This window comes from Pomacea canaliculata, linkage group LG12, assembly GCF_003073045.1.
Source record: "Pomacea canaliculata isolate SZHN2017 linkage group LG12, ASM307304v1, whole genome shotgun sequence".
Lineage (NCBI taxonomy): Eukaryota > Metazoa > Mollusca > Gastropoda > Architaenioglossa > Ampullariidae > Pomacea > Pomacea canaliculata.
In genome coordinates, this window is record NC_037601.1 from 10540216 (window position 1) to 10684394 (window position 144179).

The following is a 144179-nucleotide window of genomic DNA, read 5'->3' on the forward strand; positions in this document are numbered from 1 at the left end:
AAAAATTTATCTTCTGAACACCGAGTTTTACACGGACAGGAAGGTTTTTCTAGAACTAGTCAATTGCAGGGATTTCCAATGTCTCACCTGTTGGTTGATGCAGCTTCATACACCGTTGTTGACTAATGCAGTTTCATACACTATTTAAGACTTCCATAGTAAAGCTTAGTAACCAGGAAAGAAAAAAAAAATTTCAATCGAACTTTCTTGAAAGTTCTTTCCAGATGGCTATAATTTGGTTGATGCAGTTTCATAACCGTTGTTGACTGATGCAGTTTCATCGCTATTGTAGCTGTCATAGTAAAAATCAGGAACAGGAAGACAGAAAGAATAAAAGAAATTTCAATGTCGTAGAAGAGTTGTTTCTGATGGTACAAATTGGATGTTTTGACAAAAAAAATTATCTTCTGAACACCGAGTTTTACTAAGACAGGAAGGTTTTCCTGGAACTAAGTCAATTGCAGCGATTTCCAATGTCTCCCCTTTTGGTTTATTCATACACCGTTGTTGACTGATGCATTCATACACTATTGTAGACTTCCATAGTAAAACTTAGTAACCAGGAAAAAAAAAAAAAATTTCAATCGAACTTTCTAGAAAGTTCTTTTCAGATGGCTATAATTTGGTTGATTTGCAGTTTCAACAGCCGTTGTTGACTGATGCAGTTTCATAGCCTATGGTAGACTTCATAGTAAAACTTAGTAACAGGGAAGAAAAAGAAAAAAATTTCAATCGAACTTTCTAGAGAGAGTTGATTGGATGGCGTAAATTTGGTTGATGCGTTTCATGGACCGTGTTGACTGATTGCACGAGTTTTTACACTATGTAGCGTCCATGTAAACCATGAGGAACACGAAAGAATTTGCATCGAACTTTCTAGAAGTTTGTTCATGGGCTAAATTTGGATGTTTGAAAAAAAATTTATCTTCTGAAACACCGATTTTTACTAAGACAGGCAGGTTTTCCTGGAACTAGTCAATTGCAGGGTATTTCCATGTCTCACTTTTGGTTGATGAAGCATACCTCACCGTTGTTAGGAATGATGCAGTTTCATACACGCTATATTGTAGTTTCTGAGTAAACTTAGTAACAAGGAAAAAAAAAAAAAATTTCAATGAACTAGAGTTGTTTTCGGGATGGTATTATTTGGCTGAATGCGATTTCCAGTTTCATAGCCGTTGTTGATGTGCAGTTTCATACCCTATTGTGATTCCTAGAAAATGGACCCGGAGAGACGGAAGATAAAAATTTCCATACGAGACTTTCTAGAAAAAATTTGTTTCGGTGGCTACTCAAATTCGGATGTGACTGGATGGCAGTTAATCATACGTTTAGACTTCCACTAGTTAATGACTCTGCAGGAAACCAGGAAAAAAAAATTCAATCGAACTTCTGAACACGTTGTTTCCTGATGGCTACAAATTTTGGGGTATGTTTGAGAAAACCAAAAAAGGCGAACACCTTCATGGAACTAAGTCAATTGCAGCGATTTCCAATGTCTCCCCTTTTGGTTTATTCATACACCGTTGTTGACTGATGCATTCATACACTATTGTAGACTTCCATAGTAAAACTTAGTAACCAGGAAAAAAAAAAAAAATTTCAATCGAACTTTCTAGAAAGTTCTTTTCAGATGGCTATAATTTGGTTGATGCAGTTTCATACACCGTTGTTGACTGATGCAGTTTCATACACTATTGTAGACTTCCATAGTAAAACTTAGTAACCAGGAAAGAAAAAAAAAAAATTTCAATCGAACTTTCTAGAAAGTTGTTTCCGGATGGCTATAATTTGGTTGATGCAGTTTCATAGACCGTTGTTGATGATGCAGTTTTTTCATACAAATTTGTAGATTCCATAGGTACAACTCATGACCATGGAAAAGACAAGAAAGAAAAATTTCAATCGAACTTTCTAGAAAGTTGTTTCCTTATGGCTACAATTTGGATGTTTTGAAAAAAAAATTTATCTTCTGAACACCGAGTTTTACTAAGACAGGCAGGTTTTCCTGGAACTAGTCAATTGCAGGGATTTCCAATGTCTCCCCTTTTGGTTGATGAAGCATCATACACCGTTGTTGACTGATGCAGTTTCATACACTATTGTAGATTTCCATAGTAAAACTTAGTAACCAGGAAAAAAAAAAAAATTTCAATCGAACTTTCTAGAAAGTTGTTTCCGGATGGCTATAATTTGGTTGATGCAGTTTCATAGACCGTTGTTGACTGATGCAGTTTCATACACTATTGTAGACTTCCATAGTAAAGCTTCAACATGACAGGAAAGTAACAGAAAGATAAAAAAATTTCAATCGAACTTTCTAGAAAAGTTGTTTCTGAGACGGATGGCTACAATAATTGGAGTGTTTTCGAGAAAAAAAAAGTATTTCTGAACAGTGCGCGGGAGTTTTACTGAGACAAGAAGGTTTGCCTGAAACTAAGTCAATTGCAGCGATTTCCATGTCTTCCCTTTGGTTTTATTCATTAACAGCCGAGGCAGACCGTTGTTGATGATGCATTCATAAACTCTATTGTACCAGACTTCCATAGTAAAAACTGTAGCGAGAAAAAAAAAGAAATTTTCATCGCTTGCTGAAGCTTTTCAGATGGCTTATTTGGTTGGATGGCGTTTTACACGTTTGTTGGACTGATGCAGTTCATACATTTGTTCGACTTCAAGTAAAACTTAGTAACCGGAAAGAAAAAAAAATATTCCATGAACTTTCTAGAAATTTGTTTCGGATGGCTATAATTTGTGGGTTATTGCAGTTGCTAGGACGTTTTGGACTGATTCAGTTTTCATTACAGTATTGTGATGCATAGAAAATCATGAACAGGAAAGACCGAAAGAAAAAATTTCATGAATTCTAGAAAGTGTTTCTTTGGGCTACCATTTGATGTTTTTGAAAAAAATTTTCTGAACACGAGTTTTACTAAGGCAGGCAGTTTTCTGGAACTAGTATTGGCAGGGTTCAATGTCCCGTTTTGGTTGATCGAGCTATAACGTTGTGTGATGCAGTTTCATATTTTCGTTCATAGTAATTAGTCCAGGAAAAAAAATTTCATCGAACTTTCTAGGAAAGTTCTTTTCAGTGGCATATTTGGGTTTGCTGCGTTTTACCGTTGTTGACTGAGGGTTTAACTTTGTAGATTCCATGAGTAAACTCAGGAGGAAGAAAAGAAAAATTCAATCGAGATCCTAGAAAGTTGTTTGATGGCTACAATTTGGATGGTTTTTTGAAAAACGTATCTTTGAACACCGAGTTTCTAAGCAGGAAGGTTTTCCTGGAACTAGTCATTGCAGGGATTTGAATGGTCTCCCTTTTGGTTGATGCACAGTTCATTCCCGTTGTTGAGGATAGCAGTGTCATCTATTGTGATTCTAGTAACTCAGGAAACAGGCACCCAGAAGAATTTCATCGACATGAGAGTGTTCTGATGGCTACATTTGGATGTTTGAAAAAAAATTTATCTCTCTGACACCGGTTTTGCTAAGCGGAAGGTTTTCCTGGAATATACAAGGCCCAGGCGTTTCAATGGTCTCCCCTTTTGTGGATTAATACACGTTGGTGACTGATGCCTCATACACTATTGTAGTTTCATGTAAACTTGTACCGAGAAAAAAAGTTCCAATCGAACTTTTAGAAGTTCTTTCCGGATGGTATAGTTTGGTTAATGCGCTTCATTAACCGTTGTTGCCGATGCAGTTTTTACACTATTGTAGACTTCCATAGTAAAGACTCAGTAACCCAGGAAGAAAGAAAAAAATTTACAATCGAACTTATCTAGAATTCTTTCTGTACTATATTTGGTGTTTTTAAAAATTTTTCTTACTGAAAAAGACAACCGAGTTTAAATAAGGGAGCTCATCACAAAAAAGTGATTCTCCAAGGTGTAAGTGTCAATTCACACACCGTTGTTAATTGTGCGTTTCATCATATTGGTGACTTGTAGTAATCCGAATCAGAGGACGACAAACTTTTTTTTTTTTAATAAAAAACAAAAAAAATCAAAAAACAATTTAAGGAATTGTCACATTATTGATTACGTGCGGCGCCACGGCGCCTTGCTTTCGCTTGCAACGATTATCGCTTTTCCGACGTGCAGGAGCGTTTCACTGACGGCGCGGACGCGCTTCCATTTTTGCTGTACAACTTCCTTGTGCAGCCCTCCTTAACTTTTTCAGAAATTAATTGCATGATTTCAAATGTCTCTCCCTTTTCGTTGATGCGTTTCAGTTACACTATTGTATGTCAGCCTCCTACTTGCACCGTACCTTGCCATTCCGGTATTTGCATTTGCTCGTCGCGACTTATTCAATGTAAAAAAAATTTCTAGCCAGACGTCGCACTATGCCATTTTTGGATGTTAAAGAGACAAGTGAATTCCGCCCGGCTTGAGTCGTTACTAATACTGGAATATGCCCTTGGACATATGCAGTTTAGGTGGTGACTGACGACGGGGGGTGAGGTGGGTTGTGGTGTTGGTAGTGGTGGTCCTGCCGGGTGCAGTACTGACAAGAGGGAAGGTGGTGAGGGGGCTGGACTTGCGAAGGATGGCAGGTGCGCGATGTGGTTGGAGGGGTGAGGGGATGAAGGGTGAGGGGAGATGAAAGGGCGTAGCGGCGAGATTCTTTGACGTATTTTGGGCCCGATGGGCAAGAGGCTCCTGACGGCCGCCCACCGCCAGCCAAGTATATCTACTATACACTAGTTTAGTATTAAATGAGTTGGCTAATTGTCCCGGCCCTTGACCTCACAATTTTCTGCCTGCCTTGGGAAAGATTATTGCCCACCTGCTTTGGGATGAGGGTACTTGAACAAATAAGGCCGTTTTTTCGACCCTCTACTATGCACTTCGCTTACTATGCCTTTGTCGGGCTCCCGGTAAGTGGAGATAGGGGATTTTGACGGTCCAGTGGATGCTTCAATTAATGACATAGGGAGCCAGGTCACGTTGGACGGAACTCGCCGAAGTAGGACGTGAGGAGAGTTCTCAAGGGGAGTTATCGTTTACTGTTCATGTGTTCATAAAGCATCCAGGACTCCCCAGATATGCTCCAAGGATTCATCTATGCAGTGATGGTGCTTGGGAAGGAAGACCCTGCACTACTGCCTACCGACTCAAGAAGCGTTAATGGTCCTGCAGACTGGACGAAGAGGTGGTGTCAAGTAACCAAGAGCCACCTCACTATCTTTAGTCTGTCCAACTAGGTATAGAGGCCCTCTGAGTTCGATGGAAGATTTCCCACTGGGGAACCTCTATCTTGGGGTACCTTTCGATAAGGACTACTTGAGCCTCAGACCAAGAGGTCGACCGAGCCAAGTGCGATGTTGCCTTTGAAGGTTGGGCTGGCACCTGGGCGCGGTGATGCAGGATCCTCAGAGCCTGTACACCGAGGGGACGTCGTTAGAGTTGGCATGAGATTGGGGAGATACTTTGAGAAGGTCGCAGGTGAACCAGGCAGCAGAGATCGTCATGGGCATGAGGTTGCCATACGGAACGGAGGACAATCACAGGGTTTTGGACCATTGAAGGACGAACGTGCACAAGATGTGTCCAGCCGCAGGTTCAAGAAAGACTTCCATCACCCTGAGACAGATGGCTCAGCGACCAAAGGGGATGGTGAGAGGGAAAGTTTCATCCACCAGGCGAGGATCTTGACGAAAACACCAAGACATCTTGGAACAGACCCAGAGAGATCCCCCTGTGCCGACAAACCAGCATGGATGAAACTGGCTTCGCCTGATTCACTGCAGCATCCTGGTGTCGGCAAGAGAAGCTCCCAAGACGGCGCTGTGAAGAGTCCTGTACTATGGAGTATTCTTCCACAGCAACTTCCCACAAGATCAGTGGACTCCTGTGTTCACTGAACGGGTCAGCTGAACAACCGTTTGAAGAATGTGGGCGCCGGAATCTACATCCGGTACCCGGAGGAAGAGAGACTTTCCCTCGCACCGGCTTACTTCACAACTTCAAGGTGAGCAGTTTGCATTCAGACCGGTGCACCACGTTGAGAAAGTCCAGACACCTCCAACAAGTCGTCTTCTTTACAGATGCACTGTCTGTTTGCAGGCCTTACAGACTGCCAGAGACAAGGATTGAACGACCTGACCATGCTCTCTCCTCCTTATGCGGAGACTACACAGTCGTCTACGCTGGATTCCTCCACTGTGGTGTATTTGGAACGAAGCCGCAGACACTCTTGCCAAGGAAGGATCCACAAAGAGCAGCAAGACAGGTCCACTTTCTGAAGTCAAACCAATCATCAGGCCAACAGCACAACAAGTGGCTGGCAGCAGCACCACGTTTCAAACCGAACGACCAACTACTGTTAGAAGGGCTGAGCAGGTCATTATTTCAAGCTTTGAAGACAGCGCACACCGTCTCGAATACCACCTATACACCAAGCTCCGGCTATCGGCCAACAGATCAGTTGCCCGTGCCAGACAACAACTCATCTACTGCAAGAATGCCCCATGCACGAAGACCTCAGGCACACGCATTTGGACTGATGAGACGCAGTATCGAGGAAGCTTACACGGCAGTCCTGGAGGACCTGCGGCGAACAGCATCATTTGTGCAGGAGGCATTTGAGTGATCGACGAAGAAGAAGATACACTACAGTCAATCTCCCTACTATGCACCCCGCTATGCCTCTCGGTATTATGCCACTTTTGCTCGGTCCCGACTATATTTCCCATGTAAAAAAAAATTTACTAATGCCACCAGACTCGTACTATGCCACTTTTTTTTGTGACTGTTAAAAGGGACAAGTTGTGAAATTCCGCGCAGTGCTCGATTACTATACTGTATGGCAGTGTGGACATTGCAGTTAGGTGGGATGGAACATAGCACGCACACAGGGAGGGTGAGGCTGGCTATGTGGGGTGGGGGGGGTGGGGGGTGTCGCTGGCCGGGTGACAGTCACGTGACAAGAGGGAAGGTGTGAGGGGGTCGACTTGCGACAGGATGCAGTGCGCGGATGTGGTTGGGAGGGTGGGGATGAGAGGTAAGGGGAGAATGAAAGGAGAACAGCGAAGCCGACGATTCTTGACAGCTTTTGGACCGACTGGCAAAGGCCTCTGACCGGCCGCCACCCGCCGCCAGTAATTACTATACATACAAGTATTAGGTAAAACTGAGTTAACTATATTAGTCCGGCCTCTAAACCATCCCAATTTCTCATGCTGCCTTGGGAAAATTAATTGCCCACCTGCTTTGGACTGACGGGTAACTTGAACAAATAAAGCCGTTTTTTACGAACCCTCTCTACTATGCCACTCTCGCTACTATGCCACTTTTGCTCGGTCCCGGTAGGTGGCATAGTAGGGAGATTTGACTGTACCAGTGGATCTCTCAATACCTGAACAATAGGAAGGCCAGAGTCCACGTTGGCGGAACATACAGCCGAAAGAAGACGCTGAGAGAAGGAGTTCCTCAAGGGGGAGTACTCAGTTCTACCCTGTTCCATGTCTTCATAAACGACATCATCAAGGACCCTCCCCCGAATGTCCAAGGATCCATCTATGCAGATGACCTGGTCTTTGGTGCAAGAAGAACACCTGACAACTGCCAACTACCGACTCCAAGAAGCGCTTAATGTCCTGCAGGACTGGGACGAAAGAGGTGGCTTGTCAAAGTCAACCCCAAAAAGACACCTACACTATCTTTAGTCTGTCAACACTAGGGAACAGAAGGCCACTCTGAAGTTCGATGGACAGATTCTCCCACTGGAGGACACCTACTATCTTGGGGTAACCTTCGATAAGAGACTTACTTGGAAGCCTCAGACCAAGAAGTCGAAGCCAGAGCCAAGGTGCGACTTGCACTTATGAAGAAGTTGGCTGGCACCAACTGGGGCGCGGATGACAGAATCCTCAAGAAGCTGTACACCGGAAGGGTCAGACCAGTCCTAGAGTATGGCATGACAGCATGGGGCACAGAATCCAACTTTGAGAAGGTCAGCAAGGTTCAGAACCAAGCAGCCAGACTCATCACTGGAGCCATGAAGTCTACGCCCATACAGGAACTGGAGACAATCACAGGGTTGGAACCACTTGAGACGCGACGTGACACCCACAAAGATGCTCGTCCAAGCCGCAAGTTCAAGAGACTGCCCAAATCACCCATGAGAAACAGACTGGCTCAGCCGACCAAAGGGAAGGTTGAAAAGGGAAAGTTTCATCCACACAGGCGAGGATCCTTGAACGAAAACACCAAGACATTTGGAACACGACCCCAGAGAGATCCCCCGCTGTGCCCGACAAACCAGCATGGAATGAAACTGCTTTCCCCTGATTCACTGCAGCATCCCTGGTGTCGGCAAGAAAGACTCCAAGACGGCGCTGTGAAGAAGGTCCTGTATATGGAGTATTATCCACAGCAACTTCCCACAAGATCAGTGGACTCCTGTGTTCACTGACGGGTCAGCTGAACAAGCCGTGAAGAATGGTGGCGCCGGAATCTACATTCCGGTCCCAGGAGGAAAAGAGAAGACTTTCCCCTCGCAACGGCCTCTACTCCACAACTTCAAGGCTGAAGCAGTTTGCCATTCAGACCGGTGCCACCCACGTTGAGCAAAGTCCAGACACCTCGCAACAACGTCGTCTTCTTTACAGATGCACTGTGTCTGTTCTGCAGGCCCTTTTACAGACTGCCAGAGACAAGGAATTGAACGCCTGACACGCTCAAAGTTTTCCCTCCTTATGCGGAGACTACACAGTCGTTTCCTAACGGTGCGATTCCCTCGCCACTGTGGTGATCTTTATTTGGCAACGAAGCGCAAGACAACTCTTGCAAGGAAGGATCACAAAAAAGAGCAGCAAGACAGGTCCACCACTTCAGTGAAGTCAAAACCATCATCAAGGCCAAACAGCACAACAAGTGGCTGCAGCAGCACCCACGTTTCAACCGAAACGACCCATACTACCTGCTTACAAGGGCTGAGCAGGTCATTATTTTCAAGCTGAGGACAGGCCACAACCGTCTCAATCACCACCTATACACCAAGCTCCGGATCGGCCAGACAGATCAGTGCCCGTGCCAGACAACAACTCATCTACTGCAAGAATGCCCCATGCACGAAGACCTCAGGCACCGCATTTGGACTGATGAGACGCCAGTATCGAGGAAGCTACACGGCAGCCTGGAGGACCTGCGGCGCACAGCATCATTTGTGCAGGAGGCATTTGAGTGATCGACGAAGAAGATACACTACAGTCAAATCTCCCTACTATGCCACCCCGCTACTATGCCACTCTCGGTATTATGCCACTTTTGCTCGGTCCCGACTATAAATTCAATGTAAAAAAAAAATTTACTAATGCCACCCCAGACTCGCTACTATGCCACTTTTTTTGTGACTGTTAAAAGGGACAAGTTGTGAAATTCCGCGCAGTGCTCGATTACTATACTGTATGGCAGTGTGGGACATTGCAGTTAGGTGGGATGGAACATAGCACGCACACAGGGAGGGTGGAGGCTGGCTATGTGGGGGTGGGGGGGGTGGGGGTGGTCGCTGGCCGGGTGACAGTCACGTGACAAGAGGGAAGGTGTGAGGGGGTCGACTTGCGACAGGATGCAGGTGCGCGGATGTGGTTGGGAGGGGTGGAGGATGAAGAGGTGAGGGGGAGAATGAAAGGAGACAGCTAGCGAAGCCGACGATTCTTGACAGCTTTGGACCAGACCTGGGCAAAGGCCTCCTGACCGGCCCGCCCACCCGCCCGCCAGTATATATACTATACATACAGTATTAGGTAAAACTGAGTTAACTATATTAGTCCGGCCCTCTAATACCATCCCAATTTCTCATGCGGCCCCTTGGGAAAATTAATTGCCCACCCCTGCTTTGGACTGACGGGTAACTTGAACAAATAAAGCCGTTTTTACGAACCCTCTCTACTATGCCACTCTCGCTACTATGCCACTTTTGCTCGGTCCCGGTAGGTGGCATAGTAGGGAGATTTGACTGTATTGTACTCTTCCATAGTAAAACTCAGTAATCAGGAAGAAAATTTTTTTTTTAAATTATAAAAAAAAAATTTCAAATGCATTTTTTGGAAATTTCCATCCTAATGTCATCCTAACTCAGTCACAGAAAGTTGAAACTTCCAACAGGACATGTAAGAATTCAATTTACAACTTTTTGGTCCAGATGATGTAGACATACTATTGTAGACTATGACTGCCTTAGTATAACTCAGTAATTAGGAGACAAAAGGTTTTCAAAACACCCAAATTGTAGCCATCAGGAAGGAAATTTTCACAAGCTTCAAAATAGACCTACGCTCGCTATTATTGACTTCCATAGTAAAACTCAAGCTTCAAAGATAATATAGACCTACGTTCGCTATGATTTATGCAGCTTTATACACTAGTGTAGACTTCCATAGTAAAACTCCAGCTTCAAAGATAATATAGACCTACGCTCACCATGAGTCATGAGTGTCGTTCCGCTCCAGACTATTTATAAAATGTAAGAAAAAAATGGGAAAATCGCTGCCGCAGGTTGCTGACTGTGCTACTGTAAGGATGGCAAAAGGTGTTTGAACCGTTATTCAAAATACAGAGGTCATTTTCCATAAAAAAAAAATGATCCAAACAACTCTCCTCTAGTGTCAGTCGAGGCCCCCATTAAAGTCCCTCAAAAGAAGGACGGGAGCAGGAAGCTAATGTAGTCGAGGGAGAGGAAGAAAAACTACAGCGCTGGAGAGAGCATTCTGAGTCAGTTCTGAACAGTCCAAAACCCCCTTAGCTTGCAGACATCCAGCCAGCAGCCATAGACCTTGACATCTGCACAGACTCGCCAAGCCTGGAAGATGTGACGGCAGAAATCAAGGCAATGAAGAGCGGCAAAGCACCAGGGGCAGATGAAATAACAGCAGAGATGTTGAAAGCAGATATGAATGTGACAGCTCCCAAGCTGACAAATCTTCAGGCCAGTATCGGGGCAGCTCCCTGATACGTGGAAGACAGGACTCCTCTTGAAGTTACCCAAGAAAGATCTTGGAGACTGCAATAATTGGAGGGGAATAACACTTCTGACACGGAGCTCACAGACCCCTTCAACGTCAGTACTGCGGTGAAGCAGGGCTGCATTTTGTCGCCGTTCCTCTTCATCCTGGCCATGGACTGGATTATGAAGACTTCCACCGACAGTGAGAGGAGAGGAATCAGATGGACCACGACTATGACAGCAACAACGCTGGAAGACTTGGACCTTGCTGATGACATCGCCCTGGTGTCGCATCGCCACCAAGACATGCAGGAAAAAACAAATGCCTTCTCAGAAACAGCTGGAAACCTTGGCTTGAAGGTCAGTGCAAAGAAAACGAAAAGAAGTAGAGTGAACGCCAAGAAGTCCAAGACAGCATCAAAATGAATGGAGAAGAGATTGAGGAAGTTGACAGTTTCACTTATCTTGGGTCCAAAATGGGGATGCGGAGGTGGAGATTCGAGCCCGACTGGCGAAAGCCATCCAGGCCTTCGACTCACTCAGGAGCACGTGGAAGGCAAAAAACATCAGTCAGAAGATCAAGCTGAGAATCTTCGTCAAACGTGATCTGAATATTTAGAGCATATAAATTCATCAAAATAGAAAATCTTACTTGCTGAGATCAATGTCTTGTTTATTTAATTAAAATTCATCATATCAGAGTAATTAACACAAAGTGTTTTGCAAATTGTTTATATACATCTTAAAACTTAGATGTCTGTACCCATATACGATAAAAGTTTTGTTTCTATATCAAATACAATCAAAGCCAGATAATGCTAACTTGAAGGTGATGGAAATTTATTTTTGATGTTTTCGTTTGATGCAATTTTTGTATCTGCTGAAAAGTTATTAGCTTCAAAATTAAGGGTGCTTGAATGGAACTCAGTCGTGGTTCTTCCACTGTTCATGATTTTGATTCAAGTATCCTCTTTAGACTGTTTATTGCAGCAACTATGGTCTTCAGCTCTGTCTGTAGCGATGCTTCCTGCCCAAAAAAATCAAACAAATAAAAAACTTTTATTAAAATTTGATGAAGCAATGTGAAAAAATTCGATTCTGGTCAGAGTTACACGATGAATAAACAGAAAAGAAGAAAGTTTTGAAACAATTTTCTTTCATAATGACATTCTGATTCAAATAATAATGTATCCTACGACATATCCACTTTTTGTCTGTGACTTCTTTTCATGACATCGTTCTGCTTTTCTCTCATTGCCAGTTGGCTTTTGTGTCTTAAAAAAATGTCAGAGACTGAGCTTAAAAAAGGTTAATCTGACAAGCAAAAATGAAATTAAATGGTACCTAATAAGCATAATACCTAATAAGCATAAAAAGTTTGCAGTTGAAGACAACCCCCTCCAAGACATTTGACTTCCTGTATCCCCTAAAAAAAATATTATATCAATATGCCTGCTCTAAATGAAAAACACTATTAGTCCCACATCAGGAATATACAACTATTGCAATGCCAGGAGCACTAAGTTGTGGCAAAAGGTTATTGGAGAATTCAGCTATTTTAAAAAAGTCATAAAAATAAACTATAGTATAAATAATAAGAACAAATAAAATAACGAATAAATTTTCAAAATCTGCAGAATAATATGTGTAGTATCGCACAACATCATAGCCAAGATAGGTCACACTCTCTTACTTTCTCGTAAATATGAAAAACATTAGGTATATCCAATGCCCTTTGCACAAAATACTTTGCACTCAAGGCTAAAAAATATACATATATGATTTCCATACTAAGAGTTGAAAGTCCTGAAAGATTTTGGCACCCATTACTTATATAACTATCATTTACACAGCTTGGAACATCATCTGAAATTCATTTTACTGTTATTTACTAGTTTAGGGATGTCAGTATTTTTGATGATTTCCCCTTTATTTTCACTATCATCGTTATACATAATATACTTTATCCATCATACTTTTCACTAGAACTCAACTTGATTGAGAAAGGGTCAAGCTAAACTATGTGATGTCACATCAATCTTTTTCATGCAAGTTATTCATTTATGACATAGCATTTATAGTGTAGCACATGCTCAATTGCTCATTATAACCAGCAATAAAAGGCATTACGGAACATCATCAAGGCATTAAATAAATGACTATCTTCACTATTCCTGTCGCTAGAACAACAACATAGGGTCACAAGATTTTTAGTTATTGTGCAGCAAAACAATGGAACTCTGTCCCTTTCAAAATCCATTATCCACTATTTACAACTGAATCCTTTAAATGTGCACTGAACACACACCTCTTCTTTGAGCATTACTCCTAATAACAGGCCACAGAATGCTTCTCCATTTTCAACCCTCCCCTCACTTACGTTTATTGCTAATTCCCTACTGTATTCCTCCGCTGAATCACGACACTCTTAGTTCTTGTTACCTTATTCCTTTTTGTGTTTTCTATATTTGTCTTTTATTAGTCATCAGTACTGTCGTTCATCCTTCCGTTAATTCGTATGTTGTCTTATTCTTGTCTCAAGTGATAAGAGCACACTCCTTACGAGTGTGTGTGAGCTATACAAATCATGCATTATTATTTGTTATCATTAAAGTAGTGAACATTCAATTGCCAGTTTGAACATATCCTAATAAGTAATGCCTTTTTTAAAAAAAATTACTAAAGGAATAGAGCATAATTTATTTTTAGCCATTAATTTCAGGCATAGGATAATATAATGTATACCAATGTTGTAATCTGAACTGTTTGAAAGGCTGCTTTGACTTTCCTCATAGAAACAGAAGAACCATTCCTATTTAATAATATTTCTGCCACCAGAAATCATTCATACAGAAGAGAACTTCACTGAATAGGCCATCAGCCAGTTTCAAGGGGAGCATAAAAAAAATCACGGTTATACACAAATTGTGTATGATTATCAACACAAATTTTATAATTGTAGCAGATATACCAAGTTACTTGTGTAATTACAAAAACACAAGTACTAAGAGAACAGAAAAAATATGCTATCTTAGGGACCTATCTCTCCGATCAAATGTGGCTAGGGGGTTAGAAATATTAATTATAGTGTCTGACATTATACACTGGAATCTGAATAGAGAAGGTCTTTTGTAATATGTTTTGGGGATTTAGCCTTCTCGTAAATCAGAATACATAGGACAGACAAATAGAAAGTGTATTTCAGTTTCTTCATCCTGACAGAACAGGCATTTCCTATTCTGATTTTCAGCATAATAGCAAAGCTTATGACAGCCCAAATCTGAAACACTTAGCCTAAATCTTACCAGGGCATCTCTCATACCAATATGCTTAATATCACCAAGAAAACTGCTCAGTTTTGTGGAAGATTTGTATAAATTATAGGGAAAGAAAGTATTTGACATTGGCAACACCTTAATTTTCCCATACAAAACTTTAACCATATTTATACAATGTGATAAACCCAAGTAACCTTGTTCTCATTGTGCAAACATTTCAAGGCTTTTTTTATGGAAGCGCTCACGTGGCATCTGTAGTATCTTCAGCCAGTAAGCAATACATGTAACATATGAATTAATGTACAGGGCAATGAGTCCACCTTCCTTATAGACCAATGTATTAGCAGTTCTACTCATTAAGACATTTTTTTATAGCAAGCAAACGGACATTTTTGATAATGGTATTATCTGCCATCAACCCCCAAATTTCACAGTCAAAGTAATATGGGTTGCACTTGCAAATCAAATTGTTTAAAAAACAAAGCTGGGGTGCAATCATTAAGAGTCCACAATACCCGGAGAATACTTATGACACCAAACTGAGCTTTAGAGGCAAGGTCTTCAAGAGCATGTGTATAAACACAATGAGTGAACATAATTATACTGAGGTATCTGTACTTATTGAAGTCATCTAAGGTCATCTCTTGTTGGTCTCCTAGAGCCTGGAACCTGTTCTTTACTTCCATAGCAAAGGCTTGTTTGGTGGCTGGATCTTTCAGTTTGACGGAGTCCACTCTCTGCTGGCGCGCCTGTTTTCCTCGCGATCGACGTAGCTTCAGAGAAACTGCGGCCATCACAAGAGTGTGGTCTCTAGCAACGTCTGCTCCTCTGTAGGCTCTGACATCTTGAAGTGAGCTCCAACGAAGTTCAACGAAGGCATTGGCGATGTGCTCCGCCTATTCTTCAGAGATTGTACTGCTCGCATTACTTCTTCAATGATAATAGGGTTATTTAACTTAAGGTCATCATCATCATCAACAACAACAGCAGTAGCAATATGTGTAGTGTTTGTGTTTATCTATGCTTGACATGCTTGGAACAGCAAAGGAATTAAAAATCTTTCTAAAATGACAATGCCAGGTTTCAAGGGCTATAGATACTAGTAAATTTTCTTCTCTCGAGAGTTCCCCCAAAGCAATTTTGGATTAGAAATTCTGTTCTTCAGGGTGTTGTATTTTGTATTTTGTGGTTACCTTTCTTTGAAGCAAAGTTTTATATTCCTTTCTCTTTGTTATATAAGATAATCTAGCACTAGCCCTTTGGGTTTTAGTGAAGGTCAACAATCTTTTCATAATTTCCTGGCATTTCTACATTCTAAATCAAACCAAACGTTCTTTCTGCTGCATCTATTGGTACTCCTTATAGTCCTCTTCATACAACTCCCAGCTAGTCTGAGACCTTCATTAAACTTAAGAAGTGCCTTAATAAAGTCTCCTTGGATAAGACTGGTTGCTTTCTCAAAACATTTATCAAAACTCTTCACTTCTTCTGAATGTAATCTTAACTTTAACTCGTCTAGTGTAACACTGTTACAAACAAATGTTGCATAGCCATAGCTTTTCTATTTCACCATGAGGTTGGCATGATCAAACTCAAGCGAAATGTGGAGTTCAACAGGCATATGTTTGGACTCCGTCTGTGAGATAACATTAAAGGCTTTGCATTATCTAAACAAAGATTTTGACAACAAAGCATAATCTATCACATTACATCCTTCTGAGAAGGTTTTTGACTCCGTAGACAGGAAAACCATCTGGAAGCTGATTCAGCACTACAGATTTCCACCAAAGTTCATTGCCATCATCCAGCAGCTGTATGAGGACTCGATATGCCAGGTGATCCACAACAAAAAGCTGACTGACCCCTTCGCAGTGAGGACTGGAGTGAGGCAAGGTTGTATGTATGCTCTTGCCAACAATCTTCCTGATTGTGATAGACTGGATTATGAGCAGAACAACCTCTAACAGCAACACGGGCGTTCAGTGGACCTTCACCAGGCAACTTGAGGACCTCGACTTTGCGGATGACATCACCGTTGTCCCACAAGCAACAACATGCACAGACTCGCAGAAGAAGCAATGACTGGCCTGACCATCAACATCAAGAAGACGGAGGTAATGTGAGTCAACAACAAGCAAGAAGCCCTACTCCAACTACATGGGGAATGTATTACAGAGTCGGACCATTTCACCTACCTTGGCAGCATAGTCAGCAAAGATGGAGGTACAGATGAAGATGTAAGAAGCCGAATAAACAAAGCCAGGCTTGCATTCCACACCCTACGACCTATCAGCAACATTTTTTTTACACACTAAGATCCGGATCCTTAACACAAATGTAAAATCAGTCCTTCTATATGGGTCTAAGACATGGCATGTGACAAACACTATCACTAACAAGATTCAGACATTCGTCAACAGATGTCTATGCCATCCTCAACATCAGATGGCCCGAGAAGATCTCCAATGCAGACCTGTGGGAGAGAACCAACAAAAAACCTGCCAGCCATGACATCAATAAGCGGAAGTGGGGCTGGATCGGTTACACCTTGCTAAAGCCGGCCGACAAGCTCTAGGCTGGAACCCACAGGGGAGGTGAAGGGTTGGGAGACCCAGACAGACGTGGAGATCAGTCCACAGACAGTGGGAGGCAGCTGGCATATGGTCCCAACTGGAAAGGGATGCCCAGAACCGGGTCCGATGGCGGAGTGTAGTTGCAGCCCAGCTTGTTGCCTGGCAATTGCTGTTGAGTAGCACTGGCGGATGTGTCTCGTTTTAATCTCATGTTGTAGCGAGCTTGGCTAGTGGTCTCAGTTCACACGAGCTTTTGGGATGGAGTGTCCTCTGCATCCATGTAGTGCCAGTATTTTCCGAGCGTAGTGGGTGATTGCACAGTTGTTCCATTTCGGGACCTTATGATGTTATTTGCGTGGCAATGGTTGTTGTTGTCACAGGGGTACAACTTTGTCTTCTCTAGCATATCAGGTTTGTAGAGGCCGACAGGGAGTTGGCAACTAAGAGACTGCAAGTTTTCAGGGATCTCCCCCCATCCCTCTTGTAACGGACAAGTACTTAGTAGAGGGGGTTAGGAGGGAAGATCGACAACCGCGGTTGATCTGATTTAGCGTAGTGGGCTGGAAGTTGTTTGCCCTTGAGCAAATGACGTAAACTGGGACGTCAAAATAAGGTGACGTAAAAGATAGAGGAAAATAACGTTGAGAAATAACGGTGAGCAGAGAGCAGACGGCGGAACCGAAGTGAGAGCTGGTGGATTTTTCTTGGGACTTTCTCGCAACTGCTGCGACAGCGGGAAAAAAGTATTACGGGAAGTAATACCGTGGGTAAACTACAGGTGGATGTACTTCACAGGTCGTGAGTCACTGTAGTCCGTGTTCGCACCGTGGGGAGCTCTGTGGCTTGGGCATCCCGCAGTACAGTGAAGTACTGGCGTGAGCGAGAAAAACAACGGTCCCAGAACGGAATATGTATTACTGGAAGTAATACCGTGGTTAAACTACAGGTGGATGTACTTCACTGGTCGTGAGTCACTGTAGTCCGTGTCCGCACCGTGGGGGAGCTGGAAGGGACAGTTCTTAACAGCTGGAGAGTAAGCGCCGGTGGAGGAAAGGTTTCCTCCCGGCCTTCAGCTGATCTAACATCATCCGGCCAAACATCTAGGAGGCGGCCGCATGCGCAAGACCGAGACGTCTGCTTGTAAACTGTGGTACCGTAAAAACTATTTATTTTCAATAATAAATAGACTTCGTGGAAAGAAGATCAGTGGGACTGATTAGAATAGAGGACTTGGGAGGGTCTCAGAGACTTTAATATAAAAGGTTAATGTTTCATCAAGAACGAACATTTTGTTTTATTCTTCATCAGTGACAATATTTTATGAGAGTCGATTTCATTGTTAACTTTAATAGTACGTGGGATGAATGATAACATATTGGTAATATATCTTGTGTGGCGAATGAAGGAGTGAATCTATCAGTGTGGATATTTTGCCTTTGTTTCATTTGACATTGTATTTGAATTGAATAATTATTCGTGCCTCTAAGAGAGTACGCCCACCCTCAAGCGATCAGGATATTTTGGTTTGTGGAAAGAATGCGCGTGTCTGCGGACGGTCCGTGACATTTTTGGTGACCCCCGACGTGATCGCTTTAGGGTGAGGCGGTACTAGGCGAGGTGGTTTACATATATTGTACAAAAGTTATTATTGGTATCTGGTGGATAATTTTGACTACTCTTGTTTTGCCATCGTAGGGTACATTTCTTTAAATTGTTCTTGAGAGACATGGAATTCCCGGATATAGATAGCTTTATAGCCCAGGGACTGAAAATGGGCTATACTGATAGTGCCCTGGAAAAGTACGTACAACAGTGCATAGAACGTTTTGATAGATATAAAGAAAAGGAAAGAGAAGAAAGGGAAAAAGAAAGAGAAAGAGAAAGAGAAAGGGAACAAAAGGAAAGAGAAGAAAGGGAAAAAGAAAGAGAAAGAGAAGAAAGAGAAAGAGAAAGAGAAGAAAGGGAAAGAGGGAGAGAAAGGGAGTTTGAGTTAGAAAGACTTAGGCTACAAGCAGAAAGCAGGACAGAAGGGGAAGTAGCTCAATCCACGGGGGGTCCGCGTGGTAACCTGCCCAAACTTCCAATCTTCCGTGAGGATAAAGATGATATAGACTCTTTCATCTTTAGGTTTGAAGCGCATGCAACTGCTCTTAGGTGGGAGGAGCCGCGATGGCCTTTGCTTATGTCAGCTCTTTTACAGGGTGAGGCTTTAACCCTGTATCATGCACTTTGTGCAAGTGGGGTAGTTGATTATGTAACACTTAAGCGGGAATTACTTCAAAAGTATCAGTGTACCGCTGAGGGATTTCGGGAACGATTTAGATCCATCCGACCCGAATCGCAGGAATCAATGGCGGCATTTTTTTCTAGGTTGTCCGGTTTAGCAAACCGTTGGATAACTTTAGCCGAGGCAGACAAAACGTATGATGGTCTTTTGGACCTCATGTTACGAGAACAGATTCTCCAGAGCGTAGCGAAGGAATTAGCTGTCTTCCTGCAAGAACGTGAATTTAAGTCCGCAGCCGAGATGATAGCAAGTGCAGAGAAGTACAGGCAGGCGCATGCCAATAAAAGTATGGCGAGGAGAGCCGAGTCGTATCGAGTTGCCAACACCGGGGCAGTGGCGTAGGAAGATGTTCGGCGTTGGGGGGGCAAACTCCCTGCTGACAGTGAACGGCGTCCGCACTCGCACATTACGTAAAAAAGGATGGGGGGTGGGGTACTGCACGCACGCACGTACACTGTGGTAGCATCACAACACGCTGCTTTATTGTTAAAAGGCAAAGCAGCATTAAATAAGAACAAACAAATTAAAGAATGACTCCCCGGCTAACGCATTCACAAGAAATGTGATAAACGTTATAATCATATAAATCATATTAATCAAGGCTGGCAAGTCAGTGTGCCAAAAAAACTGCGTCTTCGGTGATTTCTATTAATGAACTCCATTGCAATCTCGTCCAGATTAAGCAGATCAACCCTCTCTTTAAATACACGCATAATGAGACAGTTATTCAAGCGCGTTTGTGTCATGGAACTTCTCAGGTATGTTTTTGTTTCTTTTAAGGAAGAAAAACTGCGTGGAAAAACAAAGGTAAAGATTAATTAAGCCTACTCACCCAACGGCTCGTGACACGCTTTGTTCTATCTCACAACAAACGCGGGGAAAATACGCTGGTTGCTGGAACCCTCTTCTAGACACCACGTACGCCAGTTCCAGCGACAGTACACACAGCACGTGGCAAACCCCCGACTACTCCCAGAGACGGGCACAGGTCTCTCCACCACCGCAAAAACTCCTCTTCCGCCCCGCCGTTCTCCCAGTCCTGTGTGGCAGGTTTCTATAGGCTTCGAGAAACCTCCAGAACCTTTCCCTACCCACAGGGACCAGCGTCCGCGAGATAATACACGTTACAAAGAGACACAGCCCTATACCTGAACTTGGTGTCCACACACCCTAGGAAAATAGCCCCATCCACCCCAAAGAGAATCAAAGAGACCAGAGAGGAAGAGACGCAAGGCTACCCTATAATTAAGGGCCATAAACTGGCCAGACCACCGTGGCCAGGGGACGAAACTAGGGTGGGAATGGCCTCAGGGCCACCCCTTCCTCGCTACCCGACGGTGCTGAGCCAGCGATGCGACACTTTCTATGGCCATCTACCAAAACACGGACACAGATATACAAACCAAACAGTATAACACAGATAACTTATGTTGAGTACCAGCCACAGTCGTTGATGATAAAAGAGTGCCCTTGTGTAGTTTTGGAAATGTTACTTATGCACTTCCCCCTGAGTCGTAGATAGCAATAATACCAGTCTCTCTGTCTCTAAACAAAACTACCAATATAGGGACTCAGAGTCTTTGCCTTACTTAGGTGAAGTCAAAGCCGTCAATTCGCACTAAACCGTTGGTGTTTAGTAAGATGGAAGTCCTCGTGCTTCGCTAGCTTTTCACAAAGTGTAAGGGTTCCTGGCAAGACTGGGGTATTGGTATGCAACTAATTCGTTACTGGCTTTCTGTGTTCCCGATGGCCAGTGCGACCCCTTTTGGTTGTAAGCAATAGCAGATAATTTTAGGGTGACAGCGAGTGGGTGGGGGATGTTTGATGTTGGTCAAACGAAAACCGCCAAAGAAAAGGCGTCGCATTATGGGGCAGGGGGGAGGGAGACCACACTCGATATACCGATGTACTGTCCGGCTGCTTTCTTCGCTCAGGCTTCAACACAGCCTGCAATTAGCATGGCAAACAATACCAACGGACTGTCCCCGATCTGATCGTCAGAGGTGTTAGAGCCTCCACTTGCCTCAGGGCCCGCTTTTGTGACGGTGATGACCGTCTCCTCTCTACGTTCCCCTACCTTTCTTCAGTTCTTTGCTCTTTGTGAGAATTACGTCTCAAATATTGGGGGGGCAAAAGGATATTCCTGCCCCCCCTGTATTTTCCTTGGGGGGGCGGCTGCCCCCGCTGCCCCCCTGGTTCCTACGCCACTGCGGGGTGAATTGGCGTCCTCGGTCACCCAATTCTAGGCTTCCTAATAGGCCAAATAGTCCTCGTAAATCAAGTCCCAACAAAACCTTTCCCAAAGGAAGTAACGGGCCGAGAAGGCAAAGAGACGAGGTACTGCGAAGGCCTAAGAGAGAGCTCATTTGCTTCGCTTGTAACGAAATTGGACATTTTGCCCGTGAATGCCCTTATGTTAGACGGAGAGAAAACACAGAAGTATCCACTCCGGTAGTAACCAGCGTTTCCATCCTGTGTAGTACTCTTAATAGTGAAGAGATGGATCGACTTCCTCTCTATCCAGGTTATATTAGAGATAAACCCATAACGGTGTTAAGAGATACGGGAGCCACAACAGCAGGCATAAGAGCCTCCCTGGTTAGGCAGTCAGAATACACTGGACAGTCCCAGTCCTGTATTACGTTTGGGGGTAATACGGAAGTCTTTCCAGTCGCTGAGGTACAGGTAGAGACCCCTTTCTATGCGGGTAAACTACGCTGTTGCGTAATAGACGAACCAATAACAGATTTAATTTTGGGTAATATAGACGGGGTAGAGGGAGTGTTGGTGACAAAACCAAAAGCAGCCTTAGTCACAACCAGAGGACAGAAGAAGCGGGAATTGGAACTGCCAATTCCGCTGCATATTCCAAAGCCAGCAATGGACATCACTAGAGAGGAGTTAGTTCGACTCCAGAGGGAGGATCCGACATTGATCACATGCCGAGCTGCAGCCTGTCAAAGGAGCGAAGAAGCCAACCTGGAGACAAACTTCCATCTTCAGCAGGGAATGTTGATTCGATCATCCCGCACCACTACAGGGACTTTTCAACAAGTGGTGGTGCCACAAACACTCAGGGCATCAGTGTTATGTGCGGCTCACGATGGTCTTTTAGCCGGACATGCAGGCGTCCGTGCCACGCTGAATCGGGTGCTCGCCAATTGTTGGTGGCCGGGAGTAAAAAGCGACACCCGAAAGTATTGCCAAACATGTGACGTGTGCCAGAAAACCGTGGCACACGGAAGAAATCGACCAGTGCCGCTCGTACATGTGCCAGTCATCGATGAGCCCTTCAAGAGAGTGGCTATAGATATCATGGGTCCTATACATCCATCATCTAATGAGGGCCATACCCATGTATTGAGTATAATAGACATGGCGTCCAGATATCCAGAGGCAATACCGTTAAAAAGAATTGACAGTGTATCTGTGGCTGAAGCACTCTTGGCTGTATTTGCCAGAATGGGTCTTCCCGAAGAAATTCTATCCGACCAGGGGACACAATTCATGTCCGATGTCATGAAGGAATTTCTCAGACTGCTGTCCATCAAGGGTTTACGTTCCACCCCTTACCATCCACAAACGAATGGGTGCGTGGAAAGATTCCACGGGACATTAAAACCAATGCTGCGGAAGTTGGTACATCGCCAGCCTCGAGAATGGCATCGCTATCTTCCTGCTCTTTTATTCGCTTGCAGAGAGAAAACTCACGAAAGTACAGGTTTCTCACCATTCGAACTCGTTTTCGGACGACGACCAAAGGGATCACTTGATCTCCTTATCTCAACTTGGACAGAGAAGGAAATCAGTGATGAGGATGCAAAACCTGTTTACCAATACATATATGAGTTGAGAAATCTACTACAGGAAAGCTATCAACTGGCCCAAGAGAATAGCCATAGGACGGCGGCAAGAAATAAACGTTACTTTGACAGAAAAACGCAACAACGAACTCTGCAGGTGGGGGACAAAGTGCTGATAATGTTACCTACGTCCACGAATAAACTACTCATGCAATGGAAGGGACCTTTTCCAGTCATCCGGGAATGTCATCCAGACTACGCGATCCATATGCAGGGAAAAGACCGGGTTATGCACATTAATATGTTGCGCAAATATCACAGACGTGAACCGCCGATTGATGTGAAGATTCCAGACACCACCAAAACGGCTAACTGTGGACAGACCAATGACGATAAATCCATGGCTTTTTCGGATCTTATCTCGGAAGAGATGTGCCCCCAAAGATTTATCATGCCGTCAGGAGTATCCGAGAAGAAATCAAATGGACACCTGGCAAATGTGACCTTATTGATAGCCGATACCGATGATGATTCCGTGGAAATACCAGTTCTTCCTGGGGAGATGGAAGAGGACATAAACAGCATGAAAATGGGGCCCGACTTGACTGAACTCCAGACCACACAATTGAGGAATATTCTAAAGAATTATCAACACATACTGACCGTGATGCCAGGACAGTTTAACGGTGAAATTGAGCACCAAATTAGACTGACTTCTCCAGAGGTAGTGCGCTTAAGGCCCTATCCACTTCCTTTTGCTCTACAGCAAACCATGGAAAAGGAAGTGATTAAAATGTTACAAATGGGAGTGATTGAACCATCGTCCTCACCTTATGCATCACCAGCGTTGTTGGTCAGAAAGAAGGACGGTTCAGTACGCTTTTGTGTCGACTACCGAGCCCTAAATAAAATAACAGAGTTCGACTCAGAACCCATTCTGGATCCCGAAACGGTATATAGTCAATTGGGCCGAGCCCAATTTTTCACTAAAATAGATTTGGCCAAAGGATATTGGCAAATCAGAGTTAAAGAAGAAGATAGGCCAAAAACAGCCTTTCAAACAACCAAAGGCTTATTTCAATGGACCCGAATGCCATTTGGATTGGCTACAGCTCCTGCAACGTTTGCGAGAGCTATGAGAGCGCTCAATATGGAAAGGTTTTCAGCACATACCTTCTTTGATGATTTACTGGTTGCTAGCGAAACGTGGGAAGAGCATCTGACTCATGTAGAAGGGGTGTTAAGAACCTTAGCCCATTATCAACTCACTGTAAGGCCTTCGAAAATTCAGATGGGATTTCGGAGCTTGGAATTCTTAGGACACATAGTGGGGGAGGGGCATCTGCGTCCCAGTCCTGATAAAGTACAGAAAATTCTAAGACTTCCTACTCCTAGCAGTAAGAAGCAAGTGAGAGCACTCTTAGGTCTGATCAGCTACTACCGACGCTATGTTCCAAACTTTGCTACGGTGGTTGCACCCATTACAGAGTTGACAAAAGGAAACAGCCCAAAACATATTCAATGGTCGAATGAATGTGTCCAAGCATTAACTCACATCCAAACCGTTCTGTCATCCCAACCCATACTAGCGCTGCCCAAGTTTGACAAGCCGTTCATAGTTCAAACTGACGCGAGTGGGGTGGGATTAGGAGCAGTACTCTTGCAGGAATACGGAGGAGATCGTTTTCCAGTGGCCTACGTCAGCCACAAACTGACAGGTCCTGAAACACGATACAGCACCATAGAACGAGAGTGCCTGGCAATAATATGGGGAATTTCGAAACTCTCTCGTTATCTTTACGGAAGAAAGTTCATTTTACAGACAGATCACAAACCCCTTGTGTTTTTAAAAACATCTGTATATCATAATTCTCGAATTATGAGGTGGATGCTAGCTCTTCAAGAGTTTCAGTTTTCAGTTGAGACGATTAAGGGAACAGAGAATCTTCTCGCTGACAATCTATCCCGGGTCGAGTGGGACCAATTTATCCCGTAGAAGTAAAAGAAAGAAAAACTGTTAAATTGAGTTTTCCGTTTTTTTTTTCAGGAGGGGAGGAATGTAACGGACAAGTACTTAGTAGAGGGGGTTAGGAGGGAAGATCGACAACCGTGGTTGATCTGATTTAGCGTAGTGGGCTGGAAGTTGTTTGCCCTTGAGCAAATGACGTAAACTGGGACGTCAAAATAAGGTGACGTAAAAGATAGAGGAAAATAACGTTGAGAAATAACGGTGAGCAGAGAGCAGACGGCGGAACCGAAGTGAGAGCTGGTGGATTTTTCTTGGGACTTTCTCGCAACTGCTGCGACAGCGGGAAAAAAGTATTACGGGAAGTAATACCGTGGGTAAACTACAGGTGGATGTACTTCACAGGTCGTGAGTCACTGTAGTCCGTGTTCGCACCGTGGGGGAGCTCTGTGGCTTGGGCATCCCGCAGTACAGTGAAGTACTGGCGTGAGCGAGAAAAACAACGGTCCCAGAACGGAATATGTATTACTGGAAGTAATACCGTGGTTAAACTACAGGTGGATGTACTTCACTGGTCGTGAGTCACTGTAGTCCGTGTCCGCACCGTGGGGGAGCTGGAAGGGACAGTTCTTAACAGCCGGAGAGTAAGCGCCGGTGGAGGAAAGGTTTCCTCCCGGCCTTCAGCTGATCTAACATCATCCGGCCAAACATCTAGGAGGCGGCCGCATGCGCAAGACCGAGACGTCTGCTTGTAAACTGTGGTACCGTAAAAACTATTTATTTTCAATAATAAATAGACTTCGTGGAAAGAAGATCAGTGGGACTGATTAGAATAGAGGACTTGGGAGGGTCTCAGAGACTTTAATATAAAAGGTTAATGTTTCATCAAGAACGAACATTTTGTTTTATTCTTCATCAGTGACAATATTTTATGAGAGTCGATTTCATTGTTAACTTTAATAGTACGTGGGATGAATGATAACATATTGGTAATATATCTTGTGTGGCGAATGAAGGAGTGAATCTATCAGTGTGGATATTTTGCCTTTGTTTCATTTGACATTGTATTTGAATTGAATAATTATTCGTGCCTCTAAGAGAGTACGCCCACCCTCAAGCGATCAGGATATTTTGGTTTGTGGAAAGAATGCGCGTGTCTGCGGACGGTCCGTGACACCTCTTCGAAGGCATCGCAGATCGCGAGTGATTGTTGCAGGAAGCATCTGTCATCTGTCTTCCACATGACGCTTCCCATTTGTATAGAAGGCGATCTTACCTTCGTCACGGGCTCTTTGTGAACAATCCACCTGTTGCCTGGTCAGATCATTTGCCACTCATTCCCTCTGTCTCAGAGGGATTTCCTTCCAATAAGACACATTTTGTCTGACCATCTTTGAAACCTCACGATCAGAGGCCTAGGACATAAATCATCCCAAGTTCTGTCATCGTTGTGCCATGAGCTCATTCAGAAGTCCAACCACCTTTTCGGCACACACAGCATAATCTTCCTGACTGGTGTCATACAAGCCAAAGATTTTAACATTATTTCAATGTAATACTGCTTCCGGCGGCCCGGTGGCGCAACGGTTAGCGCTGTTAGCGCCTGTCACCAATACAGTGAAGGTTGGCTGCCCTGAGTTCATTTCTCGTCTCGGGCATGCTGTTCTTTCTCTGCACGTGGCATCTGTTTACAGGGCTGGCCTGCTCTCCGCCAAGGACGGTCCCAAGCCCGGCTGAAAAAGGAGGAGGGTTGGGCGTGGGGCCAGCACCCCCACCCCGTAAAAACAAATCCTTGCTACTAAAACATCGACAACAGGTAAGACTGTCGTCGATGGCCTATGCCCCAGGAGGGGTGAAAGGGCCTAAAAAAAAAAAAAAAAAAAAAAATACTGCTTCCAAGCTGTCGATTTCACCTTCAGTTTCCTCCTGTCTTTTCTCGCTGTTCATTTTCCACTTCCACAGCAACAATACGATTTTTATTCTCTATTTTTTGCTCTTATAGAGACTATTAATAAGTTGCGCACTTACTGGTTGCGTAGCCTGAAATTGCTCAGAAATCTGATGGGTAATGGTTTCTCCAACATTCCAAATCTGATTGTCAATGGTCGACACCAAATTTAGTTGAGCAAGTTCTAGTTGAGAAAGAGAACTGGTAAAAGAAGAAATAGTGCTTGCCAAACTTTCAGGAGTAGGTTCCCATGACACTTCACAAACGTTCCCAGTGTTAGGTGTGGTGAGGCATGTAGGGTTTGCCGTGACTGCAACTAGGTCTACTTTCTAACTGATTACATTTTGATCCAGTGAGTCAGTCGCTTGGCACATCGTGACATCAACTAGACCAGGGTTCATTTCAACATCTCCAGAACACATTAAAAGACTGGCTATGATCATGGCCAGCAGGATGATACATCTTGCACGGGCAGTTTGAACTTCGCCCTGTAAGGGTGTGGCTGCATTGACCATATAAAATGACACAAAAACTTTGATTTTCCACTGGCCTTTTCACTAGCATAATGTTTGGTTTAAGAATTGTTGTATAGCTGTCGTAGTTATCAAAGAAAATGATGTTGTGCTACTGTAACTATGAGTAAAACATACAGTTGTGATACATGTGTGTTGTTATATCCAAGTGACCTACTTTGGAAGACAGTGTTTTGGGTTAGGTATTTGACCCTCTTCTAATCTAGATGCCAGTGACTCAGAATGTAAGGATAGTAACCTATAATCTTTTCAGAGATATATTGTTGCTAAAAACAAGAGACAGACAAAAGGATTAGTCAGCAAAATGGTTTGGGAGCAATGACTGTTAGAACCTGTGAATAAAGCATACACATTCCAAGACTGAGTTGTGTCTTGAGATAATATTACATGTGTCTTTTCCCTGGAGGTATTCCCACTAGCTAAATTTGCATCAAACCTATAAATAATCATAATACTTATGACAGCTGACCTTTTCTTGCAGCTTTGTTGTGACAGAAAGATGACCTTTTCCTGTGCTCTGCAGTTTGCTTAATTTGGCTGCCACTTTCTCTTTGGAAAAAAGAATCTTGTTATGTTTAAGAGAAAGACGCTTCAGTTCTTTGGAGTAGTCCACTTGTTTCTGTTTACAAAAGGAGTCCACCATTAGTATATGGAAAGTTTTTACCATTTTAACTTACCCTAATTATTTAAGTGACTTTGGCATTAATACTAGTTTAGAATCTTGACCTTGATTTTTAAAAGAAGAAAAAGTCCTGGCTTCATAATAATACTTTGTGTGCATTAATAGTATCCGTTCCTTTCCTTTGACAACACTTGGTTATATAACCATTTATTTTTGAATAAATTAATACCTAGGTATCATATATCTGGCATTCAACAACTGCAAATAAGTCTGTTTATGATATTTTGACAGATTTATAAGGCTACTTTGGGAGACTACCCCAAGGACTTTATTCTCAATATATATATAGTCGCACAAATTAAACATCATAGACACAGAAAATGCCTCCCACCCTCTTTATGCAGAGTTCATATATAAATATCACAAAATATTGACTAATGGACAATATGTACTGAAAATATTGTATGAGTAAAGATGAAAATTTTGTAGTACTAATGAAATGGAATATTTTGGGGTTTTTTTTTAGTACTTGTGATGTTGGAAAACCAAACATTGGCATTAACTGGTTAGTTGGCTTTTTTCTGGCCTTGATGCATTTTTCAGTTTAGTCCTTAATGTGTTCTTTTGACACATAACTGTTGTGTATAAGTGTGTCCAGAAGGTTTGGTTGGGAGGTGGTGTTGATGCAAGATAGGGGCTTGTAAGGATTTTGCAGTGATTACATATGTGGGGAGGGGTAGGTAATTGCTTAGTTTGTAGTGCAGGCCAATGGCCTTAAAAATGTTTTCTCTTTTAAAGCAGGATTTTTCATATTCACAGAAATCAATTTTCACCAGTCTTGTTTAAAACTGAATCACGTTGACAGTGGTTCTAAAACAGGTAATAACTTTCACAGATGTTCACACTCTTGCTGAAGTTGGTTGTGTTTTTGCCATGCCAGCAACTAAGGTTATATCATGGTGACATAAAGTAATCTTATGTTTAAAAGTTTACGGGAAAATCCCCTGAGAGATATAAACGCAAAATCCTCATCAATAAAAGCTAACACAAAAAGCAAGAATAATGTAATAAAGTGAGCAAAGTGTAAAAAAGAGTGCTGTGGTCCAAAACTATCAGAACATAAAAAGCTTGAATGTTATGATGGAGCCCTATTCTTCTTAAAAATGTCAACATAGCTGCTATTAAGATGGACTTAAACAAGGAAAATGAAGAGTCTGCTGCAAAAAACTGCTGGCAGATACTCTGGAGTTCTGGACAATTAATTAAAACATGTAACAAAACTAAAATTTCCTTGACACCATGGACAAACTGGTGATGATTCACCTCGTAAAGGATGTGATTGCGTGGCAAAGGTGCGTCCTAGTCTTAGACTTGTAAGAACTCTCTCCTACTCCCTAGGGCTGCATGAAGGGAGGCAGTCTGAAAGACAGGGAAGAGTGGCATGTAACTTATTCTGGCCTAGAGTGTCCCAGTGGTGATGCCACAGGGACTGAACATAGACCCAGAATATAGGTTTACAGTCTGATGATTTCTGCAAATGTAATTTTCCAGGAGACTGACATGCAGCCCTGGCAGCCTGGTCTGCTTAAACATTGCCTGAGACACCAGCATAGCCAGGAGCCCAAATAAAAACAATGTCCTTATTACGATGAATGAGTGGTGCATGAATTGTATGAAACTGGACCATGAGAGGGTGGTCAAAATCATTGGAGAGCTTAGAGGGCAGAAAGAGAGTCTGAAAAAATATAAAAAATTGTGCTCCAAAGAGTGGTGAACATGCTACAAGGCTAGCAAGATGGCGTGAAGTTCCGCAGTGAAAATTGAACAGCCCTCTACCAGTCAGACTGAAGCAGCCTGTTGGTGTTGGCAGGACGGAACTGATGGTGCAGCGACTGGGAAACCACTTGGGACTTTGGAGCCATCTGTAAAGATGCAACACAATTCAGGGTAGTCAGGGTTTAGGGTTAGTTCATGAAAATGTTGGAGAAAGATGAGATCCCTAGTGTCCCCCTTTTTAAAAGCTGTAAGATCAAGATGAATCTCTGGAACAGGAAGGGTCCAAGGAGGAGCGGGTAGTAGAGGGAGAGGCTCTACCTATTGAATATCTTGCTGCTTGTAGGTGAGGTGCTACACAGATTGATAGTGGCTTTTGTTCCTTGGTATGAATGGCATACAGGGCAGCTCGCTGAGGTCCGAAAACACCACGGTATGCAGGGTTTCCAGGATGAGCTTTTAAACAACAGACATAGGATAGCAAGAGTTTCAGACAACAGATGCCTAGCATCTCTTTTCTCTCTTGATATTATAGCACTGAAGGAGACTCTTCTCCTACCTTCTACCCCCTTTTTTTTCCTTCAAAGGCTTTTGAGTTTTACATCAGGATACACAGACTGACGTCACTTGAGCTGGGACTGCTCTTCTCATTCGCTCCCACCTTTTGTTTAATCAGATGCCACTTTCCACTCCTCTTCAAGCTGCTGCTGCCCAGGTTACCCTGGACAAGACTATCACTATTTTCTGTGTCTATCTTCCTCCTTCTGCTCGGATATCCCGACAGGACCTTGAGGGTCTTTTGACCCAACTTCCTGCTCCCGTCCTTCTTTTGGGGGACTTAAAAGGGTAGCACCCCTTGTGGGGCAGGACCTTGACTGACACCAGAGGAGAGTTGTTGGGATCATTTTTTTAAGGAAAGTGATCTCAGCCTTATGAACGACGGTTTTAACTCCTTTTGACGTCCATATAGTAGCACAGTATCAGCAATTTATTTATCAATGGTCAGTCCAGTCCTGTTATTAGATTTTAACTGGGCTGTACATGATAACCTGTGCAGCAGCAATCACTTTCATATAATTTTACAATTTTTAATTAGTCTGGAGTGGGACGAGAATCTTTATGATGGCAAGTGGAATCTGACTAAGGCAGATTGGCCTGCCTTTCAGACCCTCTGCTCCATAAGCCTCCTCCGAAGTTCTAGTTTTAATTTTGAGGTAAAAGACCTTGGAAATAATAAGGAATACACTCTGGCGTTCCAAGTATAAATAGCAGATTGAGCCCAGCCACAGCCTTCTAGCAAAGCTAGGGCAATACACGACCAGCTGGTTGATCGGTGTGGGCCACACCAACCTAATGTCTATGAGAAGTCCAGGCCAAAGAGGTGTGGTATGATGGGCCGCCACCTACCAGGGACCTTAACCTCCAGGATCCTATCCCACGGCAAACACAGGGGGCCCAAAGGAGGCCACAGAGAAAAAATGACATCAAAAGAAAGGTATGATGGGAAACAAGAAGACAGGAGAATGACCAGTGTAGGGAGAAGATAGGAAAGATAAAACTCTAGTATGACAGGGAGATGTTTGTTTAGAAGAAGAATATAGAAGCAAGGGCCAGGTAAGGAAGAAAAAGGAAAAGCCAAAGAAAAATAGGTGCTTAGTCATCCAGCCAGAGAAAAGCTGGGTGTTAAGCCCAGAGTAAGAAGCTGGGCCCATGGGGGCACATCAAAAGGAAATGAAATCAGAAAAACTTAGCAGACAGACATTTAAAAAATTAGAACTAATAAAAATTCCACTTGGGAACTTTTCTCCTTTTCAGTGAAATCAAAAAGAGGAATGCTAGGGTTTTTAGGATCTGCAACTTACTTCTTTTAGCACATGATTGGAGAGGACTTTTACTAGGTCTTTGGAAAGTTTCATATTTTTTTTCCTTGGACCACTTCCTAAAAAAGGAAAATCTGATTTTTATTGAAATTTGAATGTGTTCCCATGAATTCAAATCTCTATTAAGTCATGAACGGATTCTGATTTATGCAGGGTCATTCACCTTTCTATATGAATAGAAGAATACAGGTTTTTTAAATATAGTTCATGTAGGTAAGAAGTACTTAAAAGTTTATACATAATTACAAAAATTAAATACCTGCAGATGAACCAGAAGGTGAACCTTTTCAGTAATAACAATAGCTTCACAATCAACAGAGCAGGAAAATGGGCCTGTAATATGGACAGGGTCTGCTCTAGTTAATCGTTTGATCACCCTGATGCACCCTTTAAGGTTTGCTTGTAAGTGCTGATCTGCTACAATTAAATCCACTGAAACAGAAGAGGAAAAATTTCAGCTTAAAATTAAAGAAAGTCATTCAGTTTAATAGGATTAATAAGCGGTATATTTCCTTGCCCTTTGTAAAATTAATAACCAAGCATTTGTGTTTTAAGGCATGCCAGCAACTTGACGACCTGGTCCACTCAAACATTGCCTGGGATACTAGCATGGCCAGTAGCCTTGGTTGGTTGGTTGGTTGTGACCAGCAACTGAGGCTGTATCATGGCAACATAAAATAAACTTATTTTCAAAAGTTTAGGGGCTAGTTCCCCAAGTGACATTAACGCAAAATCTTAATAAAAGCCAAACCTAAAAGCAAGAGTATTGTAAAAAAGTGAGTAAAGTGTAAAAAGAAGGGTTCAAGAAAAAATCAAATCCCAAAACTATCAGAACATAAAAAAACTTAACCTGCCTAATAAGTTGTATGACAAGATGCTAGAGTAAAAATATTACTAACAGAAATAGTATTAAGTTTCAATAAAGAGCCTACAAAAATTTGGCACAAAACAAAGACAGCACTGAAAATCCATACATGTACCTACCTGGGATAGCTGACTTTAGATCATGACAGGCATGGCGCTTTGAAAGAATGCGGTTGCAGATGTTTTGCACTAGAGCCATTGTGTTCTCTGCTGTTTCATCTCTCCAGGGATACTGCATTCGATATAAGTATATGTTTATGTATATTATGGATTAAACCTATTTATTCATCAACAAATCAAAAACTAGTTTCCCACTACTCAAGGTGCCACTAAAATAATAAAGGTTATTATCTACTATTATTAACATTTGGTACTTATACTTACATGTTTAAAATATTCTAGAATAATACAAAATGTCCATTATTAAAACAAAACTGTGAATTAAAATTAAAACTTTAAATCTGATGGAATTTGTGTTTAATGCCGTGCCAGCGACCAAGGCCAGATCACAGAAACAAAAAGTAATCTTACCTTAAAAAGTTTAGGGACAAAAACCCTCACGTGATATAGCCATAACATTCTTAGAAAAAAAAACAATGCAAGAAGTAAACAGTAACGTAAAAGAGTGGGTAAAGTGTACAAAGGAGTGCTGTGGCCCAAAAAGGCCGCCAAGAAACCAAAAAGAACAAAGAGACAACAGTCATCAGGAAATAAAAATCTTAAATCTGATGGCAGAGTCCTATCCTCCTTAAAAATGTAAAGACTTCTGCTAATGAGATTGACCTTATTCCGACGAATGAGAGTAGCAAGAATTTTGTGAAGTTGACCACAGGAGGGTGGTCAAATGACTGGACAGAAGAACTTGGAGGGCAGATAGGGAACCTGAAATTATCAAAATTTTGTGCTCCGAAGAGCAGTGAACATGCTGTGCTGCAAGGCTAACAAAATGGCATGAAATGAAAACAGAGCAGTCATCTGCCAGTCGGGCTGAAGCCGCCCGTTGCAGTTGGCAGGATGGAACTGCTACCTCAGTGACAAGACCACCATTTGGGACTTTGGAGCCATCTCATGTCCGTCTGGATAGGCACAGAGGCTGACAGTCGTCTTGAAATGACTGCCGGGTAGGAAATGGAGCTTACAGCAAAAGATACACATTGAAGAACAATCAACTGCAGCATGGCCAGTAGTTTGCTGCAGTGAAAGCAGTGGGCTTGGGACTTGCAAAAGCTAGTCCCATGATCATAACGCGGACAGCAGTTGAAGCAGCACAACAGTGAAGGTATAAAAGAGAGACATTTTGACCTGCAAATATCCGACCTCAATGAAGTCAAGTATTTTGGGCAAACAGAAATTAGAAAAAGTGTTTAGGTTGAGATATATTTCCTGTCCTTCTTCAGGATGACTCTCTGTTCCGCTGAATCCCCCCTGGAATGCCAGTTCTGACTTAATATCAAGCTCTGACATCCCGGCAACAAATGACCCCCTTTGAAGAGTTAAGGGATTGGTGTTACTTTTATAGGTCAGTCAGCAGACTGTTTTTTATCCCATTGGCGAAGAGCTTCACTTGCCTTCTAATTTGTGTACTGAACAAGAAATTGTTCAGAGAGCAAATGTTTAATAAAAGAGAAGTTAGAGGACATGTTTTTAAAACCTTTAGCGATAGCGAAAGGAGAGAGGGATGAGAGTGGCTGGGGCGCTCTCTCTGCACCCTTCACAACAGGCCCCCTTATACATTTTTTTTACAATCTCTCACATCTCATCCTCACTATCAGAAGATTCATCCTTTTGTATGCTTTTCCCCAGGTTAGATTTTGTTTTCGCCATAATGAAAGGAATATAGTTTGTTTCTTATGTTCCCCACCCACCACAGACTCCAACAAGGCAATGCGACTGAGTGGTACCACTTAAGGCATTTCCACCAGGGATACAAAAGGAATATACTCTGGCCTTCCAGGTATAAAGACCACATTGACCCTAGCCACAGCCTTCTAGCAAAGCTGGGGCAGTACACAACCAGCTGGTTGATTGGTGTGGGCCACATTCCAGGTCAAAGAGGTGTGTTGGTATGAAGGGCCATCCATACAAGCAAGAAAGGTATTATAAGAAATTATAATTATTAATCACATGATTTCATAATTCTATGTAATTAGTTGTTAAAAATAGTTTTTTAGCTTAAGCATATCATTATATATGCAGCACAGCTGCAGAATTTGCATGGTCTTACTATCACCAAAAAAATCAGTAGAGGCATGTAACGATTCGCGATTCAGGCAAATCTAATTAGATTCATATTATTTTTAATTCTCCTTGATGTCAGGGGAGGGAAGTCGCGCGGAGGCCGCGTCAATTCTAATTCTTTTTACGTCATGGATGAAGTGACGTAAGTAAGCTCGACACAGCGTAACTAGGACGACAGTAGTCAATGAAGGGAGAAGCCATGCCTGAACATTGGACTCATGATTGGTCGGCACAGTCTCCAAGAAAGACTGTGAACAGGTCGTCCTAGTTACCTGGTCGCGAAGGACCTGATTGGTCGAGAGCTCGGAAGAGAACGAGTTAACTTAGGAGATCTAAGGTTTCTCGAGACAGTCAAGACCAAGCAGTGAGAGAGTAAACATTGTGTGTTAACTGCCTTAAACGTTATATCCAACGTTCTTCAGTGGGAGATCATCATTTGTATTCCGAGTTGTGGTGTAGCTATTAATTCCACTGGAATATATCAGCTTCGCCGATACAAGTGATGTGGTTTTAATGTGTCTTTTAGACTCGCGAACTTCGTGAAAATATTCGTTGGATATAACCTGCTGGTCCAGTCGGTCATCTCGCCAGCCCGTCTGATAACCGTAGGAGGGGGTTGGCGCTGAGGGAGTAGTGTTCTTTTATTTTGTTTCATCCACATCTCATCGCTAATTAATTTCATAAACATTAAATGTGTTAATCGTTGGCCGGACCTTTTTGCTGAAAAAGGTGAAAGAGTGCGGCGAGCGTGGTTTACATGCAGATGTTTACACGCGCTCGCAGACACATTCAACACACTCTTTCGTAAAACGTTACAAGGCATGTGTTTTTATATAAATGAACAGTTCTGCATTACTGTTGTGGTCAGGGAATGACTGTGCACCACTGATCTTGAACTGCTGTCCATTTCCCTCCGTCCTTACTACCCCTGGAATTTCCTCAGCTGTTTTACATGCTTGTGTATATACACCCACATGCCAATGCAAAGAATGGCACTCACCCAGACATGATGCACAAGCTAGACACCATTTGCCCGATGCTCCCACGTATATCCTTGGGGACTTTAATCATTGCTGGCTTACAAGAAACTCAAAAACTATGAGCAATATGTATCCTGCTCAGCCACACAGGAACTCTATTCTTGACCTTTGTTATGGCACTGTCCCTGCTGCTTATATCTCTTGGAGTGTTAGTATCATAACCGCATTCTCCTGGCGCCGGTGTATGACAGTGTGTTGGCAATTTACACTGGTGGTAAAGACAGTTAAATGCTGAACTGAAGAGAATACCACCCACCTGCAGGGGTGATTTGAGTGCACAGAACGGCAGGTCTTTTATAATTCCAGTGACAGTGTGGATGACTTGGCTGATGTTGTGCATTTGTACATCACTTTTTGTGTTGACACAGTCATACCCTCCAAGGAAAATGTCATCTTTCCTAATAATAAGCCATGGGTAACGAAGGAACTAAAATCTGTATTGAACAATAAGAAGCAAATGTTTTATACAGGACCTGCACATGACAGAAAAGTAGCGAACAGGGAGGTGCATGATGTCATTCGGGGGGCAAAGAAAAAATACAAAGATAAAGTTGAGTTGTAGTTCAGTAGTGGCGACCTCAGGGCAGCTTGGCATGGTATTAAGAACATGTCCTCTGTCAGTTGCAAGGAAAACGCTCTTAAAAAACCAGTGGCACTTGATGAGTGTGGTCTTCTCAATGTGCTTAATTCTTTTTATACCCACTTTAAGAAACATGACTTCTCTCATGAGGTTTCCACACTAAAACAATCTCTGGTCTCTGAGCATGAATTAGTCATTGCTCAGTCCTCTGTCAAAGGTCTCGTACGGTGAGTAAATGTTAACAAGGTTCCAGGTCCAAACAGGATCTGTGGACCCACCCTTCATTACTGTGCCAAACTTAGTGGAGTTTTACATCTATTTCAGCTGTTGTAGATTCCAGTCACATTCTTGATATTTGGAAACTTTCGCACATTGTACCTGTCTCTAAAATCCTTTGGCCCAGTCAACCTAACCACTTCTGACCAGTCACTCTTACGTCTATCATGAAATCACTTGAGAAAATTGTAAGAAGCGAGATTATGACTGCTGTTGACCGACATCTTGACCCGCAGCAGTTTGTCTACAAAGATGGAAGAGGTGTCCATGATGATAAGCTGTTTATATTAAATACTCAGTACAAATATCTGGAGAAACCCAGAGCTCATGTCAGGCTTCCCTTTGCTGACTTTCCTTCTGCTTTTAACACTGTGTAACCTCACTTGTTGGTGGAGAGTCTAGCTTCATACTCCATCTGTCTCACCATTTCTCTGGATCCTAACAAACAGGCAACAGAGAGTTTTTGTTAACGGTCTTCTCGCAGATCCTGTTATTACCTGTACAGGTTCTCCTAAAGGCTAGTGTTGATCTCCACTATTGTTCATACTGTGTACTAACAGTTGTAGAAGCACTACAGATAGGAGCTTCCTTGTAAAATTTGCTGATGACACTGCCATGCTGTCACTATATGATAGAGAACACGATCATAGCAGTGCTCTTCCTGCGCTGGTATGACAACACTTTCTTGTCTCGAATACCTCAAAGACTTAAGGAAATGATTTTCGACTTTCGGATGTACAAGCTAAAGGCAGCCATCAGTATTATCCATGATGATGCCACTGAGGTAGTCAACTCTTACAAATATCTAGGTACTATGTTTGATAAGCTTAAATGGGACATCAACACCGACATGATCCTCCGTAAGAGCCAAGAACGTTTGTACCTCCTTCGGAGACTCAGATCTTTCTTTGTCAGCTCCGTCATCCTCACTTGGTTCTATCAGTCCTTTGCTGAAAGTCTCATCACTTTTTCTTTCATCTTTTGGTTCCACAGCTTCTCCCTAGGGAACAAGAACAGTCTTGTCTCCCTTGCTAATATTTCTTCCAAGATCACTGGAACCAGGCAGAGGGATTGGGCAGCTTTTTGTCATCAGCAAATCCTCAGGAAGGCATCACACATCCTTTCTATTTCTGATCATGTGTTGGCATGCGAGTTTTTGCTCTTGCAGTCTGGCTGTAGGCACACTATGCCTGCATGCAGAACCCTTCGTCACTGCAACTCACTCATTCCACGTGCCATTCACTTTATAAACTCTACTGACTGTGATCTTGTACTAGCCTAAGGTAGTCAGGGGTCACCCGCTGTATCTGCTGTTGTTAGGTATATGTGTGTGTGTGAGAGAGAATGTGTGTGTGAAAGACACTACTTCAACACATACATTTATATTATCTTTTATATCATGTATATTTATATATTATTGCTAGTATGAGCACTATTTTGAATTGCCCCTGGGGCTCAATACAGTTGTATTATATTGATTCTAAACATTTCTGCTACCCATAAGTTGCTGGCAATAAAAGTACAAAAGCCATCTTTATGGTTACCTCTTCTGAAAGAGGATAAGAAGCAATGCACACACTTTCAGGCCAGTTAATTCCTTTCATAGGCAGTCTCTGGTACAGCTCCTCTGCAAGAAATGGCATAAATGGTGCCATTGCACGCAAAAAAGTGTGCATTATCAGGTACAGAATATGACGAACAGTCTGGTGTAGCTCCAAATCATCTTGCTGGAATATCCCTTTACAGCTCTCCTGTTTGAAAAAAAATTCAGATGTATTATATTGTGTAATATTGTACAATCTACGTAGTAAAATGGAGGCATGTCATGTAGTTAGCATCTCATGACTTAATGGGAAGTAAGTGGATAATTTAGAAAGCATCTTACAAAAATTCGTTAATTTGTGAATTGCCAGGGGCTTGAACATGTACAGTTTTATTTGTGCAGTTTCCTCTGGTTCTTAAAAACTGCTACTATAACAAAATAAATGCACACTTTTAGCCCCAGAATAATCCGAAATGTTGTTCATTAACTCTTTCTTTGATGTTGGTTGCTGGTAATCTTGTGATTGGTGTACTACTATAACGTAGTACACTATTTTCAGCACTTGTTGATTCACAGAGTACTTTGTCACTGGATAATTAATTAACAGACAGGTTTTAGAGACTCAAATTTACAAGTTAGTTTTATACTGCCTAAATCTATTCACATCTGCAAAAAACAACACGATGAATAACCTCGTTGTGACAAAATAGGAAATTCCTCCGACCTGGTTTTATTTTACAAAAGGTATAATACAGTTCACTATTTACGTAACTCAAGTTTATCACAGCAAATCACAAGAGAAATGGTCCACACAAGGATTTTTATCCTGGTGGGAGGGGTAGGAAGGTCAGCAGGTGGCGTCAATTTTGAAATTGACTTGCTGCAAAATGGGGTGACCGGTAACTGCGTAACAGGAAAAGTAGGTAGAAAATAGGTTAGGGACTAAGAATTTGTTTGTGTTTTACACCGTGCCAAAAACTAATGCTATATCATGGCGAGAAATGGTAATGTTGCATAAAAAAGGCTGAGATACACGATGTCCCATGTGATATAATAGAATCCTTAACAACAAAAGCCAACACAGGAACAAAATTACAAAACTGTAAGTAATATGTAAAACAGGAGTGCTGTGGCCCAAAAAGAAACCAACAAACCAGAACCTGAAACCAAAATCTAACAAAACATAAAAACCTTAAATCTTATGGTAAAGCCCAATCCTCTTTAAAAATGAAAAAGTAGCAGCAAACGGGATGTTCCTAAGCAAGAAAAACAAAGAGCCTGCTGTAAAAAAAAAAAAACTGCTGGCAGATACTTGTAACGATTCGCGATTCAGGCGAATCTAGTTAGATTCATTTTTATTTTTAATTCTCCTTGATGTCAGGGGAGGGAAGTCGCGCGGAGGCTGCGTCAGTTCTAATTCTTTTTACGTCATGGATGGAATGACGTAAATGAGCTTAGCACAGTGTAACTAGGGCGACGGTAGGCAATGGAGAGCCATGTAGTACTCATGATTGGTTGACACAGTCTCCAAGAAAGACTGTTAGGAGGTCGTCCTAGTTACCTGGTCGCTAGGGGTGCCTGATTGGTCAGGAGGAGAAAAAGAACGAGTTAACTTAGGAGATCTAACGTTTCTCTGGACAGTCGGGACCAAGCAGTTGGAGAGTACAGAGCTCCGTGGAGTGTGAGCAGTGTGTGGTCAACTGCCTGCAACGGATATCCAACGTACTTCAGTGGAAGATTACCATTTGTATTCCAAGTTGTGGTGTAGCAATTAATCCCACTGGAATACATCAGCTTCGCCGAGACAAGTGGTGTGGCTTTAATGTGGCTTTTAGATTCACGAACTTCGTGAAACAATTCGTCGGATATAACCTGCTGGTCCAGTCAGTCATCTCACCAGCCCGTCTGAGAAACCTTAGGAGGAGGTTGACGCTGGGGAGTAGCGTTCTTTTATTTTGTTTCATCCACATCTCATCGTTAATTAATTTCATAAACATTAAATGTGTTAATCGTTGGCCGGACCTTTTTGTTGAAAAAGGTGAAAGAGTGCTGCGAGCGTGGTTTACATGCAGATGTTTACACGCGCTCGCAGACACATTCTACACACTCTTTCGTAAAACGTTACAATACTCCAGAGACCAGAGTAAGAAATTAAAACATGCACAACAGTAAACGTTCCCTGACGCCAAGGACAAACTGGTGGTTTCACCTTGTAAGAGGTGCGACTGCATGGCTTAGGTGTGTCCTAACTGTAATCTAGTGAAAACTACCTCATCCCAATGCGCAGGATGGCAAGGAGTCGGTCAGTCAGAAAGACAGGGAAGGGTGGTGTATAGGTCGTTCGATCCAGAGTTGCCATGGGAACTCAACAATTTACCAGGAGACTGGCAAGTGGTTTTGGCAGCCTGGTCTGCACGGACATTTCCAGGAATGCCAGCACGGCCAGGGACACAAATGAAAACGTCCTTCTTGTGACGAAAGCTGGTTGTGTTTTATGCTGTGCCAGCAACTAAGGCTATATCACGGCGACATAAAGTAATCTTATTTAAAGGGATACTCAAGGCTTGTGATAAGGCTCTGGCGACGGTCAAACGTTTCAAAAATATATTTAGTTACAATTACAGAGCACGAGTGCAATACAGGAGAAATAAAGGATTCATTTCTCACTTAATTACCACTTATTAGCACTATTTCGGTTGCCGATGTTTATAAAAATTGAAAAAATCCCGTGAAATCGACTGTTATGTCCTTCCGCCAAGTAACCACGATAGCTTCCCCAGATAGTCAAACAGACATATGTGACATATCAGTCTCCTTGTGACGTCACACACACAGGAAGTGTCTGTGGTCGTTGCGAAGATTTGACGTCATCTTTTTATTTGTATGACAGCCTCTGTTTGTAAGGCTTGTAAGGCTCTGTCTTTCGGAAACTGACGAAAAGAAAATTTTGAATCTTTTCCATCTTTTCGTGGCAATCGGGTGCAGCACATTCTCGAGGCATGGTTCTCACTATGGAAACCACACGTCATAGGGTCACGTGACGGAGAACGAGACTTTGTGGAAGCAAAAAAAGAGTCCCATGTAATTTCTCTTATTAAACACAGCATTCTACTAAAATCCTTCAACATTTTCCACATGATGTCAGGGACCAGTTTATTAGGGACAGGAGGTTGTTGCCCCTGTCTTTCGTTTTGTTAGAGATTGTTGCCCTTGCCTTGTATTTAAGAGAGTGTTGATTGCGTCGCGGTTTCACGTCAGAACCCGACGTCATTTTATGACGTAATTTTAGTCTGAAGGCAAGTGAAAAAATATTTGGAAGAGAGCAGACGGCTGTGAGCAGGGAAGAAAGGCGGACGTAAAGTGTGTGTGGTGTTCGCTTGGGATATTGTGTGTGTGTCGATCCCTGCAAGTTTATCTGTGGTGCCAGCCTTGGATCATGTGTTGATCCCCCCGGAGTATATTTGTGGTGCCGGCCTGGGATCATGTGTTGATCCCCCGGAGTATATTTGTGGTGCCGGGAGTATATGTGTGGTGCCGGGAGTATATTTGTGGTGCCAGCTTTGGTTCATTTGTTGAACCCCTAAATTCGTGCAGTGGAGTGTCGAGAACACCATAAGACGGTACACGGACTGTGTGTATGTGTGTGTTGAACGTTATTGAGCACACGAACAGTGCAGATTGAAACGGACTTTGTATATATTTCGTTAATATCGATTGCGTTAAAGTTTTTGTTGCCCTCGACAAATCTTTGTGTTATATGGTTGAAAGAACACGCAAGGGAACGCGTGCGTGTTGTGAGAGAAAGAGATTTAAAACTAGCGCGTTTCTGACAATGAACACATATAAATAGACGAGATTCAAATTTATCCTACTCTTTATGCGATTCTAAGCAGTTTTATTTTGCCTTTAGAATCCCTTTAAAAAGCTTACGGACAAATCACCCTAGCGATACAACCACAAAATCTTAATAAAAACCAACATAAGCAAGAACAAAGCAAAAAAGTGAGTAAAGTAAGAAAAAAAGGATGTGGCCCAAAAGGCCACCAACAAATCAAAAACCCCAAAATATTTAAAACAAACCAAAAAAACCAAAAGACAACAGTTATCATGAAATAAAAAAGCTTAAACCTTATGACAGAGCCTTATCCTTCTTAAAAATGTAAAAATAGCTGTGGAAGGTACAGACTTAAACAAGGTTAACAACAAAGCTGTTGTAAAAAACTGCTGGCAGATACTCTGGAGTTCAGGACAAGTAATTAAAACATGTACTACACTAAAATTTCCTCGACGCCATGGACATATTGAGGTGGTTCACCTCATAAGAGGTGTAATTGAGTGGCAAAGGTGTATACTAAACATTGCCACAGTGGCATTACGACAGGGACTGAATGTAGGCCAAGAAGATAAATTTACAGTCTAATGACACCAGGAAGTAATTTGTCAGGAGACTGACACGCACCTTTGGGGACCAGGCACCGCTGGAACATTGCCTGGGATACCAGCATGGCCAGGAAACCCTGATGAAACCAATGTGCTTGTTGCAATGAATGAGTGGTGCATGAATTTCATGAAGTTAGACCACAAGAGGGTGGTCAAAAAAGTGCGCATCTGAAAACTGTATTCAACACCAATACTGCAACCAAGAAAACGACACTATGACGGCACTTTTTTGCCAATCCTGTGTTTGCTGGGCAGAAACATTTTAACAAGTTTTGACAGTAAAGATACACGTATTCAGAGCTTTCTCAATATTTGCCATGGCAGGGCAATTGGCAATACTGTAATAAAGAAATTTTAGTTATTTGATGCCAAAATATAATATATCACTGCAAACTTTTACGAACTTACCAGATATATGTCACAAAAGTAGGTAAGCCAAAAAGTGTGGAGTGAACTTATAGCTTTTTGAAGATCATGAGAGATGAAGGATGCATTGCACAGTGCAACAAGCTCACTCAAGCGACTAAGAATCCAGAGGTCAACTGTGTCTTCTTTACCACTCAACTGCACATATTAATGTTATGGTTTATTCAGTGACACATTACAGATGAATGTCAGAAGAAACAAAAAAGCTGGAGGTAAATAATAAAAAAAGCAATTTAAAATAAGGACGGCTAGCCTATTTTATTAATAAGCACTTCTGATGGAAGTTGTCTCCTTTGTTATGGCCAGCAGTAACAAAGTGTGGAGATGTGTTACACTACAACCAGTTCATTGATTTGCATTCAAAATGCTTCACACAATCAGCAGGATTTAATTAATATGCATTTGTCCTACTGACTTACAGGCCCTACAATAATTTTTTTTAATTTACTGGCTTCACGTCTAATGATTCAGTATGCCATTATTATTATAAAATTTTATTGTGTACTTATTTTTTTTAAATATTGTAATATAATAAATATATAAACATGAGAAATATTTAGCCATCAAGGTATTCAGTTAAATGTATATGACTCCACAGGGTATGGTGTAATGATGAGCAGAGAAACAGAAAACAGAAAGCATTTTAAACCTTACTTGAAACAGGAATCAATAAAAGTCTGAAAAGTTAGAGCTCAAAACAAATTGCTTTATCTGGAATGACCTGAAAAAAGTTGAACTTTAAGTGAATTAAAAATACCTTGAATTGTTGAAGTGGCACAAAATCTGCACCCAAATGTTGCTGCACAAAACGAAAAGCTTGCCAGATCTTGTTGCAGAAAAAACGGTTGACTTTCATATGCTCCACACTGACTCTAATCTCATCCACTGTGAAAAAAGGATCAAGTCTGGCAATAGTTATTCTAAACAATTTACCTTTAAAGGTTCATTGAAGAGCAACTTTCTTTTTATTTAAATAACAGGACTACTTTAGTGACCTCAAAAGAGGCCTCTCCCAAAACTACTGAAAATTCGTAGAGAAACTGAAACCTTACAGTACAAATTAGCTGCTTGCAACAAACGCAGTGAGCAGTCATTTCATTCTATTTATCCCTAGTACCAGCTGATAACCAGAGGTTGACAAAGCTCGCCACGTAGGCATGTCAAGCAGCAGTAAGCAAAGTCTACAGGGTATGGCCAGATAATTCTTTTAATAATAATAATATGTGTACTTGTATCTCACAGCATCAAGACCAAGATAAGTCACACTCTGTGCTGACTAGTAATGATAAATGAACATTAGGTAGCAGATAATGGACAGTGAGATCCATGTAGGCACACTGAACATCATAAAGATGAAGTACAAGAGTAGAACATACTGCAATGGATAAAGGTATGAAGGATATTGGTACTATAAATGGTGTAGAGATGGAATAGTTACATAATGGTTCACATGACAGACAATATTGAAAAAGGACTTAAGAATAGTAATTCAGGGATAGTACTTAGTGAACAGATATGTTTTCAGATAACCTTTAAATGAAGCCTTGGAATCAGAGTGGCAAATGTGATGTGGTCTTCCACAGCTTAGAACACAAGAGGGAGAATTTCCTTTAAAACATGTGACTGTCTTTGAGGGAGAAATGGATAGTGGGAGTCTGATGAGGAGCAAAGATTTTCACCAGGAGCATGGACAGACAAGATTTCAGTAAAGTCAAGAGGGGAGGAACTATCAAAGAATCCATAGCAGAGACTTGAGAGCTTGTAGTCTATTCTAGTTTTAATTGGTAGACAGTGAAGAAAGTGGTGTGATGTTCAGATTTGCAAGTCCTGAAAATGAGACTAGCTGCTGAGTTCTGGACTTTTTGAAGCTTGTGAATGAGGGACTGTGGACAGCTGAAGCTACAAAAGGAACATCAGCATCGCCTACCCGAATAGATACAGGTAGTGTTTGTGTTTAATGCCATGCCAGCAACTAGGGATATATCACAGCAACAAGTAGTTTTAACTTTAAAAGTTTAGGGATAAATCTTCCCAAGTCATATAACCATAACATTCTTTCAAAAGCAAACATAATAAGTAAACAAAATGTAAAAGAGTGGATAAAGCGTAAAAAAGGGATGGTGAAGCCGAAAAAGGCCACCAACATACCAAAAATCTAAAGAAAACTATCAGGACATAAAATTTCTTAAATTTGATGATAAAGTCCTATCCTCCTAAAAAATGTAAAGATTGCAGCCAATGGGACGGATCTAAACAAGGAAAACAAAGAGTTATCTGCAAAAAACTGCCAACGGATAGTGTGTAGCTCAGGACAGACAATCAAAATGTGTAACACATTAAAATTTCCCCTACACCAGGGACAAACAGGAGGTGGTTCACTCATAAGAGGTGTCCCTGCACGGCATAGGTGTGTCCTAACTTTAATCTTGCAAGAACCACCTCCTCCCACCTCACAGGAAGGCACAAAGGTAGGTGGTCGGTAAGACAGGGAAGAGTGGCACATAATTTGTTTTGGCCCAGAGTGTCCCAGTGGCATTGCCATAAGGACTGACCATAGGCCGAGAAGAAAGGTTTACAGTCTGATGAAACAAGGGACTGTAATTTGCCAGGGGACTGGCATGCAGCCTTGGCAGCCTGGTCTGCTTGGACATTGCCTGGGATACCAGCATGGCCATGAGCCCAACTTAATACACTGTCCTTGTTTCGCTGAATGAGTGCTGCATGAATTTTATGAATCTGGACTACAAGAGGGTGGTCAAAATCATTGAAAAGGAGAGCTTGGAGGGCAGAAAGAGAGTCTGAAATAATCAAAATGTTGTGCTCTGAAGAGTGTTGAACATGCTGCAAGACAAGCAAGATGGCATGAAGTTCCACTGTGAAAATAGAACATCCATCCACCAGTCGGACTGAACCAGTCCGTTGCGTTTGGGAGGACGGAACTGCTGCCGCAGCCTTCTAGCAAATCTAGGGCAATACACAACCAGCCAGTTGATTGGTGTGGGCCACACCAACCTCCCGTCTAGGACAAGTCCAGGCCAAAGAGGTGTGTTGGTATGATGGGCTGCAACCCACCAGGGACCTCAACTTCCAGGATCCCATCCTCCCCCGACACGAGTCGCCCTGCACGGCAAACGCAGGAGGCCTAAAGAAGGCCATAAAGAAAAAGAGACATCCAAAGAAAGGCATGGTAGGAAAACAAAAGACTGGAGAAAGACCTGTGTAGACAGAAGAAAGGAAGGATAAAACTGAAGTTTGAGAGTTTAAGAAGTTTAATGTTTGATTAGAAAATGAATATAGATGAAAGGGCCAGGTAAGGGAGAAAAAGGAAAAGCATACGAAAAAGGGGTGGGCCAACTTAGTCACACAGCCTGAGGGAGGCTGGGTGTTCACCCCCAGCACGAGAAGCCGGGTCCACAGGGACCTCAGAATAAGAAGCGGGGCCCATGGGGGAAAGCTAAGAATGAAAACAATAATTTTCTTTAAATGAAGGATGCATAGTGACTGTTCATTTAAGTCTTAGTTTCCTGGGATTTTATCATCCAGGTGGCACGAATGAGCAAATGTCGAAACATGCAATCACAGAACTTACCTTTAAAATCATGAGAACATAGAGTAAATCTCAAAGCATCTGCGCCACATTCTGGAATCCCATCATTCATGTACTTGCTCTGTTTATCACAGGAAGTTTCTACCTTCATCTTATTTTGTAGCATGCTACCTTGCTTCTTTCTCAGCTCCTTCAATGACAGACAGGAAAATTTATCCATCCTAATCTCTAATCTCAGATGGTTTGTTGCATACAAAACAAAACAAAACAAATAAAACAAGTCTGGCAAGTAACACATATAATAAATAGTTTACGGTTTTAAACTGCATCTAAGTTCTAGAGTGATCCACTTGAACTTAACTTGCTCTAAACATCTGATTGGATTCTACTAGCCACCCCTAAAAAAACAATCGCCACTAAGTGTCTTCAAAAATGGACGCACTCTTCATCTCTTTGATGTAGCTGTGATTCTCAAAACCTAACATCTAAATAATAAGAAAAACATCATTCAAACTTTAGAATGAGCATGAAAAGGGTTAATATTTTCTTCCAAACACATTAATGGTATCATAGGATTTTTAATATTTAAAATGCCTTAAGAAACTACAAGCAGCCACAATTAACCTGACTTTTCCCTGACATTTCCAGTGCCAATTTCATTGCCAACAGACACAACTATGTTTTAAAATAAATAAAAATTATAAGTTCAAAACTGTTTCACATTAATAATCTTAAAGCTTTAATCCTGCATATTATACATGTCTTGCCAACACCTCTCTAGCCACAAACTTCTACTCTATTCCTCTTATTTAAAAGATATAAAGCAAGCATTTTCTCAAGTAAAAAAATTGTAACAGTGGAGAAAGGATATTCTGACAACAAATGACTAAAAACACCACTTGAAGAATCCTACAGACAGCAGCTCATAGTTAAAAGAACCAATTTGAATGAAAGTACCAATGTAGTTAGGAGAAGTAGGAAACCAAGCCAATAGTTTGTGTTTTATGCCATGCTGGGAACTACGGCTATATTACAGTGAGAGAGAGTCACATTCTGAAATGCTGAGAAAAAAAATCTTGGTGATATAAGAATATACCCAGCAAACACACCAAGACAGGCCCAAGCTTGGGGTTTCACTGGGCTTCATTGCCACCTTGGTTGTAATATTGGCTTGAGATGGAAAGTAAAAAAAATGGACCCAGACAGGCCAATACTTGCTAATCCTGGTCATATATCATAAATCCTGGTAGCAACCTTATTGGCCCAATATTGATTCAATATTAGTCCAATCCTCTCCTGTGGGACCCCGGGGTATGCTTGCCTAGCGAGCGTTGTAAGAATAGGGTCCCTGCCATTCAGCCAGTCATGTCATAAGAGGCGACTAAGGTGGACAAAAATCAATGGAGAAGAGATTGAGGAAGTTGACAGTTTCACCTATCTTGGGTCCAAAATGTCAAACATTGGGGATGTGGAGGTGGAGATTCGAGCCTGACTGGCGAAAGTCAGCCAGGCCTTCGCCTCACTCAGGAGCACATGGAAGGCAAAAAACATCAGTCAGAAGATCAAGCTGAAAATCTTCAAGTCAAATGTGATCAGCACCCTCCATTACGGATCAGAATCATGGGAAGATGACCAAAACCATCAGTAACAACCTTGACATCTTCCAAAACAGATGCCTCAGGCACATACTTAACATCTTTTGGCCAAATACCATCACCAACGAAGAACTCCATCGAAGAACTGAAACCGAGCCCATCACAACGCAGGTTCAATGAAGGCGTTGGCAATGGATTGGACATGTGCTCTGCCAGCAGACAACAGACCTCTCCAGTCGCCCTACAATGGACTCCAGACAGCCGAAGAAAACAAGGCCGCCCAAAGGAAACTTGGAGAAGAATAGTGGAAAGGGAGATGAATGGAAAGGGCTGGACATGGGGTCACCTAGTGCGGGTTTCCTTATGCCTTATGTGCAACCTGATGCACGAAGAGGGATAGATAGATAGATGCAATAAGCTGCTTTAATTATTAATGGCCTGCTATGGATGAAAAACAGCAAGGTAGGCAGGGTTTCCAGGAAAAGCTTTCAATGAGACGTAGGATAGCATGAGTTTCAGATAGCTAAAAGAAACTGGGGGCTCACCAGCTGCTGTGTACAATCTTTGTACAAGAGAGGTGCAAAATACTACCAAACAGATGCAGAGCCCATCATGATGAATGGAATCAAGAATTCTGAGATAGGCTTCTTAAGCAGATCCAGTGTAGAAAATATGTTTCTACTTTTGTGGCATTTTGTGTAGTTAGGGGATTTAGTGTGTTAGTCGGGTGGGGGTAAGGTTGTTTCAATGATTAAAGCAGTGAACTGGTCAAGCTGGCGGCATATCGGCCCGACTGGCGCGCCAAATGTCTGGCCGCCCTATTCAATACCAGTGGCCAGTCGAAGCTAACGACAACACCTGACGTAAGCGGCCGCGAGTCAACCATGGCCAGGGGGAGACCACCGGGTAACAGCCCGACCCCTCTTGTCCAGCTGAAGGTCGGGGACCGCCTGAGGCGAGCAACGCCCCTTACACCTGCGTCCAGACCCTTGCTACACCTCCAAGGCCAACGGGAGGAAGTTACGCCCACCGGAAGAAAGGAACCAAGTCTGGCGAGGGGCAGAGAACGTCACTTCTCCGGGTAGCGAGCTGGTGAGCGGCCGCTGAGAGTCCGTCTTAGGGATCATCGAAGACGTTAAGTCCACGTGGGGACTGAAACTGTGAATTGGGAATTTTTGGTATTGATGAACTGTGAACTGAAACTAGTGACTTGTGAACAGTGAGCAGTGGAATTATTGTCGTGAGAAACTAACAAGAAGAACACCAGAGAGATAAGTTTTAAGATATACTTGTAGCCATTCTTTTATGTAGATATTTTTTATGTGTGTACCTTTTCTTTGATTATATCCTTTGTCATATTGAAGTTCGGTATTTTGAGGAGTATTTTGGAGTGAGCGTGTGGACGCATGCTGGACGGGTGCATGCGAGTGGAAATTAATCATCGCGCACAGGACCCACACGTGGCAGTCCATTACACACAGTCTAGCTTTGAGCAGACTGGGACATGATTCAGACAAAGTAGGACTGTGCGGTCCATCCCCTCAACTTACATGGCCAACTACTTGAAGAATATCCAAGACTTTCTGACATGAGAGGCACATGAGAACCCCAAGAAATGTTACGTCCTGGACTACTTTGAGTACCTCGCCATTGACAGAGATAGATGGGTTTGGAAACATACCTTGCAGTTTATAAAGTTATATAATGAATGCATACTGACTTCATCGAAAAAAAATCTGAAGCCATTTTCCTGTCACCCACTTTTGCACACTGTTTACACACAGTGGAAGACAGCGTTCAAGACACAGTAGGGAGGGGGGGGGGGAATTGGTGTTTTACGCGGAAGACACAGTAGGGACTGGCCTCAGATGCAGAAAGTGTCATCTACATAAAAGGTCACCAAAGCTGCACAGTCAGTTTTAAGATAATAAATCTATTTTAATGTTGATGAGAGTAGGTGATAGTATGCTGAGCTGGGGGATGCCCATTTCCTGTGTCTAAGGATCAGACAGGATAGACCCTATGCCAACTTGGAAGAGGCAGTGAGATACAAAGTTCTTGATGAGACATGGCATACCCATGACCATAACGCCGACAGTTGAAACAGCACAAATGTGAAGGTACGAACAGAGAGACTTTGATCCACAAATATCCAACACAATGAAGTCAGGTATTTTGGGCAAACAGAAAGTTATAAAGAGTGAATTGGTAGGAATAGATTTCTCTGCTCTCAACAAACAAAAAACTATAAGCGACTAGTAGACTGAACCTGACGTGTTACACACAAGGGGGATGACGTAATCCCAGCTCTGTTATCACTGATATTATGTAGTCAGGGAAACTGGTGTACATGTATTGTCCTTTTGATGCGGGCGTGTGTGTGTGTGGGTGTGTGTGTGTGTGTGCTCACTTCTGCCATTGCTGATGTTATTGTTGATGTTTTTGATTTTCTCTCTGACTGCTTGCATGCTGGAAGACACATCTCCTTTGCTGGACAATAAAGTTATCTTATCTTATCTTTCCTTCTTGGATGACTCTCTGCACTGCTGTGCCCCCTCAGATGCCAGTTCTGATTAGATGTCAGGTTCTGACATCACGGCAAGGTCAGGGCAACAAATTACCCCCCTTGAAGAGTTGAGGGATTGGTGTGAAGTTAATTTTATGGGTCGGTCGACGAACTGTTTTCTGTCCCATTAGTGCAGGGCCTAAGAAGCTTTCTGATTTGCGGACTGGACGAGAAATGGTCCAGAGCACAGATGTTTAATAGCAGAGAAGTTTGTAGAAATATTCTTAAACTCTTTTGCTATTGTGAACCCACAGAGGAAAAATTACATCAAAAGAAAGACATGATGGGAAACACCAGTGTAGACAGAAGACTATGGTGCTGGCGATGACTAGGACACATGTGCTGCATGCCTCCAGACTCCATCTTTAGAACAGCCCTGTGATGGACACTGCAAGGAAAGAGGAGGCCCAAAGAAATATGGAACAGAATCATTGAGAATGACCTTAAAAGCAGATGTCTATCACTCGAAACCCCTCAAAACAACAGCAGACAGAACCAATGGAGGTTCCTTGTTGCTGCCTCACATACCAGAGAGCACAGAGAGGACTGACTGATTGATTAAACTACATTTCGCCTGACTTTCATTTTATTTACTTTTGCTGTTAGATGTGTATTAACTGTAAGCAAATTGTATACACAGATGTGATCATTTTCTATGTAAAAAGAACTCGAGCGAATCAATTTAAAAAAAAGTGTGGGAATAGTTCATACAAAATAAGGGAGCAACAATGTACACACATTTTTATTAATTTGTTCTCAGTTCTGATTGTCAATAAATACACAATGACTGAAGGTTTGTTCTCAGATAAGTGTATTTAAAGGTACTTAGGAGAATGCTGTGCTTTCATTTTTTAAAAAAAGGCAACTGACAGACATTTTAATGAATCTACGCTATCCAAAATTTGCACCTGTCCTTCCAAATTAAAAAGCAGCCCTTTATTACTAATCATATTGTTGAAGGAAAAAATTCAATTAAATAATGCTGATGTATCAAACAGCAGTTAAATTCCTTGAAAATCTTTGTAGTCCTCCTGTGCTTGATGTAAAAAAATCAACCCCATTTAACCCCTCTCTCCCGGCCTTCCAAGCAAGATCATGACAAAGATCATCATCCAATGAATCTCAGAGGCAGTGGACACACAACTTAGAGAAGAACAAGCTGGTTTTCGTAGAAGGAGAGGATGCACCGACCAGATATTCGCACTACGCAACATCATTGAACAGTGCACAGAGTGGCAGAGGCAGCTCTATATTAACTTCGCTGATTTCCAGAAGGCTTTTGACAGCATCCATAGAGAGAGCCTTTGGCGCATCCTGAGAGCATACGGAATACCAATGGAATTTGTACTGCTGATCAAAAGCTTCTATGCGAACTTTTCATGCTGTGTTGGAAACAGTGACATCTACTTTGAGGTCGGGACCGGAGTGAGACAGGGCTGCGTGATGTCTTCCCTGCTCTTTAACCTTGTCATTGACTGGGTAACGCGCCATACAACGGAAGATGAACCAAGGGGCATACGATGGACACCCTCCACGAACTTAGAAGACCTAGACTTTGCCGACGACCTGGCCCTGCTGTCACACACCCACCGGCACATGCAGGAGAAGACGACTCGCCTGCACACTTTTGCGCAGCAGGTCGGACTGCACATCAGCCGGACAAAGACAGAAGTGATGACCCTGAACACCACCAATCCAACACCGATCAGCATAGAGGGAGAAGACCTGCCGATGGTTGAAAGCTTCACCTACTTGGGCAGCGTGGTCACGCAAGATGGAGGAGCAGGCCGTGACATCCAGAGCAGACTGAGCAAAGGCAGGGGCATCTTTTGTAGCCTACGCAACATCTGGAAGTCGACACAGTACAGCATCAATACCAAGCTGAGACTTTACCAGAGTCTGGTCATGTCCACTCTACTGTATGGCTCGGAGTGCTGGCGAATGACTGACAGCGACCTCAACAAACTGTCAGTCTTCCACACCAAAAGCCTGCGAAGAATCCTGGGCATCTTCTGGCCAAGGACAATCTCCAACAAAGAACTACTTGCCCAGTGTGGGCAGGAGAGTATGGCCACCATCCTGTTGAAGAAGCGATGGCGCTGGATTGGTCACGTCCTCCGAGGCGGGAGCAACTCCATCCTAAAAACTGCCTTACACTGGACGCCAGAAGGAAAACGCAAGCGAGGCCGGCCCAAGATCACCTGGCGCCGAACTGTGGAGGCAGACATGAAGACCCTACACCTCAGCTGGGGTACTGTGGGGAGTCTAGCCCAGGACAGGCAAAAGTGGAGGACCTTTGTCGCTGCCTTACGTGCCGACCGGCATAACGGGAACTAACTAACTAACTCCCGGCCTTCACAATTATCTTTAAACAAGAGATTATTGGTTGCCACTTCATCTAAAAAGGAGTTATGATTGCAACTTTAACTTCATTTTGTAATAGTCTTTGTCAGTTGGAGCCACAACACATCAATGAAAACAAAAATCCTACCTCATGAGAAGCTCCTTGAATGACATCCATGGGATCAATAACATTGCCTAAAGATTTGCTCATTTTGCGCCCTTCCTCATCTCTAATGATGCCATGCAGCAAAATCTATCATGAAATAAAATGCAGAGCAGAAAAATATGTTTAAGTTAAGCCACAAAGATTATCACAAGAATGTTATCAAAGCTAAAACTGTTACAATTAATATGATTGTCTTTAAAAAGTCATAAAAGTTCTGATGGCTACAATGGGGTTGTGTTCTCTTAAATTTGAATTAATCTAGATGCACAAAATGAAGCATCTAGGGCAGTGGTTTTTAACCGGGGTTCGATCGAACTATAGGGGTTCTGTGAGTCGGTCTCAGGGGTCCGGCAGACCCTCCCCCACAGAGGTCAAGACACACCCACAATTCGTGATGACGCTTAAGAAGGGTTCGGTGAATGTGCATATGAAACTTGTGGGTTTGGTACCTCAAATAAGGTTAAGAACCACTGATCTAGGGTTATGGAACCAAAAGTGGGATAAAATAGCAGTAAAGTAAGCATGATTATGAAATTGCCAAACTTGTAAGATCATGTCTGCTTTTGTGTTGTCCTGGCTAGATTACTTAACTCTCTACTCATTTCTCTAACTGCCAACTAGACAAACTTTATAGGTCCTAAAATAATGCTGCTTGTGTTGTCTTTCACAGACAAAAAGCTAACCATGTAACACCCATTTTCCGCAAGTTTCACTTGATGCCAGTTTGAGCTCATACTGATTATGGCATTGTCATCCTGTGTTATTGTTGTCTTCATGACCTTTCCCCATCATATCAGTCTGAGCTACTGATGCCTTACTAAATGAGTAGATTTTGGTCTGCTTGTACTGCCCTTCTCTCTGAGCCAGGAATTAGCAGAAATCTGGCATACACTCCTCCTAATGCCCTGTGTGAAATTCTCTGTCTCTTTTCCTTCAAACTCTGTCTATAATCAAAGTTTCAAGTCCAGGCTAAAAGTTCATCTCTTTAAGAACATTTTTTTTTATTATCAAACATACTTAATATGGCTCAAAAGTCTGAAAAATGCCAGTCTGCCTTGATATGTTCAGGACTGTATATGATTTATATCCCGTAAGAAAAAAAAAACCCTTAAAGATCAAGCCATGCCCACTATTACTGACTTGCCAACACTAAGGCTATATCACGGGGAGAGAAGGTAATGTTACATAAAACAGTTCAGGAAAAAATCCAGGTGATATGATAACATCCTTAGCAACAAAAGACAACACAAGGGACAAAAATATTATAAAAGGGTAGGTAATATGCTATAAGAACTATTGTGGCCTAAAAAACCAGAACCTAAAATTAAAATCTAATAGGACATAAAAAACCTTAAAGCTGATGGTAAAGCCCAATCCTTTGTAAAATAAAAAAAAAGTATCTGCAGATGGAATAGACCTAAACAAGAAAAACAAAGAGCCTGCTGCAAAAACTTGCTGGTTTATACTCAGGAGACAAGGACAAGTAATTAAAGCATGTACAACAGTAAACATTTCCAGGCACCAAGGACAAACTGGTGAGGGTTTACCTAATAAAAGGTGGGAATGTGTGGCATAGGTGTGTCTCATTGTGTCTGCTAAGTACCACTTCCTCCCAGCTCACAGAACAGCATGGAAGTGGGCTGTCTGAGATACATGAAAAGGTGGCATGTAACTTGTTCTGGCCCAGATTGTCCTGGTGGCATTGCCAAATGGAGTGGAAATAAGCTGTGAAAATGGACTTACAGTCAGATGACATCAATGAGTGCAATTAAGCAGGAGACTGGCAAGCAACCTTGGCAGCCTGGTCTGCTCAAACATTACCTAGAATACCATAATGGCAATGGGCCCAAATGAAGACAAAACAGACTGGTCAATGTCAAATATTTTATGAAGCAAGATAATCATAAAATTATTTCATTTAGCTTAATAGCACATACATACTCACATGTCTGAATGGCAAAGAGCCTGTGAGCTCAAGACCCAGCATCACCATGCGGGCAACCCAAAAGAACAAAATATCACGGCCAGTTTCCAGTAAACTCAGAGGGTAAAACTCTCGCAAGTTGTCAGTCTGAAACAATAATGTTTTGTGTAAAAAAAATCATATCTGGGACTAATTCATTTTATGTCATAAACCATAAATAAACCTGACTCCAAATAATTTTTCAGAAAAGGAAATTTCATGCTTATTTTGTAAATAAAAAAGTCAAAGTCCCATGCCCTGGGAATTGTGAATATGGTTTTTTTGTGCTTAGGGTGCTTTCCTACTCAATAAATCATTAACCCATTTGCTGCTGGGTGGATTAAAATAGTTGTTAGCCGGCATGAACTTTAAATCTGCAATTTACTGCTCTCGTGTAAAATCCTATTTAAGAAGCAAATTTATGGAAACTGACCACTCCCTAACCACTACCAACACCACTAAAAATACAAACCAACAAAAAAACACTATAATAAAGGGTACGCAGTGTTTAAAAAGTGTGTTATGGCCTACCAAACCAAATAAAACCAAAAACTTAAAGCAAATGGTACAACCCTACCATCTTTAAAAAGGAAAAAATAGCTGTGGGTAGAGCATACCTGAACAGTAAAAAACAAATAGCCAGAAGTAAAAAATTTCTAGCAGACATTCTGGATCCAGGACAAGTAATAAAAACATGTGCAATAGTAAAAATTCTCTGACAACGTAGACAAACTGGTGGGGGTTCACCTTGTTAAAGGTGGCAATGTGTGGTTGGTTGGTTCCGTTTTATGTCCTGCCAGTAACTAAGGCTACATTGCAGCAAGAGAAGGTAATATGTTAAAAGGGGGGAAAACAAGACCCCCAGGTGATAAAATAACACCATTAATTATAAATGCCAACATAAAAGGATAACATAAAAGGGTAGGTAATTAGTTCAAAAGGGTGTTGACAACTATGTCTATTGGTTGAGGAGAAATGCTCCTAGATGTGTTTTTAGTGCATATTTAAAAGATTCAATTGTGGGAATATGGTGGATATTGAAGGGAAGAGAGCTCCACTGTTTTGCAGCACAGTAACTAAACACCTGGTGACCATATGTGGTTGTTATGGTGACAGGGATAGAGAGCATAAGGTCATTAGATGAACACCAGAGTAGTCTAGCAGGGATGTAATAGAAGTTCAGAAAAACAGATGGGACTGGAACCTGCCAAGAATTTAAAACACAGCACAGTATGTACTGAATAAAAGAATGGTGGGTAGCCAGTGCAGAACATGAAGGAGTAACATGGTCAAGTTACTAGCTCTAGGAACCAGACGTGCAGCAGCATTATGTATTTTCTAGAGTTGGTATGTGGGACAGAATGCCAAGAAAAAAAAAAAAAAGGTTGGTTGTTCGTGTTTTTGTTAACTACAAAAGACATGGGTGAAGCAGAGGGTCTGAAAGGCAGGCCAATTTGCCTTAGATTCCAGCTGGATACCCAAATAAGCTTAAAGATGTCTAGAAGGTTGAAGATGAGTCAGCAGCTGATAAGAAATGTTGTCTGGGCCCAGTGAAGAGTCCTCGCACTTCTAAAGGGCCTGCTGCAGTTCAAAGAGAGAGAAGGGTAGATTGTACTTTTTGGAGCTATCGGAGGAAAAGTCACAGCCAGAAGATTCCTGAAAAGACTTCAGGTGATGGAATTCTGGAAAGTAGCAAGAAGAGGTGGAGTTGTGAGCAATGGTGGATGCCAAAAATATTTGCAACATCTTGTGCCTCTGTGAGGACAGAGTCACCAGCCTACAGGTGGCCTATCAAGCAACCTGAAACTTTCTTATCTTCCTCATAGCCGCCCACACCACTTGGGAAGTGGTACAGAAAGACAACGAGGACACACAAGTTTCTTGCCTGTTTAAAAAGAAAACTAGCCTGGTTTCTACTGCATTTAAAACATCACATTTTCAGGAGTGGGGTGGCGCTAGGCCTTCTTCATAGCGAGCTGGGCCACTCTACACTCATCCGTAAACCAGAGGACACATGGTCGGCTATTTCAGTGCCTCTGCCCAGGAATTGTCTCCAAAGTGACTTTATTTAACATTAAGGTAAAATGCTTAACAAGATGTAAGGTGGGATCATCGCTAAGGTACTTTACCTCAAAATTAAAACTAGAACTTCGTAGGAGGTGGGTGAAGCAGAGGGTCTGAAAGGCAGGCCAATGGGTCGTTTTCACTCACGTGATACACACGTTAGCAATGAGGCACTGTCCGCCATCTTCCTTCCCTAACGCTTCGCGTTTCTTCAGCGGCTCTATATCGGCTTGTGTCACGACACCGCTAGCGTCTCTCGAGCACACCAGCGGAGTCGGACAATTGCGTGCTCTTTCACTCAAATAAACAAAACGATTTTGCCTATACGAGTATGCCTATGTTTATTGATAAAAAAAAAAAATAAAATAAATAAATAAAAAACCCTATGAAAACACAGTCACTATAACAATGGCTCTTCCTTTCGTCAAACACATTTACCAAGTCCACCGAACTCCTTGCACACTATTAAAACTCACTGTCTTGGCAATGTCTCCTCTAACACAATCACACAAATTCCTGTATCTATTACTATTCAAACTCACTGTCTTGGCAATGGCTCTTCTAGCACAATCACAAAAATCCACGGAATCTACTATTAAAACTCACCGTCTTGGCAATCACACTTCGACTAACACAACCTCCAAACTAAAATGTACTCGATCTCTTACACACTAGTGAGGCACACTGTCTAGCAAATGGCTCGATCTCTACTCTTAAACAAGCGTCCACCTCTCTCCGAATCCTTTTCTCTTCTCCCTATTAAAACACACTGTCCCGGCAGTGGCTTCTCCCTTCAATAAGAAACACAATCCTCCTCCCCTTCATTAAGTGTCCAGTTTCACCTCCTCTCACTCGTTGCTTGCTACCCCAATCTCTCCCTCTCCAGTCACACCTTTTCTTTCTTTCTTCTTTAACATCAAACAAGAACTTTGGCACATTCAAATGCATATTTATTAATTCTTTTCAGAAAATTTTTGTGTCTGCTGACAGAACATAACATAAAAAAATCATTACAGGGTAAGAAGGAACATATCAAAATCCCAATCTAAATAACATCACTGATATGGATTACTAAAAAGAACTATTGGTTAGGTAATCTAAAATCCACAAAGAAGCTCTGGCATCAATATTGCTCTGAATTAGCTTCTGAGGAAGCAAACGGCATTTGCATTCAAATGACAATAACATTTGATTCAATTATACATGTTTGAGTAGCCTGTTAATAAGCAAAAAATATTAACAATATTCTGTCAACAGCAAATATTTTGATCAATATCATACAAAGCATGACATCTCCAGCAAAGAACAAATTTTATATTGTTCACAGTTTCACATCAACTTACCAAGTAACTTATCTGATCAGTTGGATATCGTCATGCTATTATAAATAAAGTGCGAAAGAAAAAGAACTACAGTAAGGTAATTGTGCATTTTATATCTGAGAATAACTTCTCTGGTAATGTAAACATATACAGATTGCAAGCATGCATTCTGAAAATAAATGCTGATTTCAAACTAACAAATTGCACTATAGCTACTCAATAGGCACTATGGATTTATGTAAATTTACAATGCAGCAACAAAGCCGAACTATTTTGTCTATGACTGGATTATCATCACCAGGCTTTGTTGCCATCAGGTCAATAGGCACTTTAGACTGCAAAATTCCAAACTTTCTGCGAACAAAGCCTATAACTCTCTTAACATGAATTCGTACAGAGGCTATTTTTCTCGAATTTTCAACTTGTAGTGGGTGAAGTTGCTTTTTCCCATGGGTAAAATCTGGAATTATTAATTTAGCTTGATAAAAAAGAACTTCATCTTCAATGTTGAAACCTCTGTCGGCCATAATTACATCACCTGGTAACAAGTTGGACAACAAAAAAGTATTTTCAATGATGTGTTTGTCTGAAGCCCTGCCACCAAATGCATCTGAAATGTAGCTGATTGAACCTTGTGGTGTGATCCCAATCAGATATTTGGCAGAATGATATTTTTTATAGTTGGAATAAACTTGGATCTGATTGGTTTGGCCCGAGGGTTTCTGTGCTTCAAGTTCAAAACAGTCAACAATAACAGCAACTTTATCTTTAAAGTTTTCTCTAAAGCACATTGGCATAGACAGTTTCAGAGCTTCTCTTGAAGGCCAGTGCAACAAAAAAGACAACAGTGCTACAAGTACATCAAGAGTTCTATGAAAACTCCTTTGCACAGTTGACACGGATACTTTCAGCTGATACCCTATATCCTGGAATTGGTAGTTCAGCCTGATCTTAATTAAACACAGCAAAAACTCTTGCTCTTTGGACAGTGACTGTGTTTGATTAGACATGTATGGCTCTACCGTTCTGAAAATAAGGTCCATTACTGCCAATGAAGGAAGTCCCGTGTAGAATGGAACTTTAGCTTCATCTTCAACATTCACCTGTCTTTCATAAATAGAACAATGTTGTCTGTTTTTAACTGAATCAAGAAGTCTGGTCTCAGAGTCCTGCATGATTGCATCTATATTTAGTCCAGTCAAATCTGTTTGAGTGTTCTGATCATTTGAACATGAATCTTCTATGTCACCATCTAAACTTTCTTCGCAAGCACTTGAGCAACCAAAATCACTTTCACATAATTTTTCTTCCTGGCTTGTCTCACTGCTGATTGATTTTCGCTTCTTGCTTGCAGTAGGTAGAGTAGGGACAGATGCATTACTTCTTTTGCGAGACACAAGCCTCAAATACCTGTTTTTCGAAGTCTCAGCTTCTGAGCAAGTACTTGATCGCTCATGTCCCAAGTGTAGAGTGGGAAGCCAGGAAGGGCTGTTCCGGAAATTCACATATGCTGGCTTTCCTCGACACAAGAATAAAACAACCCATGAATTACATCTTTGTGATATTAACTACAAAAAAAAATAATAATCAGCACTGAAACAAAATAAACCAAATACACGTCTAAAAATAAAAATAATGAAGTAGAAATAACATTTTTTATCCTCTCTCTCTATAGCTATAGTTTATTAGTCGTGGTCATGCATAATGAAAGTCTTGTTTTGATGTTCACTCAAATCACGTGAACTGTCACCAACCTACAATGAAGAAAATATTTATCACAATGTGTACAACATGCAGAACAACGTTAAATACTTTAGCAATTTGGAAAGCGTCTGGTTTCTTACCGCCAACAAAGTGTTTCGAACAGATAAGTATTTTGTTCCACTTCTCTTCTGTTGTAATATCCTTTCGGTAAACGGCTGCCTTCCACAGACGACGTCGTTCTTCTGTAAGTTTTCTTGTTTCGTCGCCTTGGTTCAAAATAATTTTGGGTATCTTATGAAAAGATACATCTAGAGGAACATTTCGTTTACTGCAGGGCTTGTTTCCGCATCCTTTTATGCCGCAGACGACCATGATAACCGATCAGTTGCCAGTAAGCTTCCGTAACCACTGCTTTAGTAGGGTAAGAAAAATGGCCGCTGAAGCAGCTCGCAAAAACTGATGACGTCACGTGAAAACCACCCATTGGCCTTAGTCAGATTCCACCAGCCATCATAAAAATTATCACCCTGCTCCAAAGTAGTTAGAGATTGTAAAATTACAGGAAAGTGATCATTGCCACACAGGTTGTCATGCAGAGCCCAGTTAAAATCTAATAACAGTGCTAGGCTCACCACTGACAAATTGACTGTTGACACTGTCCTATTGTGTGGACGACAGGTGTTAAATCCATTGTTTATGAGGCAAAGATCACTTTCCATAAAAAAAGATCGCAACAACACTCCCCTAGGGTCAGACGAAGCCCTGCCCACAGGGGGTGGTGCCCGTTAAAGTCTCTAAAAAGAAGGATGGGAGCAGGATGTTGGGTTAGAAGACTCTCAAGATCCTGCTGGGAAATCCGATGAGAAGGAAGATAGACACAGCAAATAGTGATAGTCTTACCAGTATAGGCCCTGGGTCAGACAACTCCCTGGGCCCCTTGTAATTGTAATCATAAATTATTTTTCCTTTATAAAATGATATATTTACAATTCAATTGTCAATATCTACATTTCATTCAGTAACTGCAGACATTTCATTCATAAACTGCAGACATTAGGACAAGTGCAATAGGATTTACATCACTAGGTGAACATAGAGTTGTTTACATGTGAGCGGATAGTAAATGAGGAAAACTGAAGTTAAAGGATCAAACTTGTAGTACCCTGCTCCATAGGAAAAAATCCCCATAGTGAGGAATGTTATATCAACAGTTATGTCAAAACAACAGATTAGAGAAAAGGGTAGAGTCTACAGACAGTAAAATATTCATTTCCAACAGCCTATTGCAAATGTGATAAAGGTGGCTATTAGCAGTATATCTGTATATACAGTGCAAGGAACAGTCGGGGTTTACACAAATACAACACTGTCTACTCTAATAATATAGGTTTTGGTGTATCCATTGCCTTAACATTACAGCAGTGCTGCTTTGTGGGCTTTATGACTTTATGAAGTTTGATAATTCAGTCGAAATGGACTGTTTTAGCAACCCGAGATCCCAGTCACTATCCGTTAAAATACTTTCATACGACTACGGATTTAGACACGTGTGGGAACAAGGTGGGGTAGGAGATGCCAGACCTTTCATCTTACTACTCAAAGACTGAAAGACAACTTTGTACAAAAATGGTCAGACAAAATCCAGACGAATGATAGGTACTCAACCTACAGACAGTTTAAAAAAGGAATTTGAACCAGAAAGATATCTTTCAGTATTAACCATAAAAAAGTTCAGAAATACTCTAATACAATTTAGACTAGGAATTAGCGAAATAAATATCAATAACAGATATTCTAACATTTTGATCAAAAACTGCCTTTTTTGTCAAGACAAAACGGAAGATGAAGAACATTTTCTGCTACAGTGTCAAACCTATGTGGATATCAGGAACAAGTATCTTACACCCCTGATAAACAGTGGATATTTTTTTTTTACTGCGCAAAGAGCATTCGGATGAATGGACACCTGCGCGTTATAAATGATGATGATGATCATTATCATATCAGCAGACGACATTGGCTGTGTTGTTGTCTAGAGGGGAAACACACGATATCAGAAATGTAGCCATGTTAATTTGTTATGCTTTAAAGAGGGGCAACAAGAAGGTTGAAAGGTACTGGACAAAGAACAAGAACCCACGTGGTTGGACTGGTTAACATATAAAGCAGGCTGGAGCCGATGGCCTAACAATGTGTGTGTGTGAGAGTGAGAGAGAGAGCCGGCGCATGGGCGAAAGTGTTGGTGTGGAAGATGTGAGAGGGTGAGGGAAAATGAAGAATGGTTGGTAGGAGTGTAAGTGTTAGGTAATGAGTGATTGAAACAATACGATCGTATTCATGCTCTTAATATAATTTACATATGATACTTGCGTATATTCTACGGCCGATGTCGAAATGGATATCACGCCCTGCTTTGAAAAGGTCGTCGACCCATCAAATAAATAATTCATTCATTCATTCACTGCTGTTCCTGCTTTGTCAAATACTATTTGCCAATAAATAGAAAATCATAGAAACATACATTAAAAAATATTGTACTTACCAAACAAACAAAGCCTATCTCAGATTTTTTAGTATAGAATACAGCATGCGACATGCAGGAGAGCGCGGTGTAAAAAGATGTTAACCTTAGCATATGCAACTATCTCTAATGTCCAACCATCCACATTTTCTTTGGTCCACGGACTCCGAGCAAAAGGGAGGGAAAAATCAAGTGTCCTGATCAAACATTCGGTTACGTGACTGCTGACTTGTCTAAATAGATGTAGGTCTTTACCTCCAAACCCTGACCAATTAGTTCACATGAAATCCCATCCCATCGAGTCTTCCAAAAACTATCACCCCCTTCCCCTCTTCTCAGGTGGGCAGCAAAAATGCATTCCTGCCCATGGCTGGAAGTTGCTATCAACACAGTCACTAACCTCAAAACCAAAACAGGGGCAACATAATCTGCCGGTACCTGGATTGTAGGTGTCAAGACAAGGAGCAGTTTAATAAAAACCTACACAAACTAAGTTAACATTTGTATAATATCACATCTAAAAACTTCGCCTCCTCCTCCCTTCTTAATTGTGAAACAAATATACATTACATGAAGCTCCTTAAAATACAACATTCAAGTATAAGCATGTGATTATTCGGAAAAAAAAAAAAGTAGCATACCACAAAACTGTATACAGCAGCATGTGGCAACATCACATACTGCTGGTTATATGCATGTCAACAGTGGGTGGCAGTACAAGATCAACATTGCAGCTGTTTGAGGTTTCAGCTTAACAGTAAACAACATAATGGCATTCAATATTGAGTGATATGTACACTGTCATGGTGTCCTCATTTTCAGGCAATCTGTTATGTAGAGGGCAATATTAATAGCTACTTTTCCCTTAAGGTTCTTACACAAAAAGTGATTTGTTTGTGTTTAATGCCGTGCCAGCAACTAGGGCTATATCACGGCAACAAAAGTAATTTTAACTTTAAAAGTTTAGGGACAAAACCTTCCAAGTGATATAACCATAACATTCTTTAAAAAGTCAACACAATAAGTAAACAAAATGTAAAAGAGTGGATAAAGCATAAAAATGGGTGGTGAAGCCCAAAAAGGCTAAAGATGTAAATGTGTATAAACTTTGAAATAATGAAATATGCTTACCTCCTGTGGCCAGCCAAAGACACTAAAAGGCAACAGAGCTGATGAAAACCATGTATCCAAAACATCCTCATCTGAAAATAGAGCAAAACCACAACAAAATATTTACATAGAATTCTTGTGGCCTCATACAACATGCTGAAGTTCAATAACATGATATAAGTCTATGAATCAGTTAAAAAAAACAAAAAAAACTCCTTATCAAGACTTTCCATATAATGAACCCCTGTTAGATATGACTCTTAATATTTTTATGGATGTGATTCGCCATTCTTTTATGACTACCAATGGTTGTTGGTTTTTTTTTTTGAGAGGTAGTGTTAAAAAAAATTAAGCATATTAAAAATAATAAAAATACAGTGCACTTCTGTAGCACCATACTCCAGTCCATGACAGGCTCGTGGCGCCTTACAGAAAAAAAAGGCATACACCGACAAACACAAAGTAACATGCAATACAAGCAGATGAGATTAAAGATACGTTGCAAGAAGCTGCTCTAGCATGTGCAAATCATTCGAAAAACTGTGCAAAGGCTGCAAATGTTCCTATCCACACAAGTCCAGTCACATAATGGATCTTATAGGAAGTCTTTAATTAGGGGGCGCGACTCTCGTCGATCGGGCCCTGTAGAGAGAGCTCCCACTTTTCGTTTGCTTTCTCCTATTTGGAGGTTTTTTTTTCTGCGTAGCAACTAGTGGTGTAGGACTGTAAGGATAGATGGTTTTGCTCTGTGTACATTTTGAGAGTCCTGTGGCTGTGTGCTACTCCTTGCTGCTTCAACGAGTTTCGCATTTTCCACGCTAGATCATGTCGAACATCATGGCGGATAACTGCCACTTTTCACGCGAATATTTGATTTCTCTTCAACCCAGCGTTTGCGTTCCACCACCTGATTTCCCACGCATCGATTGGACCGAGCACATCAGGAAACCCAGCGGTGAGGAACGTGATCACACCAGAACCTACACGGGAAGGAAGACAACGAAGAAAAAGCGAGGATCTAGAGGAGGGATCAGTCGTCTCCCGCTGGCGCTGATTACCTGAACCAACGCCCGCTCCATTGATAACAAAATGACAGAACTCGCTACTCTGGTGAAATGCGACCGCGAATATCGCTGTAGCAGCCTAATTTGTGTTACAGAGACATGGCTTAGTAGCAATAAAACGGACTTCCACCTAGAGCAGGGGTGTCAAACTCAATTACCCAGGGGGCCAAATCTCACATCGTACACAAGGTGGCGGGCCGAAGGTTATTATTTAAGTCCGATAACTTTTTATTGAGCAGTAAAAAACTAAACGTTTTGTTATTAATTTTGTGTAAATAAAATCATACATTAAAATAAAATTAAAGTACTAACAAACCAAGGCTTAGCAGTTTTTCTTCTTAATTTATTTTGTCAGAAGTGGACGTTTGACATCTTTTCTTGTCAACAAGTTTGTTTATATCTGGAGTAAGTTTCTGGGTTGTTGAGATTCTTAGGATGGACTGCAAGTGTACATCAGTAAGACGACTCCTGTGCGATGTTTTGTTGATCTTTATCACAGAGAAAAGTTGCTCACACAGATATGTGCTGCCAAACATGCTCAAGATTCGAGCCGCATGTAGACGAAGCTGGGGCATCGTTCGTGGGAGGGAATGGGTGAAGAGTGCAGGCCCCACAGAGTTGTACTTTGCCTTCAGTGACTCACTACATTGCAGTACTATGAGTTCCATCTGCAAATGCACAGGTGCAGTTTCCACGTCGATGGCAAATGGGTTGTGAAATAGGTCGAAGTTGTTTTTCTGCACTTCAAAGTCACTGAAACGGCGTTTAAACTCAGCACGAAGTGAGTTCAGCTTGTCAGCAAAGTGTGCATGTGGGAACACCTTGGCGCTGATTTCGTCCATCACTGTTTTGCAGCAAGGAAAGTGAAACAAGTTGCATTGGTTCATTTGTGTTTCCCATAAGAACAACTTCACTTGAAATGCCTTCACTGCATCGTGCAGGTCCGTTATCAAGTGGCCCCGTCCCTGGAGCTGCAGGTTCAAGGCGTTGAGATGAGTGGTTATGTCACACAGAAATGCCAACTCACATTTCCACTTTTCATCCTGCAAGACTGTGGAGTCTTTTCCTCTGCTGTCCATGAACTGACAGATTTCCCCATTCAGCTGAAAAACTCGAGTGAGAACTTTGCCCCGACTTAGCCACCTCACATCTGTGTGATACGGCCTGTCGCCCCACTGTGAATCTGTTTCCTGCACAAAGGACTGAAACAGGCGGGGATTGAACCCTTTGGCTCTGATGAAGTTGACGGTTTGTGTTACAGTGCTCATTGCATGCTCCATGTTGAGGACTTTAGCACACAACGATTCTTGATGTATTATTCAGTGATATGCTATCAACTCCCCACTACAATTTTCTTGGATATGTGACCGCATCCTTGCAACTAGTCCACTCTTTGGGCTGCACATCGCAAGTTTGTCCCAGGGCAGGTTCATGTCAGTCATACTTTTACTTACGTTGTCCAAAATGTCCTTTCCTGTCGTTGTCCCATGCATGGATTTTATGTCTAGTATTTCTTCTGTGATATTCAGACTGGAGTCGACTCCACGGATGAAGATGGCGAGTTGTGCGGTGTCCGTCGTGTCAGTGCTTTCATCGACTGCAAGAGAGTAGGCAACGAAGTCTTTGCTTTTTTCGCTTAGCTGTGTTTTCACATCAGTGGCCATCTCACAAATCCTATTAACAACCGTGTTTCTGCTGAGGCTTACATTTGCAAACATTTGCTTTTTGTCTGGACACAAGACTTCACACACTTTCATCATGCAACTCTTCACAAACTCTCCGTCATTAAATGGCCGGGCTGATTTAGCGATCTCCTCTGCCACAATAAAACTTGCTCTGACAGTAGCTTCACTTTGTGATGTTGCTATAGTGAACAATGTCTGCTGTCATCTCAGATTCCTCTTAAGTTCTTCCACTTTCTTTAGCTTCTGTTCTGCATTCAGGCTTTTCAACTTGTCCTGATGTTTAGTCTCGTAGTGCCGTCTCAGATTGTATTCTTTGGTCACAGCTATTGTATCTCCACAAAGTAGACACACTGGTTTACCGCTGATGTTAGTAAACATGTATTCAGCCTCCCATTGGCTTTGAAAGACTCTGTTTTCAAAATCAACTTTTCTCTTGGCCATTTTAACGGCTAGCTTTAATTTGAAATTTGATTGGTATTGAAATTACACAAGTCCCTTCACTACACAGTGTAATGTTCTTGATCTTTATTATGTAAAAGTCTTTAGAAAAGTCACAACACGTGCTTAGTTCTGATCATCTGCCTTTGTTCCCCGACAGATGGCGCACCAGTACCTGCGACTAGCGTTAAGTTCGCACAATTATTTCAACACCGAGGTTTGCAGTTTATACTCAGATACTTATCTCTTTGGCGGCAGTCATTCCCTCTTGACGACGCAGGAACTGGACAGTCAGTATTCCACAGCTGGCACTTATCATCCACAGTCCACGTGTTTAATTCACAGTTCACACGTATCATGCACAGTTCGCACATATAACTCCAGAAGGTATATATATATAAGTCCTTGGAGAAGCTATATACTCCCACCAACTTTATGTACACAAGTTTGCTTCTCACAACTTGACGTCTCATCGAGACGACTTCCGCTCGCCAGCCCGCAGTAAGACAGTGATGAGTTTCTACTTGTCTGAGGATGAGCTGCCTCATCATACACGTGGGTTTTCCCTAGTCACCCTTTGATCTCGGACCAATTCAGGGAAGTTAACAGGTACTAAAAATCTTCGACCCTCGGCCCGTGTTCAGGGCAGGGTGTCGCGTGTCAAAGGTCAGATTTATGGGCCCCGCCTTCACCATCCCTTCAGGTCATCAACAGGAGTGGTGGTAACTTGACCAGTGCACTGTTGTACCACCGCTCCTGTTGGTGGTCTGTACAAACTTCACTAAACTGATCCCATCTCTTGCTGGCCTCGACGGAAACTTTTCTGTTTTTTGCCTTCTACTTGGCGCCGGGCCATTAACAATGATTTACTAAAATTCTTTCGCGGGCCAGGTAAAACTTTATGGCGGGCCGGATGTGGCCCGCGGGCCGGGTGTTTGACACCCCTGACCTAGAGGGTTTCACTACGATTAGGCATGACAGGAATAACGAAGATACTGAAAAAATAAAGGCGGAGGGCTGTGCATATTCGTAAACAACAACTGGGCCTTGGAGTTCAAGATACGTGAAACAACTGGTACTGTGTCGTATGAAATCCTGACTGTGTCGTTTCGGCGTTTTACTTGCCACGTGAATTTGGACAAGTGACAATCATTTTGGTGTACGTTCCCGGACCTGACAGCAAGGACGCCGCCGCTCAGATAGCAGCCAGCTACAACAAGGCCTTACATAGATCCACTGACCAGGCTGTATTTATAGTTGGTTTTTTTTTTTTCGGAGCTCCCATCGAAGAAAAATTTCTGTTTCTTGCGACCATAGACAATAAAGATGTCTTGTATCTTGTATTTAGGCTGTTTATTGGGCTGCCTGCAAAATACCTATTTGAAAAACAAGATGAAGTCACGTCATCATAAGAGAAGCATTTCAAATCCACTGTTAAAATAGTGTGTGGTGTCAAGATGCTCAACTCTTCATCAGCTTTTATAGATGATCATTTCACAGATTAGGATGTGCAAGAGGTATAGACCTAGAGATGAAGTTCAGATACACAAAGTCATTATTAATCAGTGATGTAAAACAGATCAATATATATATAACTGGAATTAGTTCTTGTCCATAGATCAAATCAACATAGATAAGCTCGGATGTACATCACACAGCAAATGCAAAGTCTGTAGTTGTAGATCAAACAGTGCAGGGGTGGGCAAAGTTTTCTTTTTGCCAACTGGTCTCAAAATTCTAAGCTATGCTGTCGGCTGGTAAAAGAGTAACCCAGGCTAGGTGACTACACAATCAACCTAGTGATAATGGAATGGACAACAAATGATGGAGTTCACTTACCAAATTTATTGTGTAAAGTGAAGCTGTTTGAATTTGCTCACAGTAAAACTTTAAAACCAGCCTTTCCTTTGAATGGAGCCACCTTTGTCATCTTTGTACTTTATCTGTGTTAGAATGTTACGGACTGCTGATTTCTAACACTATTATACTTGACAAATTAAATTTCAATCAAATAAATCGAGGCTGAATTTAAAAAAAACCCAACAAAACAAGTGTACTTCACATTTTAGCAGACGGGCCTGTCTAAAAACTGTGCCCACCCCTGAAACAGTAGATCTGGGAAAAAGAACCATGGAGTTGGAGAACTCAAACGTGCTTGTTGAGGAGTATGTTAACTGACATTCATTGGGTAGTAGACAAGTTATCAGAAATAAGAGGTTGTCTTTTCTTTCTTTGTGTTGATGTCCATGACTGTGACTGTTGTAGGCAAGTTTAGGATCTGCTGGGTTTCCACACTAAGTCCATCGAGCGGTCACTAAGTAAGGAGCTGTCGCTTCTCCGCTCCTCAATTGGACTGGCTGTTAGTGTACATACACTGTGGGCACGTGTTTCACCGACTGTGTAGACTTTTGGAGCGGTGGTCTGAATGGTCAGCTTTTCCAATGACATTTGTTACTGGCACATGCTCTGTTGCATCATTGGTGCAGGCCTATGGTTTTTCTCTTGGGACACGCTTGTCTCTAGTGTATCCTTTGGAGCTCACCTGCTGTCTCCCATAATGTAATTGCTTTGTGTAGCAAGGTTGTTGCCAGGATCATAAAGTTCCTCGTTGTTTTTGGCTCTCACCGATATCTTCTTTGATGTAAAGTTTACTGCCCTTGAAAAAGCCCAGTTTTCCATTTGCCTTCAATTCTTTTAGTTCAGCAGCTTGTCTCTTGATTAAGTATGTAGCAACTCTAATTCCAGCTACTCTGAGGGTTGACCCTGCCTGATGGTTGGTTAGTAAACACATTTTATCTGACCATTGATCAAACCAGACAATCATAGAGGGAGGTTTGTGGTTCTTAATGTCAGGTGCTCCTATAAGGGTTGGCTCTCTGTATATCACATGCATTCCAATCTTTGTCGGTAAAAGCTTCATTCAAAACTGAAACCACCTTGTTGGCACTTTTGAAAGGTTTCCATAGGTGACTCATCGACCCCAAATAATTTGATGATGATGATGATGATGTAGTTTTGTAGCGCGCTAGTATCCGCATCACAAAGATGCGCTCAATGCGCGGTGATCCCAGCAGCCACCAAACTGCAGGTCAAATGAAAACTTCAAAAAAGTTTAAACAAGTGAGTCTTAAGATTTTTCTTGAAAGATGCAATACTATCAGACTCCTTGGTCGAGAGGGGAAGCGAGTTCCACAAAAGCGGGGCTACATTGGAGAAGGATCTGAAACCCGCAGTCTTCTTGTTAGCATTCCCTGACTGAACACTCGGTCGTTCAAGTCTGAAGTGTGCTGCTGAACGAAGGTTCCGCTGGGGTTGGTAACAGCGAATGAGTTCTTGCAGATAGGCAGGCGCAAGGTCGTGAAGACAGCCATAGGTTAAGGTTAACAATTTGTGCTCAATTCGCTTCTCCACAGGAAGCCAATGTAGGTCACGAAGTACAGGAGTAATATGATCAGTTGTTTTCTTTCCTGTAACTATCCTCGCAGCCGTATTTTGCACTCGCTGTAGCCTCGACAACTCGCTCCTTGAAATCCCCCACAGGCAGCTGTTGGCATAGTCTAATGTAGAACCGATCAGGGACACAGCAACTGCATTTGCAGTCTTCTTATTAAGACTGGGTCGGAGTCGTCCAAGAGTGCGGATATGGAAATAACATGCCTTGACTACAGAACTGACATGATCAGACATAGTTAGAAGATTGTCGACATAGAGTCCAAGGTTCCGTACGGAGCTGGAGAGGGGGATTCTAGCTTGACCCACTTGGATGGAGTCTAGAGAGACTTTGCTAAGGCTAAGCTTGGAACCACATAGCATCGCCTCTGTCTTCTCATCATTAAGCTTGAGTTTATTCCTCAGCATCCATGACTTGACCTCCAAGCAACAATCTTCTACAGCACAAACTGCCTCACGCACCGACTCACTGTCAGTACTAAATGAAAAATAGAGTTCAGTGTCATCTGCAAACATCTTACGGTTCACATTATGCTTCTCAATGAGAGGACCAAGCTGAGATGTGTAAATAGAAAACAGAACCGGGCCCAAAACAGAGCCCTGCGGGACACCGCACAGCAATGGAACTGTCACTGAAGAAGCTTGATTGACCATCACCCTTTGTGTGCGATCACTGAGGTAGGAATGGAACCACTGCAAGGCGGAACCACCAATGCCCACCTCCATCTGGAGACGAGTCAGAAGAGTGGTGTGATCAATGACATCGAAGGCCGCACTCAGGTCAAGGAGGATCACAAGAGTCACTTTCCCTGCATCCGCACTGCACAGAAGATTGTTCATAAGACGCAGAAGGGCTGTCTCACAGCTGTGCTTGGGTCTGTACGCCGACTGGAATTTATCCAATAAGCTGTAGCGGTCCAGGTGGAATGTCAACTGCTGAGCAATGACACGCTCCACAAGTTTCGAAACAAAAGGCAAATTCGACACAGGTCTATAGTTTTTACACAAGCTCGGGTCCAAGTTTAAGATAAGTTTTTGTGCTTCTTTAAGATAGGCTTGATCACAGCTGTTTTAAATTGTCTGGGTACAGAGGCGGAGAAAAGGCTAGCATTGACTATGCGAACTATTACAGGAAGCAGAATGTCAAGGTGCTGGAGAAGAACACTAGTGGGGATAGGATCATCCACAGACGTGGTTGGGCTATAACGCCGAACTAATTTCAATAGTTCATCTTCTGTCACTGGTTGAAAGTTAGAGAGGGGCGTGCCACAAAACAAGTCACTGGTTTGCTCCACAGTATCAACCGAGTCACTGAAGCTGTCCATTATGGTCTTTATCTTGTCTTCAATTTGACATTGTTTCATCCACAGACACCTTTGAAAGGATGGGATAATCAGAGGGTGGGGAGTGCAAGAAGGTGGGTGAGAGAAGGCATTGGTGGATGGGGAAGGGGATGGTCGGGGTGGACCCCTAGGATGAATGGGACCACATGCTAGCCTTACCTTTCTGTCTTCTTTCAGAAGACGTTCTGCACTTATGCATAGGAAACACTGCAGCTAAGTTCAGAGACAACACTGAAAATTTTGCTACACGTTTCTTTTTGATTATGACAGCTGTTTTATGCACAGTATTTTTCACACTCATGAACTTTAAACCCAAGAGAACTTAGCTAATGTCATGATGACATTTTTCATCAATAAGAGCATTAAAGCGTTTAAAAAACAAGTATCAAAGTAGAGTCAGTCGAAGTTAAAAAGTACATCTACCTTTCTTGTCAAAGTTCAGATCACTTTATTTAATTTACCATTGTGAACCTGTTCTCTTGTCAGGGTTATGTACAGCAGTGACACTACTGGAGATGGCGATTTGACACCCTATAGTTTTGTACTTACTGTTGCAACTCTTGGTCATGACTATTTAGCTTTTTTATTTAATTATTAAATATACATAACATCACCAATATCCAGCAACCAACAATTCAGGGATTACTCCATTGGGGGATTACATCCAGATATCTGTTTAACAGCCTTGTGTTCATGACCATGGACATTTTGTTCAACATTTTGACATTTTATCCTCAACATCACCATTGTCACAGTGGTTCCATGCTACAACATTGTGGGCCAGACTGTCGTGGCAGATAAGTGATGGTGACGGTCAGTATGCTTTGATCTAGGTCACTCACTACAGGACACGATTGTATAACTCTTAGCATCTTCACCTGCATTTAGTTTAGTTCTTGATTCTTTCATTTTTAGACATCAAGTGTGTTGATGATGATGATGATGATGATGATGTCGATTTGTAATGCGCAGGTATCCATTCTGAAGAATGCTCATTGCGCAGAAAAAAGAACAAATGAAGAACAAAAAAGTGAACAAATATATAAAACACCAGGAAAAGTAAAAAATGGACAGAAGTGTTTCTTGGTAGTTTAAAGACTGGCTTGAAAGAAACAGATGGGTTTTCAGTTTCTTGCGGAACGTGGTTGGTGAGGTGATGGTGGAGAGTGACGATGGCAGAGCATTCCACAGCTTAGGTGCCGCATTTTTGAAGGCCCTGGCTCCAGTGCGCTTCTTGTTGGTGTCTTCCACTGCAGGGAGACAGAAGCGTGACTGGGAGCCTGAGCGCAGGCTACGTGACGGCTGGTACGGAGGAAATATTTCCTGCAAATAGTCAGGAGCAGTTTTAGACATGCAGGACTGGGCAATGGAAAGTACTTTGTGGTCAATACGCTTGTTCATTGGGAGCCAATGAAGGCTCTGTAGGATCGGGGTGATGTGCTCAGTGGACGACTTTGCACGGGTGACAATCCTGGCAGCTGTGTTTTGAACTCTTTGGAGCCGATCCAACTGAGTAGCAGGTATACCCCACAATGCACTGTTACAATAGTCCAATCGTGATGTGATGGTAGCCACAGCAAGTGAGTTTGCAGCAGCTTGAGTCAGCATTGGCCGTAGTCTACCTAAAGTCCTCAAAAAGTAGTAGGACTTAGCCACAACAGAACTGACATGGTCGCACATGGAGAGCTCTGCATCAATAAACAGCCCTAGATCCCGTACACAGTCAGCAAAGGCTATGGAGGCATCACCGACCTGCACGGCACTAATGCCAATCTGCTCCCGTCTGGCCCTGGGGCCACACAGTAACGCTTCTGTCTTGTCGTCATTGAGTTTAAGACGATTCCTGGTCATCCATGCCTTCACCGCAACACAACAAGATTCAAGTCGTTGAAGCGCAACCCTAGCCACTGCCGGGTCGGGGGGGAAACTGCTCAGAATCTGTGTATCGTCCGCAAAGAACTGACGTCCCATCTGAAAGCGTTCAATGACCCGTCCAAGCTGTGAAACATATAGCGAAAATAATAATGGACCCAAAACGGAGCCCTGTGGTACGCCACACACCAGAGGAACTGCCTCAGAGCTTGCAGAGCCGACAATCACTCTCTGAGATCTCTCGGCAAGATAGGAGGCAATCCACTGCAGTGCAGCGCCCTGGATACCAGCCTCTGACGACAATCTCTGGAGCAGCATGCGGTGGTTGATGGTGTCAAACGCACTACTCAGGTCAAGTAATACTAACAGCACTAAGTTGCCAGAGTTGACACTACAAAGAATGTCATTTGTCACACGAAGAAGAGCAGTTTCTGTGCTGAAGCCAGGACGATACGCTGACTGAAATTTATCTAGGCAGCCATAATTAATAAAATGGGTCATAAGCTGCTCTGCAACCACCCTCTCCAGTAGCTTGGAAATATATGATAAATTTGACACTGGACGATAGTTTTTACAGTCGGAGGGATCCAGGTTCGTTTTTTTCAACAAGGGCTTCACAACAGCCTGTTTAAAAAACTGTGGAACACATCCTGCTCTCAAACTGGCATTAATAATGTCCAAGATGACAAGAAATAGAATGTCCAGAAGTTGAAGAATAAATTTAGTTGGTACAGGATCCACGGCACATGAAGTTTTAGTTGATCTCGCTACAAGTTTCCTCAAGTAACTCTCATCAATACACGTAAAAGAAGTCAGCGGAACACCAGCAAATGGCACAGAATAATCTGCCTCACACTCTGGCAACTCACAAGCTGCACTCTCAAGTCCAGCACTAATTTCCTGTATCTTATTAACAAAGAAGGAAGACAGCTGATCAGCAGCTGACTTGACATCCACCTCAGGAAGAACCGGACTAGTTCCGTTCTTACCCAACAAGCTGTTCACAATGTCAAAAATCTTTCTGGGATTTCCACTCGCAGCCTCTAGCTGCTCTTGCACGAATAGCGACTTAGCCTTTTTTACAGCACAAACATATTTATTTCTGGCTAACTTATACAGCTGTCTGTCAATCTCAAGTTTGGTCCTCCTCCACTTTTTCTCTGCCAGCCGTCTCTGTTTCTTGGCTTCACTCACCCCCTCACAAAACCACGCACAATCTGGTCTATCTACAACAATTTTGCTGACTGCAGGCGCATGCTTATCAAGCAGCTCTAGTAAAGTCTGATTATATAACTCTGCTAACCCATCAACATCTGTGGGAGGATCTAATAACAACTTTGACTGAAGCAGGTCTTCTCTGAAAGCGTTCAGGTCAACCTTCTTCAAATTTCTACACAAAACAGATGTCTTTCTACGCCTTGGTCGAGAAAGATCAGTCACCAAGGACTGCACAAAATGGTCTGAAATCAAAAAATCCTCGACAACAGCTGACTTGACCAGTGACTCTGATGGCGCACGAGTGATAACCCAGTCAAGAATGTGTCCAAGTCTATGAGTTGGTTTATCAATCAGCTGACAAAGACCACGGCTATCTAAAGCCTCAATCAACCGCTTCACATCACTATCTTGAGGTCTATCAAAGTGAAAATTTACATCCCCCAAAATAAGAATTTTCTCCTTTGGGAGTAAACTGTCCAGCAGCATAGTAAATTCCTCATGAAACAGAGAATCGGAAAGCTGATTCTTTTTCGATGGAGGAGGTCTATACAAACAAATGATCTCTAATGTCTGCTTGGCTAATGTCAGTCTTGCTGTTATGTACTCAAAGGACCTGTACTGTGTTTGTCTCTTCAACACTGTAAATTTCAAATGTACTTTAAATAAAACTCCAACTCCACCCCCACTCCTACCACTCCTGGGATTTTGTGCAAATGTATAGCCCTGTGGCGTAAGGTCTTTGATTACTGATTCATCACCTATCTCCTTTAACCATGTCTCTGACAAGAAAAATACATCAAAGTCATTATCCAACACTAAATCATGAATGTCCAAAGCCTTGTTGCAGACTGACTGCACATTTAAGTGACCAACACAGAGACTTGTCACGTTTTTCGTTTCTATTGAAAGTCCCCCGCTCTTTGACAAAGGAAAATTTTCATTAAAATTGAGGTCACCGTTCTGTTTCCCACCATTTGCACCTCGATTGGTGCTGAGGTGTAGTAGTGGTGGAGATTTACATTTGTCATTGAGACCGTATTTCCTCAGCCGGCACTGAACTCCTCCTCTCCTACCTCTCTTTCGCTTTTTTTTCTGATGGACGGTCGAGTCTTGAGGTCGGATAATAGTTGGGAAGGTGGAAATATCATAAGGGAGGGTTGCCGAAGTAAGAGCGAGTGCAAGAAGGTATTCACGGCTATACAACATAGCGAAGATCCGCCATGTGAGAATTTAAAGTGAGATTTAGGAGGAATTAGATCTAAGGTAATGGCGGAGAGCGGAACCGTTACAACAAAATCCACAAAAACAGAAAGCAAGGCAAGCACAAGCAGTGAAAACAGCAACAAAGTAAAATTTAAGAGAAACAAATACAACTTGTAACTAAAAGAAATCTAGGGATATTTTAGAGCAAAGACGTAGCACAAGAAAGCAACAAAATAACTGGAGATCAAAGCAACTCAGCCTGTCAGGCGCAGCCTCGTTTCCAGTGTTAACAGTTGGTTGGCCCTTTTTGTTATTGAAAATTGAGAGGAGTGTTCGCACATACATTTTCATGTGTGCCCCACAAGCAAAACACTATAGCACTCCTCACTAAAATGTTACAGGTATGAAGAACTGATCAAAGTCATTTGATTTTACATCACATGATATACTTGCTGCACCAATTAACATGTTAATCCATTTTATAATCACATGCACAGCAGGTATTAGATGAAAGTTTACATACCTATCTCTAAGCACACACAGCCTTAGCACATTCTATGGCATTAAGCCAGCAAGGCACACAAGCTAGTTAATGCCAACTGTACAGTAAAAGGGAGGAGTTTTGTTGGAAAAGAGTGTAAGTGAAAGGACCAGTAAGAGAGAAAAAGAATAACAGAAGAGAAAGGGGGTGGGCCAAGTCACCCAACCAGAGTGGCTGGATGTTCACCCTCAGCATGAGACGCTGGGCCAACAGGGGCATACCAGAAGCAACATAAAAACCATTTACTTACCTTGAGAGCAGGAGAAATAAGTACAAGAAGGTCTCTGCTTGCAAAACTTTTTCACAGCATCTTCCTGGCTTCTGGCTACTATCCATACATTTCCTTTCTCCGTCTGGTAACATGAAAGTGACATGAAAACACAAAATGGATACTGGTAAGTGTTATTATTTCTGTTATCGTGCATTTCTCAGCATGTACAGGAGAACTTGTTCTCATTTTGAACTTTAATGTATTGTTTGACTCTCTTTCCAAATTATTATATAAAGCATCTAAATACATTTTTATGGTCTGCTTCTGTTTATGAAAGGCAGAAATTTTCCTTTGTTGAGAGCTCTCATAAGCAATCAACAAATATATCACTCTTACAAGATTACAAACTGGTATAGATGATCCTACAACTCACATTTAAGCACCAACACATCACTGGCTGATAGCGCATAATGACAAGGCCTGCCATTCATAAACTTTCTGTCTAACATACTATCAAACCAGCAAAACCACGGCAAGAGACTCTTCATCTAAAAGGTCTTGATTTTACAACACTTTCAAGTGATACAATAACAATACCAATAATAATATAGACTAAAAGAAAAGGAAAAAGAATGTGTTGTTGTGACCTCCTAAAAGGCCACCATTAAAAGAGAGGTTGTGAATACAACTAAAACCTTAAATCTGATCATAGTGATTGGTTGTTTTTGTTTTACACCATGCCAGCAACTAAGGCTATATCACAGCAAGAGAGAGAGTTGCTCTTCATTTTTATTTTAAAAGACAGATTGGCTGAGTTGCTTTGTTTTCCATTTATTTCTCTGCTTTTTTGTGCAGCTCCTCTGTTTTTCATACTTGCAAGTTTCGTTTGGTTGTATGCTGCATTCTTTTTTCTCTCAAGATTTCTTTTGCTTTGATTGTGATTGCCTTATTTTCTCTTTGTTACAGATTTTACTTTGATGGTCAGGTCAGATCAGGTCAGTCCCATGCCCGGTCCAGGCGTAGGGGGACCGTCCGGCAGCAGCAACAGACAGAATTTTCCACCCGGTCCTGTCTTGAGCAGATGAGAGCAGGTCTGGCATCTCGCGTTCGGTCCATTCTTTGATGTTGGTGACCCAGCTTTTCCTCGGACGACCACAACGACGGCTCCCTTCGAGGGTTCCTTGTAGGATCGTCTTGGACAGGGTGTTGTGGCGGGTGACGTGACCGAACCAGGCGAGCTTGCGCCGCTTCACTGTTGCCAGAAGGGGTTCATGTGGGCCCACGAGGGAGGTTACGGTGCTCCGTACGTATTCGTTGGTCTTGTGTTCGCGGTACGAGATGCGGAGCAGCTTTCTCAGGCACTTGTTCTCAAAGGCCTGGAGTTTCTTTTCCGTTGTGGCAAGCAGCGTCCAAGTTTCGCAGCCGTAGAGTAGGATTGACACTACGAGGGACTTGTACAGCCTGTGCTTGGTACTGAAGCTGATTGAGTTGCTTCGCCAGATCCTGTCCATCCAACTTTGATGGATGCATTCTTTAAAGGTATCCATCAGACTGTCCCACGCAAGGTTATATAAAATATATAAACATCAGACTGTCAAGCCATGTAGGAAGCCCTAAGCCCTACAGATCTGTGCAATATCATGATCTGCCCAGTCAGGAATATCACTTGAAATTTATTTTATTGTTAATTATCATTACAGCATTTTTGTGGATTTTGTTTTCTCTTTATCTGCAATGTGCTTTAACCATCATCATTCTTCTTTTTACTGGGATCAGTAAAAGCTAAAGCTATTATCTTATGCATCAATCATTTTTGCATGAAAAGTATTGATTTGTACTGTAATTCATCAAGTAGTGCATGCTCATGGACAAGTGGTCATAAAAGGCATTAATGCCTATTTCAGCAAATTTCTTAAGAATCATTATATTTCATCTTTACTGCAAAATATTGAACTAAAGAGAGTATGATGTAAAGTAAAAATGTCATCACCTGAAAATTGTAAGCTGGTATTCTATGTCCCCACCAAAGCTGTCTTGATAAACACCAGTTTCTGTTAAAAAAGCACACAAAAAAAGCTGATAACTGCAAGCCCATAATATACTGTGATGGTTTGTTTGTTTGTGTTTAATGCCGTGTCAGCAGCTAGGTCTATATCACGGCAATCAAAAGGTAATCTTAACTTTTAAGTTTAAAAGTTAAGGGACAACCTCCTAAAAAGTTTAAAAGTTTAGGGACAAAACCCCCCTCCCAAGTGATATAACCATAACATTCTTAAACAAAGCCCACACAAAAAGTGAACAATAATGAAAAAAAAGAGGGTAATGTGTAAAAGGAGTGTTGTGGCCCTAAATGGCCACCAACAATTTTCTGTTTGTTTGTGTTTAACGTCATGGTGGTTGTCACAGTTGGCACATTTGGCGTTTTGAGAACAATCAGCTGCAATGTGGCCTGTACCACCACAGTGAAAGCCGCGGGCTTGGGACTTGCAAAGCTAGTACTATGACCATAATGCTGACAGTTAAAGCAACGGTGAGGGAATGAATAGAGAGACCTTGACCCGCAAATATCCAACCTCAATGAAGTCAGGTATTTTCGGCAGAGAGAAAGTTAAGAAAGTGTATCAGTAGGAATAGATTTCTCATCCTTCTTCAGGATGATTCTCTGCAACGCTGTGACCTCCTAGGGTCCCAGTTCTGATTTGATGTCAAGTTATGACATCCTGGCAAGGTCAGGGCAACTAATGAAGAGTTGAGAGATCGATGTGCAGTTTTGTTGTTGTTGTTGTTTTTTTTTTAATCTTTATGGGTCAGTCGACGAACTGTTTTCCGTCCCATCAGCGCAGGGCTTCAGAAGCCTCTGATTTGTGCGCCGTATGAGAAATTGTCCGAAGTGCATATGTTTAATACCAGTGAAGTTTGTAGAAATACAGTGGAACCTCGGTTAACGAACTTAATCCGTTCTGGAAAGCTGTTCGTTATCTGAAACAATTTTTCCATAAGAAATAAAGGAAATAGATTTAATTGGTTCCCAGCCCCTGTTGACTCGCTAATATTTGAAAGTTACAGGCTCTATAGGTATTTGTTTTAATGAGAACAGTTATAATGCGATATAAATGGAGTTAAATAAACATAAAAACATTAACCAAAGCATTTAAACATCAGAAAACTTGCCGTTTTGACGGCGTGGGTAGAAGCAGGTGTGGGGAGGAAGGGGTGGAATTACTGCTTGTATTTCCCCTCCATGAGCACACGTGACATTGTAAAATCGGGGGTGACTTCCCTTTTCTGTAGCTTTGAGGTTAAAGGAAAAAAACTTGTCCAGTGTCTGTTCCTTCTGCCTTTTTTGTAAAAACTCTTCGATAATACGACATCACATATCAGACGCATGCCACCTTCATACTTTGAAATCATTTCCTTTTACAATTCATTTGTTGGCCGCTTCCTTGTCATTACATCACTACTATTATTAGTCTTAATCTTCTTTGAGCCATGATTGAGGATTATCTTATTAAAATAAAGCACAACAATCACTAAATAAGATAATGCGCATAGTTAAGGAACGACTGATCGTAATTTTGTCTCGAGCGCGAATGATGACATGCTAGTCGGTCACGTGTGGTTCACGTGGCTGTTCGTTATCCGAAATTTTGTTCGCTATCCGAGACAAACTTTTAACAAAATTTTTGTTCGTTAACCGAAATATTCGCTATCCGAGGCGTTCGCTAACCGAGGTTCCACTGTATTCTTAAACCCTTTTGTTATTGCGAAAGCGGAGAAGGTAAAATGTGACTTCATGGGCTGGCTTTTGCGCCCTCTACCACAAGAAAACAGGCCCAGGCCACCTCAACATTCTTTCTCAAACTTTCTCTCACCTCATACACACTATACGAAGATTCCTCCTCTCATATGCATTTTTCCAGGTTAGTTTTTATTTTACAGTCGGACCTCGATAAGTCGAATTTAAAGGGACCCGAAAAAAAATTGAGTTATGGAGTTTTCGAGCTAGGGAAAATGGCGTAATAGGCGCAGGTTAATCAAGGACAATGTTTTTCCGGCTTAATTACTGTATTATAATATTATATTATCGTTTTATACGGAAGCATGTAGTACAGTACTGTACTGTCGAACAGTACAATCAAACGGCTTACCTTTAGAGAAAAAAGTCTGTTAACTTCGTTTGGCGTCGATGTGCCGACGCATCTCGCTCCAAAATCTCAATCTCGTCAGTGGACCGGAACACATTTTCCTCGAGATTCGGCGTACATTCCAAGTCTACATACATGAAGTCTGCGCAGTGTCTCAATAGCATGCCTCGCTTCTTTTCGACTGGGGGTAGGATGTGTATCACCATCATTGTCATCTTCTTCCTTATCTCCACTCTCATCTTCCTTTTGTTCCTCGTTTCCCACCTCAGCAATGTCAGCGTCCGCTAGTTCTCCACAAACATTCACCGCACTGTCAAATTTGAGAAAGTCTTGAAAGGACACTTCCTTAATGGCACCAGTAGATGTGAGAACCGTAGAGTGGCGTAGACCATTCTTCGGGGCTTGCAAGTGTGTCGTCTGTTTCCCTTTGCATTCCCTCCAAGTCCCCTGAATCATCAACGGTTTGCTGTCCAAAACCGGCTTTTCTGAAGCAGTTTTTGATTGTTTCCTTCAGGTAAAAGCGTCTTTCTTGAGAAAGTTTGGAACAGTTTGAGACATAGTTGCGTCTGGTTGGTGATGACTCAAAATTCAACTAACGGAGGCTGGAAGCCAAAAAACCTTCGAGTTAAGGAGATCTAAAATACATTGGTCTTATGGAATTTGGCCGGGAACTAACAATTAATTCGATATAGGGGAGGGTTTCGACTTAGGGAAGGTCGACTTATCGAGGCCCGACTGTATTTTATTTGTGTGTGTGTGTGTGTGTGTCATGATATAATGAATTTGGTTCGCTCCTTATGCTCCCCACCCACCACGGAGTCCAGCATGGGAATATGACCGAGCGGTACCACTTAGGGCATTTCAGCAGGGTCGCACCATGGATACACAAGGAATATACTCTGGTCTTCCAAGTATGAAGACCAGATTTACCCCAGCCGCAGCTTTCTAGAAAAGCTAGGGAAATAAACAACCAGCCGTTTGATTGGTGTGGGCCACACCAACCTCCCGTCTAGGTGAAGTCTGGACCAAAGAGGTATGTTGGTAATGATGAGCCGCAACCCATCAAAGACCTCAACTTCCAGGATCTCATCCTTCTCCGACATGGGGGTCGCCCTACACAGCAAAAGCAGGGGGCCTAAAAAAGGCCATAGAGAAAAATTGTGTCAAAAAAGGGTCATGATGAGAAAAAGATGGCAGGAGAGAGACCAGTTAAGACAGAAGATAAAAGTGAAATGTAACAGGGATATGTTTGCTTAGAAAAGGAATATAGATGAAATGGTAAGGTAAAAGAGAAAAAAGAAAAGCAAGAGAGAAAGGGGTAGAACAGCTTAGTCACAGCCAGAGAGAGGCTGGGTGTTCATCCGTGGCATGAGAGGCCGGGCCCACGGGGGCTGGTATACAATACAATTTTATTAATCCGCAAGGGCAATTACAGGTATGATGCAACGCCAGCACACTAGAGGGAAGATTATGTAGGAGATTAAAGGGAATAGATTCTGGCTACATTCACACACACACACATGTGCACACACACCCACTCATATAGTAACACAGCAACAGGAGGTTCAGTGGGCACCCCGCACAAGGTCACCTCAGGCTGACACATCATCACAGCTAGCGGAATTAAAGAAGTAAATGGCACGCGGAATGAACGAGTTACGGTAACGGTTCGTTCGACTTACCGGTACAGCGTATCTGCGACCAGACCGCAGGAGTGAGAACTCACTCGCCAACACATGACCAGGAATAGTTAGGATATGAGATGCCGTCCTAAGGATTTGCTGCTTATTTAAGAGGGCTAAATCCCTCTGCTTGGTTCCGGTGATTTTGGAACAGATCTTAACAAGGGAGACAAGGCTGTTCCTGTTCCCTACGGAGAGGTTGTGAAACCAAGATGTGAAAGAAAAGGTGATGAGACTCAATGAAGGACTGATAGAACCGAGTGAGAATAACTGGGCTGACAGAGAAAGACAGAAGCTTCCGTAGCAGGTATAAGCGTTGCTGGCTCTGCCTGAGGATCATGTCAGTGTTCACATCCCATTTAAGTTTATCATCAAAGATAGTACCTAAATATTTATAAGTGTTGACTATCTCAATGGCATCACCATGGATAGTGCTATTAACCACAAAAGGTCAACAATATAGGAAGAGATATTAAAGAAAATGTTACAAACTACCAGTTACAAGAGTATCCAATAGAACTTACCTTGCATTTCTGAGCCACTCAAACCAAACAGCTTTGTGATGCGGTGCTGAAAATGTCAGTTCTCCATTTTCTGCCACCTTCAGGACATTCACAAAACCCAATAATAAAAAATTTGTGTTTATCACTAGTCTTGCAAAAAAAAAAAAAAAAAAAAAAGTCCTTGTTCCTCACCCCAGTGAAAACTAAATCAGTGATGGTCACTAAAGTATTACTTTCTGAGCACGACTTTGTAAGCCAGCAACATCTTCAAATTTGGCTGGATCATTGAAAAAAGTTAATAAATTTTAGTAAAGTGCTTCTCTTGAACCCCCCAACCACCCAAAACCAAAAACCAAACAACAAAAATACACAAGTACAGGTAGTCCTCGACTTACGACGGGGATCCGTTCTTAACGCGGCGTCGTAAACCGAATTTCGACGCAAGTCGGATCCTACGTTCATACAGTACTGTACCATAATAACAGTACAGTACTGCAAACACTTAACTTATCCAAACACCTATCCTAACACAGTACCCTACATAATTATCAATAAACATAAGTACAGTAAAACATTGTGCAGTACAGTACGCTTTGTTATCACTGTCGCTGTCATAGGAGCAGATCTTGTCACGTGTTCAAGGATGCGATCTTTATCCTTGATAATCGTAGCGACAGTCGAACGACTAAGTCCTAATGACCTGCAAATTTCTGTTGCTGTTTTCCCCTTCTCAGATTGCCTTATGACTTCCACTTTCACAGTACTGTACTGGACTCTATGACTTCCGCCGCACATGGAATGAGGCGCACGTACAGTTCGACTTACGCCGCTAAACCTCGCAACTCGGAATGAGCTTCATTTACAGCGTCGTAACCACAAAACGATGTAACTCGAGACCGTCGTAACCCGAGGACTACCTGTATAGAGATTTTACATGAGCAAAGATTTGTTTATTGGTGTTTTAGACTGTCATGTGGTAACTTAAATAGGGAAGTAACAATTGCCCCAATTAGTGTCTAGGTTGGCTTGTTAACAAGCCTGAGGACCCTTACGCAAGAAAAAGGGAATGTATGTGCCAGTGTAGAGGTGTTGTATTTGGTAGAAGCACAGAGGTGGTGTAAGTGGGAGACAGCCTTAAGTGGTTAGAGTAAGCCAAGCGAGACCGGCCTGCTGGCAGAGGTGTCGATGAAGTCAATGAAGAGAGTGACAGCTCGGGGGCTCACACACCTGTCCGCCAGGTTGATGTGGAGTGGTATAACAGAAGGAATGACGAGAAACTTTGACTCACTGATACCTGACCCCAATAAAGTAATAAAGTTGGGTATTTTTGGGTAAACAGAAAGTAAGAAAAACAATTTTTTGTGGCCACAGACTTTTCCTTCTCTCTTGAGGTGGACTCTCTGGATAGCTGTAACCCACTGTGATGTTAGTTGTAGTTTAATGTCGAGCTCTACATTCCAGTGAGATCTGGACTACAAATTACTCCTTTCCCCACCAACCCTTAGAAAAGCTGAAGGATAACTTAAATGGGTTGGTCAACAAACTGTTTTCCACCGTATCTGTTTTGTCCCAGTTTAATGCTTGGCCGGGCTTTGTTGCACTTACTGTGTTTCAATGCCACAAGCTCACATTATAACTGCCACAGCTGCGATTTTAAGGCAGTCAATTTGTCAAGTGACTGAATAGAGTTTGAGATAGCTGTGCATTCCCACAGATGGTGGTCTGAAGTCCTTTTGAACTGACACATGGTCTGCCTCAACTTGTCTGAGTCTTTAACTGAATTGAACTTAAGTCAACTTCTGTCACGGAGCAGCTGCACAAGCCCTTTACAAAATCTGCACCACAGAACTTCTGCTGCATAGTCCGATGACATTTTTCCTGTATTCCACCACCCTCCATCACAGGTCTTCAAGACAGCAGTTGTTCAGCAGCTTAAAAATCTGCTAGCAGGTCTTCGCCATCCCTCAGCCCTGTACAGCATGATGGTGGCACCCAGACACATCGCCACTTATGCAGCCCCACCTCACAGTGACTAATGCCCCACTTTCAACACTGCATAGCAGTCATATGCTGCATCTGTCTGCACAGAGTTCATTTTGAATTTCTACAGCTGATTTGTAACTTCACTGTCTTTTGGTTGCTGCACTCCACTGCAACCAGGTCTACACTATCTATTATACATTCATTAGTTGAACTGAGGTCGGTGTCAATCTTTGTATTATGCTATCTATAGTATAATCCCATGTAACAATATCATTTACTGTACAATAAGGAACTGCGTCTTTAAAATAATGATCTAGACAAGGACTGTCTGTTCTTAAAAGCCTTTCTGGTTCTTTCAATGCACTGTGCCCCATGGCATTAGTGATCCATCAGACACTCACACTCACCCGTATTGCTTGATCAGCTAGGTCCTTACAGTTCAAGAACCATTGTTCCTTCAGCAGAGGCTCTATCACATCACCAGAACGGCTGTCATATTAATACAAAACTTATTAAATGAAGGCAAGAGTCACAAGACAAAAGCAAACCAAATTGTCACGTTTACTTCTTTTAAGATTTCTGTGAATATTTTGTATGATTTATGTTCTGATAAATCACAAGTTCTTAAAACAAAATTAACATGTTTATCATGACAGATTACATACCTGCATAATGGTAACATCATGTCATGAGGCATCTCTCCTCGATAAAGTCCCAAGTCTTTTAACGCCAAACATACTTTATTCCGGGCCAAGAAACGAGGCATTCCAATGAAGGATTCTCCAGCCTCTCCATGTATGTTGCCTTTGTCATCAATTACACTTAGCACTGCAAGGTTATGTCTTCTCGCAACTTCGAAGTCGACATAACTGTGACCTGGTGTTATTTTTACTACACCTGTTTTGTGACCCCCCCAAACAAAAAAATTACAAGCTTAAAATTGGTATTTGGAGATGATTGAGCATGAATGCAATAACAGTGGTGGTCTGGCACTGATTTCACCAAAACTTTAGATTTTCATCTCAAAGCAAATTAACAGCAAAAAAAAAATTGATGCTACTAATTGTGATATGCTCAATTACAATAATACATATATATATATAGAACTAAAATACAGACATGTGTTTGGATCCCAAATTGTAACATAGAAATAAATACTGATAGTCATTGCTCATGTTTGTCGCCATGCCAGCAAATAAAATTATATCAGTGAGAGTCAACGTGAAATGTTGACATAACAAGACCTCAGATGGCAAAAGAACATAACCACCAAATAATTTAATAAATTTGGCAAATGAACAATATAATGTATATTGTGTAACAATGTATCTTTACTCCTGTGTGTGTAAATGTCTGTATGAGTATGTATGCCTGCCCTTGTGAGCAAAAGAAAAATTTCTGTCTTGGGTCTCCTCGACAGACAATAAAGTCTGATTTGATTTGGTTTGATTTTTTATTTGATTTAAAAGGGTAGGTAATGGGATAAAATAAAATGTTTTAACCTACATAAAGGCCATTATTAAAACAAATGATGTGAATTGAACTAAAAACCTTAAATCTGAACATAGAGTTTTACCATCTTTAGAACTTCTGTATGATTTACTTCTGCAGAAGTGAACATCTTCATAGCTTAAGTGTGTTTTACACACTATAATATGAACTGGGTGGTGTCACAAAATATATCATGCTGTGTAAATAAATGAATATATAAGGAAAGAAACTATTGGCTCCTTCAAGGATATTTTTAAACTATGAATTACTTCCCTCAAGTTTAACCAATTAGGTACTTTGTTATTTTTGAAAGTGGGCAATGAGTCAGTTGGTCAATATCCAGGAGAGAGTTGGTTTATTCCTTGTTGCTCCTTTAAGGAACATAGCAACACCTCGCCAGAGGACCAGGTTTTGGGCAGCCTCCTTCAGTTAGGCCCAGGTGGTTTCAATATCATTTGCCTCGCTCTCTACTGTTCTTTTCCAAGTCTGCTTTGGATCCAGGAAAGAAAACTTCCCATTAAAGCATTGTGTATGCGACTGAGGTAACCCTCGCTCCCCTTGGTATATGCAGTGGCGAGTGCCCATGAATGAAATTTCAACCAGTATTTTTAAAATTTATATTTATTAACTTGCAATAAAAACAACTATCTATGATACTCTGTTTTAAAGAGCATTTTAAATACATTTAAGTGGTGTAAATTTTAAGAAATATACGTTCTGTTTTCTTGTTGTAAAATCAACTGAAAGACTGTACATGTAACTGTATAGGACAGAGAATTCACAAATCGGAAAGCAGGTCAAAAGTGCAAGATTGAGAACAAAAAAAAATTATGAAATAAATATATATACATGAACACAAAAGTACAAAACAGGCGTATATTTTATTAAAATATACATTTGAATTTTAGTATTACTGTTTTCTTCTCCTTTTCGTTTGTTTGAGTACAAATCCAAGTTGAATTGAGTAACCGATAACTGACTTTGACATGGTGCTTAAACAACTAAACCTTTGCCTACTTTCAAACATAGCGAAATGCCTGATTAGTTGACTTTTTTTCAGGATTTAAAGGGAAGTAATCCATGGTGGAGCAATTCCTAAAGAAAACAGTGTTTTTTCCCTTTCTATTCATTCATTTATGCACAGAATTACAAGCTCAGACTATACTGTGGTTACAACAATGCACAACACACCTCCGGGCGGCGCTTATTCTAGGGCAGCCATGCTTTTGGCTGGCTGTGAGTGTAACATACTGAATGAGGTAAATGCTATATCACTTGACACTGACTGAGCAGCTTAGCCGGGACATTGTCAATGCAAGGTGATTTTTCCTTCCCTCAGATTGCATGCCACTCTTTTGGCCTAAGATAAAGGTCTTAGGTAAATTTTGAAGAAAACCATTCTATATAAATATGATATTTTAGGAAAAAAAAAAAACCATAGAAAAACGTTTACCTGTACCAAATTCTCTGTCAACAAAACTGTCAGCAATAATTGGCATGGAGCGAGAACACAAAGGGTGCCACACTTTACGTCCAATCAAATGAGTATAGCGGGTGTCATTTGGATGGACAGCTATAGCTGTATCTCCAAGTATTGTCTCCAAACGAGTGGTTGAAACAACAACTTCTTCATGTGAATCCTCAATGGGATAAGCAAACAGTGATAAAATACCAAAGTCCACCCCATCTGTATAACCTGGAACTGGTATTTTTGTTGGTTTGTCAATTTTAACATTGTCAACCTGCACAAAAACATCACAATTTGTCGTGATTAAAAAGTCATGATGAAATTCTGTTGTTAAAGGAAGCTGCTGGTAGTTAATTATATTAGTAACATCTTGATACATAAAAAATAAGCTATAGAACAATATCAATAATGCTGGAGGTGCTATTTGTGACTGCTAAAATTTGTCATTTAATCTTTGTTTAAAACAAATGCTGGTCAGCAAATCACAAATGCAAAATGTGAGGCCTTTTCTATTGGCACACATGGATTTCCATCAAAATTTAGAATGACAGGCATATGTAACAAACTTAAAATCGCAAGTGAAATTTCCTTTTTTTTTTAATTCATTCATCCTATAACTGGTACAAGTCATGGAGAAAAGAGTGCACATGGATAGATGTGGCAGCTGACAAGACCAACCACTTAGGCATGTCTTGAGCAATGGTAAGCAAATCCTGCATAGGATGACCAGTTCACTCCTTCATGTTTGCGACCCATCTTTTGTAAGCCTCTGGCCACCACGACATCAATCTCCTTCCAAGGTGTCTTAACAGAATGTCCTGCTGGGTCAAATGACTGAACTAGACCAGCTTACACCCCATCACTCTTGTGACTAGGGGGTTCCTGGTGTCCTACAAGTGTGGCAACAGTGCTTTATACAAAGTCGTTGGTTTAATGTTTCCGGTACAAGATCCAGAGAAGCCTTCTCAAGCACTTGTTTTTGAATACCTGGATTCTCCTCTCTGTGTTGGCAAAGTTCACGTTTCATATCCATAGAGCAGGACAGGTACTTTATAGCCTGATATTATGGCTGCGCCAGATCCTATCCAACCTAGTCATTGTTGATGTTGCTGATCCTGATGCACATACCTGTTATGGAGCTGTTTACCTATTTGAGCCATACTTCAAGTAGATATCTGCTTTGTCCTTTTGCAAGCAGTTTTTCATTAGTGGTTTGAGGTGGTTCTTGATTAGTTCAGCATGACTTTACATGGATGGCTGATTAGGATTATGATTTTGTAGCTTGGCACTGTTTGATGCTTCTTTGGAAGGAGTGTGACTAGTAACTGCATCCATTCTTTAGGCCACATAATAATTATAAAAATATTTATAGATTATTTCCTCACAAAAAAGCAAGCTCAATGCGCTTTACAAGATGTAATGGGCTGAAGGTAGTGCTGCTGTATAACAGAGAAAGGCATCACAATCAGGCAATAAGACGAACACTTGTGCAAAATGGATTTATGGAACATTGTCAATGCCAGGTGATTTTCCTCCTTTCAGATTGTGCACTGTTCTTTTAACTTCTTCCTGCAGGGTTGGAAGGTCTGCAGGTTTGCTGGTTCAAGACTGGTTGTTTCAAAGGATATGAGCATCTGTAGTTGTACAATAATTGCAATATTCAATCTATCAGCTTAGTACACACACAAACACACAAGCGGTTGTCTCACCAACAATGTATCTCCCACAGAGGAGATTTCTCTCAATGTTACTCTTAGTTATGAATCACATCACTTCTTTATGTCACTACCCTTGCATTTTTTTTTTTATCAACATTTCAGTTGGACAGATAGTGGCAAGATAGCAAGCCTGGGCTGTAAATATAAAATATATACATAGTGAGCACCCACTGACTATACAAACTGAAGTAAACTTATGATCCCATAATAATATTATGTTTGTTCTTGTATCACGCTATGTCACACATACACATAAAGTACATATATGTATGGTAATACTGCATACAAAAACTTGGGGAAAACTTGCATAACCTTCACACATGTACACAAATACATATGTAGCTTCATTTCATCATTGGTCATATTTTTTGAATGATTAGCAAATCAATGTCCGTCACTACTTGTTCATCATTTCATTATCTTTTCGCTGTCTGCACATATACATGGATAAAAAGAGTAAAACTTAATCATTTGGTTTGTTTATCCTAAAGGGATGTGATTTCCAGTCATTTTTTTCTTTATTGCAATAAAAACTTGCATATGCTTAGAAAATTATGGTGATTTGCTATCAAGGAATACATCAAACATGAGATTAATTTCCTTGCATATCACTCAGAACTAGTAGAAAAATGTACTATCGTTAGACAAAAGGAAAACCAAAAGGACCAAAAAGTTTGTTTTTCCTTGAGATCTTGACTGCCTCTCTCTGACCAGGAATAGCAGAATTTTCTGCCAATGGGATGTCAAAGACCATGCTGGGATAGGCATGAAATAGCAACTACTATGCGATGCAATATCTAAGGGCTAAGAATAAAAAAAGAATCTCTGCCTTTATCAATGCCCTCTTACAAATATTATGAAGCACTCTGGCAGTGTACTAAGTTATTTCTTTATTTTTGTAAAGGGTAGTATGTCATACAACTCCCAGAGCTGTCCCTTCCAACACCTGCTGGGTACATAATAGCCCACCTTGAACTGTCCTGTTAGTGCCTGCTCAACCTATTATTACATCTGAAATCAGCTGATCCATTTGGGAAGGTCATGACCAGACAATGGGGATGGGGGTTGTATACACACACACAATCACCTACACACAGTCATTACATGCATACACACATGCGCATGTTGATGTATGCGCACCCACCTTTACACATGACCATCACATGCGTATGTACACACATTCACACACTTATGCTCTCACACTTCACACATAGGCACACACTTAGCAAGGCCAGAAAGTCTGGCCTTGGACTTCGGAGGTGGGGGTGGGGGGTCAGTGTCGTCATTGGTCAGGTAAAAGGTTGGGCCATGTAACCATAATTTTCTTAATTATATCTGTAAATATACAAAAATCATTATCTTCTTTATCAATTACAAGCTATCTACAGATGCTTAAAACATTCACATGATGAAACAGATTTATACCTCAATGTCAGATATAGAAGACTGCAGAGAGCAGCACCAGTTCACAAGTTGAGTATCACGATAAATTTTGTTCTTCTCGTGAAGATTTATAAAGGCATCTGTAACTGCTTGTGACAGCCTCTGTTCAAAATGAAAAAGAAACTGGCTTTGAATATTAGACGTGACAAAGTCTAACTAAATAGTCTGAGAATGTAGACTCGATCAAGTAAGACAGGTACACTGAAAAAGGGATGTTGCATGTTTAACATAAAAGTATAATGATTTTGAAAGAAAACCGTGATCAACACAAAATTCTAAAGAGCATTTCTAAAGCTATAAAATGTTTCCTTTTATATAGAGATTTTTTTTTGTCACTTTATTGCACTACAGCTAAGTGAAAGTGAGTAAACTTCCAATCTGCCATCACAATGTTTGCAAAAATAGGCCATCGATCGCGACATTCTGTTTCTGCAAAGATTTCTTTCCGCTTCATACAGCATCAAGCACATAGCAGCCATCTTTAGCAAGCCTCACACGAGTTAGAGGCGGGGAGGGCCGTCTCACATTTACAGGCGGATCGGCTGGCTAGAGCAGCTGAAACTTGACAGCCCTGTGGGCCCTGCTTCTCATGCCAGGGTTGAACACCCAGCCTTTCTCTGGCTGGGTGACTAAGCTGGCCCACCCCTTTTTCTTATGCCTTTCCTTTTTCTCCCTTACCTGGCCCTTTCATTTATATTCTTTTTATAATCAAACATCGCCAGTTTTATCCTACCTTTCTTCTGTCTACACAGGTCTTTCTCCTGTCTTCTGTTTTCCTACCATGCCTGTCTTTGGATGTCATTTTTTCTCTGTGGCCTTCTTTAGGCACCCTGCGTTTGCCATGCATGGCGACCCATGTCAGGTGAGGATGTGATCCTGGAGATTGAGGTCCCTGATGGCCAGGTTGCGGCCAACACACCTCTTTGGCCAGGACTTCTCCTAGACGGGAGGTGTGGCCCACACCAACCAAGCGGCTGGTTGTGTATTGCCCTAGCTTTGCTAGAAGGCTGCGGCCAGGGTTAATCTGGTCTTCATACTGGGAAGGCCAGTGTATATTCCTTGTGTATCCCTGGTGCGATCCTGCTGGAAATGCCCTAAGTGGTACTACTTGGTCGCATCCCCTTCTTGGACTCTGTGGTGGGTGGGGAGCATAAGGAACAAACCAAATTGCTTAAAAAAACAACCTGGGAAAATGCATCAGAGAAGATGAATCCTCGGACAGTGAGGATGAAGTGAGAGAATGCGTGAGAGAGAATGTTGAAGGGGCCTGGCCTGTTTTCTGGTGGTGGAGGACGCAGAGCCGGTCTGGCTGCTATTATGCATGTCACCAATATATCTACTCAATTTTCTGCTGTTAGACGTCTGTGCTGTGGACAATTTCTTGTCCAGTGCACAAATTAGAAAGCATCTGAGGCCCTGGGCCAATGGAATGGGAAACTGTTGACCGGCTCAAAGGTGATTCCACATCGATCCCTTAACTCTTCAAAAGGGGCCATTCATTGCCCTGACCTTGCTGGGATGTCAGAGGTTGACATCAAGCCAGAACTGGCACCCCAGGTGGTCACAGCAGTGCAGAGGCACCATTTTGACACAAGTTACGCTATCACTAGTGACAGTCTTTGAAGACACATCTGCATGAATAATAAGAAGTACCTGTACACAAATGTTTTATGTAAGAAAAAGCAGTATACACTGATGCTACTTCTTATACATGTACAAAGCATTAGTCGGTTCAACATGTGTCAGACTAGTATATTTGTCCAGTTCGCTTTTTTCTGCTTTTTATGTGGTGGTATATTTTCTTCGTCTTTCTTCCCTTCTATTGCTGAGAATGACATAAAAATAGAAATGTGTGGCCCCTATTTCAGCTGAATTGTAACAAAGAAACAAAATTATGCAGTACCTATGTTGTCATTTTATCTAAAGACTAAGGACTTTGTACGCTATATTTATGAGTGTTTCTCACAAACACTTGGTTCTTTTCAGTCAATTTAAGACACTTGCTACTCACTCTCATTGACACTGATCTTGCTGCCTTCTCAAATGCTATCTGCCAAAAAAAAATTCCTGAAAATCACTGAAATGTATAAAATGGATTTTACTAGAACATAATACTTTATATACCATACAAAATGCAGCACATTTCAGCTTTTCGTCAAGAACGTGATGTAAAAAGATGTTAAATTGTCTTCCTCTGATTCTTGGGGAAAACCTATGCGTCTACTACAAATTGGTCTGCGCATGTGCACACGTGGATTTTCCTAGGTGTTCCCTCAGGGCTGGGGTGTTATGGCTGCATATGCAAATGTCAACAGCCCAAGAGCTGAGCTGCGGTAAAACGGTTGACACAGCTCGCACGCATGACACTCGCCTAGTGACCAGCCAGCTCTTGGGAGGTCAGAGGTTTAGCAATGCAGAAAATGCCCGCATGATGAAACTTCAGCCCCTGCTCACTATCGCCCACAATAGGCAAGAGTGGTGGACCCCGTACGCTGTTGCGTCTATTCATCTGCTCCTCCCAAGAACAGGTGCCGGTCAAGGGATGACAAACACAAAGAAAACTATTTACACATTACCATTTGACGGAGATCCAAACTACTTGTATCTTTACTCCTAACTGTGTGTTAAATGTCTGTATGAGTATGTATGCCTGCCCTTGTGAGCAAAGAAAAATTTCTGTCCTGGGTATCCTCGACAGACAATAAAGTTTGTTTTGATTTTGATTTTGATTTTTTTTTTATTTACAAAAGTGCAGTTCACCTATGGTATCTGGAAAAAGCACCCAAGGCAAAGTCCTACATCACATGCAGGGCACTCAAATTATGACTGTTCATGTTTGTCATGTCCAGCCATGCAGTTTCTTTACTTGCATGCTGGCAACTTTCTTAGTTCAGATCCACCACCTCCAAGAGCTGGCTGGAGTTGGGGTAGCACAGCAGGGGCAACTCACAGAAGCATAATTTTTGTCTGGCAGCCAAGATTTCTGCAGCTCTACAGCAATACCAAACAACCTTGGGTGGGTAGAAGAAGTCACCAGCCAACACCTCCACAACTTCAACCATGAACTGGTGCCTGGTCAGCTTGAGCTTGTCAAAAGAGTTCTGATCGTAGATGATGTAGCTGTTGAGTACAGCCCTGCCAAACAAAGAAAATCCCACCTTCAGCGTCCACTTCATCATGCGACATTCTGCCAAGTAGGCATACAGCCTGGCATCACTCAGATCTACTCCTCCTATAGACTCGTATGGCACAACAACCTTTGGCTTCTGCACCTGGTCCCCACTCCTGTTTTTGACATGGAAACAGGACAGGTTTCTTGGAGCCATTTTTGTAGACCACACAGAGGAGAGGTCCCTTCAGCGACTTCCCTGTTTCTTAGTAATTGGTTGATGGCAGTCCTTGGAAGTCCCTTTCTGTGTGTCCTGAAAGTTCCAGTAGCAGTGGTACTCAAAGCATAAAGTGCCAGGGACAAATTCAGGCTGCTGATGTAATTGTCCACTGCCAGTAGGTGGTCCCGGTGCTTGGTCAGCATTGTCACTCTTTCTACTGCTAGACCCTGCATATTCAAACAAAAACAAATTAATTATTATTATTACTATTATTGTTTTGTATAATAACAAGCTATGATTATGCCATACATTATAAATAATACACCACAACACTTTTTTTTCACTTTCACTCACATATGCATTAAAATTCTTACTTTTACATTTTACACAATACCTATAATTACATTTTGTTCTGTGTATACTGCATTGTGACAATAAAAAAAACAACAAATTTAATTCATAAATGCCTCTCTAGATACAGAACTGATGATAAAATTAATAATAAACCACATTAGTAATATGACATGCCTACAGTGGTTGCAAAACACTTGCAAACAAAACAAACAATTTAAAAAAAATCAATTCCACATGGGTTAAATGCTTTCCGGCAGAAGTACCTTCAAAATAGTTGGCAGAGTTGCTGTCAACAACCGACTCTTTGCTGGTGTCACCAACAAAGTCATCCTTGGCGCAATCACTCAATGCATCACTCATTTTTTCAAGGAAGAAAAATTGCAAAATTGCTCAGAAGAGATTCAAAATGGCTTGAAAACTGCAGGAAGAAGACTTGAGAACAGAAACTTTCTGACTGGCTAGTTTTTAACTGGGGTCAACCTTGTGTCATTTGAGCAGGGTCATATTTGTGGCTCTTTGTGCTTTCCCAGCAAAGCCACTATTGTGGCTTACTGTGTTATAAGGGTTGTACTAAAAACATGCTCCTTAGGAAAGCGAGTATATGCTATACAAAGTTTGCATTTATTATAACATTCTGGCTGAAAAGCCTTCCTGGCATGGTCTACAGTTTTTTTTATACAGATGTTTATAACTGACATACATACATCGTCTAAAGTGAAAAACTCCTTGCTCCAATCAAATGAAGCTCCAAGCTTGCTCATCTGCTCCTTTATTATAGAACCTTTCCTGAAAGAAAAGCAAAAACAATAAATCTTTAGTGAAAAGTAGAGAGGTATTGATGACAGAAAGGACAAGAAGCCTGTTTTTGTCTGCATAAATCTGATCCTGGTCTTACACTGCACACTTTGCTTGAAATTTATAGATAAAACTGTTTTTTTCAAAAGTTTTACCAGATGAAACAGTCAACATCTTAAGTTTGTTGAAAGTTTCATGAAATTATATGCATAAATATATTTAAATATATACAGTGGTATCTCAGAGCTTGAAATTTTCCATGCTCAAACATTTTGGTCTTCAACCAATATTTTTATGAGAATTTTGTTTTGGTGCTCAACCACTTGCTCAGCACTTGATCATTGTGTATGAGGTTGTGTATAGGGGGCCTAAAGGAGGCCACAGAGAAAAACTATGTCAAAAGAAAGGCATGATGAGAAAAAGACGGCAGAAGAAAGATAAGTGAAGACATAAGATAGAAAAGGTAAAACAGCAGTGTGACAGGGAGATGTTTGTTTAAAAAAAGAATATAGATGAAAGGGTCAGGTAGGGGAGAAAAAGGAAAAGCACAAGGGAAAGATGTGGGCACGAGAAACCTACAGGGGCAGATGAACAACATGAAAACCAACACCAAAAAATATCAAAATTACAAAACTGAATATGCAACATATTTATGCTTTTTATATAAGTTTTTATTTCTCAATGCAGGACCTGTGTTGTGCAAAGTTTCTTTGTTTATTTCCAAAACTGTTGTATTTTTTTGGAAGAAAATGAATGAAAAAATATCACTCAAAATATTAATCAAAATGCGGAGAGGGTGACTGTATTAACCACACAAATGTTATAAACTTTTTTTTACTTCGAATTGCGCTTGTGTATGTTATTTCTCTCATCACCATCAAGTAAAAGTGTGGGTTGACTAAGAAGACTTGAGTGCCCTGAGCAAATATTAAATACTTATTCTTCATTTTTAACATTCCCCCCCCCCCACCCCACATGTAAAAGTAATTTAACATAAATGGATTTACAGATTATTAACATAGAATAATAGATATATGTGTTTTCTATCAGTGTTTCAAATTTGAACTCATTCTGTCCAGTAGATTAGAAATTACAGTGGTTCTAAGTTTATTACCACTTGAACTTTTGAAAAATTAATGATTTTGTAATATTTGAAGCTGTGCGTATCAAAAAAGAGACCTTGCAAGTTTGGCGAAAAATTAGACCACCAGTTTATAGTGGTTACTTTGAAAAAAAAAGGTTTTAGGGGTATTTAGTAAATTAGTATTTGAAACGGAGCACTTAAAATATGGTGTCTTCCTGCAAAATGATCAAGCGCAAAACTTTTTTCAAATTTGGATGTTTTTTTCCAGTATGTGTTTTCACAAATTAGTTTTTCAGCCACTTAAGTAGAAGATCAGTGTTGGTAACTTCTTATACAAAGTCCTTGGGGACTTCTAAGATTTCATCTTGCTACATATGAGAGCTTCAAACATGGTCCAAAATAAATCACGAACTTCAAATAGCAATATCTCCAAAATAATAAATACAGAGACTCAGGTTTTGTTTTTGTTTTCTTGTACTTTCATGTGAACATAAAAAAATACTCATTTAACAAAAAATTTATTTTGTGTGCTGGTATCTAATAGTAATAATTTAAAGATAGTCTAGCTATTGTTGGGTAGTGGAACCAATAAAACACATTATTTCTTATGTGAAAGGAGTGTTTAATACTTGAACCAGGTTTAAAGAATATATTGTGGTCAAGTGTCAAAGAACCACTATAAATGACAAATCACTGAATTAAATTACTGAAACGTCAATAAAGGAAGTTTTTCACAACTCTAAATTGTGAAAGAAAAATTAATGTGAGCTAGACTTTACATGGGCATACATTTCACATGTGCATAACAAAATCACTCATTGTCATTTTACTGATGTTATCATGATCACAACCATAAAATGTTTACTATTTTGTAAAAATATGACTACAAGTGCCCTTTCAAATAATAAAACAAACGCATTTGCCTGTGGGATTTCCAAATTTTATGCTATAGCCCCCAAAATACATTTTTTCTTTCAGCCTTTTCTTTTCTCAATTAAGTGAGCAGAAACACGAAATATACATAAGCAAAATGCAAGTTGAAACAATTTGTTATGAAAAGCCAGTTTTAAGCATATAGATTATACAGGTGATCTACTGCATCTTCATGCAACACAACTCTTATAGCTCTACAGTCCAAGACTTGATCTACGCTCTACAGTCCAAGACTTGATCTATGCTCTACAGTCCAAGACTTGATCTACGGAGAACAACATTCTAAGCCAGGGGTGGGCAATTAATTTTCCCAAGGGGCCGCATGAGAAATTGGGATGGTTTTAGAGGGCCGGACTAATGTAGTTAACTCAGTTTTACCCAATACTGTATATATAGTATATCTACTGGCGGGCGGGCCAGCGGGCGGGCCGGTCAGAGACAGGAGGCGGGCCAGATCCGGCCCGTGGGCCTGCCTTTGCCCAGGTCTGTTCTAAGCGGTGGTTTACAAAACCAAGTTTCCCAACAGCTACTAATTTCCTCTCGCTAGTTGCTCAGTTATCCAAACAACCATCCAGCTGGATAACTATTCACTGTTCCTTTGTGAATATCAAATATATCTACAGGAAGACTTGTTCATGGTTAGAAAATAGAGTTACCGCTTCAGTCTCAATTTCCCACTGATAGATATAGGTCTGTCTTAAAGGGATACTCAAGGCTTGTGATAAGGCTCTGGCGATGGTCAAACGTTTCAAAAATATATTTAGTTACAATTACAGAGCACGAGAGCAATACAGGAGAAATAAAGGATTCGTTTCTCGCTTAATTACTACTTATTAGCACTATTTCAGTTGCCAATGTTTATAAAAATTGAAAAAATCCAGTGAAATCGACCCTTGTGTCCTTCCACCGAGTAACCACGATAGCTTCCCGAGATGATCAAGCAGAGGGGTCTTCTTGTGATGTCAGAGTCTTCTTGTGACGTCAGTCTCTGACAGGAAGTGTCTGTATCTGTATCGTTGCGAAGATTTGACGTCTTTTTATTCGTATGATGCACTCTGCTTGTAAGACTCTGTTTCGGAAACTGACGAAAAGAAAATTTTGAATATTTTCCATCTTTTCGTGGCAATCAGGTGCAGCGCATTCTCGAGGCATTGTTCTCAATATGGAAACCACACGTCATAGGGTCACGTGACGGAGAACGAGACTTTGTGGAAGCAAAAAAAGAGTCCCGTGTAATTTCTCTTGTGTAACACAACATTCTACTAAAAACCTTCAACGTTTTCCACATGAACACACACATAAATAGACGAGATTCAAATTTATCCTACTCTTTACGCGATTCTAAGCAGTTTTATTTTGCCTTTAGAATCCCTTTAAGCTTATTGTGATAACTGGCCAAGACTTACTTTATGCTAAAGGCAATAACCATGCTCTCTGACAAAGAAACAATGACATTCTTTATAAGCACATGACTATAACCTGAGGTTATTCTAGGATTTCAAAAAAGGGTCTCGGGGGCTTCTCAGTGGAAGAATGGGACTTCTTAAAATGAACACATTTTCCATCCTTGTTGTTCCCAGACTCCTCTGTGTCTTGTATGCTTGTCTATTACTACTTGTCTGCATAAATTATTTCTCAATATCTCTTAATCGTCTTAGCATGATAAATCACACATTTAATATTATTTCTCTTACAATAAACAACAATATATATATAATGTAGTTTAAACATATGTAACAGTCTTACTACGCCATTCATGGTGGAATATTTATATGTTCTACCAACAAAAAGTTAACAAGTAATTACTTTTGTTTCCAATCTTGAACAGTTGAAACAAATTCTGCACGACCTAGATCATGACGAGTTTGCTTTTTCATGGCCCATAGCATCTTCTCCACCATCACCTGAGTTGCAATACCTGCATGGTCTGTACCTGGCACCCACAGTGTTTTGTGACCCAGCATCCGATGCCTAACAGAAATATAGAAATTAAAAGGAACATTTGTAATGTGCTTAATTTACATAAATAATTACATACAAAGCATGATCAAAACATTTACTTTTTCTGTTCTTGATGTCTAATGGACATAGTGGTCCATCGTGCATGCTGAACATAAATTGCTTCCATTTCCATTTGTCTACACTACAATACGTTCAAGTCACATTAATCAGGTCTTTAAAAAATAATTCCCTTAAACTATGAGCAAATGCCCCTGTGGGACCCCAGGGTATGCTTGCCTAGCAAGCATTGTAAGAATAGGGTCCCTGCCATCCAGCCAGGCATGTCGTAAGAGGCGACTAAGGTGGACACCTCACCTAGAGGTAAAATAGGTTGTGGTAGGGCTAACAACCCCACCATGTAAAAAAATCATGTTACAGAAACTAAAACCAGAGAACTCGTCACAGATGGCGAAGGTAATGAAGCACACCAGGAGACTGGACTAATGACGGACGACAGCCAAACCCGAAAGGGAGCTGGCGCCCCGACAGCGGATTTACTGAAGCCGAGGCAAAAGTTGAGGGTGGGGTGCTGGAACGTCCAGACCTTGTACCAGACTGGCAGGATGCTCCAATTAGTCAAGGAGTTTGACAACTACAACTTGGACATCCTGGGAGTCAGTGAGGTCAGATGGACCGGCACGGGAAAGAGGAGACTAGCGTCAGGACATACCATCTTGTTCTCAGGAAGATCAGACGCTCAGCACTCTGAAGAAGTAGCTCTACTCCTCAACAAGAAAACAGAAAAGGCACTGCTGGAATGGAAGCCTTATGGACCCAGGCTTTTGAGAGCAAGATTCCATTCAAAGTACACCAAGCTGACAGTGCTAGCTTGCTATGCACCAACAAATGACTCTGAGGCAGAAGACAAGGATGCTTTTTACGATCAGCTCCAGGCAGCCTCAGAAAGCGTTCCAGCCCACGACATGTTGCTCATCATCGGCGATCTCAATGCCAAGGTGGGAAGTGACAACACCTGCAGGGAGCATGTCATGGGCAAACATGGAATCGGAACCATCAATGACAACGGAGAGAGACTGGCAGACTTTTGTGAAGAAAACAACCTACTGATTGGAGGCACACTCTTCCCACACAAAGACATCCACAAGGCAACATGGACATCACCAGATGGGATCACAAAGAACCAGATAGACCATGTCATCATCAACCGAAAATGGAGGAGCTCACTTCAAGATGTTAGAGCCTACAGAGGAGCAGACATTGCCAGTGACCACACTCTTGTGATAGCCACAGTTTCTCTGAAGCTGCGTCGATCACGAGGAAAACAGGCACGTCAGCAGAGAGTGGACTCCGGCAAACTAAAAAATCCAGCCACCGAAAGGGCCTTTGCTATGGAAGTAAAGAACAGGTTCCAGGCACTAGGAGACCAACAAGAGATGACCTTAGACGACTTCAATCGAGTCTTACAGGAATCAGGAGAGAAAATACTGGGCTTCCAACGGAAAAAGAAAGAACAGTGGATCAGAGAAGAGACATGGAAGAAGATAGAAGAGAGAAAGTCAGTCAAACAAAGAATCAGCAGCACCAGATCTGAACGCCTGAAGGAACAACTCAGACAAAGATATACAAAACTAAACAAAGAGGTAAAGAGGATGGCAAGAACCGACAAAAGAGACCATATAGAAAAACTGGCAGATGAAGCAGAAAATGCAGCAAGTAAAAATGACCTGAAGACACTGTACAAGATAAACAAACAGCTAAACAACGGGTTTAAGAACAGTGAGGTGCCAGTGAAAGACGTGAACGGTAATGTCATCGAGGGAGAGGCAGGAAAACTACAGCGCTGGAGGGAACATTTTGAGTCGGTTCTGAACAGACCAGATCCCCCTCAGCTTGCAGACATCCAGCCAGCAGCTATAGACCTTGACATCTGCACAGACCCACCAAGCCTGGAAGAAGTGACAGCAGCAGTCAAGACAATGAAGAGCGGCAAAGCACCAGGGGCAGATGGAATAACAGCAGAGATGTTGAAAGCAGATATAAATGTGACAGCTCCCAAGCTGACTGAAATCTTCAGGCAAATTTGGGAATCAGGGCAGGTCCCTGTTGCGTGGAAGACAGGGCTCATCTTCAAGTTACCCAAGAAAGGAGATCTTGGAGACTGCAATAATTGGAGGGGCATAACACTTCTTTCCCTCACCAGCAAGGTCTTCAGCAAGATTGTTTTGTCAAGACTGACGGCAACTCTTGAGAAAGACCTCCGACCACAGGAAGCAGGATTTCGTCCTGGGCGATCCTGCTCTGAACACATCTTCATTCTGCGACAGATTCTGGAGCAGAGCAACGAATGGAACACACCGCTGTACATCAATGTCATCGACCTGGAGAAGGCTTTTGACAGCATCCACCGCGAATCCTTATGGAAGATCCTGAGGCATTATGGAGTCCCTGCAAAACTTGTTCAGGTCATTGCAATGCTGTACAGCGATTTCAAATCCCAGGTTGTCTGTGACACAGAGCTCACAGACCCCTTCAACGTCAGTACCGGGGTGAAGCAGGGCTGCATTCTGTCGCCGTTCCTCTTCATCCTGGCCATGGACTGGATCATGAAGACTTCCACCGACAGTGAGAGGAGAGGGATCAGATGGACCATGACTATGACAGCAACAACAGCGCTGGAAGACTTAGACTTTGCTGATGACATTGCCCTGCTGTCACACCGCCACCAAGACATGCAGGAAAAAACAAATGCCTTCTCAGAAACAGCTGGAAACCTTGGCTTGAAGGTCAGCACAAAGAAAACGAAAAGTATGAGAGTGAACACCAGAGTCCAAGACAGCATCAAACTAAATGGAGAAGAGATTGAGGAAGGTGACAGTTTCACCTATCTTGGGTCCAAAATGTCAAACACCGGGGATGCGGAGGTGGAGATTCGAGCCCGACTGGCGAAAGCCAGCCAGGCCTTCGCCTCACTCAGGAGCACATGGAAGGCAAAAAACATCAGCCAGAAGATCAAGCTGAGAATCTTCAAGTCAAATGTGATCAGCACCCTCCATTACGGATCAGAATCTTGGAAGATGACCAAAACCATCAGTAACAAGCTTGATGTCTTCCAAAACAGATGCCTCAGGCGCATACTTAACATCTTTTGGCCAAACACCATCACCAACGAAGAACTCCACCGTAGAACTGAAACCGAGTCCATCACCACGCAGGTTCAACGAAGGCATTGGCGATGGATTGGACATGTGCTCCGCCAGCAGACAGCAGACCTTTCCAGAGTCGCCCTACGATGGACTCCAGACGGCCGAAGAAAACGAGGCCGCCCAAAGGAAACTTGGAGAAGAACAGTGGAAAGGGAGATGAAGGGAAAGGGCTGGACATGGGGTCACCTAGAGCGGGTTTCAGCCGATCGACATCGGTGGCGGACTCTGGTTGAGGCCTTATGTGCAACCTGATGCACGAAGAGGAATAGATAGATAGATGAGCAAATGGTCAATGATTTCTTGGAACACTATGTGAACCCTATTTGCTGATTGCCAAGAACGAGAGAAGAAAAATAAAGCGGATCCTGTAACCCTGCACAATCTGTCTTGACCCATGTAACATTTTTGTTCCCAGTAATTCAGCTGAAATTGACATAAATCTGAGAAATTTGTACAATCTATTGTAGTTAAGTCAAAAATTCTTGTCATTTATTTAAAGACACTCCGGCACCCTATGGAGACAGTCATGCTTATCATACATGTGTTTCCTATACAGAAAGGAGAAAGTGGGAGTGCAGGGTCAATGGGTGAGGAGTACATGATTTTATACTTTCTGATGTATTTTCAAATGGCTTCAGCCTGCTGACCAGATTAAAATTATTCAAGTTGTGGAAGTTTTTGGCTAGACCAGTTCCAGCTATGGAAGTTGAATATGCATTGCTTTAATGGAAACCAATCGACTGATGTTTAAAATTTGAGTTACAAAAGTTTGGCTATATAATTAATCTTTTTTTCAAATGTAAAATAAAGTTTAGAGCTTTTAGATCACACACTTTATTTTAGTCGTAAAGGAAAGGAGAAAATCATTTTAAAATGACTGGATATATAAACCCATTTAACCCTTTAACTGCCAGATGCTAATGAGGAACGTGTGCATACCTGCAACTGGGAATTTTGATGATTTTTCGGTCATTATTAAAAAAAAAAAAATCTGGAGTTTGGAGATGCATATATAAAACCCATAAATTCACAGACAGAAGTGATTTTTCTAATAAATGAGATGAAAAAAGACCAAGCAATAAGACATTTTGGGCTGTTATTTTCTTCAAATATATTTCTTTTAGAAAAACCAACTAAGTGCAAAAACAATGTCACACAATCAATTACTCAAGAGTAATTCTTGACTTCATAAAGACAACCATCTTCTCTGATGTGGGAAGGCATTGAGTGGCTTCTGGGATGTTGTCATTTATGTTGAACGCTGAATGCTGAGCACCTACCAACAGTCCTAAATGCAATTGTTTGTTTGTGTTTAATGCCGAGCCAGCAACTAAGGCTATATCAAGGCAACAAAAGTAATTTTAACTTTAAAAGTTTAGTGACAAAACCTTCCAAGCGATATAACCATAACATTCTTTAAAAAGTCAACACAATAAGTAAACAAAATATAAAAGAGTGGATAAAGCGTAAAAAAGGGTGGTGAAGCCCAAAAAGGCCATCAACAAACCAAAAATCAAAAGACAACTATCAGGACATACAATTTCTTAAATTTGATGATAAAGTCCTATCCTCCTTAAAAATATAAAGATTGCTTCCAATGGGACGGACCTGAACAAGGAAAACAAAGAATTCTCTGCAAAATTCTGCTGATGGATTAGTCTGGAGCTCAGGACAAACAATCAAAATATGTAACATAATAAAATTTCCCCTACACCATGGGCAAAGACGTGGTGGTTCACCTCGTAAGAGGTGTCCCTGCGTGGCATAATTGTGTCCTAACTTTAGACTAGCAAGGACCACCTCTTCCCGCCTCACAGGATGGCACGAAGGTAGGCGGTCGGAAAGACAGGGAAGAGTGGCTTTTAATTTATTTTGGCCCAGAGTGTCCCAGTGGAGTTGCCAAACGGACTGACTGTAGGCCAAGAAGAAAGGTTTACAGTCTGATGATACAAGGGACTGTAATTTGCAAGGAGACATCATTTTAACTGTTCACATTTAATAAAGCAATGATTATAGATTTCCATAATCATTACTTGACATGCATTTCTTTAAATTTGTGATGTATAAAACTTACTGGAAGCTCTCCTCTGAACAGGATGATCTGAAACTGCTACAGGAAGTACTGCCATAATATAAAAATAAGGCAAACTTAAAATTCATTCATAAGGTAATGTGCTGAAGTCTACTTGCCATCGAATGAGAGCATCTTGTATAGAGATGGTAAGAGCATGGCCAAGATGAAGCACACCAGTAACATTAGGAGGAGGTAAAAGCAGAACAAATTTCTCTTGGTTGCTAGTAGCAGCCTACAGACAAAACAAAAAACAATGTATCAAAATGTCTGAAGCAAAAACAGTACTTAAAATAGAAAGAAAAATGCTGTTCACATGCTACAGGTACCTTTATGCTCCATTAAGATTTCCAAACTCCAGACAGTCAAGTGGATGGTAAACCATTTTGCGCTATTCTAGAATTCTAATAGTGATGTTTGCACATTGGTCCTTAATCTCTTCTGGGAAGAACTGCACATTCTACCTTTACAGGCATTATAACTTTATTCTTTGCCTTGCCACTAAAAAAAATTTCTTGAAACTTGTTACTTTGCAAATGATTGCCTTTAATGTTGTTCATGTCTGTCAGTCAGTCAGCCCGTGACTGGCACCTCTTGTTGGGAGGAGTACATGAGTAGATGTGGCATTTGACAGGGTCCACCACTCTTCTCTATTCTTGGCGATAGTGAGCAGGGTCGAAGTTTCATTGCATGGTGAGGCCACTTAGGGGTCGGCAGAGGTCGGCCCAGCCTTTATGTGAAGCAAAGGTCGAGCCATATATCAAGTTTCAGCTGCTTTAGCTGGTGATTCCACCCATAAATGTAGAGACAGCCCTCCCTGCCTCTAACTAGTGTGAGGCTCGCTAAAGATGGCAGAGGCATATTTGATGCTGTATGAAGCAGAGAGAAATCTTTGCAAAAACAGAATATTTCATGACTGAACTAATCCCATCGATTTATGGGATGATTTAGCCCTCTTTCAAGTATTACAATTTTGATGTAATGACATCCTGGAGATTGTCGATGACATACAAGCGGACTTAGTAATCAAAATCGGGTGCGCAACGTCACACCGACATTGGTATAGTGTGTCTTGCCCTTCGATTTTATGTAGCGGGTGCCTTTCAGAATGTGTGTGATGATCTTGCAGAACAGCTGGCCGGAGTATTAACCGCGTCACGAGAAACTGAAACAAATTTAAACCCTCCCATGACAGCTGCTCATTTTTGACACAAGTTATGCTGTTACTAGTGACAGTCTTTGAAGGCATATCTGCCCAAATAATAAAAAGTAGGAAGTACCCGTTTGTTTGTTCGTTTGTTTTTAACGCCGTGCCAGCAACTAAGGCTATATCACGGCGACAAAAGTAATCTTAACTTTAAAAGTTTAGGGAAAAAACCTTCCAAGTAATACAACCATAACATTCTTTAAAAAATCAACACAAGAAGTAATCAATATGTAAAAGATTGGGTAGAGCATAAAATGGAGTGGTGAAGCCCAAAAAGGCCACCAACAAGCCAAGACTCAAAAGAAAAAACAATTATCAGGACATACAATTTCTTAAATTTGATGATAAAGTCTTATCCTCCTTAAAAATGTAAAGACTGCTTCCAATGGGACGGACCTGAACAAGGAAAACAAAGAATTTCTGTAAAAAACTGTTGTCGGCTAGTCTGGAGCTCAGGACAATCAAAATATGTAACACATTAAAATTTCCCCTACACCATGGGCAAAGACGTGGTGGTTCACCTTGTAAGAGGTGTCCCTGCGTGGCATAAGTGTGTCCTAACTTTAGAATAGCAAGGACCACCTCTTCCCGCCTCACAGGATGGCACGAAGTTAGGCGGTCAGAAAGACAGGGAAGAGTGGCTTATAATTTATTTTGGCCCAGAATGTCCCAGTGGCGTTGCCATAAGGACTGATCATAGGCCGAGAAGAAAGGTTTAGTCTGATGATATAAGGGACTGTAATTTGCCAGGGGACTGACATGCAGCCTTGGCAGTCTGGTCTGCTCAAACATATAACAGCATGGCCAGCATGGGATAACAGCATGGCCAGGAGCCCATGTAAAAACAATGTCCTTGTTTTGGTGAATAAGTGCTGCAAGAATTTTATGAATCTTGACCAAAAGAGAGTGGTCAAAATCATTTGAAAGGAGAGCTTGGAGCAAGAGAGTCTGAAAAAATAAAAAAGTTGTGCTTGGAAGAGAGGTGAACATGCTGCATGGCAAGCAAGATGGCATAAAGTTCCGCCGTGAAAATAGAACATCCATCCACCAGTCGGACTGAAGCAGCCCGTCGCAGTTGACAGGACAGAACTGCTGCCACAACCACTGGGCATTTGGGACTTTGGAGCCATCTGTAAATATAGAACACAATCCAGGATAGTTCATGAAAATGTTGGAGATAGATGGAATCACTAGTGTCCCCTTTTTTAAAAACTGTAATATCAAGATGAATCTCTGGAACAGGAAGGGTCCAAGGAGGAGCTGGTAGTAGAAAAAGAGGCTCTACCTGTTGAATATCTACTCTGGCAGCTTGTAGGTGAGGTGCTACACAGAGTGATAATGGCTTTTGCTCCTTGGTATGAATGGAGTACAGGGCAGCACGCTGAGGTCCGAAAACAGCACTACGCAGGGTTTCCAGGATGAGCTTTTAAACGACAGACATAGGATAGCATGAGTTTCAGATGACGGAGAGAAAGTGGGGGCTCACCAGCTTCTGTGTACAAACTTTGTACAGGAGTGGTGTGGGAAGCACCCAAACAGATGTGGAGTCCTTGATGATGAATAGGATCAAGAATTTTGAGGTAGGACTCTCGAACAGAGCCATAGATCATGGATCCATAGTCTAGCTTGGAGCAGACCAGGGCACGATACAGACGAAGCAGGACCGTATGGTCCGCCCCCCAGCTGACATGGCCAACTACAAGATTGAGTCTATTTTGATATTGAAAACATTGGAGAAAGATTGCTACCCTGAGGGTTGCTCATTTCCTGTTCCTGAGGATCAGACAGGATCAGGATATATCCCACTCTCACTTGAAAGACGAGGTGAGATAGAAAATTCTTGATGAAGAGTGGCATACGACCCCGAAAGCCAAGGGCGTGAAGGTCCAACAGAATACCTTGCTTCCTGGTAGTGTCATACGCCTTCTCCAAATCAGAAAACACCCCTAAAACATGTTCTTTGACAACAAACGCATCCCTGACAAAAGTTTCAAAATGGATCAAATGGTCCAGGGTGCTGCAGCATTTTCTGAAGCCACACTGCAAGTTGGAGAGGAGACCTTGAGATTCGAGATGCCAGGCATTCACAACCAGTAAGAGCGATAGGATGGTAAGAGTTGGGATCAGAGGGATCCTTGCCAGGTTTTGAGATGGGCACCACGACTGCCTCTCCACGAGGGAGGGAAACAGGGAGACTCAAATAAAGTTAAAGATGTCTAGAAGGAGAAGGAGAGAGACCTGTGGAAGATGAGTAGGCAGTTGATAATATTGTCTGGGCCCAGTGTAGAGTCTTTGCACTTCTGAAGGGCCTGCTGTAGTTCAGAGACAGAAAACGGTAGATTTTACTTTTCGGAGTTATCGGAGGAAAAGACAGCCAGAAGATTCCGGAACAGATTTCAAGCACTGGAAATCTGGAGAGTAGCGCAAAGAGGAGTAGTTGTGAGCAATGGTGCATGCCAAAGAATTTCCAACATCTTGTGCCTCTGTGAGAACAGAATCTCCAACCTGCAGATGGCCTATCAAGCCAGCCTGAAACATTCCCTTTATCTTCCTCATGGGTGCCCACACCGCTAGGGAAGTGGTGCGGGAGGACAGTGAGGACCTAAACCTCTGCCATGCAAGTTTTCTTGCCTGTTTAAAAATAGCACGAGCATCAGCTCTACTATGCTTAAAACTTATCACATTTTCAGGAGTGGGTTGGCGGAAGGCAAGGCGCTGGGCCTTCTTCTGAGCGCGTTGGGCCACCCTACACTCCTCTGTAAACCAAGGCACATATGGATGGCTATTACGATGCCTTCACATAGGAATCGTCTCTGAGGCAATTTAATTTAAAATTAAGGTGGACAGCTTAGCAGGATGCAACTTGGGATCATTGCCAAGGTCTTTTACCTCAAAATTAAAACTCGAACTTCGGAGGAGGTGGGTGGAGCAGAGGGTCTGATAGGCAGGCCTATTTGCCTTAATCAGATTCCACCCTCCATTATAAAGATTATCGTTCTGCTCAAGACTAGTTTAAAATTGTAAAATTATAGGAAAGTGATCACACAGGTCATCATGTACAGCCTAGTTAAAATTTAATAACAGGGCTGGGCTGGGCTGGGCTGACCACTAGTATATAAATCGACTGCTGACATTGTGCTACTGTATGGATGGCAAAAGGTGTTAGAACCATCGCTCAAAAGGCAGAGATCACTTTCCATAAAAAATGATCCCAAAAGCTCCTCTGGTGTAAGTCGAGTCCACACCCCACAAGGGGTGGTGCTCGTTAATGTCCCCCAAAAGAAGGACGGAAGCAGCAGGAAGTTGGGTCAAAAGACCCTCAAGGTCCTGTCGGGATATCCAAGCAGGAGGAAGATAGACACAGCGAATAGTGATAGTCTTGTCCAGGGTAACCCAAGCAGCAACAGCTTGAAGAGGAGTGGAAAGTGGTATCTGGCTAAACAAAAGATGGGAGCGAATGAGAAGAGCAATCCCACCTGAAGGGACATCAGTCTGTGAGTCCTGATATAAAACTCGAAAGCCTTTGAAGGAAAAAGAGGTGGAAGGTCAAAGAAGTATCTCCTTCAGTGCTATAATATCAAGAGAGAAAAGAGATGCTAGGCATCGAAGTTCTTCAAAGTTGGCTCGGATCCCTCGACAGTTCCATTGAAGGATTGTAGACAGTTTATATGTGAGGAAAAGACACAGAGCACTTCACAGTAACAGAGGGAGAAGAAGAAGAAGAAGGCAGGGGACGGTGGGATGGAGAAGGCGATATTAAATGTCGCTCATCCAAATCCATCCCCTGCTCGCCAAAAAAGCAAAGCGATTTGTAACAGGGATTGATGCTGCTGTGGTAGTCCCAGATGTTATTTGTTGAGTGATGGGTTTTTCTGGTGATTTTGGTTTTGTTTTTGTGTTCTTGTCTGTCTGTGGTGTGGTATTCTTGTTCATTGGTGATTATGTGTTGCGTGCTTGCTGGTGTGCAGTGTTTCTGATTGGTAAATGGGGATGCTTGGACTGTGAAGCTTGTGTAACTTGAGATGCTTGTAAGGTTTGAGATTCTTGTCATGACTGGTTGCCACCACAGCTTGTAGGAGGAGGAGAAGGAGAAGGAGGCGGAGGAGGAGGAGGTGGAGGAGGCATAGCTTGACATACTGGGACAGGGCCTTCTGAAGAGACCCACGTCATGTTCGCTTGGAGAGACACAGAGGTGGACGGTCATTTTGTGACAACTGCCGAGTAGGAAATGGAGCTGGAAGTAGAAGGTGCTCCAGAGGAGCCAACCACCACGCGATGGCGTGCATCGGCGTATGAGATGCCAGATTCCGCACATATGTGTTGAATGGCTGCCTTTCCTTCCACTTTGGGCAGTTTCTGGAAGAAGCGACATGAGACCCATCACAGTTGGCACACTTAGCGCTTGAGGAGCAATCAGCTGCCGCATGGCCTGTGCTGCTGCAGTGAAAGCAGCGGGCTTGAGATTTGCAGAAGCTAGCCCCATGACCACAACACTGACAGCTGAAGCAGCGCAACCGTGAAGATATAAATAAACTTTAACCCATAAATATCCAACCTCAGTAAAGTCAGGTATTTGGGACAAACAGAAAGTTAAGAACAGGGTATTTGTAGGAATGGATTTCCTGTCCTTCTTCAGGATGACCCTCTGCACTGCTGGGACCCCCTGGGATACCAGTTCTGACTTGATGTCAACCTCTGACATCCCAGCAAGGTCAGGGCAATGAATGACCCCCCTTTGAAGAGTTGAGGGATTGATGTGGAGTTACCTTTCTGGGGCGGTCAACAAACTGTTTCCTTTCCCATCGATGCAGGGCCTCAGTTGCTTTTTGATTTGCGCACTGGACAAGAAATTGTCCACAGTGCAGACGTCTCACAGCAGAAAATTGAGTAGATATATTTCTATAGCAAAAGGTGACAGGGACGAGAGTGGCCCGGCCTGCTCTGGGCCCTCCACCACCAGAAAACTGGGCCAGACTCCTTCAACAATCTCTCTCCCGCATTCTCTTTCTTCCTCCTCACCGTTCAAGGATTCCTCTTCTCTAACTCGCCTTCCAAGGTTTTGCTTTTTTGGTACCATGATTTGAAGTTGATTCGTTCCTTATGCTCCCCACCCACCACAGAGTCCAACAGGGGGATGCGACCAAGCGGTACCACTTAGGGCATTTCCAGCAGAGTCGCACCAAAGATACATAAGGAATATACTCTGGCCTTCCAAGTATGAAGACCAGATTAACCCCGGCCACAGCCTTCTAGCAAAGCTAGGGCAATACACGACCAGCCGCTTGGTTGGTGTGGGCCACACCAACCTCCCGTCTAGGAGAAGTAAAGCATTTTTTGTAAAGCACTTTGAGGATCGTTGCCTATTTCCTCTCCCTTACTACCTTACTTTTCTCCAACCTTCTATGGAGTCTGGTACCCATTGCCTCCAGCTGGGTCAATTGGGGGAAGCTTGTTGTGCCACAAGGCATGCCTCTTAGTATGCCCGCATTATTACTTCCTTTATTCATCAATAACATGACCTGTTTCAATCCAAGACACTATGACTCTTGCTCTTTTTAATGGTTCAGTTTTCTGCAAAAGAAATTTTTTGCTACCCCTCCCACCCCCAACTTCTTACTGTGTGCTTGTGTGTGTGTGTGAGAGAGCCTTTTAAATAGTGCATGTTTCTTTTAAAATAATAAGGCAAAAAACTTACTTTTTTCTTACTTTATTCAGAAATCCAGGATCTGAACATGCTATTCTCAAAGCATAAGTTTTATGCTTATCAAAATAAGGTTATGTTTATATTCTTCAAGAAAGCTTTATTGATGTGAAGATGACTCATTTACTTTTCCCCTACATCATGCTAATTTCATTTTTTTAAATGTTAGTATATACAAGTTTTGAAGAACAGCAGCAGCACATTATTTTTAAAATTCTTAACTTGTAAAAACCTACCATTAAGATGAAGTTTAAAGTATTGCTCCTGTAGAACAAATCCTAAAAGAAACAGCTCCTATAATAGGCTAAAGGGAACTAGAAAACATAGTTCAATAAAACAGAATCAAAATTACCTGTATAAATAATGCTAATGAACAGAATAGCAACAGACTATGAAATCCTGCAACCCATTGTTTTTTGTCATTCTTTTACTGCAGCCATGCTTTTGTTCTCTCTATTCCCCACTCTCCCTAAACCAATACCATCCTTCACCTGTCAACTCTGGCCCATCAGTTATGGGTGGTGGGTGCAAGAGATTGAGCTTTTAATTTCCTTTTGGTTAACCTCACTAGGCAGAACTTCAAAGCTTTTCACAGCCTTTTCAGGGACAACAACGGAAGGTTTGTTACTGGATAGACAGGACAAATAGAAGTACATGATGGGACATCACTTCTCATGGGCTGCCAGTGGCTTATATGGACAAAACTGGAGAATTATGCATATTCCAACCCAAGGAGACCCCTTCCAGTTTGATAGTGACTGTTGTCAAATGTAGCATTTTTCCACCATGTTGGCTCAAATAATTAAAAAGAGAAGAAAAAATGATCATGGATTTTGCTGTATACCTTGGTGAATATGATTTCAAAAGGATGAGCAAATGAAAAAGCTCTGGCTGGTAAAAATTCGTTTAACTTTATAAGTTTATTTGTTCACAGGCAATTATGTCTGTGTGTGTAGCATATGCATAGACATTTTGTAAATGTCAGGAACTCCATCAGGAAAATGGTGTTCTTTTCACAAACATTTTTTTTTAAAGAAAATGACAAAAAAATTACTGACCAAGGCTGGGCATAGATACACTAACCCTTGTCATGCCTGATGGCAGACCTTATCAGCTGTGCTGCTATGTGTTTCCACCTTCCCCAACGACTGGTACCAGCCAAGGGATGGATGACCGACTGACTGACCTCCCATAATTACAAAACTTTCTATTACCCTATAGGCAAAATGTCAACATTCAAAATTTTCAAAACTATATGAACCCCTACAATAGGATGTGCTTAGGTTAAATGCATATAATGGAACCAGTATCTGTGGACTTGGGAATCTACAAAGAGAAGTTCTGCAGCCAGTACCAGTAGATACTAAGAGATAATTATATTCTGATTTGGAGAATTAGTGTTATGTTATGAGCTAAAGCTAGTATGTAATTATTTTCACAACTCTCAAAAAATAAGAAAGATATAAATACTTGTCCAGTTTCTGCAGTGAAGTAACCTTTGTGCAACCACCACTGATACCAATCCTTTTCAACGAAATGAGGAATGTACACTGGAGGCAGAGGGACTGATGTATCTGAAATAAGATTATTTAACTAATTTTAAACATTAATATTACTTTCAGGGTTTCCTTTAAAAACATTCCAATTTCTGCATTAAAAAATACCTCATAAAAGAATTACAAAAGATTAAAATTTAAAGTACAATTTATATATAGACAATATTTTCTTATCAACAACTTGCCAGTCAGACCCAATACCCACAAGCCTTTTTCTTGAGTGCTTAGATATTTTACTTCCTACCATCACAAACATTGTAAATGTCAGCTTGTCCTCGGGTGTTTTCCCATTTTTGCTTAAAAATGCCCTGGTAAAGCCACTTCTTAAGAAATCCACACTTGATGTCATTGTGTTGAACAATTATTGCCCAGTTTCCAATTTGTCTTTTCTCTATACTAGAAGATCAACGAGAAAGTAGTTTTGACACAGCTCTGGGCCTCCTTACAATTAAGAGCACCAGCTCATCCCCCATGCTGTCAGCATATAGATCTTTTCACGGTACTGAAACTACTTTAATGAAAGTGACCACCGAGATATTATCTGCCCTTGACAGCGGTGATGTTTCTGCCTTTACCTGTCTGCTGCATTTATCGATAAATCTCTGATCCTTCATAGACTACACACCCTCTAAGGGATATCTGGACCTTCACTAGCGTGGTTCAACCCCTATCTCACTGACAGGACGCAGACTGTTTGTTGATGGCCAAACATTTTGCTCTGTTCCATTTTCTTGTGGCATCCCTAGAGGCTCGGTACTCGGCCCAGTTCTATTTACTCTGTATATGAAACCACTTTCATCTGGCATCCAGTCTCAAAACGTTTCTTATCAATCATATGCTGATGATACGCAGCTGTACTGCTCCACTTCACCAGCTGAGTCTCACTCTGCTACCAGCAACATTGAAGTCTGAATTAATGAAGTTAAAGACTGGATGGTGACAAACAAACTTAAACTCAATGATGATAAAACAGAAGCCCTCCTATGTTCGAGAAGAAGAAATCCATCTTCACTTGCTTGTCCACCAAGTCATATCAAGGTGGGCGAAACCAACATCACCAATGTGTCCTCCATCTGGAATCGGGGATTCATTGTCATTGCAGACATAACTCCTGCTAAGCAAGTTACAGCTGTCTGTCAATCTATTTTGATAGACAGGCATGTTCTGTCGAAGGAGATTTTCCGGCTCCTGTCAGGTCGCCAATTTTGTGTGCCTGCATGCAGGACAAACAGACTGCGGCTGTCTTTTGTTGTTTCAGCCATGCGCCTTTTGAATGGGGCTGTGCAAATGAATGAGACATGAATGTAGAAGCCTGTTTTGTTGTATACGAATTTTAATCGAGCTGCAACTGAATTGCCCTCTGGGATAAATAAAGTATTCTCTTATCTTAAGTTACAGCTGTCTGTCAATCTGCCTATTGCTATGCAAGATCAACGCCATTTGTCACATTCTGTCTACACACGCTACCAACACTCTTGTCTGTGCGTTTGTTGACCAATGGACCCGGTTTTTGGGCAGCCCCCCTCAGTTGGGCCCATGTCATTCCACCGTCCTTTGCCTTGCTCTCTATTGTTCTTTTCCAGGTATGATTTGGTCTCCTAACTCCCCTCTTCCCTTGAGGGTTTCAGTCATATGCCTGCCTGGCAATGGTCTCAGCTGGTTTGCATAAGGTGTGCCCCATTAGTGCATTTTGATGTCTTGGCTAGTGGCATTCTGGTTGGTTCTTTTCCACAGGCTGCTGTTGAAGATCTGTTCAGGCCATCTTATTCCCAGGATATGGCATAGGCATTAGTTGGTAAAGGTCTCAAGCTTGTTGTTGATGGTGTTTGTCACTCTCCAGGTTTCAGAACCATACAGTAGGACTACCTTCACATTGGTGTTGAAGATGCAGAAGGATAATGCTTGGGAGTTCCAAGGCGTAGGCTGTTGAAAGCATGCCTGGCCTTGTTGATGCGGCTTTTGATGTCATCGTCGGCTCCACAATCTTGTTGACAATGTTCCCAGATACGAAAAGCGGCTGTTTCCAGTGTGTTCTCTCCTTGAAGTTCTGATTTAATGTCAACCTCCAACATCCCAACTGTCAGGGCAACAAGTGACTCCATTAGAAGAGTTGACAGATTTGTGTTGTTACTTTGACAGATCAATGACAATTACCAACTTTATTTATCCCCGTGGGCAATTTGAACAAGCGCTCTAGTCACAAATGTAAAAGATACAAATAAAAATAAGAAATAAAGTTTGTTCCAAGGTGCAGGGTTAAAAAATGTCAACAGTGAAATATATTAGCAAATGTAAAGAAAAAAATATGTGCAAGACACTATCGTAAATAGTCTACAAATTGTTCTCCATCACATTGGCAAAGGGCCTTAGAAGTTTTCTGGGTTCTGCACTGGACCAGAAATTGTCCAGTATGAAGGAATTGAACTGAAGAAAACCCAGACAAAATATTTTTAAATTATTTGGCTACAGTGAAAAGGGGGAGGAATGAGAGCAGCTAGGCCAGCTCTGTGCCCTATGCAACAAGAAAGTAGATTTACACACACTTTCACTTTATCATCGCTGTCCAAAGACAATTCAGTCTCACTGATGCATTTGCCAAGGTTCATTTTCTATTTTTTTTTGGTAGCCATAATAAAAGGTTAATAATTCATTCTTTCTGTTCTCCACCCGCCACAGAGTCCAACAATAATACTAATAAGTGCAAAATTTGTGTAGTGTGTACTCACACTCCTAAGGAGCATGGTCTTAGTACTAAGAACAAGAACAAGACATGGACAACAAACGAGGAACAGAAGAACAAGCAAACAACTATGGAAAAATAAATACAGTGATACCTCGGTTCTCGAACATAATTCGTTCCGGGCGGACGGTCGAGAACTAAATTGTTCGAGAACCGAAGCAATGAAACCCAAAGGAAATAATGGAAACTGGATTAATTCGTTCCAAGCCCCAGAAAATGCCTATTTACTGGCCTAATTTGTATATAATATGTAGAAAAACATGAGTCTCAGCAAGAAATAAGAAATAAAAGTGTATTTATTAAAACAAAAACAAAAAAAAACAACAAAAATGTACTGTACAGTACAGTAAATTGTGTTTCATTTACTGTACCTGTACCAAACTTTATGGCAGGAGGGAATGAATGTGGAGGGAGGAAGGAAGGGGGATGGTTATTGTCACTGATGACGCAAGCAAGGCGCGCTGGGCCGAACGAACGCCATTCGGCTCAACTCGGCTCAACTCGGCTCATCTCGGACGTTCGGATGTTCGAGTTCCAAATATCTGTTCGAATTCCAAGACAAAATTTTCTCGAATTTCCTGGTCGAATACCGATTTGGTCGAAAGTCAAGGCGTTCGAGAACCGAGGTATCACTGTAACAGTACCGTGATTAATGAAAACCAAATACAGAAAACACAAATAGGAACCAAGTAACAAGGACTGAGAGTATAGTGATTTTGCAAAAGGAGATGAGCAGGGAAGTAGCAATAAGCAGAAATAGGGGAAAGGGTGTGAAAAAGGGACTAGAATTGTGGAAAATGGTGTTACAAGTAATGTTTAAGGAAAAGGTGCAAGAAAGTGTTACCACTTAGGGCAGGGGTGAGCAATTAATTTTCCCAAGGGGCCGCATGAGAAATTGGGATGGTTTTAGAGGGCCGGACTAATAAAGTTAACTTAGTTTTACCCAATACTGTATATATAGTATATATACTGGTGGGCGGGCCAGCAGGCGGGCTGGTCAGAGACAGGAGGCAGGCCGGATCCGGCCCGCGGGCCGGCCTTTGCCCAGGTCTGACTTAGGGTATTTCTAGCAAGGATGCACCAGGGATACAGAAAGAATACACACTAGCCTTCAGAGATGAAGACCAGATTTACTCTGGCCACACCCTTCTAGCAAAGCTAGGGCAGTGCATGACCAGCTGATTGATTGGTGCAGACCACTTCAACCTCATGTCTAGGAAAAGTCCAAGACAAAGAGGTGTCTTGGTATGATGGGCTGCAACCTCAACCTTATCCTCCTCCAACACAGGTTATCCTGCAGGGCAAATGATGGAGGCCTAAAGGAGCCTACAGAGAAAAGAGACCAAAGGGAAAGAAGGCATGATGGAAAAAACAAGAGTGAAGAAAGACCAGTATAATCTGGTCTCATCATGCAAAGTGAAAGAAGCAACAGCATCGAAGATGGAGATCCCAAAGTATTCAAAACTCCAGCAATTTTTGATGAAAGAGGGGAGCAACGCCAAAGGAGTGAAATCTCCCAGTATACTTTTACCAACTTAACTGAGGAACTATTGATTCCTGGGGCCAATAATTTAGCTGATATTGGTGGTTACATCGCTAAGAAGGTACAAAGAAAATGTAAAGAAATTGTTATGGTAAAGCAAGAAGGAACTGTAAGAGAGACCCTATTGTCAAACAAGCAGGTACCTAACAGAAACGATGGGGTAGTAGTCCCAAAAGCTCAGCTGGTGACAGTGGTGGAAGACCTGGAAATTATATTCAGAAAAATCTGAACAGCTTCTCCACATGTACTGAGCCAGAGCTCGAATTCTGAAACGTTTTGAACAGAATTCTAGTTCGCTCCATGTCCCTCCAGCGAATGCAAACCAGGCAGTCTTGTTGCTTGATTGTTTTTAAATATACAACTGCATGTTGCACTGAAAGAAAACAATAGGCACTTTTCTGCAGCATCCGCAAGGAAAAACAGAAAAATGTTGAAACTGCAACATCTGTAAATATATCTGTACATATTTTCGATTTTTTTGCAGAGGCACTGGGTGTAAAGAGAGGTTTTAGATATGTAACAATCATAATGTTTTCGTATGAAAAAATTAGTCTAATTACTAGCAAAACCAACGATAATGTATGTATACTTTAAATTTATCTTTTTTATTTTGTTTTTTCCTTGATTGACCTAGTCTTATCATCATCCATGCCTTGACTGGAACTAGCTGATCACCACTTAAGCTAGCCCACCAGTATGAGCGGCTGTTTGGGGAACTTGACAAAGCAACAGACTGGGTTTGCCACTTATGTCAGTCTTAAGTGCTGCTGTGCAGGCCCTGCATGGAGTGACCAGTTCACCCCTTCACATTCACCATCCAGTTCTTGGGACTAGGCTTTCCTCAATTCAGCAGTAAGGCAACCACCCTCTCCAGGTGGCAAATAGGAGAATGGCCTCCATTTGTGGAGATTAGCCAAGAAATAATCCTGGTTCTCCCTGGATGAATAAGCAGTCATGGACCAACTGATGGTGTTCCTAACAGATGGCAGGATGAACATCCAGTACCCTAATGGACACAGGCACACAGCAGCTATACCAACAGGTTCTCACAGCACCAACTGCAGAGTTGAAGATGAGTGTGAGCATTAAAGCAAGCTCAAAATCACAGGTGGTGTTCCTAACAGATGCTCCGTCTGTGCTACAAACTGCCAACAATAACCAGCAGTCTAAACTGACAGCAGCACCTGCCTAAAAACCATATCAACTGCCTAAAAACGGTACTCCAGTGAATACCATTACACTGTAGTATTGAAGGCAATAAGCAGGCTTACAGAATGGCAAATTAGATGCTTAAAAAAGGCAGGATAAAAATAGGGTCAGTATAACAGATGAAGACCATCATCAAGGCTTTAAAACCTGTGCTTGTTTAGCACACTGTAAAGCGAACACAGTAGTGTCACAAAACACATTGCACACTGTGCGCAAATGAATGAATAAGGGTAAAAAAAACTGTTGGTACCTTGAGGAATTGTTCTACCATGAATTACTTCTCAATCAGGTATTTTAATATACTTGAAAGTAGACAATGAATCAGTTTATCACTATGTTTGAGATGAATACTAATCCTTCGTGCAATCACTCCAGTTTTAAGCAATGAATCACTTTGCTTTTCCTCACTAGAAGAGGAAGTAAAATGAGTTACCAAGAGTCATAAAGCACCAGATTAAAAACAATCTATGAAAATATTTAAAATTTACAATTTATAAAGGATGATGACCAGTTGAATGTCTTGAAAGTACTATATTTGTGGATATGCACTGCTTCCATTCCGTCAGCTTGCAAACTGATAATGGTTTTCAAAAAGGCGTTCTGCAGTTAGCCCTATGAGCTGCAAAACAAAAAGACTTCCATTAGACCTGTTCTATGACTGAAACTGGGGTGTATTGCTTGGCATGGGGAGAGAGTGCTGAGACCAAACTGTCATACACCTTTTTGCAAAGCCACTAACTGGTTTGCATAGGTCACAATACCAACTGTAAAGGACATGAATCCATAGAATTCGGTTCTTCTCTTGACTGACAAATATGAGAATAAATCAAAAAGAATACAGTTGGCTTAAGGATGGCCTGTTTACAAAAGGCCAAAGTAAAAGGTGAGAGGTTCAAAACGGATGAAATAAAAATTGTTGAGAAGACAGAAAATACGGAGAGGAAAAATAAAAATAGAGAAATATAAATTACAGGATTACAAACACTATACAACTAATGGGGTACAATCGGATTTATTCAACTTACCTTTTTTAACTGCTAAAGGAACTGCTGAATCATCTATGGTGCTCTGAAATGATTTCACCTGCAGACAGGAGGCATGAGAACAAAGTCTTATAACTACGAACCAAGTTTATTTGATCAATTATTGTTACAAAAAGTAAAATAATAAAATATTACCTCAAAAACTTACGTCTAGTGTTGTCAGATTTCTGAAAAGTACATGACAGATTGCTTGCAAAGGTACGTGTTTCAAAGTACTTGTAAATACATGTATACTGTCGACCGAGTCTTTGTAGAGTCTCAGTTGCCTGCAGTAGTTTACAGCCATCTTTAACTTGAGTTACCTCCCTTGTCTATGCTCGCAAACTCAGTCGTGAAGTGAGTGGAAGCAAAGCTAGCACCGCAGCCCTAACAAAGTTTCGAAGATGACCTGTGAAGGGAGGTAAATGTTATTGTTCTTGAGTCTTTAGGGAAAAAAAAGCTTCTGAAATGTTCCAGCCAATATATTGAAAATTGATAAAAACATCGCAGTCTACTCGTGCCTGGGAAGTGCTACTGACAAATAAAGTGTATGTCGATAACTGTTTCCGCGTTAGTTGTATCAAATATTAGGATATTCCCCACTGATGTGGTGTGAGATTTTATAGCGCGGTATCCTTGCCAAAGCATTACAAACACAAAAACACAAGACAGACAAAATTCCTGTGGCTATGTAAAATGACAGGTCGTTTTTCTGCCAGATGACATAGATCAAGAGGTCAGTGAGACAGATGTACAGTCACTGGACTGAAGCAAAATAGGACAATAACCCAACACATGGATCAAATCATCAGAAGAACCAGATGATCACAAACCAGAAATCGCAGTACAATGTTGAAACGCATGACTGTTTTGCACTGATAAAAAGTCTGTCCCAGGGATGATTTGTAAAGTGAAGAAACTATGATGGTGTTATTTGAGAGGATTAACGGCGATGAGAAAGTTGACATCAGTAGATGAATAAATAAAAAACCACATACTGTACAAGTAAGCAGTTAAACACGATGCCAATGTCAGAAAAATTAGCTCGGTACAATAGGCACTACATTCATGACAAATTCAAGAAGAAAATGCAGAGAGCTGACCCTCTCAAGCCTTTTAGGGGAAGGGACACCACTGACAAATCAAAATGCCATAGAGGTAATATTAATTTCAACTGATTATAGTAAAATTGGTTGCTGTCTAAAAACTGAGGCCGATCCACACGACCATCAGTCAATTCTACCTCGGCAGTTCATCAATTCCAACCCACCTATCCATCATCTATGCGATTATGCTGCCACGAAATAAATGAATGATGATGTACTCTCTGGAACTGTCTATATAGGTCAGAACCTTCTACATATTCTAACATGTTTATGTTTTAAACGCTTTATTTTTTAAATCTTGACCATAAACTGTATGACTATGCCTACTGCTCTCATACTGAGTAAATTAAAGTTCGCAAGGAATGTTTTCTCTCTCACACACCAGAAATCAAGAGAGGGAACATCCATTGGCACATGCGGCAAGGTGCAACAACTCACCCACAAGTTAAAATGGTACCAGCGGGATATTAAGGGACTGCCAGAGGTCAGAAGGACGGGATTTGGGGAAACAACAACAGACAACGGCCACAAACTGTGGTACATTGATGAGGATTCCAGGCATAAATACAACATGGGCTTCCTTGTGCACAGGAAAGTGGCCACATCAGCTGTACACCCATTAGGCTGATCTCCATGCATGTCTCAGCTAAGCCCCACTATATCACCATTGTCCCACGTATACACTCAAGCTTCCAAGCAACAAGACAATGAAGTGGAAAAGTTTTATCAACAACTAGATAAGGTTGTGAAGGCAGTTCCGAAAAACGATACCCTTGCTGTACTTGGTGACTGGAATGCCAAGGTTGGGTCAGATGCCTACCAGAAATAGGCAGCAACGGTGGGCAAATTTGGCCTTGGTAAAACCAACAACAGGGTTATCAGACTCCTAGAATTTGTGCAGAGCCAGAGAATCACCTTAGCCAACACCTTATACCCCCACAAGAAATCAAGGATGGCAACGTGACACTCACCAGATGGATTGCTCCATAATCAAATCCACTATATCCTGCTGCTGAGATGCTTCAAATCCAGCATCAACAAGGCTATGACAAGGAAGTACTCAGGTGCTAACATAGGTAACGAGCATTACCTTGTTCTAATGAACCTGAAGCTGAAGCTAAAAGTGAAGTGATGCTCCAACATCCGCTGAATTTGCTTTGATTTAGAGAAGCTTTAAGACCCAAACATTGCACCAGTCTTCGGTCTTCAATTGGAGGAAAATTTGCCATGCTGAATCTGGTGGAATGGGACGCTGGAAACACCAAAGACTGGTAATGTCGACTGCCCACGAGGTTCTAGGGCAACATAGGAATAAGAAACAGTTATGGGTCACGAAGGACATCCTAGATCTCTGTGACCAAAGGAGGGGATTGAGGAGAGAAATGAAAAACAAATCCAAAACAGCTACCAAATACAAAGAAGTGAACTGTGTCATCAAGAAAGTGATGAAGGCAGCTAGGAAGAATTGGATCGAAAGCCAATGCCGGGACATTGAGAATGTAATGGCACGAGGTGACAGCAAGAAGGCCTACCAACTTCTAAAGACCCTCACTTAGACAAATCAGCTTAAGACCTCAGTCATCGAAGATAGCAATGGCCACTTTCTTTGCACAAAGCAATGCTGTACTCAGCCGATGGACTGAGTACTGCAAAGCCCTGTACAACTTCCAGCTGAACGATGCCTGCATCCTCCAAAACAACCTGCAAACCTACCCCTCCTATGGGAAGACGTTAAAAGATCTGTACATAGTCTGAAGGGAGTAAAGTTGTCAAGAGTTAATAATGTGCCTGCTGAGCTTCTCAAGCAGGGTGGGGAAGAAGCTACAAAGGCCCTGACTGTCCTGTGCCAAAGAGTCTGGGAACGCAAAGAATGGACGCAGTCATTAATCCTAACCCTCCCAAAAAAAGGAAGCAGCAAACAGTGCCAGAGCTACAGAACTACAAGCCTTATCAACCACCCAGGCAAAGTCACGCTGAAGGTCATACAGAGCAACCACAGAAGAGCTACTAGCAGAAGAACAGGCTGGATTCAGATCACATAGAAGCACAGTTGAGCAGATCTTCAACTGTCACATTCTTATAGCATCTTGAGCATCAACGGAACCTCTTTCATCACGTTTTTATTCATTTTCTTTTCTTCCACTTTTGCTGAAGTATCATTTCGTTTTGGTAGTTTTCACTTTACAGTTAGCGGTGCTGGTAGATTTGGCACATCAAAGATGGTTGGAACTGCACACCAGATCAGTCAGCAGTGTTTGTTCACGAGGTTCATTAACTGGCTTGGCTCAAAATGATCAGATCAAAGAGCACAGTTCACATTCAAATACAATGCGGACTGACGCAACAGATCGCGTCGCCGGCAGTTCTGCATCCACTTCTTACATCTATGGAAATGACAACACATAACTAGCTAAGCAGCAGAATATGTGGCAAAACCAAAGATAAATGCGACTTATTACATCTACTAACGAAAAAAATTGCTGCCAACTCACCTTTCTTCATCTTTTGAAAATAATTGAAAACCTTTAGTTCAAGAATTTTGATAACTTGGTGCAACGCACCGTGTACATCCATGCAACCTTACATATAGACTTAAACTCTTAACAAGGGGGAATGGCCGTGGTCACATCCGAAAAAAAAAAGAGACTGCTGGATGGAAAACTTCGAAAAGATCCTGAATCGACCTCGTCCATCATCTTTACCTAACATACCACCAGCAGCTGAACAACTTCATGTCAACACCAGCCCTCCCACTAAGACAGAAATCATCAAAGCTATCAAAAGCATGAAAAGTGGCAAAGCAGCAGGCCCGGATGGCATACCCACAGAAGCATTAAAGGCAGACCCGGAAACAACAGCACCAATTTTACAGCCACTTCTACACAAGATCTGGGAACAAGAGCCAGTACCAACAGACTGGAAACTATGGGATCATGCTGCTATCCATCCCCAGTAAAGTTCTATCAAGGGTAATTCTAGAGAGGCTGAAGAAGCCACTAGACAAGAGACAGACCAGAACAAACGGTTTCGCCAGGGTAGATCATGCACTGACCACATTGCCACCTTCCGTATTATCATTGAGCAGTCTATTGAGTGGCAGTCCTCCCTCTATATAACTTTTGTGGACTCGAGAAGGCATTTGACAGTGTAGACAGGGACGTCATCTGGAGGCTGATGATCCACTACGGCATTCCACCTAAGCTCATAAACATCATTCAAGGGTTGTACGAAGACTCGTCCTGTCAAGTTATCCACAATGGCAAACTATCTAAACTTTTTGTAGTGAAGACCGGCGTAAGGCAGGGTTGCATATTATCACCAACAATCTTCCTGATGGTCATAGACTGGATTATGCGCAAGACAACAACATCGGTATCCAGTGGACCTTCATCAAACAGCTACATGATCTGGACTTTGCTGGACTCCTATCTCATCGGCAACAACATGCACAAAGCAAACTAAGCAAACTAACAGAGAAGACTGGCTTAAAGGTCAAGAGAAAGAAGACCGAAGTGATGAGAATCAACAACAAGCAGGAACTCCCAATCCAACTTCAAGGAGAGAACATCCTGGAAACAGATTGCTTCGTGTATCTGGGGAACATTGTCAGCAAGGACGGTGGAGCAGACGATGACATCAAAAGTCGCATCAACAAGGCCAGGCATGCTTTCAATAGCCTACGCCCCATCTGGAACTCCCGAGCATTATCCTTCCACAAAAAAACCTGCATTTTCAACACCAATGTGAAGGCAGTCCTACTGTATGGTTCTGAAACCTGGAGAGTGCCAAATACCATCAACAACAAGCTCCAGACCTTTACCAACCGATGCCTACACCATATTCTGGGAATTAGATGGTCTGAAAAAATCTCCAACAGCAGCCTGTGGAAAAAAAAACGAACCAAAATGCCACTAACCTAGACATCAAAAAGCGCAAATGGGGCTGGATAGGACACACCCTGCACAAACCTGCTGATACCATTGCCAAGCAGGCACTTGACTGGAACCCTCAAGGGAAGAGGAGAGTTGGGAGACCAAAGCAGACTTGGAAAAGAACAGCAGAGAGCAAAGCAAAGGACATCAGAACCACCTGGGCCCAACTGAAGGGGGCTGCCCAAAACCGGGTCCGCTGTCGAGGTGTTGTTGCGGCCCTATGCTCCTCTAAGCTAAACTAAACTATGTTGAGAGAATGTGATGTACAAGTGGTTGAAGAGAATGATCGTTGATGTTGAATAGGCAGTGTGAAGGACACTGCCAAAGAGGTAAATTGGGGGTAGTTCGCCAATGAGGGTATTTCGTCAATTATTCAGCGCGGAAGCTGGGGTAAGCCATTCATTTTGCTGCTTTTACCGAGATATGTGAGTACTGACGTATATAGGTGGATTGCTGCCGAGCAACGCTTTGCCTCTTGCGAAGTTCTCTGCGGTTAGTCTCGGCGAGCCTTAACAATGAACGTGACTAAATCAGAAGCTTTGTACACACCTGGCTCGTTTTAATAGTTAACTCAAAAAGATCGTCTGCCAGCAGTCCAGTTTTATAAGTTCATGATATGAACGTAAAAAGAAAAGACGAAAAAGAATCACTGCTGCGTACTACTGCCGCAACTGTAAATTTTAAAAAGGCAGAAGAAAAGTTAATGCATGTATTGTCTGTTTTCCGGAAGGTAAGTGCCTAAAATCGAGAGAAGAAAACTGGTTATGTTGTACTCAATGCGAAGAAAGAACTTAATTTGTGCAAACTCAACAGTATATGCGGTCAAGATTTCGTATTGGGATTTTCACTCAAATGACATATGTGTTTAATCAACTAGGTCCCAATATTACATCGTGGGTATAAAAGTGAGAGCACGCAATCGTCACCGCTACGAGCAAATCAACTGCCTACTGAATTTTTTTTTATTTTTTTTTTTTTAACACGAGCGTATGCTTTTCAGTCATTGGTAATAAATATATAGACTCTGGAAACCCTCCATGTTGATCTACCGGACCCAACTACCACGGATTTTTAACATTATTATTATCTATTCAACAGCCACTTAGTCCCTTTGGCAGTTCAGAATCGGGGCATATTTATCCACAATTTCTGAAGGAAATTTTAATATGATCCATGTGGCGCATTTCCCCACGAAGAGGCAAGCTCAGTTGGTGCTATACGCTGAGCCAGCAGCTAATTCTCTCAGTGTCGTGGTGACAGTCACTAACCGTTTCGCCACCGGACCATCCGGTTTACGTAAGGAGAAGTAGGTAATGCCATATGAACGTGACAAGAGTGATGTCCCTTCACCTAACTGGCTGGAGGGGACCTGCTCTGTCAGAAGAAGAAGTATTGACATCCGTGCATAGTTTTATAAAGAAAATGTTTTATAGCGATACAAAATCGATGCAACGTGAATGTATCTTTATTTATAAATAATTATAGTAACTACTAACCGTAAAAACAGATGAACAAAAGTTTTGGGACACTTTCGGATAAACAAGTAATAGAGAGCTAGAAAACAATCTGACAAAAGCAGACATGCCAGTATACGAAAACAGGTCAATTGACTTTATTTGACCATTCTACAGCAAGGTCACGATTTGTCGCTTACTTCCCGGCACTCTCTGCTATTAGCAAGGATGAAAACGATGTCACGAAAGCTCTCGGCGAAATGAAACTCATTGCAACTGTATAAATGACGAAAGTGCGTCTGAAAACCCAGTCACATTATTATCAGCGAACGAATGCATGGGGAACAGAAACAAATTCTCTTGGATGGTAAAGAAAGCTGGCTGGACGGGTATTAAGCTTTAATGCGGATTAACACGAGTGGCTGCATGAACGTGCCTCGACGCGAGGGATGATTTTCCCAATGTTTTGATTAGAGGCGTCTCGGACCTTGAGTGATCAAACGCTTTAGCCCGGGCGTGACACTCATGTTTCGGTCATTTCTGCTCTGGATCCTACGTCTCGTCTTCCCTGTAACCGCGCTGGGCAAAAGTTTTCATGGGAAACGACGTCACATGGATGGTGAACTTTTTCGAGGGCCACGTATGTGAAGCTGAAAGGAAAGGAATCGTGACGTTTCATCGTTCTTGTCCGTTTGGGAAACTTTGAAGAAAAGTCTTTAAAACTAACAAAAGAATCAACAAACGAATAACCGAAGAAATCTTGTCCGTTTGGGAAACTTTGAAGAAAAGTCTTTAAAACTAACAAAAGAATCAACAAACGAATAACCGAAGAAATCAACAGCAAACCTTTGTCAAGAAAAAGTGTAAAATGCAGGGAGAAAAGGACACGTTTGTATGATCTTCAAATGAAAATATTTCAGACTTAATTGACCGGAATATTTTCCGCTCCAGTCAATATTTTTCGGCTTAGACGAAAGTTTTAAAATAAAATGAAAAGTATTTATGAATACGAAGCTATATTGTTTCAACGACTTAAGTCTTCGAAGTTTATATCAAGGAAACGGGCTGTCAGTTCACTTACTTTCAACGTTCTGCTAGTTTTAATAATTTGAGTACGAAATCGTGGACGGTGGTTCTGTGCTTTAAAGACATCTATTTAGGTGTGCCTATATGTTTAAAGCGTTTGTATGTTGTCAGTAATGTGAGAAATGATAATGCTAAAATCACAGACCATTCTGAAACTGCGTCAAAGGAGTTTTTCAATCTTAGTTTTAGGATGTGATGTGCAGACGAATGCCTTTCGAGTCCGAGAAAAATACAAAGACAGATATCAGTCAGCTTAAATGAACACATAATGAATTTACATTCAGTGTAAAGACACAGTAAAGATTAGCGTGTCCTCTGTGGGATAATATGAGATCTAGTCACTACTACTGTACATTGCTAAAATCCCTTTTGCAAAGTTAATTTCTATACTCCAGTTTACGAACGTGAAATTTTTGTGAGCCTGTTGTAATAGAGCTGAAAGAAAAAAAAAACGATGTCTTTTTCTAACCCCCACGGCGTGTTTCGTTAAAAAAAAAAATGCGGCGCTCATTGCACATCACTCCAAATTATACATGTCTGCTAACTGCAGAATACAGTGATGTCTGCTCTGTATCCGTAGATTTGATTAAACGGTCCATAGGACATGAAAGTTAATGCTGGGAAGGTAAACAGAAAACGCACCTTGTACGTAAATTTAATTTCTTATATTTCTATACTAATAAAGAAACTCATGCAAGGGAGATTCTGTTAATTAACACAGGCCTTTTCTTACTTACCATAATGTTTTTGATCGAGAAAAATAGATTATGAATGAATTATGTCTATTCAAAACACAATTTGCGACCTATTATAATAGCATTACTCGGATAGGTTAAAATTGTCGATAGTAGTAACGCAGGCTCCTTATGCAAAAGCACAACACCAGTCTTGTCCATAGGAATGGGAATCCCATGGGAATCCCATGGGAAACGTCCCATGGGATGGGATGGGATGGGACAGCACACATTTGTATTTCCCATGGTAGTCGATACTTGATATTGCAAAATAAATTTACTGTTATTTCATTCATCAAGGATTTAAATCTTTCCTCTGAATCATCTATTGTATGTGAAGTAGCAGGAATTATAGAACAAAAGCCGAAAAGTGGTTTTCAGTGTTGTCCATAGGATTGTTAATACCATGGGAATCCCATGGGAAACATCCCGTGGGATGGGACGGGATGGGACAGGCATAAATTGCCATGGGATGGGATGGGACGGGATAGAAAAATATGTCCCATGGACAACCCTGCACAACACACATACATTCACATAAGCATACTCGCATACTCAAACGAACGAGAGAAGTGAACAAGCGAGTGAGCGTGAGAATCGTGACAGCAGTTTCTCAGACGCTAATTCTCGTTCCGCTTTCTGTCTGTTCACTTCAAGCCTGCTCTGCCACTTGACTTTCTAAGGTTTCTATCAAATCACCAGCGCTCGTTTTTGAAGACCCTTTTGCCTGTTGGTCGAGTATCAAGCGGATAAAGCCTGGAGGCGGCGGATATCCGATACTGACGACTTGGAGTTGCCGTGATGAAACCGGTAATGCTTGCTGCGCGGCTATTTGCGCCCTGTAATGACTCCGGCAAGTCGCACGCAACTGGCCAGTACATCACTCACTACATAGCAAAGTCTCGCTTTCAGATGCACAGTGAGACTCGTTTTTGTCGACATCTGATATTGAACCTCATTTTTATTTCACAAAACCTGTAACTGTGTTAAAACTTTATGGAAGTTTCTCGAATTAAACAATGACCATCTATCCCCAGATAAAATTTCATTATCACTTGGTGCATTATTTAGCAGTCTTTTCCTTGACTACAGTTTGGATAAAGCTGTGTTGTTAGAGAGCGTGTACCGGACGCACGCAATGGATACTATTTTCAAGAGTAGTCAATACCTTTTCTAGACGCTCTCAGCTTTACCACCTTACACAACCTTACACACCACGATCTTTGTTCATAATGTTCAGAAGTTAATGTCGTTTCTAGTAAGATGATGATGATGATGATGATGATGATGTTGATGGTGATACAAGGAGTATCTCCATCATCATGCCTGGATAGCACAGAATCCCCCGGCCTGTGTAGGCTGCTCGCTTTTCACATTACTAGACTATGAATTCAGTATACATCTGAAAGGGGAAGGGTGTTCAGCAATAGTGCTCTCTCGCCGAAACACACATTCTCTCTCTCTGTTGTGAGACTTGGGGAACAGACCTAAAGGAGGGACAGAGGTATCGTAGTGGAGTCACTGCCTTGGCTAATACACTCCACCATATACGCTGACAAGTACGTGTATTTTAATACATTTACACAACACGGTCATTTAACGATTTTACCGATTACTAACCCCCAATCCTCAGCGTACGTCCCCAATAAATAAAACGCAGTTTCGTGTAAAAATACACAAGTGATCAATCTGGTCGACAACTCTACAAATATTAGCAAACGAATTAACACGTCAAAGCAACACAGTCTGAAGAGAAGAGGGTGCTGACATCCATTATCAGCCATCACCTTGTTGAATGTGCGCTCCCTTTCGACCAAACAAGACGAGCTCTCTGCGCTCAATCTAACTAATTATTGATATGCAGGGATTTCTGTCACAGGCCAATAGATGACATAGATGACAATTTGTAAAGTTGTTTGCCTGCAGGTGATGAACAGATAGTAGTGATTATGTGTGCGTTAGATGTCTGTATGAGTATGTATGCCTGCCCTTGTGAACAAAAGAAAAAATTCTGTCTTGGGTCTCCTCGACAGACAATAAAGTCTGATTTGATTTGATTTTTGATTTGATTTGATTACTTCGTCTATCCAGGTGGCTCTCTAAACTTTGCCTACTGCTAATCCCAATAGCTTCACAAGTGAAGTTCCATGCCGGCACAAAACATCGCACTTCATCTTGAGGTCTCGGTCCTGGTGAAACCGATCATGTACAAAAATCTATAATCAGTAAGTTATCCGTCTGGTGAGTGATCCTTCTTTTCTGATGGACCCAAACTACGGAACTCGCTGCTATTCTCTTTTCCAACCATTCAGCATGTCTCGTGTTTCAAGAGAGCGTTAAACACTTTCTTGTCTCTGAAATACCTCTTGCAGCTCCATTCTTGCTGTAGGCCTTTGTTGTCCAAGGCTGAGGGGTGTGTGTGTGCAGGCCTGACAAGAGTGAGGGAGGGGGGGGGCAGGGGGATCTGGTGTACCCGAGCCCGTGGGTGTGAAGAGGGAGCAGCCTTGGTCAGTGGATATTTTCCGTCTTCTTTTCCTTTTCTTTTAAAGATTGACATAACATTCCTTACTCGGGATATTTTGTATGAGCGGGGTACTACAACTTTGATCATTTAATGTCATGTTTTATAATTTACTATAACCACTCACTTGTAAACAACTATGTTCAAGTAGTGATGTAGATCACAGTGCACTTGTCCTCATATCTGCAGTCTATATTACTTTACTGAATGAAATGTAGATATAGTAAGCATATTATTATATACTGGGAAAATAATTTACGATTGTAATGGGCTGGAGAGGTCGCCTGTCCCGGAGCCCGTGCTGCCTCTCGGCAGTGTGTGTGTGATGAGATAATAGTAGGTAGAGTTGTACCACTGCTGTTCTTACTCGGTGTATACGGTAAGTGCAAGCGCGTATCCAAAGGAACGGGCGAACCTTGATAGAGCGTAACGTCTAGAGATGCCGCCATTGTGTATTTGGCGCCAGTGTCTGGAGACAGAGGCCAGTGACTGCTCGTTACCTCTCAGAAACCGGCCAGCAATGGTCACTTCTGCGTCACATACTGGCTACAATAGCCATTGGTCATCTGTGTCCATGCTGGCTACAATAGCCATTGCTTGTAGCTAGTTAGCGAAATGGTATGAGTGTGTTTGGGTATCATCTTTCAAGAATGGTTCACGGAAAGCAATTACTAATATCACCACCTCAGTGGACTAGTTTAAGAAGCACATTTTAGAGAAGATATGAGCGCATTAATTCTATATGACTGAAAGTCAAAGCCTTACAGCGGTTTTCTTTGTCAAGCGACTGGAGTGTTATCTTACCTCAAGGAGCGAAAGCAGTAAGAAAAGGTCAATCTAATTGTTTTTGTCTATAAGCTGTGCTTATCACTTGCTCCTAGTTTTCTTGTCACTTTAATGCACGATAATTAGTTTGACATTCTGAGCCTCGAGTGAATCGAGAAATAGGACCCGGCCTTTAGAGGCATTCTTTGGCCATCACGAACTCACACACACACACACACACAGATCAAAGTTTATTTCAATGATTATAAGGAGTTTACAATCTGCTTGCTGTTCTTTTTCCTATGGATCAGCTAGTAGGGAGGTGTAAGCACCTGTTTGTTTAGAGTGAACACTTTTGGTAGCCCTAAAGGGTGATAATTTTTCGATAGGTGATGCTATCGCTTCACGACTATATGGTCCTCTACAAGTTGTTCGTATCTTTCCTACTTCCTTTTGCTACCGATTTTTTCATGACTTTTTGGGCACACGTGTCATTGAAATACTGCGTATGGTCGATTGATAACACATTTTCAGAAAAGGTCTGAAGTGTTTCTTGTGTCCGACCACTTTTATCGGACCTCAGTTTCATGTATATTCACGTATAATTATATATAAAAATATATAACTTTTTAATTTGCTCTAAACAATAAGCATGTAAAGTAAGCACATACATGATATATATATTATGTATGTTAAGCAATGCACTATAAAGAAATTTTTCACTTTAAATTGTTAAGGAGTTCTCATTTATAAATGTGCAATAATTAAAAAGTCATTGAAATCGGTTTATTTAAGTTTTGTATATTGTTGTTGTTAAGAAATACTTTTTATTTACTGTTTTACTGTGTGGAGACACCCCCTCTCCCAACCACAGTTTTCGCACGCCTCAGCGCGCCTAACTTCAGGCAGTGGCTCTGTCTTTCTTCTCGGCTGTATTGTTCTCTACATGCTTTACAGAAAGTGTCATATATTGAATCGTTAATAGAACAATTTTCCGAGTTAGCGTCAAGAACGATGCCTTAGGAAATAAATTTGTGTTTCAACATGAAGAGAAAGAGCAGACAACGCGAGCTCTCGTGTTAACGGAGGTACAAAAGCTCCAACTTTATGGTCTGTTGTGTTTTGGGCTTATTTTCTGCTTCAGGGGTACTGAAGGTCGATCACGTTTGCCAAACTTAAATAAATAAAAACAAACATATTTATTATGCTGTTGATATTAAGAATTTCAGATCGATCCATCATGGGAAACTGGCTATCAAAGTGCTGTGCGTTCCATAACAGTACCATCATACTAGCGATTTCAGTCACACCTATCTCTGCCGCAGTACCACCAGCATGTAGACTATTGGGCGCCAAGAGGGGAATTTTCTATAATTTTCTCTCTATAGCTATAAAATGCATTCTATATTTATACAATTCAATTCTGTAAGTATAGAATGCAAGCTATACAATTCATTCTATACTTATAGAATACTTTCTATAACAATACATTTCATTCCATATAGAATGCATTCTCTAAGTACAGAATTCATTCTATAGCTAGAGAGAGAGAAAATCTCAGTAAAACCCAAAATATTTCATTTATATTATACTCAGAAGTTGTTATCCAATTCATTTTATATATATATACAATTTTGTTCTGTAGCTACAGAATGCATTCTAGCTATATACAATTCAATTGTATACGTATAGAAGGAATTCTATAATAGAATTGAAATGCATACAGAACGAGGCTGGCTCATTTCCATATGGGAGAAGGTCAAAGGTCAACCAATCAGTGCCCTGGAAACATGGCCTTTTGTTTTTGTGTGTAGCGGGTCCTCAAGTTCAGACTGCCTATGCAACAGTACAGCCCAGTACTTTGCATCCGACTTAGTTCAGCTTCTTTTTGTAGTGGAGAGATAGGAAGCGTTGGGTAGTGGAAAGCCTGAATGGCCAGCTGACACCTACTGGCTAGGGTAGTGATTTGCTGCAGTTAAACGACGAAATGGTCCGGATATGAGTATGTGTTTGAGCAATCGTATGCGGAGAACATGCTGCGGACGTAGAATTAAAATCACCCCGAACCGACGCTTCCAGGGCGTGTCCTCAACAGTTAACTTGCGTAACAGTTCTGTGAGTGAAGCATAATTTGAGATTATTCTAACCACATATTGTCATTCCAACAAAAGAGCCAGCCGAGTAATAATTTTTGGAGGCTTGCTATTGACAAGTGTATATCTGCTTCGGATCAGACTACACTCCATCTTCACTAAAGTGTATCTAGTCAGTCCACGCACGAATATCTCATTTTTTTTCTTTACTCATTTTTTCCCTTGCTGCCAGTACAGCTTATAAATTTGCATTTTGAGACTTTCCGTGTATCGGATATATTTCATATTCGTAATAGGTCACTAAGTAGTCGAGACAAGGTATTCTGAACTATTCATGAGATGCATTCACACTAGATAGTAGACGCTTGTATCAGGGAAGTCTAACATGTGTAATAAAATTTGTGATGTAACGACTCTCTTAATCAAACTCTGTCTGGTGGAATGCGCCACCTAAATCGTGTTTGCTAAACACATAGAGCCATTTCACTGAGAGGTAAAGGCAGCCACCAAGGGAATGGAGTGTTTCTCACGCCTGATTGGTTCATTTCATATATGCATGTCTACACACAACCTTACCTCTCCATCTTTCTTTGACACTGCGATGATGGTGCTGACCGATTGTGTTAGACCTGTAATGTCAATCCTTTCTAGTCAAGAAATTCACATGCTAGGAAAAAACGATATGTCAGGAAAGATAGGAAAAGCAACCACGAAGTAGCTCACGTACAAAGCAGTGAACTACACGGTCAGGGGATGAAGATAGCTAAGGAGAACCGACTGAATCAAGGGTTAGTGCCAGACCGTATAGAAGAGAATAGCACGATGTGGTAACAGAAAGGCATACCAACTGTTGAAGACCATTATCACGTCAAGTCAACAAAAGAGTTAAGCCCTCAAAGATTATTGCATCGACCTGTACTGCTGAAGACGGATTCTAATGTCCTCCAAAGCATCCAGGCTCAGCCAGCGAGCCTGCAGAGCTCCCAGTCTACGAGAAGACTGGCTACAAGCAAAAAATAAACAAACAAACAAAAAACAAAAAAAGAAAAAAGCGGCTGAGAACAGCGATTCTGACTGACAGTTCAATGAATAATGCGCAGTGGCTTTGATGTCTATTATTGTGGTCTTCGAGGCTTTTGCTTGACCCACTCTGGTTTGTGAATCAAGTCAGCAGGTCAGTAGAGTATGAGCCATATATAGCCATAGTTGCTAGCACGGCATAAAACACAAACAAACAAACATCAATGTATAAAGTTGATATAATTTGAAAACAACAACAGCAATACCCATGAATGTACATCGACATAAGAGAAGGGCGACAAAGAGAAAAGTCAAAAGTGTGAGTCGGTAGACTGGAAGTCTCGAAGGTAGTCCAGCTTGGGATTATCAGACTTCGATGATGGGAAAAGCCTGGCTGTGAATAAGCTCAATATAATACAGAAAGATAAAAACCAGTGACATACCATTTTTTAATGTTTTGTTCGACTTGTGTGTAGTTTTGGGAATTCTCGTTTCTTTCGGGAGATTTTTGAGAATTCGTAAGCAGGTGTATCGGAACAGCTAGAAAAATTTTGTATAATAAATCTGTTTTATCACTGAAAATACGATGGTGATTACACCATGATAAAATTTAAATTTATCTTGCGCAGAAATGTTAACTTCGTGGACCAAGAAGCTGGATACTTAGGACACACTGAACCTGTGTTTGTTATAATATGTATAAGCTATTTCTTTTGGGAGACGGTCGTCAGGGATTTGTGAGACAGTGTGCTGGACTGATTACGAGGCAATTCACTATGCAAAGTGGTCGCCAGCATCCCGACACGAACGCAGAACCAACCGAACGCAATTGTTCGGCAGTCAGCGAGGGCGAGGAGGGTCCAAAAGACATAACGTGGGACAGAAATTCATTGCAAGAATGTCTTCCAACAATCCTAATCTGATGCTGCAGGCGCCTGGAGACGACTTGTCCCGGCCTACAGTGTCTGCAGTTCTGTTTATGTCTTCTCTGCCATCTCACTATTTATTGAGATGAGTTTTCGCTGTAGATTCCGAAGAAATAAGAAATGCTGCTGGTAACATTTTGCAAGAAACATTAAGGAAACGCACATTAGTGAATATACAAATCCTCAAGGAGTTCAAGAAGAAGTAGTTACATATTCAGACAAGAGCTAATATAATACTACCATTTTTACCCAGATGTGTGCATGTTCGTCAAGAGAATCAGTTGCCATTTTTGACGATAACGTTAAATATAAATATTTCGCCAAGCTTTTTGTTTACACCATAATGTCGCGTACCACCCCCCAGCGTCCACGGAGCACGCTCAAGGCCACTCACACAGCAGGCCAAACACGCTCAGTCACTCAGCCGGAGGCAGGATGCGACTTCTCGAACCCGTGCCCAAGCGAAGACCAAGACAAAGACGGAAAGAACGACACAAATACGAAATTTAATCCAAAAAAAAAATAAATAAATAAATAATATATATACCCAAACACCCAAATACATAGTAAAACCAAGGAAAAGAAAATACCGATGCGAGTACTCACAAAAAAAACCCCGAACAAAACAAACCAACAACCCGGTACTACACCACCGCAAAGAAAATAAAAAAACAAAGCGCAAACGCGCACAAATTGTAACACAGCAGTAAAAAAAAAACAAAAAAAACACCGCGCACCGCAGCACAGTACAGTCAGTTAAACGTAGTTTCCCCTGAGTCTTTAATTCTTAACACAGAACAGGGGCTTGAAGCGCTTAGTACACAGTCTCAGGAGCTGGTTCACAGTACAGTTCCCTTTCTAAATGCAGGCGTAGAACCCGTAGACGCTGACGTCACAAATGAAGAAGTGCAGAATGGTTGATTATATCTCAGACGAATGCTCGTCGAACAAAAGGGCGTGGAGACAGGACATAAGGCACGCACGCATAGCACGTATACACAGGAAGTACACAGTAAATACACACCAAGGGCGTGCACCCCGGAAATACACAAAAGCCTGAAATAAATAAAAGAACAATAGTCACTAAAAGACTACCGGAAAAAATAACAAAACATCCCCCTCCATGACCCCCTTAAACCAAGACATGAAATAGCCCTAAATTACACACATACAAAAATAAACTCATAAGGAGTAAACACATACTCGCGTATCCCAACGCTCAGGCGTGTGCAGCCTCTCATCCAAAACCAAACATAAAAAATGGGGAAAATATGCACTCACCCACTCGGCTTATGCTAACGACCGACGGTCACCCCGAGAAGAAACGGAAGCACACTCCCGTAGACACTAGATGTCACAGCACAGACTCCAGCCGTCTTCTCAAAAAACTCTCCGCTCTACTCAGCGCCTTGGTAAAAAATCTCCCACCAGCAGCGACCAGCCCTCGAGCAGAGCTCACGTCTTGTCGCAAGACTGTGACGTCAGGTGCTGCTATAGACAACGGGCAAAAGCCTTGACCTCTTCCCGCGAACGGAACAAAAATAGCCTGAAAACAAACGTTGACCGTCGTCTGCTGTGAGCTACCTTTCCAATACAGGAGCGTCCCCCTGCGCTGAGAGAGATACAGACGTAGACGAAATCATGACACGCGACACATGATATAAAGGAAATTGAAGAAAATGCTTACAACAGAAATCAACGTTTGCAGATATTGGGTTTAGGATTGCTTAAATCACTACTTTTTTAAAAACTTCTCTCTCTCTCAACATACACACGTACACACACACACAAATTCACTTATCAGTTTGTAGTAGCTAAGACACTAAAATCTAATTTTCTGCTTTACTCGCTTGCTCTTTACTTCTTTCAGACCTTTAAATCATATCACATGCTGCTGTGTATAATGTAATGAAATAAAGTATATAAACACTTGTAGTTTGAACCAAAGAGAGGGTTACCTTTTGAGGGAATACTGCTGGCTCTCCCTCTCTCTCTCTCTCATTCTTACTTAAACCATAGGTATAGACACTTATTCTCATATCTGCTTTTATGTATCTATACACAGCCACACACAAAAGTAATGAAATTCATCCACTGTATCTTCAATGTGACATATACATAGAGTCTACGGAGCCTTTGATTTGCAGGGGTCTCATTTTGTCTATATTTATACACTGTAAAGTAGTTGTTTGGTCCTTTTGTTTGGTGTCCTAAATTTTACTAAAGGGAGATAATCATCGAGTGAAAATAAACTTTTGAACATTCTACATTTTGAGTATATTTGTTCTGAGCCTAGTTTTCTTAGCCAACTCTGGATATACTGGTCCTGAAGAGACATATCTATTTTCTTCTTAAACCTTTTACCTGATGTGTTCATGCTTTTTCTGGTTTCTCCATATTCCACTTAGGCCAAGATCTTGTAGGATGACTTAATGATTTCTCTTCCATGTAGATTTGGCGGCATTTGGTATATACAACACTTTTATACACAGTTTATTGCTGCTATTTACATTGATCAATTTAAGCCAAAAACTGAAAAAGATTAACAAGAAAGCGGCCACACTCTTCTAGCACTTTATAAGACGGGATGGACTTTCTTTAATAATCTTTTTGTAGAATCTTAACTGTAAACACAAATATTCAGTATTCTCATATTTCACAACCATAAATAGGCATTGGAAGAACAGTTTTGTCAAACATATCAATTTGTACATCTAGAGGTAGTTGGGACTGTTTGAATTTCTTTAGTAAACTAAGGCCGTGATTATTTCTTAAAAGCATGGATGGACATCTCTTTACATTGGCCCGTGCTGTAGATAATAATATCATATCAGAGACAGCCCGTGTACTATGGCAGAAAAGGCTATGTCTTGGCTCCAGCACACGAGATCCCATATCGCCTGCTTGTAAATATAACACCTACAGCCGTTTTAGCATCCCGCGCATATTGTTTAACACGGATATACTTAAGCGCCAGCGACACAAAAAAATGCCAATTAAGCAAAGACTATAATGATACACAGTGCCTTCGTCCCATGAAAGAAAGTAATATAATGATGTAAACCATCATGCACTACGGGAATAATTTAGGGTGTTGTGTTAAATAAACTTAAAAAAGGATTGAACCTTGCATAGATGTACAGATCATATGAATGTTTTCTCTGTATCCAGGCAATATTAAAGTTAAATACCATTCTGGATCCGTTTTCATTACACAGGAAAACCTGTCATTTCGTTTGATATTTAAGTGCGCCGAAACGCAATGTTTACAAAACTTCGGGAAACAATAATGCAAGAAATAAAATGAAAACTAACTTGAAATGGCACAGCTTAACAGCCCTTGTCGTCCTCAGTCTATTGATACCAAAATTAAAGCTGTAGGTCCGACAAAAGTGATTCATACTTTGATTCGTGACTTTAAAAAAATGTTTACATGTTTATACAACGGAGTTTCTGTCACCTTTGACGATGGTGCTGACCGTGGTTTTCGTCCGTCAGTGCTGGTCTCCATTCTAGAAGCATTGGTGCTCTACATTAATCCGTTCATAGAGTCTTGAAGTTTATTTTTGCGTCTTCCAAGCAGATTTATGCTGTCTGCAAAACGCAGGTTACATATGGGCCTCTCTACGATCAACTGCGAAGTGTAGCGGTCGTGAAGGGTTCCCCGTATGATGTTCTCTTAAAAAATGTTGAACAGTGCAGACGAAAGAAGTCTGAAAGAAGTCTCCCTCATAGTAGTACTGCACCAATTAAGCTTTATTACAGTGCCTCCATAACTTAAACGAGGTCCTCTTCGACGTTGAATTTTCAACGCAACAATTTTAGCGTTACATGCCACATAGTCAGACTGTTAAATGCTTTTTTGAACTCGATGAAGTTTTGGAAGAGATCTTACTGGTGTTGTAGGTGTTTTTCTGTCAAGAATATTTATTCGATGGCGTTTTTGCTTGGTCTAAAGCTAGGTTCCTTTTCTGCTAGCAAGTCCATGCGGTTGCTCTGAAGCGATTTAGAATTACTATAATCATGACTTTGAGTGACTGATTAAACTAATAGTCCCGTAGTGCTGGAACTGTTTTAGTGTTTGTTTTCGTTGGAAAGAGTATGATTACCAATTGCGCCCAATCCTTGGGCTATATTTTTTGAGTTTGTAGATTCTTCGGTGCAGAGGTCAATGTCCTACTACTAGCTTCAACAAGTCAATTCGTTGGAGAACAGGGGAGTGGTAAGCAGAGGTAAACGTTAATATCAAAGATGTATATATTGAAGGGATGAACATTATGGTTGCGAACAGATCACACGAGGTGAGCTCGCGTCCTGGGTTTTCGCTGAGCGGCCGCTGGAACGAAGCTGGTAGATAAACTCTTTTCTCTTCGGGTGAACAAAGGTAACTGATGCTCGCCGAGAGTGTCATGCATGTGTCCCGTTGCTGAGGACGGAGAAGCTCTTCCTGCTGTGATGGAACGAAAAGCAGTCACACCGACATAGGAATATGCACATATTAGCCTTTGATATAGATAAGTTTGTCCGCAAGAGTTCAGGTTAGTGCAGTTTTTGTTTTCACCAGATAACTCAAACAGAATGATGATTTCAGGCTAGGCTGAAAATGTCTCATGTTTTATATTTATTTTGCTTTTTTAATTTAGTTATAGTTAGTTACATTTTTTTTATTGTTTGCGTTGAGATTTTCTTCATTCGCCAGATAATGTTTAAGGAGTTTTCTTAAAATTGAAAAATAACCACACATTATGTTAAGATGATCAGACTTAGCTATATAAACTCTCGCTGTCTTAAATTAGTTATTGCATTCCCGAAGAGGAGATTGGCGCCGCCTACGCAAAAGCTGACCTTTAAAGTTAGAATGGCCATCTTTCCATTTATAAAATGTCACCTGCCTTCTTCTACTTGGCACTGGTCTGTTTTATGATAGGATTAAAGAAGTATCAATACTTTACTCCTATTCTCTTATATTATCTTGATATACGCATTTAAAAGCTTGCTTTAGAGTCTATTTCTTTCCATACAGAAGCCTTTTGTTGGTATGAATTAAGTGGTCTATCACAGTCTTCACAGCCTCATACAATGTGTGCCTCACACAGATTGGTCCTGGTCATATCCTCATTTGCAAAGCCTGCAGGCTTTTACAGTGATATTTTGTATTTTCCCACCTCTTTATCTTCACCACTTCAGAACCTAGAAATTACAACACCAACAAAGTAATTCGATAAAGCAAAAAAATACCAGTTTCCTTTAATTTTTATCTCTAAATAAAAGAAACAAAGAAGCTAGTGAAGAAAAGGACAATCAATGTCGAAGGAGCTAGCCATCTCTTCGATTGTCGAAATGTTCTTGATATATATAAAAAAAACTGGCATTTGAGCAAGTTTTACATTCATTAAGATTTCTTTTAATCGTGTTATTCGTCTTTCATATTTGCAGACAAAGGGGCTAGACGAGGTTCAGCTTCACTCTTATAAAACAATTTTCAGTACTCAGTTTAATGACTGCTTTGCTGATGTGTTGCCGTGCGTGATCTTTCATCTTCTCGTCTTCCTTCTGCATAAACATTTTCGTCGAATGTTCGACTCTCGCTTTCAAACACATTTTATCTTTTCTTTTCGACTTGCCTAGATTCCTTTGGGGAGTTTGATGTTAATTCAACACGAGTTATCTCCGTTCGACAACACGTGCAGTAGCGTCACCAGGGGAAGCTCTCGCATTTAGATGATTACTTCGACTCACCAGCAGCTAACCTCGACGTTTCGCATCGCTTCAGCTTGTCAAAACCATCATGGTGTGCCGGTGACGAGGGTAAAAACATTACAAACGCGGTCTCTTTTTCCCTCGGCTATCACAAGATCACTTTCACGAATCGACGTACAGTGTCCAACGAAGAAGCCAGTGGGAAGGCGGCTATTTCCAGGCGATTTCTGACCCCTGTCGACCGCTAAAGTTCCCCGCGAGAATTAGGAGCTGGCCGGGGCATGAAGCATTCCCTGACGGGATCATCCCACGGGGAAAAAACTGGCTAATTCGATTTGTCCCGGTTGGCAAAAGGGCCAAATATCCCTTTTATTGCAAAATCGAAGGCCTCACACCTGCTAGGCAAATATCACACTAAATGCGATAATTTAATAAACGCAAGGCTGCTCCCAGGCGGACTGCCATCCAATCCATCTTAGCCTGCACACGGACGACTACTGGAGTGGGGGAGAAGGGACGGGGTGGAGATGCCGCGAGACGCGCCTAACAATGTGCAAATATTGGGCGTGATGCAGCTTAGAGACGGCTCTCGTGCCAGTATGATCCAGTTATGAATTTGATTTCCATCCATGGCGATTACGCGCCGATTTGGAGGGATGGCTAAATGCATTATAAGCATATTAGCGATGCAGAGAAACGAATGATTAAGAAAACTGCCCCTTAGACTAATCTAATAGAGTCTGGCGGAGCGAGCATCAAACAACAGAGGCATACATTTGTGACGGAGGAGAGAATTATGGTCATTAACCGAGCAGGCATGTAGTGTACGCGGTGATAACCGCGCTGTCGCAAACGCGTCGACTCCCAGAGTGCCATGCTCTTTTACAGAAAGATGACGTCAGCTTTGTATAGCTGACGATCCACGATATAGCTGATTCTTTTAAAAGTACAGTTCTTTTATTTTTTTATCACCCCATTTGGTCAACAAAAACTCGTTTAGAGTACTCACTCCGAGCAGGTTTCTGAATAATTAATAAGCAAAAATTAAAGAAGTACATATAAACAAATAGATTCTTTTATCCTGATTTCAGCATCAAGATATTTCTGTGATTCTAATAATTTAAAAAAGAAAAATATAGTGTTTTTATACCGATTTCAAGGATAACAAGCTTTTTCTATACCTCAAAGAGTTTTCTTCTTTTCTTTTTTTTAAAGATTTTTAATTTCTAGGTAATTGATATTAAATTAAAACGCTGACTTTGAATGATGATTTCACCAAAAATTAAGTACTAGACTAAACACTTAGAAATCATCATATAGCAACACTGCCTAACACGGTAAACTGCTATGATTTTTGTCGTCAGGACATTCAGATTGTGGGAAAATATTAGTAATATCCCTTTAAAATTGGGTTTTTTGATCAAATGTCACTGCTTTGTCTCGTAACGCTCATCTAAGTAAGCATTAAAAACAAGAAAAGAAAAACCCTGAAATTTAAAAAATGGTACAGCTCTGGTTCTAATTAGGCTACAGATGTGAATATGGTATCAATGATTTAGCTTGTTTAGCTATTTTCGGTAAATGTATTCATTTAGTTCCATAACTCGTCAAATGACATTAAAGTATATTGTGCGATCTTTTGATGTATGCTTTTCATAAAAATGCAGATTTTAATTAATAACAGCAGTACAGTCTCGGGCAGAAAGCATACACACTAACATAGCAAAGTTTACAAATTATTTGTGAGGGACAGAAATGAACAACGTCAGACTGGAATAGGGTGGCCATAAACACAGCTCCAGTTTCAACTATTCCGCTGAAGCATAAGTCTGAAATATCGCTTAAAAGTTATTCCAAGACTCCACTTCATACCTACCTTGCAAATTTCTTCTTTTATCTTTTTAAGGTAGGTGTGTTGAATTGTAATAGAACTCAAGTAAGTTTCAAAGTTTTAAACACGAACATAGAGAAAGATGTGTGGATTGGAGAATATAGTTTAGAATTGTAGTATAGTGTAAACTCGAGTTACAGGTTTTAATTGTATGGGCTGAAAGAACTGGAGCCCTTCTGGATGAGGAAGAATCGCCTCCAAGGACCATTCCTTGACCGCCTTTGGTCCAGCACCCAGCAGCACTTGGGCAAGGCTGCTAGGAGCACCGTTAGCCCCGTGACGTCACCGCGGAGTACGGCCTTCGCGTTTGTAATTGTTATTGGATTCTAGTTGGCTAGAAATGTGGAGGGTGACAAGAGGAACGATGAACTGCGAGTAACATACTCGAGCGGTCATAAGCTAGATACAGAACTGGAACCTGCTAAACAGAAAAGTGCGAGGAGTGTAAAGTCTTCATATTTGGATTGTAAGATTTTACTATGTTGTGATTGATGGGGGGAGTGCCCTGGATGTAAACATTGCGTCTATCGTTAGCTGTTCGTCGCCTTTAAAACACTTTGTTAAGGCGAGTTGTTTATAAAGGAGTATTTGTGTTGTAGTCTGTAAAGTCATGAGTCACTTGACAAAAAATAAAAAAGATTTGGGCAGCCTCAGGCAATCGTTTTGTTGTGTGTTGAAAGAGCGCGCATTTGTCTGGCGTAAGTGTATTGTTAGGCCACCCGTGCCGGGACATCAACCAACATTCATACCCATTTCTTTAGCATGTAGCACGCAACTCAAATGTGCACATACATGCCTGTTTTTGTCCATATAGTTAAAAGATAAGCCTGCCATAAATGTAACTAGCTACATATTTG

General features: G+C 41.6%; 1 protein-coding gene across 5 annotated transcripts; it reads right to left on the reverse strand.

Moving 5' to 3' along the window:
- Positions 1 to 11608: 11608 nt before the first annotated feature.
- Positions 11609 to 120633, reverse strand: LOC112576689 (valine--tRNA ligase-like). 5 transcript variants are annotated; one of them, XM_025259329.1, is made up of 25 exons: positions 120251 to 120388; positions 120098 to 120155; positions 119561 to 119691; positions 113495 to 113598; positions 105236 to 105351; positions 99687 to 99851; positions 95773 to 95854; positions 91368 to 91487; positions 88210 to 88498; positions 85931 to 86162; positions 85673 to 85754; positions 83304 to 83380; positions 78943 to 79003; positions 76992 to 77094; positions 63949 to 64019; positions 55189 to 55314; positions 53226 to 53330; positions 46616 to 46763; positions 43784 to 43911; positions 43009 to 43164; positions 38162 to 38368; positions 32604 to 32715; positions 31879 to 32051; positions 27814 to 27963; positions 11609 to 11983 (listed from the first exon to the last, which is right to left on the reverse strand). In XM_025259329.1, the coding sequence occupies exons 3-25, from the start codon at positions 119628 to 119630 to the stop codon at positions 11903 to 11905; spliced, it is 2958 nt and encodes a 985-aa protein (XP_025115114.1). In that variant the 5' UTR covers positions 119631 to 119691; positions 120098 to 120155; positions 120251 to 120388; the 3' UTR covers positions 11609 to 11902. The 5 variants fall into 5 exon arrangements, with proteins under 5 accessions (XP_025115114.1, XP_025115115.1, XP_025115111.1 ...); XM_025259330.1 differs by having other exon boundaries at positions 120264 to 120280; XM_025259326.1 differs by lacking the exon at positions 119561 to 119691 and having other exon boundaries at positions 120264 to 120630.
- Between the last annotated feature and the right edge of the window lie 23546 nt (positions 120634 to 144179).

Coding starts and splice junctions, on each gene's coding strand:
- LOC112576689 (XM_025259326.1), bottom strand. CDS start 120,401: ATGGCTGTAAACTACTGCAGGCAACTGAGACTCTACAAAGACTCGGTC. Junction 86,163..88,209: donor TGACAGAGAATTTGGTACAG/GTAAACGTTTTT, acceptor GTCACAAAACAG/GTGTAGTAAAAATAACACCA. Junction 64,020..76,991: donor TTATTTCTCCTGCTCTCAAG/GTAAGTAAATGG, acceptor CTCTATTTTCAG/ATGAGGATGTTTTGGATACA.